We start from the raw sequence: 144,179 nt of genomic DNA on the forward strand, positions 1-144,179 counted from the left end.
GCATCAATGTGATGTTCTAATGTCTCCCTTTCCCTGGGTGCTGGCACAGCCCTGCTGACAGCTGTGGGAGAGAGGCCACTGTCAGAACATTGTGCTCACGGAACCGCTTCCTGGTTAAGTTGCACATTACACAACGTGTTTTATTTTTACTTTAATTTGGTTTGTTTCGGAGAAAGGGTTTCACTCCGTAGTCTAGATAGTCTAGAGATTAACCTGTCTCTGCCTGGGATTAAAGGCGTCTGCCACTCCAGCAGCCAAGAATGATTTTGAGTCACACTGCCTTTCAGTCTCTCAGTCGCAGTCCTAGAGGGTGTGAGGTCATTTACAGTGTACTCATGCAAACGTATACTTACTTCCTTTACAAGGGTAGGAAGCACTCGGACATCCTCGAGTAGAATCTACCCCTCTGAGCCGAAGGAAAATAGGTGTGGTAAATGATTCCTTCCATCAGCCAATGCTCTCTGGTTCCTTTCTCCAGCTTTCCGTCATCACCTGTTATTTGTGGACCAATCTTTAGTCCTCTTTAGTGTCTATTTACCCAAAACCATGGCTTTCAAAGCTTCACAAAAGGTCAATAATGTGTCAGTGGGTGCTCTGTTTTTAGGTACGAAGCAGGTGCCTTTGGAGTAATCACCTGCCTTTGCTGACGTTAATGATGGTATTTTGTGTCCAACAAGTACCAAAGTGAAACCAAGTGCAGATTTTAGGCTGTAGCGTGTGCCTCCAGTTGAGGACCTTAAGATTGTTCTTTTATCAGATGTTTCTCAGCCATTCGATATTCCTCAATTGAGAACGTTTTGTTTAGCTTTGTACCCCATTTTTTAATAGGGTTGTTTGATTCTCTGGTGTCTACCAAGAACACATTGACAAATTCCGGGTTACAGCCTGTATTACATGTACTGTTTGCTCATTGTAAAAAAATAAAATAAAAAATCTTTACACACCAAGAAAACTTTGACTATTTCCAGGTTACATCTTGTTTTACATGTACTTTATGCTCATTGTAACTAGTAAGATCTTAATCACACTATCAAACCTTTAAAAAAAAAAACCAAGTACTGACAAAAATGTATTGTATACTTTTATGCAAAAAGTGCTTAAAATCTGTACATTTATCTTTGTTTTTAAAGATAAAGTTGTTAAAAAAAAAAGATTGTTCTTTTATTATGCCTCCCCTTCCCATTTTTATTTAGAATTCTCCTGCAGTTTTGGAAGGTGTCTTAGTTAGGGTGTTTATTGCTACAACAAAATTCCATGCCCAAAAACTAGATTGGGGAAGAAAGGGTTGAATCAGCTTCCACTTCCACATTGCTGTTCATGACCAAAGGAAGTCAAGACAGAGGCTCCAAGTGGGCAGGATCCTGGAGGCAGGAGCTGATGCAAAGACTACAGGGGAGGGGCGGGGGGTGGGGAGGTGGGGGGCTGATGTAGAGGCTATAGAGGGGTGCTGCTTACTGGTTTGTTTCACGTGGCTTCCTCAACCTGTCTTCTTTTACTTTTTACTTTTTTTCTTTTTGTTTTTGTTTTGTTTTGCCTTTTACTTTTTAAGGTATTTACTTATTTTTATTTTCTACATGTATGAATGTTCTCCTGGATGTTTTTATAGGCACTAGTTGGGTACAATGCCTACAGAGGCCAAAAGAGGGCATCAGATCCGGGAATTAGAGTCACAGATGACTGTGACCTACCAGGTGGGTGTTGGGCCTAGGTCCTCTGGAAGAGCAGCCAGTGCTATTAGCCACTGAGTCACCTCTCCAGCTCCCTGCTTTCTTACAGAACCCAGTACTAGCAGGCCCAGGATGGCTCCACCCACCAGGCCTTGGGCCCTCCCCCACAGATCACTAGTTAACCAAGGGCCTTACAGCTGGATCTCATGGAGGTATTTTCTCAAATGAGGCTCCTATCTCTCTGATGACTCTAGCTGTACCAAGCTGACACACCAACCCAGCCAGTACCGAAGGGATCCTGGAGTTTCCTTTGATAGACATTATCACCAGCAGCAGCAGCAACAACAGAAGTGTGGGAACCAGTTAGGAAGTCTGAATCCCTGCCTCCTTCCCCCAGCTCCATGAAGAATCTCAACATCTTAGCTAGGCAAGGTAGTGGATGCCTGTAATCCTGTCACTTGTGAAGCAGAGTCAGGAGGATCCATGTGAATTTAGGTCAGCCTGGTATACAAAGACAGGCTAGCTAGGGTTGGCCTATCTTGAAATGAATAGATGAACCAATCGGGTTTTAGTGTACTCCACAGAATGACTCACCTCAGAAACAATAGTCTTAAATTCACTATTACTGTTGGTGACCATCTTTGGATGTGTGTGTGTCTGTGTTGTTTGTACCAGGCCCGTGTATATGCTAGGCAAGTACTGTACCACTGAGCAGAGTCTCCTGATCTTGGTGTTTGAGATGATACATTTTTTTATGTGTACTAGGAATTCCAATTCAGGTCTTCAAGCTTGCACAGAAATTGTTCTTTCCAGCTGAGGGGTCTCCCTAACCCTACTATGATTTTTGGAAACAGTGTTTTACTTTGACTCTGCCCTGGCTTCCCAGAAGTAACTAACCTTTAGACCCTGATCTTCCGGTAACCACCTCCCTGGGGGCTGGGATTACAGGTATGAATTACCTCAAAGGATAAAGGGAGTTTTCTTCTACCTTCCAATTTTATTTGTCACATTTATTGATTTATTGTGTGAGGGGTGAATGCTCATGCCATGGCATTGAAGGTGATGTCAGAAGACAACTTCCATAGTTGCCTCTTCTTTTACCATGTGAGTCCTGAGCACTCCACTCAGGTCATTAGGTCATCAGACTTGGCTGCAAGGATTTTTACTCACTAGGTCATCTAGCCGGCCCTTAAGGAAGATGTCATGACCAGGCAAAATTGTTATCACAGACATCACAGGGTTAGGAAAATCACCAGCGGTCAACATCCCTGCAGTCAGTCTGAGGCAAGCCTGAGTCACTGAAGGTCTGGACTTTCCACCCCAGGCCCGTCGTCATCCTTCTCCTGGCTCTGCCCTATCCCACCCCACCCCCCACACCTTGTCTCTGGAGATATGCATATCTAATGCAGCGTCTAGCAGCACTTCCTTTGTTGGAGTCAGGTTTCTGGCCAGTCATAGGTCAGATCACAACTTGAAATGAAGTAGTTTCTTCCTCCACACCCTGTGAATTTTTGGTGGAATTGCTGGGGCATCCGCTGACTTCCACAGGTACCTGTGGGTACTGCTGAGAGCAGGGAAGGTTGCCTTCCTGGTTCTGGTCAATGATTAACTTTAGCAGGTGGCTCGTTTTCTACAGTGTGAGTGCACGCACTACCTCTTCTCTAAAGCTTTCTCTGGCTCAGTTACAAAGGGTTGTCATTCTCTTCGACACAAACAAAAGAAAAGTTGTCTCCCATCCCCACCCACTGAGGCATCTCCCCCTTGCTAGAAAAGAGAAATGCACAGATGCATGCCCATGCACAGTGCTCTGCTCACCTAGGGTGGGGCAGACTTTTCTGCTTGGTTCTTTTAGCCTGTGGGAGTCCAGAGTTTCATCCTGTGACATGAGTTTATAAGGAATGGCAACTGCAGCTGAGTCTGAAGAGCACTGAGAGGGAAAAGGCCCAGAATGCTATCCTTACTCACCTCCCGCTAGAGACAAAGGAATGTGCTTTGATTTATGGCCGAGCCTGCCCAGTGAAGAGCTATCTGATAAAGGTTTGATAGGTGTCTATAGTGCATGTGCCTGGTGGTATTCTTTTCCTCTTTAAATTTTCATTCCTTAAGTGACTTGTCCATTTTTATTGGGGGACTATGTCCAGAATGGATTGGCCTGTGCCAAATCCCAACATTTGGGTGGTGGAGGCAGAGACTCAGGAGTTCAAGATCATCCTCAGCGACATGCATTTTGAGAGCACCCTGGACAACATGAGAGGCTTTCTCTAAATAAACAAACAAACAGACAAATTTGAAGCTGGTTAGTTTTTGTTGGCAAGACACAAACGTTGACATATTCTTCAGGAAGAGGACACTTCAATTAAGAAAATGCTTCCTTCTCATATTGGCCCACAGAAAATATGTAGGGCATTTTCTTCATGGACGATTGAGGTGGGTAGGTCCAGCTCACAGGCTAGTGCCACCCCTGGGCCAGTGATCCTGGGTTGTGCTGGAAAGCAGGTTGAGCAAGGCATGGTAGTAAGCTAGTAAGGATCGTCATCTCCATGGGCTCTGCCTCAGTTCCTGCCTTCAGGTTCCTGCTTTGATTTCCGTTCAGGAAGGACTTTAAGTAGTAAGATGAAAACAACAACAACAACAAAAACCCCAAAAACAAACAAACAAACCCCACCCCCCCAAAAAAAAACCCAAAAACCTCTGCTTTCCTAAAGCTTTTGGACATTTGTCTTTATTACAGCAATGGATACCTAGGATAATCTTCAAACAGCAACCCTTTCCTTGGCTAAATCAACACATTCTTTTCCCCAGTTAAAACAGGACCTCCTGTGATCCCCAGTTCTCGGGATGTTTGGTTCAGTCTGACACTTAATTTACTACCCAAAGATTTTTCATGGATATATTTGATTACATAAGACTGTCTTATAGGTCTGCTCCTCGCAACTTTGCCATCGACAACAGTGAAGTTGTGCCTTAGCCAAGAGAGGGATAATTGGTAGAAAGGGTTTATTACGTAAGTCGCCCTTTTGACTGTATGTTGGTTAACTAGTCATTCTAAATATATAAGGAAAAAAAGCAACAAGTTAGAAAAAATGCAAGGCGAGGAAAATAAGTAACAGATTAGTAGATAAGGCTCAGTGGGAAAGGACGGTTCTTACACACATGGTATCCCTAGGTTGACGGCACATATCCATATCGCAGAAGGAGAGGGCTGACTCTCAAGAATTTTCCTTAGACTACCACACAGACACTGTAGTTCAAAAACAAACTTAACACAAATAATTTAATTGTTGAACACAGTGGTGTACAGCTTCAATCTTAGCACTCAGGAGGCAGAGGCAGGGGATTCTCTATGAGTGTGAGGCCAGCCTGGTCTATGAAGTGAGTTCCAGGTTAGCCAGAGCTCCATAGTGAAGTCCTGTGTTTAAAAAGAAAACAAAATAATAACAACAACAACAAAAAAAAAAAAAAAAAAAAAAAAAAAAAAAAAAAAGCAAGCAGCGGTGACAGGGAAGAACTAGTCCCAAAGTGTTATCATCTGAATTTGACAGGCACACAGGGCCACAAATACCCGCAGACATGTATCATCTACATACGATAATACACAAAAGTTAAAAATCACATTAGTTGGATCTTTTGATTTTAGTTTATTTCTTTTTATTTTAACCTATACTATTTTTAAATGCCCTTGTAAGCCAGGTGGTGGTGGCATATGCTTTTAATCCCAGTATTTGGTAGGTAGAGGCAGGCAGATCTCTGTGAGTTTGAGGCCAGCCTGGTCTATAGAGTGAGTTTCGGGACAGCCAGGGCTACACAGAGAAACTGAGTCTTGAAAAAAAAATTGTTGTTTTGAATAACCAGATAATACATACAAGGTTACAGACTTCAATAGTTATGAATGATAGGTTATAAAGTGGAAATAAAATATCCCTCTACCCACTCTAAAGTCCTTCTGGCTGTGTCCACTATGCTGATATCTTACGTGCACCTCCATAAAAATATAGTGTATATCAGGTGTCCCAAGCACTTACTGCTACAGAATATTTAAACCTGTTTCTAAATTGGGTGTGGCCCAGCTCTTAGCATACACCTTTAATCCCTAAGGCTGGAATTTAGACACATCCTTAATACACACCCTAATCCCAAACAATAAAGGTAAAGTTAGCCTGTAGAAGGAAGCATCCATGTTTGAAAGTGATGTCTAACTGAAGAGCAGACAAAGTGATGGACCAGAGAAAGATTTGACAGAATAGGATATGCTCATCTCTCATAAGGAGAGCAAAGGAAAGCTACTTTTTAAAAAGATTTATTTATTTTATGTATGTGAGTATACTGTTGCTGTCTTCAGACACACCAGAAGAGGGCATTGAATTCTTTTACTGATGGTTGTGAGCCACCATATTGTTGCTGGGAATTGAACTCAGGATCTCTGGAAGAGCAGCCAGTGCTCTCTCCAGCCCGGGAAGCTATTTAAAAGGATTGCTAGAGTTAGTTTTATGCCAAGCAGAGCCATTCAGAGGCCCAAAAAAAGCCAGATTGAACAAGTCAACTGGGAGAGGAGTTTGAGCCAGAGTTCAGAAAGAACAAGAAAGGGTGACCTTTGTTCAGCTGCAAGTCTCAGAGGCTTAAAATATTTTAGGCCTACATTAGATTGTATGGAAGCTAGAAGCTTCTGGGCCTAGGCCTAGGATAGCAGATGGAGGCAGTAAGCCTCCCAGACAACACTTACAACAGGAGAATAAAGGTCACTTTTACAATCTACTACCTAGCAGGTATCTCGTTTACAATATTTAATATCTATTCCTACCTCTTTCTGCATTGCAGAGGCTAAAAATATAAATCCAAGATAATATCAGAATCCAATTTTCTGGGGTGGCAGAGGCAGGCAGATTTCTTAATTTGAGGCCCACCTGATGCACAGAGTGAGAAAGTTCCAGGTCAACCACAGCCATGAAGAGATGCTCCGTCACCCCCGCTGCTAAAAAAAAAATGATCTAATTCCTGGTGTGATTTGGTTTTCTCCATTAGAATTTAGTTGACTCATACTTGCTTTTGAAACTGTGATAATAGAGGAGAGTCGGGACAGAAGGTGTTGCTTCTCCTGGTGTAGGTTACATCTGTATCCTTTTGTTTGGGAGACAGGGTCTCCTTGTGTTGCCCAGGCTGGCCTCCAACTCGCCATCCTCCTGCCTCACCTTCTGCTTATCAAGACTGCATATCCTATTCCCAGACAGAGCATTTTGACAGCACTGGAGATGACATGGCTGCTGCACCTAAACACTTGCCTCACATGTTCAAAATTCCAGAGATTACAGTGCAAGAGCCACCTTCAGTCACCTGGTTCTCCACTGCCTTCCTTGGGAGTGACCGTGGGAAGCTTAGGAAGCTTTAGTTAATTAGTCAGCCAACAGTTCCAAGGCTACGGAAATAAATTATCTGCTTAACTCAGAGTAGATTACGCCCTTTCCAACTGAATCTTAATGATCTTGGTCTACAAAACTCGGAAATATATGTGGTATGGTACGCAGAATAATGCCTCTGGTGTCTGTCCATATCCTAATACGTGGAAGTTTAGACCATGGACACATTACATGGCCAATGGGGGTTGAGATGGAATGAATGTTGCTAATCTGAAGACCCTACATTATTCTGATGGGCCTGAAGTAATCAGTTGCAAGCATCTTTAAAAGCAGCAGGAAGAGGCAGCCACTATGCTGATATGTCCCTGCAATACCACTCAGGGAGCTAAGGTAAGTAAATGGTAAGTTTAAGGCTATCCAGGGGCTGGGGAGCTTGATTAGTCGGTAAAGAGCTTGCTACACAGTTGTGAGAACCTACACTGGATCCCCACCTCCCACAGAAAGAGCTAGTGGAGTGGTCTGACTATTTGTAATTTCAACAGGGGAAAGTCAGACACTGAAGGGTCCCACCAAGGGATCCGACCTCAAAAACCAAGATGATGGTGACATCTAATGCTGATGTCTGCCTTCCACGTGCATGCACAGGAACCATCTGCTCCATCCGCATACACAGAAGGGGAGAAAGGAGGTCAGAGTATTAGTCAGGGGTAGATTGAAGCTTGATAAGAGAGGCGAAGTTGATGGTTCTAAGGATAAAAAAGGAGATGGAAGCCGTCGACTGTGAGCCAGCTCCAAAGGTGAGGAAGTGCAGTGACCTCCATTTAGTGTAAGGCAAACTGTTGACAAAGAGTTTATGAAGAACATTCTATCCTTTCAAGTCAATAAATGTCTATGAAGGTATTATTCAGATATTAAAATTTAAAACTTTTTATTAAATTTTTAAAAAAGATCTATTTATTTATTTACTTATTTATTCTTGTGAGTACACAGTCTGTCTTCAGACACACCAGAAGAGGACAGCATATCTCATTACTGATGGTTGTGAGCCACCATGTGGTTGCTGGGAATTGAACTCGGGACCTCTGGAAGTACACGCAGTACTCTTAACCGCTGAGCCATCTCTCCAGCCCTATTAATTAAATTTAATCACATTAATAAATTAGTAAAATTTTTATTTATAATATCATGGTGTGTCATTTAAATATTGTTTATAATTATAATTTCAAAAAAAATTTTAAATTTAATACATCTAAATTTCTTAATTTAATGAATAGTTCTAGGAATAATAGTATGGCTTAGAAAATGAGGTATGTATAGTGACCTGTGATGCCCACATTCTGGAGGCAGAGGTAGGAAAATATAAAATTCTGGAATATGTATTCAAGAGAGTTTAATCTCAAAAAAGGGAAAGGGAAGTTCTGACAAGTCAGTGTCATATACTTTGTTCTACAAGACAGGTTCTTGTCAGTTTTCACTAGGCATTGCAACAGGAGGCTCATAACATTGGTAGTAAATATTACAGGAGCAACTTACCAGACAAGGGCATTCAAAACCTGGATCCTGATCATCATGGAGCACTGTTAAATGATGGGTATATGCAACGATGTAGAGGACACATTACAGTGGTTCTTGGGGAGTTGGAGTAGTCAGGGTGATGAGAAACTGTGTTTTACTCTATAATGACAGACTAGAGCTTTTGACTTCTAAAATTGATGTATTATTTTTTATTATAGTCTTATTTGTCATTACTGTGTGTTTGGTTCCCAGATCCGTACTAAGGACAGAGGTGCATATTTTACATATCAAAAAAGACCAGTCCTTCAACTTCTCCCAGCATCCCTCAGTCCCTACCTGGCATACCCTGCCCCCAACTCTGAACTTTCCAGCCCAGGGGTTTGGCTGCCCCTCCCCAAGAGGTTTCTCCCTATATAATGCAGACATTTTTCCTCTCCCTCCCTCCTTCATTCCCTCCCTCCCTCCCTCCCTCCCTTCCTCTTCTCTTTTCTCCTTGCTTTCAGGCCTTTCTCTCTTTCTGTCCCTGTCCTCCCATGATGACTCTCCTGCACTCACTCCTTGGGACCAGTGAACTTACGCAAGAGAGGCTTCCAAATAAACCCGCCTTTCATATAATCTAATGCGGCTTGAATTGGCTCATTTCGCCTGCGGATAAATAACCTATCACTGTGTCCACTGTGTGTGTATGAATGTAGGTGCATGCCCACCACAGTGCAACCCCTGAAGTCAGTTTTCTCCTTCCACCCTGTAGGGTTTAAAATTCAGACTCTGATTGTCAACCTGGGTAAGAGCTACATCACTACCAGCTCTTTGCTTATTTTGTGTATGTGTGTGTTCATGTATGTGTATAGTGCAAGTGTGCATATTCACACGAATAGGCACAGACACATGTGGAAGCCAAAGACGTTTCTCTTAATCATTTCCCAACCTTGTTTTCTCAGATGGGTGTCTCTGAGTAAGTCTGGAGTTCACTGGCTCAGGGATGCTACCTGGCCACGGAGCCCATGGGCTCCTCCTGTCTTTTCCTCGTCAGCACTGACTGGGCTTACAGGTTTAACTGCTGAAGCAGGTTTTTAATGTGAGTGTCAAGGACTCAAATGGCCAGCATTTTTATGAACCAAGCCATTTTCTTAAACTTAAACAATAAGACTGAAATGACAAGTCTTAATAACAAAATTGCCTTTCCTCTAATGCCACAGGATTTTAATCTATGATACTGACATTCAGCAATGATCATTTCCTGCTACCACTAGATTATAGCATTCCATTCGGAGTCTAGCCAAGTGTGCATTTAGCATGCTGACAATGCTCTGCTCGGCTATTTCTATGCTGAATATTTGCATATGTCAGGACCTGGTTCGGATGGTAATAAGATAAATATCAGGTCGGTATTATATGAGTGGTTTATTACACAGCCTAGAGCTTTTTTTTTTTTTTTTTTTGTTTTTTTGTTTTGACTCATTGTTTCTTGTGTGTGTGTGGTGGGGGGAGGTAAGCCCCTTTTCTTTTTCTAAAGGTTTAAAGTAACTTACATTCTGAAAGCCAGCCATCATCAAGAGGAGAGGTCCAATGCAATTGCCCAGTATACCTTAACAGACAGTGACGTTGGGTATGGTGCTTCCTGCTTGCAATCCTGGCACTCCAGAGGCCGAAGGCGAGAGGATCGCTGTGACTCCAAGGCCAAGCTGGGATAGTGAGATGTTATTGCAACGTAATTATAGGAATAGATACAGTTGTAAAGTCGAACCAACTCCATTTAGCTCTACTGGCTAAACTCCAATTCCGGAAGGAAACCACAAAGTCCACTTGAGCAAACATCTTATGGCAACACCCCAACTCCCCACCCCCAATCCCTCCAATCAACGGCTAGTCAGCCTACCACAGCAGGGTCAAGGTGAGAAGGCTAGATTGATTCCATAACAGGTTTCAAATGGGTAGTTAAGGAGACTATGCCTAAGAACTGGTCAAGTCCAGGCAAGCCCAGGCAAGAAGGTTACTAGGAAATAACCCCAGGCTTCAGGCATCTAGTCAGAAACTAGCCTGCCTTTAGAAGCTGCCATGCCACATGAAGCAAGGACAATGGGTCAGCAGCAGTGTCCAGACTTTCCCAGTAACAGTTGTCAGTCCCCATGCCCTGGTAATGGTTCTGGAATGTTCCTAGAGATGGACTCAACAGATTAAGATAGAGGTCACCTACTCTGGAACTCCCCTCAAGTGCACTAATCAGGCCTGGGAGCTCATTTCAGGGTCTCTCTATCTTGGTAATGGGAGACCCCAGTGTGCTGGACTTCTGCAGAATAAAACACTCTTTGCATTTACATACTATTTGCATCTGGGTGTCATTCTTTGGATAATCATGGACCCTTACAAAGGTATATATAGATAATCTAAGATATTGCAGTTTCTCCTGGCCACATGGCTCTGTTCCATCTTTGCTTCCCCCTCCTCCTCTGTCCTTTTTCTTCCCTACTCCTCTTCCTCCTCCTACCTGCCCCCACTCTTCATGACCTCTTGCCCCACCTTTTCCTTTCACTGTCCAATCACAGGCTCTAGCCTTTATTTGACCAGTTAAAATGGAGGAAAGGTTTCCATGAGATCACCTGAGTACGTGATTGACTGCTTGTGTGGGGCAGGGGTGAGGGGGAGGCAGTCCCTCTTGAGGAAGCTTTGAGAATTCAGCATCAGGGCAACCCACAACAGAGCTAGACTAAGGGGTGTTAGTGAGTTCTGGGTTTGAGTAGCCTCAGTGGATAAGATGTTAGGCTATCAAGGGTGACTCTTAATGTCAGCTTCTGGGCTCCCCAAGCACGTGCAGGTACATATGCCCACACATAAGAGAACATACACACATAAACACTCATACCACATACACATAAACATATGCAAAAAAGTTCCACAAGCCTTCGTAAATGTATTGATAAATATAGATACACACAATTTAATATCTTTCTTTTCCATTTTCGAAACAGGTTCTTTATGAAGCCCAGCCTAACCTCAAACTATAAAGCAAGGACGGTTTTGTGCTCTTGATCTTCCTGCCTCTCTACTTCCTATGGGCTGGGATTAGAGCTATGTGCTACCATGACAGGCTAACTTTTCTACTTGGCATAAAACCACTATGGAATATCAAAAACCAACCAAACAAATCCCAAACATTAAGCATCAATCGAGCCATATTTGACTGAATAATCAAATCAAATTTGTTGGTTGGGCCAACCAACAAAAAGAAAGACTACTCCAAGTATTGTAGCAGAGACAATCAAACATAAGAATTGTCATCAGAAAAGTTGGAAGGCCAGCAAGGTCTAGTGAGCACAACAGTGTGTAGCTTCATCACCTAAACTGGAAGGACCAAAGAAGATGTGCTATCTGAGCAGCCAATGTACAGGTCAGTCAGCTGAGCCCAAACACCACAGGCCTTTTCCATGGGAGAATAAGTCAGAAGGAATGCAGTATGGTCACCCTGAGAAGCAGCCCTGGTATAGTGAGTGTTTTGACTCAGCTCAAGCCCTGAGACCCACATGGTGTGCTGCAGTAAATATTAAAAATATAAAATTGTTTGTCTCTTTATCGGCCCTGAGGTCTCACTCCTCAGGCTCAACCCTGATACAAAGCCGTGTGCACCTCTGGTACCCGGTCTGAACTGCCATCACGACCCAACTTGTCCGCGCAACTCCCTTCCCTGGTGGTTTTCTACCCAGTGTTCTCTACCTCTGTCCCGGGATGTTTCTCTACCCCAAAATCCCACATAAACACAACTCTACAGCTGAATAGCTTTTCATACAGGTTTATATATTCAACTCTCAATCCACAAACCCTCTACACAACAAGATTGCATCAAATAGACAAAGATACAAACTGCCCTTGTATATGAGATATTATACCTATAAAATCTTTAATGTTCATAGCTATTTAATGCCAATTAATATCACCTAGGTCCTTGGGAACCTCTAACTTGCCACGATCTCTGCCCTCCGTCCTCTCACCTCTGAGACCTCTCCTCTCTCCACCTCCCTCACCCCACCTAGTCACTATTTTTCCTTTATTTTACTAATTAAAACGGGAAGGTTTAGATGATGTCACCTCTTGAATACTTGAGTGGGAAGTAGAATTAACATTAAAATACAAATGGCTTTAAGACAATCTACAATGGTGGACAGAGAACTTGACTCCCCAAAATTGTCTTCTGACTTCCACATGAGTGCTGTGGCATGTACACACACACACACACACACACACACACACACACACACACACACACGTGAACATATATGCGTACATACACACATGTATAAATGTAAAAAAGAAAAAAAAGAAGTGAGTTCTTTGGAACTTTGATATATTTGAAATATTGCCCTTTTACTTGTCTCTGGAGTCTGTGTGAGTTTTGTTCAACAAGCAAATTCTTTTTAAGATTTAATTTCTTCCTTACTATTATATATCTGTATGTCTGTGTGAAGGTATGTGCATGTGTGTATATATGCCTGGGGAGGTCAGAGGAGGGTGTTGGATCTCTAGGAGCTGGAGTTATAAGCCACCGTGAGTCTCTGATGTGGGCACTAGTAACTAAACTCTGGTCCTCTGGAAGAGTAGGAGGAGCTTTATATTGCTGGGCATCTCTCTAGACCCTCATGAAGCAACTGTTTGGACTATCTGAAGAGTATGAAACAGCTGTAGCACTGTGGTGCATGGCTGGGAGGCACAGTATGCACGTAGCATTCGTGAGATTCTAGTCTTGATCCAAGGCTTCTCAAGAGGATAAAAACCCTTGGTTTTGCAGATGCTGCTGTTGCTTTTGACAACTTATTGCAACCACGGTCAACTCCACCATCGTACTTGGAAATCATGGTCGATGGTGAACCCTTGGGCTGTGTCTCCTTCGAGCTGTTTGTAGACAAAGTTCCAAAGACAGCAGAGAAGGAATTGGTGAGTTCACACGCCATAATGGCACTGTTGGTAGGTCCATCTACAAATAGAATTTGAAGATAAGAACTTCATCCTGAAGGTCTTGACATCTTGTCTATGGCAAATGCTGAACCAATGGTTCCCAGTTTTTCTTTCTTTCTTTCTTTCTTTCTTTCTTTCTTTTTTTTTTTTTTTAAAAACATGTCTTTATTTAGAGTAGTACACTATAGCTGTCTTTAGACACAACAGAAGAGGGCATCAGATCTCATTACAGATGGTTGTGAACCATCATGTGGTTGCTGGGATTTGAACTCAGGACCTCTGGAAGAGCAGTCAGTGCTCTTAACCACTGAGCCATCTCTACAGCCCGGTTCCCTTCTTTTTTTAATTTGAATGTGCACTGCCAAGACTGAGTGGCTGGAGGGCTGCATGTAGTCTTTGGGAAGGTGAGAGAAGGCATGAACATTGTGGAAGCCACGGAGCGTTTTACGTCCAGGAATGGCAAGACCAGCAAGAATATCACCATTTCTGACTGTGGAAAGCTCTAATTTCTTTTGACTTGTGGGCATTTTACCCATCAAACCATTATTCCATCTTTAGCTCAGGAAAGCACTCCCACCCCATCTGCTCACAATACCCTGTAATCTCTGCTCTCGCTGAAGTTCTTTGGAACTTCATATTTTCCTCATTCCCCTCAAATCTAGCTGGATTGCAAAGTTAAGTTTATGGTTATGAATAAAAACTAAATAAGAAAAAAGAAAAGAAAATCTCTCCTCGAATGGATGGATGGATGGATGGATGGATGGATGGATGGATGGATGGAAGTGATTTTTCCCTCAGGACTGTATTTGACTGACATTTGCCCCGCTCACACTGAATTTGCTTAAACTCAAATTCCTTTTTCTCAAGGTTCTTCCCCTCAGAATAAATCTGCCCTTTTGCACTTTCAATTCCTGTCTCTTCAAAGAGAGTCAGCATGGAAATTTCTTTTCCTTTCATTTTGATTTCAGAATCACGCCAGCGGACACTTTCATTTGGGAACGAGGCACTGGTGTGGAGCTTGTGCTAGACATGGTCCTTGCCAGCGATTTCTCATGTGCGGTGCCATTTCCTGGGCCCTTGGGAAAGTGCAGACGTGTGGTAACAAGAAGTCCTTTTTATTCTGTACATTTGTCATTTCCTCCCCTCCCCCCACTCGGGTTCTGAAACATTTAATATGTCTCTGAACACTGACTTACTGTTTCATATCTCGCTTTAGATACAACCCCACAAGTGGTGACTACTTCATTCTCTAACCAGTAGCTCATGGCTCTTTGCTACATTTTGGGTTGTAATGTTGTAAACACTGGATTTCTTCGCTCTTGCTTTCTTTTTTAAGCAGGTGAGAGGTACGATTTGAACACACAAGTATAAACATAAATATGTGTTAGTCTGTGTACTCTCTGGTTTTGTGTCAACCTGATACAAGTTAGAGTCATCAGAAAGGAAGGACCCTCAGTTAAGAAAATGCTTCCATGAGATTCAGGTGTAAGGCATTTTCAACTAGTGATCAACGGGAGAGGGCTCAACTCCTTGTGGGTGGTGCCGTCCCTGGGTTGGTGGTCTATCCCTCTGCTTCAGCTCCTGCCTCCAGGTTCCAGCCCTGCTTGAGTTCCTGTCCTGACTTCCTCCAATAATAGACTACAATCTGGAAGTGTAAGCTGAATAAACAAACTCTTGGTTCCTGGTCATAGTGTTTCACTGCAGCAATAGAAACCCTAAGACAAGCTGGTGCCAGGATTGGGGTGTTGCTGTGACAGACCTGACCATGATTATGGGAGGATTGTGGAAGGACTTTGGAACTTTGGGCTAGAAAAAGCACGAATGTTGAGACCTTAGTGGGATGTTCTGTAGAGCGTGGGAGATAAGAATGTTGAGAGCACTGTGGAAGATGGAGGCCTGGCTTGTGAAGATTCAGATGGAAGTTTAAAGATTCTAACCAGGGCCCTTTGCTATTTTGATTTAAGATTCTGTGGTTCTGGTTAGCTGGGGTTGAACAATCAATCAGCTGTGGTTAACAAGATAACAGAAGTACTGAAGTGAAACCTTTGTGTCACTGGGACAACTGATGCTGGTTGACTGGAGATAAGAAATTAGTGGCGGTAATAAAGACACCAGCATCACCAAGCTGAAATCTTCTGGGAAGGGCTTCCTGGGAGCACAGAGAAGCTGTGCTGCAGAAGGGGCCAAGGTTGAACCTCATGCTGACAGCCAGACTTGGTAGTATATGAGTCACTCAGGTGGTATGGTTTTAAAGGAAAGGGTCACAGAGATCAGCTTAAGCTTGGTACTGTGAGAGGCCAGGAAAGGCCATTGTTAAAGGCCATTGTACTCCTTTTGAAGATAGCCTATAAGAGGCTATTTGTGAAAGTTCAATCCAGTTGCAGCAGAAGACCCCAGGGGTATGGAGATGCCAGTACCATGGGATGATACCAAAATCAGCAGCAGCAGCAACAGCAGCAGAGTGGAGCCAGCTAGACTCTAGACTACAAGCTGTGTGTGCTACAGAGGGTGGAGTTGGAGAAGTGACCTAAGTCCTCTGGAGGAGCCCAGAGGATTATGAGTGGGTCCCAGTCATTGACAGCTGATGCTTGGTTTTACTTTGATTTGATTGTGACTATTTCTTGATTTTTTCCCTCTTGAAGTAAGACAGTATTATATATGTGTGTGTGTGTACACGTGTGTGTGCATGTGGGTGCAGGTACTCTACCAGTTGAATTATACTTCTAGTCTATGATAGTTTGTATATGCTCGGCCCAGGGAGTGGCACTATTAGAAGGCACGTGTCACTGTGTGTGTGGTCTAGGAGACCCTCATCCTAGCTACCAGGAAGTCATTATTCTGCTAGCAGCTTCAGATGAAGATGTAGAACTTTCAGCTCCGCCTGCACCAGGCCTGCCTGGATGCTGCCATGTTCCCATCTTGATGATACTGATCTGAACCTCTGAACCTGTAAGCCAGCCCCAATTAAATGGTGACCTCATAAGAATTGCCTTGGTCGTGATGTTTGTTCACAACTGTAAAACCCTAACTAAGACACAGTCCTAGTAGAATTTAAATATGTAAAAGTTAATTTTAAACGATTACTTAATCGTTTAATGGGTAATGTTCCCACTGAATATGATAATGGAACACAAAATAAGCATGAATCATAAATAATCATAGCTCAAGCAACATCTCCACCAAGACTTTGCTATAAAGCCTCATTCACTCATAGCAAGTGGTTGCAGTTAGGCTTGGTGGTATGTGACTGTAATCCCAGAACGTGGGAGAAGGCTGAGGCAGGAGGATTGAGAACTTATAGCCAGCCTAAGTTATATAGCATGAGTGTTTCACACAAACAACGTTTGCTGTACTCATTGAAGTAATTACCTTGACCTGAAATCCTGAAGCTGTAAAGAAGTCATCTTTCATTCATTCAAATACTGTTACATGTTTTTAGTTGTTGTTTCCTAGTTATGCTGGACACAACCTTAGACATGTGGGGGAGGGACATGCTGACCACTGAACACTTCTGTCAGCCTCTTAGTCTGTCACTACCGAGAGCCTTCCATGTGCCCCTGGCTGATGAGAAAAAAAAAAAAAAAATGCATGAAACACTGCCAGACTTGAAGGACCTCACCCATATAACAGGAAATGAAAGTTGTATGAAAATAGCTATTTCGCAAGAAAAATGTACCAAATATCCCAGGAGAGGTCTAACCACAGGTTTTATGAGGCAGGAGAAACACATTCAAGGCAGTCAAAGAGAAGAGAGCAAGAGACACCAGCAAGAGGTGTTGCATCATAATGAAGGTGGAGTCTATCTTTTATATTTTTTCTAAGTTTTATTTTTTAGGTACATTGGTGTTTTGCCTGCATGTCTACCTGTCTGTGTGAAGGTTCCAGATTCCCTGGAACTAGAGTTACTGAGAGTTGTGAGACACTATGTGGGTGCTGGGAATTGAATCTAGCTCCTCTAGAAGAGCAGACAGTGCTCTAACCTCTGAGCCATCTCTCCAGCCTCTGAATTCCCTCTTTTTAATTTACTTCTCTCTCTCTTTCTCTCTGTCTCTCTCTCTCTCAATCCTCCTTCTGAGTCAGTGACTCAGTCTTTAGTCCACCTGGAACTCACTATGTAGCTCAGGTTGGACTACAGTTTGCTACCCTAAGCCTCCCAAATGCAGGGATCACAGATATAAGCCCCCATGACTAGCTTTTAAGGTATCAAGTTCTGTCTACAATGCTATCTGACCCCTTTTTAAAAAAAGATTTATTTTTAATTATAAGTATGTATGTATGCACATGTGTGTGTGTGTGTGTGTGTGTGTGTGTGTGTGTATCGGGAGCTGAGGATAATGCACATAAGTGCAGGTTCTCAGAGCTGAAGCTATAGACAGGTAACAGCTCTGGCTTGGGTCTTCTGCAAAAGCAGTATGTATTCTCAACTGTTGAGTCATCTCAGCAACCCTAGTTTTGTTTTGTGAGACAAGGTATCACTTAGTAGCCCAGGCTGGCCTAGAACTTACTGTGTAGACCAGGTTGGCATTCCTCAGGGTTAGGACTGTAGTACAAATCACCATTTCTTGCTACCCTTTCTTTTATTCTATGTGCTCAGAATTTTGTACATACTAGGCAAGTGCTCTACCATAAAGCTACTCTTTTCTTTATGTTTTTTTTTTTTCTTTTTGAGACAAGGTCTTGCCTCCTGAGTGCTGGGATTAAAGGTATACTCTACCATTATCTTACCTGACGACTTATTTTAAACCTCAGGCTAAATGGCAGCAGGAATAATGCCTCCTTCCTATCTTCCTCTCCCCATCTCCACAGGACTGAGTGGCTGGCAGAGTCGGTCATCAGGGAGTGATGCGGCAGAAATTAATTGGCTTCACAGATTGTGTGTAATCCGTGCCAGGCCACTTCCTGGTCGGTTCTCACCACAAAGAATGAAGGATTCCTTCAGAGCTTCCACCCACCCCTGTCCCTCTTTCCCCCACTTCTTTTAACAAAGGAAGATACCCCAGTATGAGACGCAAGTTGACTTCGAGCAGGCTAGAGTACCAGCTTTAGAACTAGCCTTGCATTCTTCCGCACAGGCTCCTGCAGCTCAAGGCCACGTGACTTGGGCAATTTAAACACCCTTTGAGTTCCCTACAGTCCAGGGCTTGCTCCAGAGTGTTGCAGTGAGAGGCGTGTCTGAGGTGTATAAAGTGAATCTGCTGCCGTCTGAGACTTCAGAAGGTCGAACGGAAGCTGCCGGTATCAATGTCATGTGGCTCCTACAGTCAAAGTAGAAATGGCGTTTCCTCCTTCAGTGGTTGATTTTAAGGCACACGCTGGGATTCGAAGCTGTAACTGTAAAATGCTGGCGACTTGCAGTGCTTGCAGCTGAGTCCATGATTATTCTTTGAAAAGACTTGGCTTGCTAAGACCAAGGGTACTCAGGGGCTGGAGAGACGGCTCAGTAGTTAGGAGCACTGTCTGTTCTTCCAGAGGCCCCGAATTCACTTCCCATGCCATCTTTTGGTGTGTCTGAAAACTGGTACAGTGTACTCATATGAATAGGTATGTCTGACAAAAGGGTATTCCGTGAGAAGGCATTTGTTAGAAGATCAAATAAGGCCACCTAGCTAGGGTTTACTCATGTGGGAAAACTCGATGGGCAGGACTAAGGAGTTAAGGGTGGGGGTGAAAGGAAAGGGTTGAAGATAAGGCCTAGGAAATGCAGTTGGTGGGGGAAATGTAGCTCAAGTAAATGATAAGCTGAAGGCTGAGACATCCTTCTGATGGGGGAAAGAATGTGAGTTGTGCTGGTTAACTGGGCGGGAACTGTAGTCACCTGGGAAACCTCAATTGAGCAACCGCCTCCATCAGATTGGCTTGTGGGCATTTCTGGGGAGCCATTTCTTCCTCTTCCTTTCTTCCTTCCCCTGTCTCTTTCTAGTTATCCTACATACCTATCCTCCTCCCTCTATGAAGCCCTGGCTGGCCTGGAACTCAGACTCATGAGAGGTGACTGCCTCTGCCGGTCAAGTGCTGGAATCTAGAGTGTGTGCCGCCATGCCCAACCATTTTCTTGATTAATGAAGGATAAAAGAGGACCCAGGCCACTGTGAGCGGTGCCACCGTGGGGTTGTATGAAGAAGCAGGCTGAGCAAACCAGAGAGTGAGCCAGTAAGTGACATTCGGCTTCAGTTCCCACCTTCAGGTTCTAGCTTCCCTGAATGACAGACTGGACCCTGGAAGCCAAATCAACCCCTCTCTCCCCAGATGGTTTTTGGTCAGTGTTTTGTCGTACAACAGACAGCAAAGTAGAACCAAAGGCATAGTCCATGTCTAAGGAGAAGCAATTCTAGAAGAAAGTAGAGGTGTAGAGGGTGGGTCAGTTATGACTCAGTTTCCCTGGTTATAAGGTGAAAGTACAGATTTACGACAAAAGGGTAAGGAAGTGTCCTTGAAGGTCAAGGGTTTCGGTTAGGCAGTCCTGCTTTGCATAGATAACTAGATCTGGGAGAAGGCAGACCAGGCAGAGGAGGCGTGGGCTGACTGGAGGCCGGAGAGCCTTGCTTATGAGCCACATATAGAATGCGGTGCAGCTGTGGGAGTGGTGGAGACGTGGCCGGAAACCAGCAGAATGGAATGTGAGTCCTCAGGAATGAGCAGAGAGGAACAGCTTGCTTTATGAGCTTTTTTTTTTCTGCTTTGGCAGGCATTTAATTTTTGGCATCAAAATAATGTCATTCAGTGCCCAGCACCACACACACACACACACACACACACACACACAGAGAGAGAGAGAGAGAGAGAGAGAGCTAGAATCAAACCTCTGTCAGATGAGAAAAACAACACAAAACCCAAAAACCTCTGTCCTGCACAGTTGGGGAAGTTAAGTGGGGAATCTAAAATAAAGTTTTCACTTCTTGTTTTAGAAACAGAAGATAGCTATCTATGTAGGGACACATCCATATAGTAATTTAACGAGTGCCTTTCAGTACCATATTAGGCCAGATGGTGGCCAGGACATAATGAGCATGGAAGGGATCTTGTGCTTAGAGGGGTTACTATTTTAAGAAGAAGCCCTATCATGTAATTGTTATTGTTTAGAGACAGAGACTCTTGAGTGTCGGGACTACAAAAGTGGGTAACCATGTCTAGTTTGTGTTAGCGCTGGGGCTTTATGTGTGTCAGGCAAGCATGTTACTGAGCTCTATCCCTAGACTTCTTTTTCTGGATATTTTAGACATGGGTTCATGTGGCTTAGGATGGTCTTGAACCCATTGATGACTAATCTCCTCCTTTAATCATGTCCCTAGTGCTGGGATTGAGGCATGGCTCTCTGTGTAATTTATAAAAGTTCCCAAGTAATAGAATCACAAACTAGTAATATTATTTTTTTGTCTAAAAAAGCTTCCCTGTAGTAGAATGATTTGTGATATGTACAACAATTACCTGACTTTTGGACAACACAACACAACAATAATATTTATTGCAAACAACTCAAACGAGTTCCTGGGCTAGTGAAATAGAAGGTCAGTTGTCAACAGATTAAAGTTCAGTGGCTAATGAACGTATGAAGAAAAGTTTAGTCTCACCAGCCATAGTGAATGCAAATGAAAATTCCTTGAGACTCCACATCAACCCAGTCAGAATGGCAGCTATTAAATAAACACCATAAAGCATCCATGTCTGTAATCTCAGGGGTCAGGAGACAGGTGGGAGGGTCAGAAGTCCAATGACAGCTTTAGCTACAGAGAGAGCAGCAAAGCAGCCTGGGATGATTGAGAACCTGTCTCAGAAACAAAGCAAAACAACTCTGTCAGCCTGGCGGTGCGGGATTTACTCTTAGCACTCGGGAGGGAGGCAGAGGCAGAGGCAGGCGGATCTCTGAATTTCAGGGCAATGCGGTGAGACTCTGCTCTAAGAGAAAGGAAGGGGGAAAAAAGGAAGAAAGGAAACAAAACAAGAAAAAGCGTTGGTAGGAATGGAGTGCTGTAGCTACTATGGGAATCAGCATGGACGTTCTTCAAAGTTTTAAAACAGATATGTACCCTAAAACTGAGCTGCACTACTTAGGGTATTTACCCGCCAGTCTCCAAGCCAACATGTCCGAAAGACACTAGACCCTCAGTGTTTCTTGCAGTTGCTAGCTAAATGATAATGAGGGAACAAACTGAGCAGTCCAACAATAGAGAACAGATAAGAAAATGTGATATATTTATATGCATATATAAGCATGTATAAATACACATATATAAACTGTAGGTATAAATATTATTCATATATAAAATAGCTAAGTGATGGAACAAACCTAGGAGTCCAACCACAGGGAAATGGATAAAATATGTGACATATATGTGTGAGTTTGTATATACACATACATAAATACATATATACATATGGAATGAAGTTTTTAGTCAAAAATAAAAAATGAAGTTTATGTTGTTTTTAGAGAAATAAATCCAACAGAATACAGTATTAGGTAAAGTAAGTCAGTCTCAGCAAAAAAAAAAAAAAAAGATATTGTTTATTTTCTCTCATTTGTGACACCTAGATTTTATATAGATATGTGGAATTATGTATGTACTAGGAGGAGAGGAAACCAGAGGAAGGGGAGAGGGAGGAAGGGTATAGGACAACTAAGATCAAAGAACACTCTATACTAGTATGAAAATGCCCTATGTAATATAGTGCCATACAGAAGAAACATATATATATATATATACACACATACACATATATATACATATACATATACACATGAAATTATAAAACAAAGCAACCAGTACTCAGGAGACAGAAGTGGGCAGACTTCTGTAAACTGAAGGCCAGCCTGGTCTACATAGTGAGTTCTAGGCCAGCCATGGCTACAACAACAAACCAAACAAGGGTGGAGGAGGGAGAGTTCATACTGTGTTGGTCTGTCTGATGCTGGTTCTAAATAAAGCTTTTTCTCTTCTTGCAATAGGGAATTTCATGTAAAAAACAGAGAATTAATTATACATGCAGGCAAAATACTCATATAAACAAGAATAAATAAACTGACAAAGAAGTATTTTATAAGCAATAGGGGCCAGATTTAAGCCTGGCATGGTCGCTACAACTGGTCTCAGGCCTGGGAGAAGCCAAGACAGGAGGATCTCTGAGCTCCAGGACAGGCCCTGCCTCAAGAGCTGTAACAACAAACAAAATCGTATAGAAGGTAGGGCGAACTTGAAGTCCCAGGGTTTGGGAGGAGAGGCAGGAGGATTACAAGTTGGCGAACCTGTCACCAAGAAAGAGCTTTAACATCCTGGGGGACTAACAGTTCTTGAAAGAGACTGTTGTAGAGAGCCTTTGAGGTGCCTATGACTTGCCTATGACATTTGCATTTAATCTAGTGCAGATAGCATTATTTAAAAGGTCCCTGTAGTAGTAGGCAGACTGGTGATTTGTTTGAATGGGGTATCATATTTTTGCGTCTAATCTTTCTTTTCTTTTCCTTTATTATTATTACTAAGGAAGATTTGGGAAGGAACCCAGAGCTTGTACACATTAGGTAAACACCCTACCTCTGAGCCTTCCCACCAGGCCTAGATTTACAACTCTTATAAAGGACAATAATACTGGGAATGCATAGAGTGGTCACATGTCTGAGTGTATTCCCCAAATTGCTAGTGGAATAACAAGATCCTGTCACAAGCTGATGGATGGGATGCCAGTTCCAGCAGAGGGTGGGGGAGGGGAATGTGGGGGGGGGGCTGGATGCTCTTTTTTTCCCCACAAATTCACTGTATACCTTTTGTGATCAAGACTATAATTTCCTACAATTGTTTTCTAAAGAACGGTTTAAAAAAAATACGGAGGTGGTTAAAAACTTAACTGCAGCAGAAATTAGCCAAGCCAAACAAGATAACAATTCAAACACTGCTCAGGAAACCTAGCATTTTGAAACTAAGAACAAAGAAACAAAGGAGAATTAGTTGCTGGCAACTTTTGAGCTCAACAAGCACCTTAAAAACAACTCAGTTTAGTTAACATTGAATTTTCATTCTGTTGGGTTTTGTGAACCTGTGGTATAAAGAGGCGGGAGGGAGCACCTCAGCTGGCCTGCCAAGGTATTCCCCTGAGAAATCACCACCCTGAGACAGATAGGCCCAGTACAAAGAAAGTTTATGGGGGTGTGTGTAGGGGACTTGGAAAAGGGGTAGAAAAAGGAGGGGGACAGAGAATGATATGGAGGAGAGAAGAAGAGAGAAAGAGGTGGGGTCGGGAACATGTGAGAGGACAGAGAGAGAGAGAGAAACAGAGACAGAGAGAGACAAAGATAGAGACAGGCAGAGAGAGACAGACAGACAGAGACAGACAGAAACAGAGAGCTGGGGTAGCTGAACAATTCTTATATGCCAGGTTGACTCCCACCTGGCAAGGGGAGCCATTGCAAGTAGCTATGTAGCTGTTGGGCAGAGCCTAGAGGAACTGCCAACAAGTCTGTGCTATATCGGTCCTTGTAAAATAAAATAGCTTTTACCCAACAGGAAAATGTTTCAATGCAGTTATTTATTTTTTGATTAAGTCCTAAGAAAACTTCAGGAAAACATGATGGTAGATAGGCATTATTTGGATTGGTTGGACATCGAGTCAGTCACAGAGTATGTAACTTGCCTGGGACTCCTGTTCTAGGGAATTTATTTGACCTTTACTGGTCTCCACAGGAACAGGCAAGTATATGGCGCACTGACATGCAGAAAGTCACACATACACGTAAAAAGGAATACATTTCTGGATTTCATGGTTTTATCTTTGGAAGGCATCACTAGCTTTTAGACTTGTGATCATTTTTCGGTTTTATCTCTTCTCTGTCCAGTCCCTCTCCCTGAGACTTGCCTTGCTGGTCACAACTGAATTTCCTTTAGGTTCTCACAACCCAACTTTGGTCTACTTTAGGTTGTTCACTAAGTTTATGTGTTTATGTTTTGCCTTTGGGCTAGAATATAAAGCCACTGAGGATAAAGGCTTGCTTGGTTTGAGACAATGAAATTCAATAAACTCAATAAAAATTCCTTGGTTTATTAACAAGGCAGTGTTCTGTGCTTTCAATGACATCCAGCTGACATCTTGTTTACTCCTGCAAATGAAATGTTTTCCTTGTTTCTTCTTGGATAGAACTAATTGTAACTGTTTTATCCATTGTGAATCTTACAAGTTCAGTTCCAAAATCACCAGTGGCAACCTTTTTAGAGGTAGTGAAAGATGCTCAGAGCAGGACTATAGGAGATAGTAAGAATGGGTATTTACAAAGTTACTACTCTTGAGACATATTCTACACTTGAAAGATTTCTTTTTCACATATTTAACTGCCAAAGCTTCAGTCAGGTTCATTCACCCAAGAACCTACAAAAAAAAAAAAAAAAAAAAAAAAAAAAGTCAGGGTTGAGTTTCAGAGACCCAAGTCGGCCTGGTTCCAATGGGCAAGGCAATTCAAGTGTGAGAATTCAATGACATAATTACTTGAAAAAGCACTAGGCACAATAGTTGGCAGTCAGTACATGCTGCTTTCCCGTATTTGCTTAGGCCTTGAAGTTGATTTTTTTTCCAAATAGGAAGGGAGGAAAAGTAAGGTTGAATTAATTAAATTTGTCAATAATTCGAAGAAAGCTCCTGTTTGATTACAATAATCCTACACCGGCTTTCATGTTGACTCTAGGGAAAACAAATGCCTGGCAATGTTTCAAATCAGGATACCTAATTTAGAACGATTTCGATTTCAACAGAGGGAGTAGGAAGTCATCTTTGGCCAACAAGAGACTCAAGGAATACTGTAATGCATTTCTACGAAATAATTCACTTCGTACCTCCTCCACCCCAAAGAGGAGCACTGCTTTTGGCCCTTAGGGAACTCTGCAGGTAACTATAGGGTCCCCACATTTGCAGGGCCCCGCCTCGAACTTCGAAACTAAGAGTGCTCGCTCCCCTAGTTGTCTCTCTCTTAGATCTCTCCCAAGCGACGTCTTTGCAGAAAAGAAAGTGGGGCAACCGAGGCTCAATTTGCAGACCCCCTTTGGTTATCAGTCTGGAGCCCCGCAGCTAGCAGTCGCGCATGCCAGGTAGACCAAGACCCCGCACCTGGAGGAGGGTGGCGCGCGCCCCTGCCGTGACGTCACCACACCTGGCACCAGCTGCGGAGTCTGGGTGGCGCGCGGGGGCCGCAGGGGGCGTGGCCGGGAAAAGCCCAGACCATTCTCGCGAGATTTCGCCCGAGCCGGGTCCCAATTCTCTTCACGCCGGCCCGTGGGTTTCACCCCGGTCTCGAGCGTGGCGTGCTGGGCCTCAGAGGGAGCGGGCGCGGACTGTCCCTGCGAGATCCCGCCGGTGCCTCCTCAGCCAGTGGCGAGCGGAAGCGGCCCGGGAGCGTGGCTGGGTGCGCACTGTGCGCAGGCGCGGACCCCGCTCGCCCCCGCCTGCCGGGGCCGCGGCCGAGGCCGGGCGAGAGGAACGGCCGAGCGCGCCGCGGGCGGATGGAGGCGTCTCCCGGCCGCGCCTGAGTCGGTGCACAGAAGGGGCCGCGGGGCCGCGCTCTCCCCGCCAGAGCCGCAGCATGGGTAAGCAACCGCCGCTCCGGCCACTGGGCTCCTCGCACGCGGGTCGGCTGTAATCGGGCTCTCCCCTCGGCGGTCCTTCGCCGGACAGCGGGGCTCGAACCCCTTACCTGCTGCCCCGCTCCCCCTGGGAACCCTCAGCTTCGATGGGGGAGGGCGATCGCGAACTTGACAAAGTGGCGCTTGCAGCTCTGCTACTTGGAGGCTTGGTACAGATTGGGTTTTAAAAAAAATGCACTCACACCCCCACATCCAGCACGCACACACACACACACACACACACACACACACACACACGGACATTTTGTCATAGATAATTCGAATCACAGAAAATACTTAATTCTTCTATTTGCGATCGGCGGGGCTTCTTGGCAGTGATTTGTGTCTACTCTCACCTTCCCTTTTTCCTGGGTCGGTTTTTGAAATCGTTTTCCTGGTACTGGTCGTCTTTCCCTTGTCAGGTGTTTTGGCACCTTAGCAGCACAGCCAATTTCCTCCTGAGCATTGGGTTGGGGTTTGGTATTCTAGCATTCCCAGTTGGAACCTCTGGAAGAGCTGTTTCCTGTTTGGAGTGAGACTTCCTTCTTGGAGGGGAGAAAAAGTACAGGACCACAAGGTTGTTTTTCTGTGCGATCTTCAGGTTTTTTTTTTTTTTTTTTTCCCCCTTCGTTTGGGGTTAGAGAAAGCGTGCAAGCTTCCCAGAGAACTTTGAAAAGGAGTTTTGTTAAGTGGTGTAACAGTTCTTTTGATAACAGAGTTGCGTCTGGGCTAGACAAGAGCTCCCTCGAATGTTGCAAATTAAAAGTAAAAGGCTGTGTTCCTTCTTTTTAAAACCAGCTTGGTGTCACCACAAGGCAAACGTGTATTCAGCAAGTTGTAAAAACCCGTATTTGGTTTTGTGGTATAAATCAGAAAGACATTATCATGTTTTCAGTTGAGAGTCTATGCTGCTTCAACCATTACTGAAATTAATAATTCACGAAACTAGCGGATGATTTAGAAGCCCGACAAAAACAGGAGCTCTGCTGATGTGGCACCTCATGCCCACACTCTGTTTTGTGGGAGACGGATTTAGCTAGTGTTTACAGACACTGGCTATTCTGTTTTCTTAGAGCTTCTAATTTTATGCTTCCTCCGCTTCTCTCCTGCCTTGTGTACCTTTTATACACCAAGTGCTTTTTGACTCAGGAGACAAACATTTGCTGTTAGGGACTTTCAAATGAATTCCTTTCCACTTGATTAGTTGAGTTTATGGGGTAATTGCAGGCTTATTCTAAAGCATCAAAAGCCAGCTTAACTGATTGGGATGAAAAGCTAAAATTAAGTAAAATTCTTATCTGTTTTAAGTCAGGATGCAGAATGTAATTAAGCGTCTTTTGATGGTATAGAGTCATCATTTTGTGACTTTAGTTGCTCTCAGCCCTTTTAACCACCTTGTATCTTGTATAGACTGTTGGGCCAGGTGCTAAACAAGAAACAGTTGTTTGCAGTTCGCAGTTATTTTAAGTAGGGTTCCTTTCCTTCTGCTGGGTATCATATGGGCTTGAAACTGATTAGTATCTACTTTCACCTTCCCCTCCCACACTCTCGCTCTCCCCTTCCCCCTTCACCCTCCTCCCCCTCTCTCTACTGTGGCGATCATTTACATTTCTGATTCTGCATAGGAGAAAATCAGTAGGTCCATACTTGACTGTAAGGTTTTCTGTGTCTCTGTCTCTACCTAGGCAGGTTCTTAGAGTGTAGTTCTGGCTGTTCTGACACATACTCTGTAGATTAAGCTAGTCTTGAACTCACAGAGATCTACCTGCCTCTGCCTCCCAAATGCAAAGGTTAAAGCTATTATATCCAGCTAAGATCTTAAGAAAAGTAAATGGAAAGTATTTTATATCATGATACCTGTATTTATTGGCCACCCACCCTCTTTTTGGTCTGTTTTAGAGTTGCTTAGAGTACCTTGGGAAAATTCATTGTTTAACATACTTTCAAGGTCTGTCATTTTTGGGGGTTTGTGAAACATTTGCAGGTGAATGTGCATCTGTTAAAAATATATTGGTTGTGTATTCATTAAAATCCTCAAGTTCATGTTCAAGAGCTTTCTCTAATATATAATTTGCTGAGTTACCTGCCCTCTTTTTCTTGCACTTTAAAGATAAGATCTCCTTACCCTGTAGTTCAAGCTGGCTTTGAACTCAAGTGGTCTTCTTGCCTCAGTCTCTTGGATGCTGGGATCGTAGGCCTTACTGTCACTTCCACCCAGTTGTCCTTAGTTCTTACAATTCAGGATGCAGCTCCAGGTAGCTGAGCTCTTAAGAGCTCTCTCTGCTCTCTCAAAGGACCATAATTTGGTTCTCAGCATTCAAATTGGGTGGCTTACCAGGAGATCTGATACCCTCATCTGGTTTATGAGGGCACCCCTTTAAATGGCCTACACACATACACACAGGTAAAATTTTTTTTTTAAAAAAAGATGCAGCCTGAAATACTCATGTTTTATCTAATTTGTTACTAAATAAAAATGTCATTTATTTTTTGTTTTGAGATGATCATGGATTCTTATGAGGTGCTTGCTACTTCCTTCACTTAGGGGACACAGCTGACTAGTTAGAGTTTCTGAAGCCTAGACCTGTTACTTTGGAAGTAGAGGCAGGAATTGAATTCAAGGCCAGCTTTGTTCACACAGTACACTCAAGGCAATATGGAATTGTCTAAAAAAGGAAAAGGTTCTGGACAGGGACTTCCTGAGATCTTGCCTACAAGCTTTGCAACTTGGAAAGTTAATTAACCTCTCTGTGCTTCAGTTTATTGGCCTATAAATTGGTGAGAAGTGCCAATCTCAGACTATTAGGTGAATGAATGAGCTAACAATACCTAGAACATTGCTGGTGGAACTTGTATTTTCAAAAGGCTTCTGCAGTTGTACTGATCTGGGTGTGAGTTTTGATCTTTGCTGGAAGCAGAATACTCAAGAACCAGTAAGATGGTTTTGTGTTAACACATGAGTTGAACTTTGTATGGTACAGCTTGACAAAAATGTGTACATTGTTTTTCAATATTAGATACACCGTGAGAAAACATTACTCATTTGAAATGTTTAAATGCTTTGGGAAAACTTTAGGATTTATATCACTAGAGACATATTTAAGTTTTATGTTGCATGTTCTTAGTTTCTATATTAAATGTAGGGGAAATGCCATTCAAAACCTTTTGAAGGAATTAGGAAGGATATTTGGGAATGAAGAAAGGCAATGCCTTTTTTTTTTAAGATTTATTTATGTGTTTGATGCATTTGGGTGTTTTGTCTGCATGTATGCCTACATAGTAGGAGAGGGCATTAGATCCCATGTCACTACAGTTATAGGTGGTTAGAGCAGCTAGTGCTCTGTTCTTAACTACTCCGCCATCTTTCCAGTCCCAAATTCTTTATCAAAAATACAGATAAACAGTTTTTGAAGTGAAGAGAAAATGAGTGGCAGAATTCATATACATAAATTTTTATTTTTGAAAAGGTAAACATAATTAGAACTAAGTTCTCTTAATTTTAGAGAATTTTCTATTTGAAAGTTTGTTTTACTGTTGTATCTGCCTGCAGCAACCAAATTTATACCCATGAAAATAGTTGAGCCTTTTATTGCACCTTTGTGCATGTGTGGAGGCCAGATGAGGGTGTTCTGTGCTTCTTTTTAACCATTTTACCAATTCCTCTGAGGCACTGTCTTTCTCCTAACCCTGGGGCTCATGTTTTTCTGGCTAGGATTAAAGACTGTAAGCCTCAGGAATCTCTTATCTCTGTTTCCTTGGAAGTAATGGGTTTATGGTGGTTCCAGTTTGCTGTGTGCTAGGATTTGCATTTCACGCCTTGGAAGATTGAGAAGCAAGGGCTCTTAACTGCTGAGCTTTCTCTCCAGTCCTCTAGGAACAGACAGTGCCTGTCTTTCTACACTCATAATTTCAGGGTTAAGGATTCAAGATTGGTAATAGACACCTGTTTTCTCACCTACTTGGGAGTGGATGTAGGAGGTGATCATAAATTCCAGGGGAGATTGAGTCAAATAGCAAGACTGTTTCAGAAATTCATGATCGGGAGAAGTACAGTAAGATACTTTGTTTTTCCTAAGAACTTAAGGGTTTTAAGGTAGCTGGATGAATCTTCTGTGGGACAATTGATGTTGTTTCATGGCATCAAAATTAAATATAAATGTGTACATCTATCTCTGCCTCTGACTGTCTCTGTCTCTCTGGATTCACATACTTCTATAGTGAATGATTTACTTTGTAAATAATACTAATTTATTATGATAATATTTGTAAGTTGATACATTGGGATTTACCAACAGTATCAGAGCATGAAAAAGAAGAGTTTTCTTTCAAAGATTAAACACAACAGTCTAACTCTCCTTAATCAGAATATATTGTATTAATGATCAGATTAAAAATCTTTTTAAAATTTGGACACCTTTAATTCTGTAAAATTGCTATCATCTGCTATAAAGATTCAACTCAGTTCAATGGCAGGCAGGCAGGCAGTCTTTCTAGGTGAGGTAGGGGTCAGAACATAAGTTTGAGAAATCTAGATGGAGGTTCATATGTGCCTACACTCAGCCTGTGAGCCATTTATGTGTAGCAAAATGTCATGTGTAGAAAGAGCAGGTCAGATGGGTGTGGGGTGAGGTGGTGCTTGGCCGATGGTACTAGGTAGAAATTGAGATTCCCATTCAGGGGGGAAATGGGAGAAAATGTGGTTTGGCAGGAGGCTTCAAAGACCTAGCCACAGGGTAAGACAAGGTCCAGCATCCTATTGAGAGCAACAGAGGGTAGGTTCTTCTCTCTTCTCTTCTCTTCTCTTCTCTTCTCTTCTCTTCTCTTCTCTTCTCTTCTCTTCCTCTTCCCTCCCCTTCCCCTCCCCCTCCCCTCCCCCTCCCCTCCCCCTCCCCTCCCCTCTTCCTCCCCATCCCCTTCCATTTCTTTTATTTCCTTCCTTCCTTCCTTCCTTCCTTCCTTCCTTCCTTCCTTCCTCCCTCCCTCCCTCCCTCCTTCCCTTCCTTCCTGTTTTAAATGACTCCAGAAGAATCTAACAAGATGCTTTAGCCCCACAGCCATGGGTGTTAGACTGCATGTGTCTTGAGATTATATTAGTAGTCAACAATACTTGTTTAATATGTGACCATAGTGATCATGATTTGCTTTGGGTTTTGCTTTGGATTTTAAAGTGATCCCCCCCCCCCCCCCCGTTAACAAAGAGAGTATTCCTTGGTCACAGTCTAACATCCTCTTACTTGGTCTTAGTGATTTGACGAACCTGCTTTCCACTCCTGCCTCCCTTTGGAGACCCGGTCCTATTATGTTCCCTTGGATGACCTCAAACTTCTGGACTCTAGATGTTGAAATGTGCCAGACACCATATCAGGTGTATTTTAGGTTATTCAAGATGATTCAGTGTCCAGGTAATTTGGGTTTCAAGGGAGTGACTGTGGAGTTATTTAATCACTTGGGATTTTAAGTAAAAAATCCTGAAGTTTCATTGAAGCAACACATAGTTACCACTGACTTACAAAAAAAATGGTGTGAGGAATGGGAGTGTACCCAGTGTTAAGGTATTGATCCAGCTTTGAATTTGTTATGTCCACTCCCAAAAGAAAGGTATTAATACAAGGTCATATCAAGAAAAAGAGCTGCTGTTGAGAGATTAATTAGGAAGTATTGTTTTCTTTTTTGAAAAAAATCTTATAACCCCTGGATTCTGATATGAATGTTCCTTTTCTTCCCATTGTTGTGATGTTATGAATCTGTGTGGCTTATTAGTGTACTAGACCTAGAAAGTACCACTAGGAATGAAACAACATGGGACTTTATTTGAAACCTAAACCATTTAAGAGGCTAGGGATGCATTCTCGTTTCATCAATGTTAAAATGTAATGAGAAAGACTTTATATAATAAAGGCTTTCATTTTGGAAGGAAGTAGGATTTATTCATCTCATTAGTTTGATCAGTGATTAAGTACTTGGTAGATGTAATTATTTTGTGTTACTGTGCAAAAAATACCAGAGATAATCAACTTAAAAGGAGGAAAGGTTTATTTTAGCTTACAATACAAAATTTCAGTTTATGGTTTATAGTTTATTGACTTCTGTTTTGGACTGTTGATGTTTGGTAGCATCATTGTGAGAGCATGTAGTTCAGGAAGTCTGTTGTCTTAATGACTGTGCTGCTGTTGCTGCTGATTATTATTATTGTCAGATTGACACAAGCTAGGGTCATCTGGGAAGAGAAAACTTCAATCGAGAGACTGCCTTCATCACACTGCCTACAGGCAAGCTGGTGATGCATTTTCTGGATTATGAGAGGGCTTAGCCCACCCAGGGCAGTGCCACTCCTTGACAGGTGGTTGGTTCTCTGTTGTATAGAAAAATAAGCCAAGCAAGTCTCTATAAGCAGTGTCCTCTCATGGCCTCTGCATCAATTTCTGTCTCTAGGTTCCTGCCTTGAATTCCTGCCCCTACTTTCTTTCATGGTGGACTATGATCAGTTAGTGTGACCTAAACCCATTTTGGTCATGAGTTTTTTCACAACAGTAGAAACCTAAGACCATATTAGTTGGAAAGCATAAAAGAGAGGCACACAGAGGTTGTGATCCTAAAGGACATGTATTTAAGAACAATGTATGTTCTACCTCCTGAAGTTTTCATCACCTATTAGGGTCATAGTGGGTGACTAGGTCTTCAAAACAGGAGTCTTTGAGACATTCATGATCCAGACTATATCAGCAGTAACCAGGATACTTGTTTAATCTTTTCCGTCATCAAGTCAAAACAATTCTTTGGATGAGGTGGCACATATCTGTAATCCTAGCTTTTGAGACTCAGAGGCAGGTGGAGCTCTGAGTTGGAAGTCAGCCTTGTCTACGAGGGAGTTTTTGGGACTACCGGAGACCTGTCTCAGAACAATTGCTGAACCATTTCTACAGCCCCCATGCACATGAATTAAGTCTTGGCAGAACTTTTAATCCTACTTGATGCAGATTGTTGGGTTTCAGACCTTGAGCTTCTGAGGTGCCTATTTAACATATCAAAGCAGACTTGGCCTCCAGGTTCTCCCAGCATCCCTTAGTTTCTGCCCACAAGGTATAGCTGTCATACCCCACCCTCTACCGTGAACTCTCCAGCCTAGGGGTTGGGTTTCTCCTCCTCCAGAGCCTCTTCTCTTTGGTCTAGATCTTCCCCAAACCCCTTTCCTTAGGCCAGTGAACTCCACCCCCCCAACTGTCCCTAGTAAACCTACCTCTCTTTATCTTTTTAAATTTTATTTATTTATTTTGTGTATATGAATACACTATTGCTCTCTTCAGACACACCAGAAGATCCCATTACAGATGGTTGCGAGCATTAACTCAGTCACATTACATATTCCAGGCCAGACCTCTCTCAAAAGAAATAAATGAAGACCTAAGAGTCATAGTTCAGTACCAGCTGAATGATGCTGGTTCCTTCCTCATGTTTTCTATAAGGAAGTAATTTAGTTATAGGAACATAAGAACATGTAAATTTTTTTAAAATTTTGTTTGCTTATTTATGTGTGAGCATGAGTAAATATGTGTCATGGTACATGTGTCATTAGTTTACATACAAGATACATGAGAACTATGGTTACCAGGCTTCTTAGGCAAGTGTTCTTTTTTCTTTCTTTCTTTTTTTTTTAAGACCAGTGAGCCATTTGGGTGCCCAGGTCCATCAACTTTAAGTATGCAAAATATTTTGTGGATTTGCCATATTATACTATTTTTTGCTCAGAGTAATAATAACTAATTCTATCAGCAAATGCCTTGTTAAATTCATCAGATATGATTTGAAAACTTTGCATACATCATTGCAAACAGAAATGCTCAAAAATGGTGAATTAAGGGCTGAAGGGTGTAGCTCAGTAGCTAGATGGTGCTAACCCTTCAAACTGCAGGACGGGTCTTGAGTGCCTGTGATCCCACTTGTCAGGAGAGGAAGGCAGGAGGACCAGGAATTCAAGATCATTTTGGCCTGCATAGAGACTTAAGGGACAGTGGGGCCTCATGAGCCTGGAAAAAAGTAGACAAAATACTTGTACTCTAGACACTCATTGGGAAAAATGTGGTGTGCTATGATTGGTGTTAACATTTAGTGATTATTTATTAGTTGTTTTTGTTTCCAGGTACATTGTAAAGCCCCTTTCTAAGCACTGCTTAATTCTTATAAGTCTTCATTTTTGAGTACTGTTATTAATGTTTGAAAAACTTTTTTTACATTTATTTTATATGTGTGCATTTGTGTGGGAGTGTGCTTGTGCCATAGTAGGACAACTTCTTGCGTTAGTTCTTTCTTCCACTTTAGACCTTATGGGTCCTAGGGATTATGAATTCAGGTCATCATACTTGGTGACAGGCAGGCACCCATTGAACTGTTCTGCTGGCCTCTGTTGTCACTTTATTTAGGCAGCTAATTCAAGGCCAAGGCTTGGATCTAGGCTGGCCGGTTGACTTCTTGAACTCTCTGTGCTATAGAGTAGAACAGCTCATTCTTTCATTGAGAACTATTTAGGTTATAGGTTGTAGATATCCTTGATCTTATCCTGCCCTGTCTTTTCTTACATCTGTTGTGCCATTCTGATTGTAACTAGTTTTGGAATTTTATTATCTCCATCCTCTTTCTTGGTGCTGAGGATTAAACCCCTTAACCACTGATTACATCCCAGCCTACTTAATCTTTATTTTTGACTCACCCAAGCAGAATTATAAAGTATAAACTTAAGGAGTGCAGAGAACTTTGTTTTTCCCTAGATGTGTCCCAAACACTTAGACTAAGTGTTTTAAAGGAATAACTAGGTAAATATTTACTGAATGAAGATTGAACATGATTATACCTTTTTTTATTACATATGAAAACTAAATTGACTGGAAATCAAAGTTAAGCACATTTGAAATTCGACTTTAAAATAGTGTGCAGTGTTTTTCAGTTCAGTGCTCCATGTAGCGTGCTTCATGTAGCTATTGTTTATGTATCATATGTCAGACATTATAAAACATGCTTCCTTGTATTTGGGGGAAGTTCCTAGAAATATGAAGATATTCAAATGATTGTTTCAGATGATTTCATGATCCATACATCTGCTCTCATATGTTTACATTTGGCTGTCTGAGTGAATTTTTATAGCAAGTTTCCATGTTTTGCTAAGTTTAAATTTTTTTTAGCTGTTATTTTGCCAGTTATTCACATTTAGAGTGTACTTACTATGCTAGGTATTGTCTTGAGCTTTTATCTCCACAGGAGTAGTATGGCAAAAATATTAATGATTCTTAATCTTTAATAAAAGTATAGACTGTTGCTTTTCCTAGGTTACAGACAGGATGTGGGGGAGTCAGGCTCAGATGCCACTGGCCTGATTTGAAAGTATGTCTTCTTAAAATTTTCTTAGAACATTTTAGGAAAGGAAGAAAATGTTTAGTTAAGCAAACAAAATCATAAGATTAAAACTACTACCTTATTATACGAAAACAAAGAAACTTAGCTAGGTATAGTGGTGTTCTGAAAACTGAATTTCAGCTATCCCGAAAGTCTGGGAGACCAGCTTGAGCAACTGAATGAGTCCCCTTCTCGAAACAGAAGCGATCCAAGGAAACTTTAACTCCTAGAACTTGTGTGTAGATGTCATACATTCATTGCCTAAGTACTTGAGAAACTCCATTCTTTTATGAAACTTTAAATAAATATACTGTATTCCACATTGTTTCTTTCCTAATCAGTGTTCTGTTGCTGGGAAGAGATGCTATGACCATGATAAATCTTATAAAAGAAACATTTAAGTGGGGCTTACTTAGAGTTTCTGACAGAGGTCACAGTGGGGAGCATGGCAGCTTGCAGGCAGATGTGGTGCTAGAGAAATGGATAGTTCTACATCTCCATCCACAGGCAGCAGGAAGAGACTCACTGGACCTGGATTAGGCTTTCGAAATTTTAGCTTACCTCTAGTGGCACTCCCTCCAACCAGGGTACACCTATCCCCAACAAGGTGACAACTCCTAACCCTTCTAAGAAGTGGTACTTACTCTCTGATGATTTAACCATTCAAATCTATAAGCCCGGAGACCATTCTATTTCAAACCAATATAGGTTCTTTATATATTTATTAAGTTTTTATTTTTTTATCTGAGTTCTGTACAACTTTGAACATTTAAATGGTATGCTTTGGTCTGATTTGAAAGAAGATTAACACTTAAAAGAACTTTTTTTTCCCCAGACACACCAGAAGAGGGCATCATATCCCATTACAGATGGTTACGAGTCACCATGTGGTTGCTGGGAATTGAACTCAGAACCTCTGGGAGATCAGTCAGTTCTCTTAACCTCTGACCCATCTCTCCAGTCCTGAAGATTAACACTTTTATTCCTAGTATGTTTTTGAAGTTAAGACTGGAATTTAAATTCAGTTAAAAGCTAGATATCGTGTCCATATTCTAAATCCCAATACTGGAGAGGTTGAGGCAAAGTTTCTGAGAATGTGAAGCCCAGCATAGATTATAAAGCAAGACCTGGTGTGTATGGAGATGTGGGGGAGGGGGCAGAGGTAGGATGGTAATAGTACGAGGAATGAGCAAAAGATAAACAAGCAACAAGGAATGCAAAAAAATTACTGAATGTTCCAGGTTACTTCTTGTATAGGTTTTGTGTGTTATTTTGGGGAAAGAAACTGATTACATGGATATGGCAGTTTCTTTGCTAAGAGTTTTAACAAGTATTGAGTTTTTGGGTTCTTTTGTGGCTATATCATCAATTGATCTGCAACATTAGAAGGAATAGAATACGATGAAAAAATACTGATGGGTTTCCCTTCTGAGAGACGTGATGTGAGTGTATGTACTATCCACATCTTTGCATACTACTTGAAACAGGAAGAGGAAGGTGTTACGGTAGGCTTATGTTTTGTTTGATCTGAGCTGGTGGCATTTGTTGAAACTCCAGGAGGTGGTGCCTGCTTGGAGGAAGTAGGTCACTGGGGTAGGTTCTTGAGCATCTTGTTCCCGTGTTCCTGTGTGTTCCTATTTGTGTCCCATGCCCCATGTCGTCTGTCTTGTCATGTCTTCTCTACTGTTGCTGACTGAATCTTCTGAAACTATGAAAAAAAGTTTTGAATTTCTAGGTTGCTTTCTGAAGGTGTTTAATAGTAAAAGTAAGTAGTATACAGGAGCAGGTGTTTCCTTCCCTCCATCCTCCAGGGTTTATCTGTGTAGCAGACCTGGGTGCTCTGGAACACTCTTTGTAGATCAGGCTAGCCTTGAACTCTCAGAGATTCACCTACCTCTGCCTCCTGAGTGCTGGGATTAAAGGCTTGTCCCACCTTGCTCTCCTGCCCCAGGGGTAGGTTTTGAGTGCAGTTGTTTTGCTATTTTAAGAATGATTGGAGTTGGGCTGGAGAGATAGCTGTTGGGAGCACTGACTGCTTTCCCCAGGTCAATTCCCAGCAACCACATGGTGGCTCACAGCCATTTGTAATGGGATCTGATGCCCTCTTCTGGTGTGTCTGAAGACAGTGATAGTGTACTTATATACATTAAACAAACAAACAAACATAAATAAATAAATAAATAAAAGAATGATTAGAGCTGAAGATGTAGCTTAATTGATAGAGTGCTTGCCTGTTACACAAATCCTGGGTTCAATCCATAGTACTAGATAAAACTTTAGGATATGGGAGTTCATACCTGTAATCCCAACACTTTCTTCTGTGTGGAACCCCAATATTGGGAGTGTAGAGGTTCACCTGGAGATAGGGGGAATCCCACATCTAAATAAAGAAATAAATTCATAATTAGAAGGTATGAATAGTAACACACACACACACACACACACACACACACACACACACACACACACGAGAAGGGGGGAATACTAGATTTACTAATCAACGTTGAAAACAGAGAAATTCTGCTTTCATTACTTCTGTATCCAGCAATTGATAACTTATAAAGGGTCTTTAGGGATGATACTGGAACTTAATATTTTCACATGGATCTAATATCTAACTTTATAGAATTTAATAAAATACAGTAACACTAAGCCATATTAATTATTTTTGTTTTTTTTATAAAGGAGAAATATTTAGGACTAGAAATAGCTCATAGTCTTTAGTTTGAGCTTGTGTTTTACCTATTTGGACTTGTAAACTGCTTAATGATTGCTCAAAGCTGTAATTCCAAAGGGTTCAAATTCCTCTAGTGCTTTATCTCCCTACTTGTCTTGGGTTCTCTAAATACTCAAATAGAATATGCATCTTTTGATTCCTTTAGTTACAGTTCACTGTTACTGGAGTATCAAGGTAATGGAGGATAGTTTTGTGTGACTATAACATTCAATTTCAGACTCTCAGTGGATGGCAACTTAAGATGGAATCTACACTTTGCTGTTCTTTCAGCTGTAGCTCACTATATTTATGTCTTTTGTGAGGAGTGATGAGAGATGAAGTAGGATATCCTATATATACTCTCTCTATATTACAGAGAGACTGTGTGAGTGTGGGTATGCGCGTGCGTGTGTGCGTGTGTGTGTGTGTGTGTGTGTGTGTGTGTGTGTGTGTGTGTGTAAATTTGTGAACTGGGTGCTAGGGATTGAATTCAGGTCATCAGATTTGGTGGCAAGTGCTGCTTTCTGAATGCTCTCTTAAAAATGGCGTCAAGTGCCCGTAACCACAGCCATCTCTCTAGCCCTATGCTCATTTCGTTCTTCCTGCAATGTTGGAATTATTTTATTAGATATTTTTCTCTGATTACTACATTCTTCCTCCTCTTGCTTTTCTTCTTCTACTCCTTCTTCTAATTCTTCTAATTTTTCTTCCTTCCCTTCCCATTTTTCTTTTCTGTTTTTGTTTTTGTTGTTTGTTGAGACAGGGTTTCTCTGTGTAGGCCTGGCTGTTCTGGAACTCGATTTGTAGACCAGGCTGGCCTCAAATTCAGAGATCTGTCTGCTTTTACCTGCCGAGTGTGAGCCACTACTTACTAACTACTACATCCGTGATTATAAAAGCCTAATGTTAGTAATTTTACTCTCCTTAACCCCTTGTTTTTGTTACTGATATTATTTTATTTTCAGTCTCTGTATCTGTCTTTTCTGCCTCCCTCTCTCTTTTTCTACAGACACTCACACTTTATTTTTCTGACTTTCCCTATAATCCTTGTTTAGTATAGTATTTTTATTCTTAGGAGAATTTGTTATAATGCACTTTAATCCTTTTGTCCGACTCTGAAAATGCTTCCTAGATCCCCTCCCTGCAGAGTGGCTTTGAAAGAAGAACCCCTGGACTCCAAGTTGTGCTGCTGGTTTGTTTGTGGGTGTGGGGCCATCCACATGCCAGGCCTTTAAAAAACACCCCATCCTACCGCAGAGCCATCAGCAGTCAGTAACTCCTGATTAAGGAAGAGCAGGTGCTCTTTCTGTATTCTAAGTTCCCTAGTTACTATATTTTATTTATTTAATGCGTGTGAGTGTGTGTGTGTAAAATCACTTTCACTTTTCTTAGACATCTTACACTTCCCATAATTTGCTTTTTTCTTGTGCTCTTACAGAAAATCAAGTTTTATTTAGGATGTCAAACCCCCATGTTGTGTTCTGTGTCTGCAAGAGCTCTGCTCAGCTGCTGCCACATGGCCTGAGGACCCAGGTCTGCTGTACTGTTTTTTTTTTTTTTTTTTTTTTTTTTACTTTTATAGGAAAATTTTCTTATTTATGATTTGTGGTTATTTTCTGAACATTTAAAACATTGATGTTCTGACTTTCTCCTTCCTTTCCCTTTCTTTTCCTTTTCTTTGGTGCCCCTGAGAAGTCACCATTGGTCTAAGTAATGGTTTTTATGTTAACTTCTTGCAGTTTTACTTCATTGGGCTTGCAGATACTTTTGTTTATTGCATTTGAACTTGCTTGAACTTCCTGAATGTTTTGTTTTCTCTTTCAAGTCAGATTATTGAATTGATATATTTTGGTGCTGGGAATTGAACCCAGGTCCTCTGCCAGAGCAGTCAGTACTTTTAACTGCTGAGCTATCTCTTCAGTCTGTATTTTTCATATTTTTCTCTTCGTTTTGTTTTTATTTTTATTTTTTCACTACTAACTTTCTAATGTACTTTTAATATTTATCAAATTTCTTTTTTTGATGATTCTTAGTTCTGGTTATCGTTAGGACTTTTTTCAAGTTTGCTGTCTCCATCATGAGGATTTTTCAAGTTTGCGGTCTATAAATTTTAGGTTTGTGTAAACTTTGAAACGTTAACTTATGTGTCTGTGAAATATTGCTGGTAAATGCTGTTGTTTTAAAGTCTATCTGTCTCTAGGATCTGGGAATTATTAAAAGGTTTCTGGTTTCTTTGTTTTTCAATTTTTTTTTCTGAATGTCAGGGTCTTCCTGCTAGCTCAGGCTGGTCCTGAACTTACAACCTTCCTGCCTCAGCTTTCTGAATGCTGGGGCAGGTGCTCTCATATATTTCTTTACTATATTTTGTTATATTTTTTTCTCTTAGTGTTTGAGACAGATCCTTACTCTGCAGCCCTAGCTGACCTGGTTCTCAATTATGTATCCCAGGCTTGCCTCAGATTCACAGCCATTCTCATCTTCCTCATCTTTCACATTTGCCTCAGTTTCCTGGAATTAGGGGCATGCGCCATACTGCGTGGCTTTTTCTGGTGTTTTGTTACTTCACATGGTCTTACTGAGTGTTAACAAATATAAATATTTGTCATAATTTTAATGCTTTAGATATCTTGTCTCAGAGGTTTTGATTAATGTCTCTTGTCTTAGAACACTTGTTTTTGTATTCAAGGATGGGAGGTTTTTCTAAATTGTCTAAAATAGTGGTTCTCTGTGAGTTGAGACCCCTTTGACAAACTTCTATTTCTAAAAATTTTTACATTACCATTCATAACAGTAGCAAAATTACAGTTGTGACGTAGTAATGAAAATAATGTTATGGTTGGATCACCACACCATGAGGAACTGTATATTAAAGGGCCGCAGAGATAGGAAGGTTGAGAATGGCTGCTCTAAACAGCATTAACTAGTGATTGGCTAGAGTTGTTTCCAGCCCTTTCTCAAACTGAGTGCAGGGCCTCAGAGACACAGCTCTTCACTATGATACCCTACGGCTGTAAATGGTCCAGTGTGGTACTATTTTGAGTTCCAATCTATTTGATGTCAAGTGGTAATGTTACTACTATATTTCAGTTAGCTGGGGTTTTTTTTTTTTTTTTTTTGTTTGTTTGTTTTTAAAGACATATACTGGGTGTATATATATTTCTGGAAGTCTGTTGCTTCAGTGCTGTTTTTTTTTTTCTCCTGGGGTTTGGAGACATAGAGGGTTTCTTTCACTGTGGAGCTGGTTGGCCTAGAACTTACTATGTAGATCAGGCTGGCTTGTAACTTGTGAGGTCACTTGCCTCTGTGTCCAGAATGCTGGAATTAGGCTGTCATTACTAATGTACATTTTTTGTAAAAGATTTTTACAAAAGTTGCATTTTCAGGGAAAATTGTTCCAAATTAGTGTTAATTCAGCTTTGTTCAAGGTCTTTGATACTTTGTTTTTAAATGTTCTTATCTATATAGATTTCACAAATGCTAAAACCCAATACAGGTTGACTATTTCTTATGTGGAATGCTGGTAACCAGAGGTGTTTCAGATTTTGGAGGGTTTTATAGCTTGCAGTTTGCACAGGCTTTACTGACTGAACATTCCTACTCTATCCACATTTAAAGTGTTAAAAGATCTGAAAACCTCTTTGCCAGTTCTATTCTAATGTTTAGCTTTGGAGAGCATTTTGGACACTGTCCCTTCCTGCCTCCTATTTTGTGTGTGTGTGTGTGTGTGTGTCTGTATGTCTGTGTGTGTGTCTGTGTGTCTGTGTGTGTGTCTGTGTATGTAAACACATCAGGAAACATTTTCCATAAACCAGGCTATTTCTCTATTTAGTCACAGAGAAACAAGAATATTTAAGAAATAGTAATTTGTAATCTGTATGGACTCATGTTTTCTTGTTGTTAGGGGCTGAGGAGGTGGCTAGAGGTTAATACAGAGGTGACTCATTTATATTAAATAACTGCCCGAGTTTAGTGCCCAGCACCAATGTTGAGCACCTTTAATTCCAGCTTCAGGGGCTTGGGTGCACTCATGTGCACATACATACAAATAATTAAAAGAAATCTTACAAAAAGAACAAATGGGCAAGCCAACTGTGGTGGCTCATACCTGTAATCTTAGAATTTGGGAGTTGGAGGTGGGCTGATCCAGTGTAACATCAACTTTCACTATTACTTCAGACTGGGCTACATGAGACTCCATGTCAAGAAACAAGACCCAATTAAGGGAAAACCCTCCAGAGTTACCAAGGAGTAGTTATGTGAGTAGAATTTATAGACTTATTACATAATTTAATTAGCATGTTGAATTGCTCACCACTATGAGTAATCTGTAAAATTTGAAGCCATCATTGTTTGAGAAACCAGGGGTCATCAAGAGTACTTTAGCTATACTTTGTTTCCTTACATTGTTGTTTTTGATTTTGTACATTGGTACTGAAATTTTGCCTCAAGGAGAAAAAAAATGCCTAGCTAGTTAACATTTTGTGTTGTGGAGAAACCTTGTCTGTTTCTGTGACAGGTTCTTATTATGTAGTCCTGGCTGGTCTAGAACTGACTATGTAAACAAGACTGGTCTTGAACTGGTTTCTATCTCAAATGCTGGTATCAAGGCATATGCCACTACCACACTTGGCCTTCATTTTGTCTTTTGGAAATATTGTAACCACAGTGAGGTTCTTATTCTCCTCCTTACATTTTATGTAGCCCACCTCTTTTTTTTTTTTTTTTTTTTTTTTTTTAAATCTTTCTGTTTTTTCTGGGGTTATGTAGAGAAATCTATTATCTCAACTACAATCTGTTAAGCTTCTCCCTGGCTTTATCAGTTCTGTTGGCTCTCTTACCAAAGTGGAATGTCTTAACCTCCAATAGAAATTCTGTCTGAGACTCATTTACAACATAAAAAATGCATCCAAGTAACATCTGTAGTATAGCAGCAGCTAGATAAATCTGTCCAGATTCTCGGCTCTCCTTTCTGCCTCCATCATATCTATGGTTTTCCCTATCTCAGACTGGAGCAGTTCTGGGCGTCACTTGTGTTGTATTTATTTCAGATAAGATTGTGCTCTGGTCCAACTTGGCCTCAAGGTCATGTTCCTCATACTTCAGTGACTTGAAAGGTGGATTTATAGGTGTGTATCACCATGCCTGGCCTTTGTGTTTTGAGTACATGTGTGTTTGGGATTGAACTAGGACCTCCTGCACAACGGCCGAACACTACAGCGGAGCTATATTCCTAGCCCTGTGTCTTTGCTTTTAAGGTCAAATGAGAACAAACATCAGAATCCTGAGTGTGATGGAATTAGAATGATTCTGAATGAATGGTCTCTACACTTTTGCTTCTTTCCATGAACTTTAGGTATCTCAGCTTTAGTCATTCTGCCTTTAAATAAGATTTCCCAGATGACTTGGTTATACTTAGTACTTGAGAAGATCTAACCTGGGCTAAGAGAAGTTTTATTTATAAAAGTATAGGATTTTACACTATCTGAACAAAATTAAGTATCTGTGAGAATGGAAGTAGTGTGGTAGTTATTGAGTTGAAGTGTGCATTTTTGCTTTAAATTTTTTTGATTGAAATGTATTTGTTTTTCTTTTCCCTTGTCATTGTAGATAGAAGAAAAGATAACAGGGTATAACTAGCTAGTCTGTCATCTTGTACAGGGAATCTGTTCTGTTTTTAAAATTGATTTTATAAAATGTACCTGTACACTGCCTGTGATCAGAGATCCTGTAGTTAGAGAATGAAATTTTCATTTCAGTGTGTGTTTGTCATTTGTTCTCTAATATTATTGACACAGCTTAGTAGCTTTAAAACCATGTTTAGGGAGGGGCTAGAGAGAGGGCCCAGTGGTTAAGAGCATGTACTGCTGCTCTTGCAGAGCGATGCGTTTGGTTTCCAGTGCCCACATCCAGTAGCTCACAATCACATATCCTTCCTGCCCCAGAGGGTCTGGTAACCTCTTTTAGATTGCACAGGTATCTGCACTTACATGTGTATCTTTTTACTGCCACATAACTAAAAAAGAAATCTTTAAAACATATTATCTGTTTCTGTGGTTTCAGAGTCTGTTGTTAGGAGACTGTTGGTTGTGTCCTCTGTAAGGCTGCATTGAAGATGTTCACCAGGGTTGGGTTCTCACCAGGGGTTTCTCTGTGGATGGATTATTTCTAAACTCATGTGATGCTTTATTACAGTAAGGGTCCTAGCCAAGGTTTTGCCTCATTTCTTGTGACCCTCCCCAAGCCAGCATAGTAACATGTGGTTTGTCTTCAAAGCCAGTAAGTAAGAAGCAACATGCTTATTACAGTACACTCATCCCACACAGTACATCATCTTTGTCGTACTCCTTTGTTTACAAGTCTGTCATAGGTCAGACTCAAGGAAGACTTTTATAAGATGGGCATATAAGGGTAGCCTTATGTGGGAATTCTTATGCCACACAGCTGAATTATAAGAATGCAATATGTAATGAATGTGCATTATATTTCTTTTGAGACTCTCACTTAAGCCATGCGTTATGGTCTATACTTGGATGATCAGGGCTTTGCTGATGTGGTCAGGTATTTAAACCAGAAGGAGAAGCCAGAGACATCTTTGCAGCATTAGTTGCTGCTACACAGATTCTGTAGCTGAAAGCTTGTTCATATGGATTATAGTAATTGTGTGAATTAGATTTTAGACATTTATTTTCTCCTTTGTTAGTTGACTATATTGTGGAGTATGACTACGATGCTGTGCATGATGATGAGTTAACTATCCGAGTTGGGGAGATCATCCGGAATGTGAAAAAACTACAGGAAGAAGGATGGCTAGAAGGAGAACTAAATGGGAGGAGAGGGATGTTCCCTGACAATTTTGTTAAGGTAAGTATTGCCAGTTTAATTTCTTGCTTTTGCTTCACAGAATTAAGTATATTTGTCAAGAAATAAATACAAGCTTCACAGAATTAAGCATATTTGTCAAGAAATAAATGCATATGTTTAGCATGAAAATACTTTTAGGACTTTTACATTTAGAGAAATACAGATACAAGTTACCTGCTGTATGGTAAAGCTGGGTGGATGTGTGTGCGTCTTTGTGCTCGTGTCTACCTGCCTGTCTTTTCTTTTTAAACCAGAGATAACAGTTTTCAGTTGGTTCACACTTTGATTAAACCAGAGACAACAGTTTTCAGTTGGTTCACACTTTGATTAAACCAGAGACAACAGTTTTCAGTTGGTTCACACTTTGATTAAACCAGAGATAACAGTTTTCAGTTGAGTCACTCTTTGAGTTGGTATCTCAGAATTGTCCCACAAATCTTTCGTTGTATTTTATTGCTTTTCCTTCATTCCTCCCTCCCCTTTCATACTCACTTTCCTTCCCTACCTTCATTCCTTTCTTTTTTTAAAGACAGAGACTGTGTTATCCTGGCTGTCCTGAAACTTGATGTGTAGATGAGGCTGGCCTTGTACTCACAGTGACCCTCCTGCCTCTGCCTCTGTAGTGTTGGAATTGAAGGATAGGTAACAGCACCATGCTCAGCCTTTGCTGCTTTCCTGACCCCATTGAGGATATATTACACCAAAATAAAAAGATGACCTTGCTAAACATTCTTTTAGTTTAGGAAACAGACTTCAAGATGCTGAAGCTTATTACACACTAATAAAAAATTGTCAGTGTTAGAGAAGAAAAGAAAATACAGTGAATTTAAGTATAATTGTTATTAGCTGTTTTCTTATATTTTAATGATTATGACTTGTGGGAAGTGTGTCTTATTTGTTTTTTCCAACTTTCACAGTAGGAGTTTGTAGAATGCATGCTTAGCTAGTATTTGTTTTCTGAAAAATTTGAATTTATTTTAGTTGTAGTTCCATCTCCCAATATGATCAAAGTTCTGTTAATTGATTTTGGAGAAGGTAAAGTAACTGCACTTAATCTAACTGCATTTTATCTCTTAGTCAAATCATTTCGAAAAGATGATGTTTTGAAAAATCATCAGTTTTAAAGAACTATTATTTTTTAAATAAGTTAACAACAAATAAATCTGCCAGGTGTGGTGTATATCTTTAATCCCATTACTCAAGTAGAAGGCACAGGGCGGGGATCCCTGGAACTGGAGTTACAGATGGTTGTGAGCTGCCATGTGGATACTGGGAATAGAACCCCAGTCTTCTGAATGTATAGCTAGTGCTCTGAACCAGTGAGTAATCTCTTCAGCCCACCCCACTTTTTGCTTTGCCTTTGATTTTGTTGTTTTTTCTTTTAAATCACAGGGCTCCACCAGATAGCCTTGCAACCTGCCTATTTCATTCTGTAAAGTGCTGGGGTTGCATATGAGCCAGTATGTCTCCCCTGATAGGTAGCTTAGTGGCTTTCATACTTTGGCAGTTATGAACAAAACTGTTAGAAACATCCTCTCTGTGGTGTGCTTTTTGGGTAAAGACTAAATAGTGCAATTGGTGAGTTGCATAGTGACAATTGTTGGTTTAATAAGACACTGTCAGTTCTTTGGAAAGTAGTGGTACTATTTGGGCTTCTACTAGCAATGCATAGAATTTTCTGTTGCTTTATACCTTTACCCATATTTGGTGTTATCAGTGTTTTGAATTTTGGCCATTCTAATAGTGTGTGGCACCTCGGTGTATAATTTACAATTCCTTAAAGGTATTCATTGAACATCTTTTCACATGCTTATTTACCATTTATTTCTCCTTTAGTGAGATGTTGGTTTATGCTTTTTATGCATTTAAAAGTTTTAGCTTTTTGTTGTTGACTAGCTTTAAAGATGTCTTTATTTGAATACATCTCATTCAAAGATATTCATTAGGTAGGTACATCTTTGGAAATATTTTTTGTGGCGTGGCATAATTTTCTGTGGCATATCTTTCTCCTTGGAGTATTCCTTTTCCTGCCTCCCCGCGCCCCCCCCCCCCCCCCGTGTGTGTGTGTGTGTGTGTGTGTGTGTGTGTAAAAGATACACAGAATTTATTAGAAGGTATAGCACACATGAAAGGGGTGATCTTGGACAAGGATCTAAGAGATCATTGTAGCAATGTACAATTTCAAGGGGTAAGAATAGACAGTCATCAAAGAGACCATATATCCCTCTATATTTTAGGCGGGCTTTATACCATTTCTAATGTTTCTATAGCAGACAGCTTTCCTGAGGAGTATTTTCCTGTTCAAGTGATTGACAGGTTCCATTTGGATTGGCATAACCCTGACTGGTGTTGAAATCACAGATCTCCCTGCCTCTGCCTCCTTTGTTGTTTCTAGGACTTAAATCCATGCCTGGCTGGATTGACTGTTTTTGTATTTGAGACAGTATGTAGCTCTGGCTGACCTGGAATTTACTGTGTAGATCAGGTTGGCTTTGAACTCAGAGATCCACTTGCTTCTGCCTCCTAAGTGTTGTAGTGGATTGATACAGGAGAGGTCAATGGTATGTTCTTATTTATTACTAAAAAAAGCTTTCACTGTGATAGTAGCCTCAGTATTTAGATTTTAGTTTTAGCTCTATAACCCATTAATGATCTCTGCAATTCAGAATATTCTATATTGACCAAGGGCCACTGCTGTTTGAAGATCCCATTCATTTGATTGGTAATTATAGTGCTGCAGGTTGAGTTCTCAGTTTTATAAGCTGCTGATTATGAGGGAGTGGTTCATCCCCAGAGAAAAGGAAACCTGCTAATATTTAATTAGCTGCATTGTTTCCTCAGGGAGTCAGGCCCAGGCTAGTATGAAGGCTCAGGAATTAAAAGTGCTTCTTGCAGAAGCCCAACAACTTGAGTTTGATCCCTTGAATCAGTGTTAAAAAGATGGATTAGGTTGCCTGTATCTGTAATCCCAGTATGCCAAAGGAAAGTGGGAGGTGGAGATAGGGAACTGCCTGGAAGCTTGTGAGCAGGCCAGCAAGCTGTCACTCACAAGAGACTCTGACTCAGCAGGGGGAATTAGAAAACTGACTCATGAAGGTTGTCCTCTGACCTCCACTCATGTGCATGTGTACACACACTCTTTAATTGTAGCAGGAATATAGAAATCGAGACCTCACAACAACTGTGTAGATGTGTATCATCTTGATCTGTCTGCTTCTGGATGAAGAAGGCATAGAAGTTTAGATATTTTAGTCTTGCTAACCTAGACCTTGAACACAATCAAGGTGATGCCTAGATACATGATGTTAGACCACAGCAGGACTCTGAGTTTAGAGGAACTGAGACTTGATCGTTTACCAATGGGCTTCTTCCCATTGATGGGGATTATTGAGTTGGGAGCCACCTAATTCAGGGACAGAATCAGGGGCTCTGGTCTGAGAGTCTTTTGATCCTGAGGGCAGTAAAACCTTTAGTATCCTTTTACATCAAGGGCAAGGACTTTTAGGAATACGCCCAATATTTGGTTATTTTTTTTCTTTCTGTGATCTGACTGCTTATAGATTTAATATTAACTTTCCAGTATGTCTCCTCAGAGAGAAGTCTGTGGGAGATCCTGGAAGGCAGTAAAGCTCCAGGAAGTTTATTCCCTTTACTCTCATATTCTCTTCCTGTCGTGTGTATTAACATCCTTTTGTCTTAAACTTTGTTCCGGTTGTAGGTGGTGGTTATAGAAAACGGAGTTGGTAATTTTTTGTAGGCTATCAGTATTGAACTCAGGTCTCATAGTATTTGTACTTATCTTTTAATGACAAGGGCAGATTGAGTAAGGAATCTTGCCTTCAAAGGACTGGGGATTAGTTGGAGTGTATACTTCTGAAGGCTTTCTAAAATAGCAGTAGGTTTTCATTAGGTCCCTGGTTAGTAGTTTTCAGTTATTGGTTGTAATCCTATTAATTTCTAACTTAAGTTGTCTGGTTATATTGTATAAATCTGGGTGATATTTTTGAAAATTTACATTTAATTTTTATTTATGTGTTTATATGTGTGTATACATTGCTCACAGAAGAGGGAATCAGGTCCCTTGGGAGCAGGCAGCTTCGAGCCACTTGACTTGGGTGGGTGCTTGGAACTAAATTGAAAAACAGGAAGCATTTATACTGAGATAGCTTTCCAGTCCTAAATCACAAGAGACATATAAAAGGCAGTCTTAGATCAAATTAACTCCTGTCAAGGCTTGGGTTCAAATTTATCCCAAGGATGTCAAATTAAGGAAGGATACATCTGAGGGGAACCAATAGGAATTGAAGAGGGATTAATCTACTCAAACACAGGATGCCATAAAGAAAGAATCCTTGTGTTTGAGCCTTACAAAAATACAGCGAACAACTGGACATTGCTTATTTGCTTCTGAGTTTGGGAATCAGATGTAGCATGTCTTACTCAATTCTGGAGTGGCTTTTAGCTAGTGTGAATAAAGTTTTACCTTTTAAAAAATTTTTATATTATCTTTGTGCATAATAAGGTCTGATTGCTCCTCTCAGATATAGAATAGTGTTTTTCCTATAAGGTTCTGGAGAGATGGAGGAAACCCAAAAAGAAATAGTTGCTTATTCTGGCTATAGCGTATTGAAGGCTAATGCCCACAGGGGGACCTTTAAGCTAGTATATTATGAAAAATATATGACTTAACATCAGAAAAAGTTATTGTTTTTGTAGAGTATTAGCACTTTAATCTGATATAGGAAACTCATGGCAGTAGGGACACCCAGGGTACATTTCATGAGTGTAGCCACTCTGTTTTGAAAGAGTTACCTGAGTTTGCTTTTATATATATACAATCAGGTGACAGAAGTACAAAGGCCAAGATTGAGTGACCTCAAGCATATAGTCCTGAAAATAAGATCCTGTAGCTAAGAGAAGTATATATACGTGTGTGTGTGTGTGTGTGTGTGTGTGTGTGTGTGTGTATGAAACTTATACATAGAACAGAGGGGGAGTCCCCTCCCTAGCAGCAAAGTCTATGACTTAACGGTGGTGAAGATGAAGAAATTCTGTTACAGCTTGATAGGAACACAAAAATATATAGTAGGATCTTGCCCTGGACTTCCCTTAACTTCCCAGTCCCTGTTGGGAGATTCAGACAAGACATAGTTCAGACAATAACTAGAGTTGATTGACACTTGAAGTAGAGCTCTGTCAAGGGGTGAGAGTAAGCAGCGGCCAGTGATCATTGCTTAGTGAATGGCAGTGTCTTCTGAGCAAGTTACCCAAGCCAGGTCGTGACTATCATTTGAATTCTCTCTTATCTGAGTTGGAGCTGATAAATTAAGATTCTCAATATCTGAATCTTTCAAATGCTTGCTCTGTCATTGACTCAAAGCACATTCAGCTGTCAGTCATCCCTACTTGCTGTACGCTTGCCTTTATATTGCATGTACTGATTTTTGTATTGTGGAAATGTTTCAGCCATGTCCCACCGTCTTTGAAGTAGTGTATTTCAGAGCCTTTGATCGTCAGCCTTCTTCTAGCCTCAGTGTCCTTAGTCTCTACGACCCTAAGACCTTTTCACATTCTCGCTTCTGCTGTTTCGCAGAAGTTTTGCTCTGTGTTGTCTTCCAGTCAGGTTGTTCATATTCTGCCTTTTGTGTTTCTTCCCTGTGCCTTGCTGCCTCTTACCCACTACTGTCTCAGTAGGAGTCAACTCTGTCCTCTGTGGGCACTGAACATTGAATTCAAGTTGTCAGGCTTGGCAGCTGACACCTTCACCCACTGAGCTGTCTCACCAAACCTGAGGTTGCTTTGTAAAGGTATCATGATTTGCTTTTCACTGTTGAATTTATGTTAGGTGAACTAAAGCCTAATGACTTTGGGTAGTGAGACAGAGGCTGAAGCCTGGGCATCGACTGAAGCCCCCTCTAGGACCTCTCATAGTGAGCTTTTAACCATGGTATATGACATGACTTCATGTTTATGTGGTCTTTTGTTTCTTCTAGTAATATTTCATACACTTTCCCATATTTCTGTTTTTGTGTGTTTTTTGGTTTTGTAGTTTTTCTGTGTAGTCCTGGCTATCCTGGAATTTGCTCTGTAGACTATGCTGGTCATGAATTCAGAGATATGCCTGGCTTTTCATTGTTATTGCATGCATGTATATATTTGTTTATACCATGTTCAGGGGGCCATATTGATGAGACTTTATGCTATAGATTCTGATTTTTTAAAATGATTTATTTATTTATTTATTTATTTATTTATTTATTATATATTAAGTACACTGTAGCTGTCTTCAGACACACCAGAAGAAGGTATCAGATCCTATTAGAGATGGTTGTGAGCAACCATGTGGTTGCTGGGATTTGAACTCAGGACTTCTGAAAGAGCGAGCAGTCAGTGCTCTTAACCACTGAGCCATCTCTCTAGCCCTGTTCTGATATTACTAAGAGACAAAAAACCTCACTGCAAACTCCCTGATCCTTTGGCTCTTAAAATCTTTTGCCTTCTATTCTGCAATGTTCCTGAGCCTTAGGTTCTGGGCTGTATACATGAATCCATTGGAACTGGGCTCCACAACTCTGCATCTTGATTGGTTGGGTTTTCTCTAGAGGTCTCTATTGCAAAGAGGTTTGAGAAGCCCAAGCGTGTGCTAGGGTGGGAGGATGGCTGCGTGTTCTAGGCTAACTTGGCTACATAGTAAGTTCCAGACTAGGCTAAACTAAGCTACATTAAAACAAAAACAAAACAAATGTAACTTGAATAAGATACACCTAACTTTTCTTTTTTACCAATTTTCCCCCTTTTAGGAAATTAAGCGAGAGACAGAACCCAAGGATGACAATTTGCCCATCAAACGGGAAAGGCATGGAAATGTGGCGAGCCTCGTACAGCGAATCAGCATTTTTGGACTTCCTGCTGGAGGAATTCAACCACATCCACAAACCAAAGCTATTAAGAAGAGTATGTAGACAATTCCTTTCTTACGTTGTTATGTCAAAATAGGATATTTATGATTGTTCATAAATTCAAAAAGATGAGTTCAGACTTCTGCAGCCAACTGCAGAAACTCTTAAGTTACTCTAATGTGCTGATGATTGTCACAGTTTTTATGCTTGGTAATGTCAAGTCAGTAACATTAATGATCCAGCAGACTAGCTGGTAGTAGTTTATACAGAAGCTATAAATGAAGATCTCGGGCTTATCTCTTACTGTCTCTGAATGATTAATATATTGATTGTATTTAATAGTACTTATTTAGATGGTGAGGTATCTGCTAGTTTTTTTCTTTTTACCTCTTCTTTTGAAATAGGCCCCAGATGTGATTCTCCTGCTCCGGCAAGTTTTTTTTTAAAATTATTTGTTTAATATACATGTATTTTAGAAATACATATATGTTTGCAGGCCAGAATAGGGCACCAGATCTCATTACAGACGGTTGTGAGTCTCCATGTGGTTGCTGGGAATTGAACTCAGGGCCTCTGGAAGAGCAGTCGGTGCTCTTGACTTCTCAGCCATGTCTCCAGTCCTCTGACAAGTTCTTTATCTGCAAATACATTAGGAAGAAATTGACACAGAAGGAGTACCATATCTTATTTTAAAAAATTATTCATTATATGTGTGGGTGTTGAGTACAGAGGTCAGAGGACAATATTGTGGAGTTGGTTCTCTCCCCAGCTTTATATGGGCCATACGGATTAAGTCCAGGGAGCCAGGCTTGGGCAACAAGCACTATTACTCACTGAGATATCTTCCCATCCTACATTTTTTTATGTTTTCTTTTGTCTGTATTTGAGATTGTAATTTAATTATAATACTTCTCCCTTTGCTCTCCTCCCTGAAACCTTCCTATGTACCCTCCTCCATTGTTTCAAATTCATGTTATTGCATGCTTGTATATATATGTTCATACCATGTCCATGTGGCCATATTGATGAGATTTCACTGGTGTAGATGCTGATATTAATAAGACAAAATCTCACTGCAAACTCCTTGATTCTTTGGCTTTTAAAATCTTTTGCCTTGTTTCCTGAGCCTTAAGTTCTGGGCTCTATACATGAATCCATTGGGACTGGGCTCCACAGTTCTGCATTTTGATTGGTTGCAGTTTTCTCTAGAGGTCTCTGTCTATTGCAAAGAGGTTTCGTTGATGAGGGGTGAGGACTACATTTATCTGTGCTTTAGGACAGATGCTTATGGATTGTTTTCAGGGATTATGTTGGTCTAATAAATTAGTGGTTGTAGATTGTCTTCCAATAACCATGATTTCAGAAGCACAGAGTACTTAGGTTTATCAGTACCAGGCATATTGTATCCCTCTTGCTAAATGGGTCCTAAGTTCAATTAGGGAGTTGTTGGTTATCACCAAGGCATGGATACCACTATTGCACCTGCAGAGTTATTATGCCAACATATCTTAAATTGTAGAAATTTAATCACCTTTATGGCCTGCGATCACTTAAATTTACTGAGTCCCCCTCCCCCTTTAATTTCATTTAAGAAGAGGCAACAGGGCTAGAGAGATGGCTCAGTGGTTAAGAGCACTGACTGCTCTTGCAGATGTCCTGCGTTCAATTCCCAGCAACCACATGGTGACTTACAACCATCTGTAACAGGATCTGATACCCTCTTCTGGTGTGTCTGAAGACAGCTACAGTGTACTCATAAGATAAATAAAAATAAACATCTTTAAAAATGAAAAGAGGCAACAATACTATTCTCAAGGACCGCCATTTAAAAATACAAAGCATTAAACATGTGTGAATGATTACACTGTTTATGACAATGGATAGTAAATATTTTAACATTTAAAAAAACCTGTTAAATTCCATGTTCAGTCTGATTTATTGAGAAATAAATAAGCGGATAATTTTAGAAATGCATGTTCTTGCATCCATCAGCCTGCTCACCTGCCAACCTACTCACCCACCTACATACCCATTTACTCACCCACCTACATACCACCTACTCACCCACCTACTCACCCACCCACATACCTATCTACCTACCTAGTGTGTGTCCATGTGTCCATGTGCAAACTTGTGGAAGGTGCTCTCTTATTCTGGGAATCAAACACAGGTTGTAAAGCTCAGAGGAAGTGCCTTCACTTGCTCAGTCATTTTGCCAGCCTACAAATTGTTTAACTACGCTTACCTGAGATCTGGTAACATCTGGACTGTTTTAGTTACTTTAGTGGGCCTGGACTCTGACCTCCTAGAGACTGGTGACAAATAGTAGAGTGGAATAGCATAGAGCTGTACCAACAGAAGAGTTATTATGATCTCTGCCCATTGTAAACTTCATAACTCTTAATTCTGGGTATGAAAAGTCAATGTTTCTTCTGTAGCACAGGCTAGACAAATTTAAAAGCTATGGATACTAAAACAGAACATCCCCTCTGGATACATGTATCTGACATGAGGTGGGGTGATAGCTGGGTCTTATCTTTTTCTGTTTTTTTTTTTTTGTTTGTTTGTTTGTTTGTTTGTTTTTGTTTTTCTTTTGTTTTTTTTTTCCCCCAGCTGACTACGGATATTATAGGAGTAGAATGATACTCCTATTATTCTATTATTCAGCTGGAACTAGGCAAAGTTATTACTTTTCTGTTAATATAATACAGTTCTACACTCAAAGGCAACTTTTAAGAATGAGTTTATTTTGAGTTGGAGCTCTAGAAGTTAAGACTTCATAACAGGGAATCATGGCAGCCGGAAGAAGAGGTTGAGAACTCACTCAACTCCAAGCATGAAGTAGTAGAGACTGGGAACTGGAATTAGAGAGAAGCCATAATCTGTTTCCTGCAGTAAGGCCACACCTCCCCAAACCACCCAACCCCGGAAACCACTTCTTCAGTTACTCAAGCCTATTTGAGAATCAGAGTCACCACTGGTCCTATGTTCAGCATAAGTCTGGATTTCAACCAGGACCCTTTCACAAACAAATCAAAGTACCATAAATTCAGCAGTATTCTTGGATTGTATATCAGAAAGAAAGGAAGCAGTGTACTAAAATAGACACATATATGCCTGTGTTTAAGCAGCACCATTTCCAGTAGCTAAATTATAGTATCAGTTAAATGTCCATCAACTGATAATGGGGTAAAGACAATAACACATTAAGTATGTAATGGTATATTATTTGGTTCAAAATAAGAATGAAATCCTGCCATATGTAGCAGAACAGACTTGAAAACAGAATAGAGAAGGATTAGTAGGACCCGTGGTGAGTGCGGGCTAGCTGGATGTAATTAGTGCACATCTATGAACACATCTGAATCCGACACTGTGTAGTTATGAGCAAGCTGAGTAAAACATTTAAAAGAATAAACTCTAAAATATATTTCAGCTTCTTTACAGACAGACTCATTCTCTGACAAATGGAAACACATAGGTGAAAATAAAATTTTACTTCAGGTTTTTAAGTAAGTTATTCAGAGATGATCAAAAGGAAAAGAGGCTGAGGCAGGAGGATGACAAGTTCAGGGGCAGTCAGGTGGGACTCGGGAGCATAAAATTAAATGGCCAGTATATATTTGAACATTGTGGTTGGCAGCAGGGCTCAGTGTGTAAAAAGGTGCTTGGTACCAGGCTTGAATTGAGAACTCGGATGCTTGTAGTTAGTAAAATACTATTTCTTATTTTAAAAGGTCTGTTTTCTTAGCTTAGTAGAAAAATGCTTCCTGGATAATGTAGTATTATACCGTGGACTCTAAAATATTAATATTCCTACAGGAAATATTATAGCTAAGTAGTGAAAAATATTTATGATATTTATTTTACCTAATGTTTAAAGATCATAGGACCACTAAGAAAGATATTTGAATAATGCTTATCCAGGAAAGTAAAAATAGTGTAGCTACTCTTTGGTCTGCCCTGACATTCAGTGGAGAGTAGGGGAAAAGCAGCTCTTCCTTCTCCAGTCCTGTTGCCTTCCACTTTCCAGGATCAAACTGGCTTGGTGGCAAGTATGCTTGCTTACCAATGCTGAGCCATCTTGCTGGCCTTCAGCATCACTTTCAAAGAAAGAGGCAAAAGATTAAATTTTAAGGACCAATCCACCTGCCTAGTACTGGGAAAAGCAGGGAATCTGTATCCATCTGCTCAAAGCCATTAATGGCTAACCTCCATTGAAGATGGAGATACTGAGACAGAGTCCACTTGTTTCTAGTCCTATCTTGAAGAAATGTATGTTTCCACTTCTCTCTTCTGGTTTGTGACCAGTTGGTCTGTGCATTGATGACAGTGTGGTGTTGAAATTGTCCCTGCTATAATTGTATCGAAGCCAACCTTCAGTTGATGTCTTTCTGGTATTTACTGTTTATTTGAGACAGGCTCTAAGTACTGTAAACTTTGAACTCTTGAGTCACTGCTCAACCATCATACCTGCTGTACCTGTCTGGCCTTCAGGGTTTCTGTATATAAATCTACTGTTAGTCCAATAAGATTATCCTTAAGTGTGATCGGCCATTTTTCTCCTGTGAGGGTTAAGTCTTTCTTGTGGTGTCCCTCTGACAGGTTACATATGTGATGTGTTGTAGAGAGTATCTTTTCTGGCTGTTAGAGGTTAAATAGTGATCCTGTCCTTGATTATGCATGCCTTTCCCAAAATTATGGAAAATTTCTGCTATTTCATTTGGTTTTCTTTGATCTTACTCTTTTAAAATGTTTGTTTGAATATGCTGATGGCATGCATATTTGAATATGTTGGTAACATGCATGTTTGAATATGTTGATGGCATGCATGTTTGAATATGTTGGTGGCATTCATGTTTGATCTTTAATGATGCCCTTCAAATATCTCATGTTCTTCCACTCTTAGTTTTTATAGTTTAAATGTGTTACTTCAAAAATCAGATTTTCAAGTTCTGATACTTTTATTTTCTTCCTTTGTTTGCTGTTGAGGTTTTCAGATATATTCTGTTGATTTCCTGAACTCTTCATTTCCTGGATTTCCTGTTAGTTCTTTTTAAAAATCTCTGTCTCTTTGATGACATCTCATTCATTTGTTGCTTTGTTTTTCTAAAGTTTGTTAACCATTTCACCAGTATTTTTTTTTTTTTTTTTTTTTTTTTTTTTTTTTTTGGATTTCATTAAGCTTAAACAACAAAACATCTTAAATTATTTGACATTAATTCTTTATCTGGAATTTCATCTTCAGTATATTTTGAGTCTTGCAGAGTTTTGCCATTTTGAAGAACACTGATTTACTTTGTCTTTCATATTTTTAGTTTCTACTGAGATTGTGTATCTGGTAAAATGAGTAATTTCCTTACTTCACTGGAGATAAATTTTAGGGGTAGTAGTTTGTTATGTAGAATTGAGGTTATTTCTAGCTGGTACTATAATGTTGTCACTCTACTCCTGAAGAGTTTCTTTTGGTGTGATTATGGAGGTTTAGCACAACCAACGTTTAGGATTAGAACTGGAGAGATCCACTTTTACTGGTGACACAGGAGTAGAGGTACTGAGCAGTCCAGGCTTTGTGGTGGAATACGTCCTATGTGGTGTTAACTCCTTCCTACCATGGGAGAGGTAGTCCTTGTTGCTAACGGAGATTTTCTCAAGCACTGTTTATACTGGCTCTTATTTGAATATGCAGCTCTAGTAATTATGTAGAGTCCAAAATGTTTGTTCTGTGAACAGGGATTGGTACAAGTCTAGTGGTTCTCAGGAAGGTTAGAACAGAAATAAAGCATTCTGCTGTGCCACTGTGTGTGACTGTACAAGATCACAGCGGATCCTGTAGTAGTTAGTGATAGAAGCAGAAAGTTAAACTTGTCTATTCTGATGCTATAGGCATGTCATTCAGATGTGAGACTTCAGATTCCTTCTCTCCTGGTGTGCGTGCTTGCTTAGAACAGACTTTGCTTTCTCTGTACCCTCTACTAGGAGTATTGCAGGATTGGTTGCAGTTAGAACTGTGCAGCTTGGTTTTAGGTACAGACAGAAATGTAGGAGAAAGAAGAACACATTCAGACACAATTTCTCTGCCAACTTTAGCTGTGAACCAGTGACTTCAGTTGCATAGACATTACTGCCCCAGTGTACCTGTGTGGGTTGAGAATAGTCTTGGAGCTCTGCATCTTGTTAGAGACAGGAACCTCCTGTGTGGAGCTGAGAGAAATCTACTTGTTACTAACTGCACCCTCATCTTAGTTGGTGGGCTCCCTAATCATTTAGTTTTTGTGACTTAACACCTTGCCCTCCACTCTATCTCTTATACCGGATTCTTCCAGCATACCTTTCTTTTGGTACATTTGATCAAGTCTGATCCCCTGATACATGGGTGTCCAGATTCAGAAAGTCATGTTATGAAGAAGCCTCCTGGTTACAGCATCCTAGGGAACTAGTGGGTATATTTCAGATTCTCTTTAGAATGTAAGCTTCCAGGGTTGTGAGAATCCTAGTATGTAGGTAGGACTGCTAGTGTCTGTGCTGATAGTTTTCTGATTCTTTTTTTACCTTTATCCCTTCAGAGGGCAAAGGGCTCCAAGCTGCAGAGATATTTTCATTTTTTACTCTGCAGCTGTAGACTTTACAAGGCATTTGTTTTTCTGTGTTTGAATGCTGTTTGTCATCTGAATGTGCATCTGTTACCTGTTGCCAGCCTGCCTCCTCCTTCCTTATCTCCTGTTCCATCCCCCTCCCCCTTCTTTTGGGCAGGGAGTGAGTGCTGAGTGCTTGCTTCTCTTCAGCCATTTTGCCTTCCCTTTAACTACTGCTTAAGAGAGGTATATTTTAAATATTCATAAGGTTTCATCAATAAGTAATCTGAAAAATCATTATGGGAGGGACTTGCTTACAATAATTTTATTGTCAAAATGTCTTTGTAGTCTTAAAAATTGGTTTTGGATAGTTTTGTGTAATTGGAGGGATCGGTTGTATCCATATTTTCTGTTACAAAAAGCATTACACTTGATCTGGCAGTGAACATATGTCATGGGAGAAGTGTTTAAAAACCACCCAGTGTTGCTCGTGATTAGCTGTTTGTATCATTTGCTTTTTTCCTTCTTACACATCATATAATTGTAGTATGTGAATAAAGGTGTTATTTTTAAAAAAGATCTTTCTTAACCTATTTTAAAAAATAATTTCTTGTAGAGACAAAAAAGCGTCAGTGTAGAGCTCTTTTTGACTACTCTCCACAAAATGAGGACGAACTGGAACTGACTGTGGGGGATATCATTGACGTCATCGAAGAGGTAAGGGCTGTGCACATGTGCAGTAGCATAGCAGCTTGATGGTGTGGCTTCAGAGGAGGGCTTTGTCAGAGCATACAAATGAGTGAAAATTGTCCTTGCTATTTGTCCTTGGTGTGTTTGCTTTAAGGAATAGAAATAAACATTTTTTAAGCTTAAAACTAATACAATTTTATGCTCGTGAGATAGCTCATCCAAGCTGGTCTCTCTAAGGTCTATCCGTGGAACCCATATAAAGGCAGAGAAAAATTATTCTACCGTGTTCCTCTCTGATCTCTTCCTGTACATTGCATGAGTATAGCCACACTCACATTATGTATACACACCACTATAATGCTGCTAAAAAGGTACAGTTAATGTTATTTAAACAACCCCGAACATCGAAGACCCTTATCTCTGATTCTGAATTTGCTATGGGCACAAAATAATAGGAAAGTTTCCTTTTGGATGGTATAGGAGTGCATTGCTAACATTGCTTTAAAGTCTGTTTGTTAGAACTGTTGCATTTAAATTCTAGCCAAACATGCTATTTTGTCACAGTTTAATATTTTAATATGTGATATGAAAATATTTTTAATTTCTTAAATCTGCTTTTCTCATTTAAGGAATGTTAAAAGTTTTGTTAGGCAGTTGAAGATGTTTTCAAAAGTGTGATTTGAGAAGATACAATATAGCAGAAATTGATTCTGGGTCATAATTCTTTATTTATCATTAATGTCTATGTTAACTTTTAGGATAGCTATACAGAAGGCAGTTCTGATCTGTTATTATCTGATGGTGATACCGGTTAAGATTTATCGAGCCTATGCCATGTCAGAAGTACTGTACTGAATAATAAGCGAATCACATTTATTTCCTTTAAATTTGAGTCTAACAGAAGGGATTATTTATCTTCATTTCTCAGAAGTAGAGATTTAGTCACAGAGAATCACATTGCTCATTGTTGTTATTCGTGATACATAAGCTCCGCTAAAATGAGTGGCAAAAACAGTTGCTATTTTGCTTCTGGGTTGTGTGGATTCAGTATGCAGATGGGAAGGTCGGCTTGTCTGTGCTGTGTGATGTCTAGGGCCTCCCTGGTAGGGCCCGAGAGAGCCTTAAGAAAGTTCTCTAGTCATTCCTAATGTCTGACAGCCTTGAAGACTAGAGCTGCCCCTTGGACAGTTATTTGTTCAAGTATGGTAACATATCTGATCTCAAACCTGAAATGGGCCAGATTCTGAAACCTCTGGACTTAATAATCAAAAAGCTTCAGATTTCATATTTTCAGTAAAGTTAATGTAAATATTCTCTGGTCTAAAATCTGGAATTCACTTTGAATAGAGGTACTTTGATTTGCATGGCAGTTTCACAGCTCCTAAGTGCAACTGTATCTCAACAAACATGAGGAAGTGCTTTTTACAGTCTAGCCTTGGACTGTGGAAATGATACAGCCACTTAGAAGCTATCAGAAGCGAAAGGGTAGAACATAGAAATTATCAGTTCTTTATGGGAATCAGGTCAGGACCACAATTGTGGTATGAGACACCTTATTGAAGCACCTTCATATATGCCTGGCATGCAGTGGCCTGAATTGAATGAGTGAAGCTTGTTGACTTGTGTGTCTTGAAAGCCCTTCGTCTCCCTTGATGGAGGAGTTGAAGTCAGGGTTCTTACATGTGGGCCCTTGGTGTTTTTGACCTAGGGTCTGATTATATAGCTCAGGCTGGACTCAAGTTCACCTTTCCTCTCACCTCCCGAGCACTGGTGTTACAGGCATGTGCCAACAGGCTACTGTGCATTCAAATGACTTTGTATTTTCATCTCTTAACTATGAGTTAGGATCTCATAGTTCAGGCTGGCCTTAAACTGGTGGTCGTCCTGCCTCAGCCTGTGTTCTGGAATTAAAGGCATGGGCACTGTACCCAGTTCATTATTGCTGTGCATGAATGAGTGTTCATTACCACGCTTCTTCCAAGAACTCCTTAATTAAATAACTCTTAATTAGTTGCTGATATTTGGAGTTTAAATAATGAATTGATGTTCTTTTCTTTTGTGTCTATTGCATTTTGTCATATTTAATCCCATAGCACACTTTGTGTTTCTATAATTTTCAATCTCTTAGCTTATTCTTCCTTCGAGGCAGGGTATCATTCTGTTAGCCTACTTCCTAGAAAACAATTTAATTTGGTCTGGCCTCACACTCGAAGCAGCTCTACCACCCTAGTATCATGAGTGCTATGGTCACACAGTCATCATACCAGTTTCTTATGCCTTAAGTCTGCCCAAATCTCTGAGCTCTTGCTGCTTTACCTCACCAACCCCAACACACTGATTTCTAGCTATTTGTATTTCAACCTTATTGTCTGTAACTTGTCATTTATTTTGATGTAACTTTTTTCCACACGCTTTCTATCTAGAAGATTCTTACTGAGGCTCACTATTGAGTTTCTTGGTCATTGGCTTTTAGGGGAGAAGGTTCTGGTATTTTCAGGCTTGAGCGAGCCTGTTGCACTTTGATTACAGCTCTTATTTTTACATTTGCGTTTTTATTACATTACTTTTGTCTTTTTGAGACAAATACTGTGTAGTTTTGCTGGCTGGGAAGATTGACTTACCTCTTTCTCTTTAGTGCTGGGATTTAAGGCGTGTGCTGCCAAGCCTAACAGTTACATTGCATTCTAACAGTGTGCTTACATTGTTTGATTAAGGAGTTGGGATTGCTGTCTTCTAGTAGACTCCCAACTTGGCTATTTCAGCAAAGCAAAGAAGTGATTTCTCATCGGCAAGATTTGAATCTTTTACTAGCAGTAACATCATGACATAAATAATGAGTGTCTGTTACATGAATTACTTATCAAAAGTTGGTTTTCAAGGCTTAAAGGGCACATGCCTTTAATCTGGCAGCGGAGACAAGTAGTTCTCTGAGTTTGAGACCAGCCAGTCCACTTAATGTGTTCCAGGACAGCCAGAAAAGTTGATGGAGAGGAAAGTTTGTTTTCAGTTATAAGGTCAATAACATTGAAAATGATTTATTTAAATGAGATATTTCTGGCTGTGATGTCACAGGTAATGCTGGTAAGTAAATGGTGACAGTGAACAGTGTACTTGACAAAATTAATTGTTATCAAAACCCCTTAGCATCCCTAGAAGAAACTATACATTTGAAAGCAATTTACTGAATGTTTTCAACATGGAAAATGAGCAATATTATTATTAGTGAGTATAGATGAAAGAATTTGTTTCATGAGACTATTTCTGTTTGGAAGGAGGTGATTGTTAGATGAACTTTGGAAAGTGAATTTTCTCAGGGTTGTAGAGGTAAATAAGTACTGGCTGTTCTTCTGGAAGATCCCAGTTCACTTCTTAGCATATACAAGGCAGCTCACACCCTAATCCAATCTCAGGGCATATGACACCCTCTTATGGCGGGGGTGGGTTGGGGTCACAAACATATGTGTGGTGAATAGACAAACATTCAGACAAATACCCATACACATCAAATGAACATGATGATGAAATAAACAATCATTTTGAATGGGAAAAAGGATATTATATCTTTATAAATGCTTTTTTATTTTGTTCTTTAAGAATTTATTTTTAATCATGCATATGTGTGTGGGTCTATATGCAGGTATGTGCATGTGTATGCTGGTACTTGAAGTGGTTGGAGGTTTCTGATTTCCAGGAGCTGGCATGATTATGAGCTGTCTGATGCTGGAAACTGAACTCATTTTCTTTATTCTTAATTTCTGAGTGTGTGTGTGTGTGTGTGTGTGTGTGTGTGTGTTTTATGCTTATGTTGTGGCACATGTATAGAGGTCAGTAGACAACTTTTGGGAGTCAGTTTTCTTCTACTGTGTGGCTTTCAGGGATCAAACTCAGGTAGTTAAGGTGGGTAAGTACTCCTACTTGATGAATCATTTTACTGGTTAGGAAATTCGTATTCTTAACAATTATTAAACTTTGTTTAAACAAAAACTTTAAACTAAAATGTATGCTATATTTATAAAGTAAGGCCCAGTAGTGTATGAGTGCTATTCCATTGAGGAGCTATGTGCTTTCTCAGTTATGCATTTAACTGCATTGTCTGACAGTTTAATAAAAAGTATTTGCTTCGTAGGATGTAAGTGATTCTAAGTCCTCATTGTAAACATTGCAAAATGAAAGTAATATGATTATTCCATGCATAATCTAATCTAATGCTAACTTAGAAATATTCATTAGACTTTATCCACTTAAATCACATTCCCTTGTTGTGTTTTCTTTTTTTTTAAGTGTTTCTTTTCCATCATTACCTATTTGCTTATTCACTTTTACAGTTCCATTTTTGCATAGAATGAAGGTTTTCACTTAAAAGAATTTTATTACTTTTGAAATGTGAACTTTTTCAGGTAGAAGAAGGCTGGTGGAGTGGAACCCTGAACAATAAGTTGGGACTGTTTCCCTCAAACTTTGTGAAAGAGTTAGAGTTCACAGAAGATGGTGAAACCCACGATGCTCAGGAGGATTCAGGTTGGTGGAGACCCTGAAGTGATAGACTGTGACTCTATCTCTGAACTGTTCCTTTGTGTGTTTAGTCATCAGTTTCAGCTAATGCAGCTTTAAAATATAAAGCATAATGGAAATAAAGGGGAAGGAATACAGGCTGAAAGGTTTCTTCACTTTATTTCCCTGAGTCTACTTTGCCCTATTGCTTATCTGTACTACTCTTTGAACTGAATTTGTAAACGGCTTAGCTTAATAATCAAGAATATTTACAATAGCATCTCACTTTTATTTTCATTATTCTTGTACCAAATTCAGTTTCCTCTGTAGCCAAATCATCTTTTGAAGAATTTTGTTTCCTTGCTTGTTTTTTTCTGAACCAGGGTCTTACTTAGTCCAGGTTGGCTTCAAATTCATGGTAGTTCTCCTGCCTCAGCCTCCCAGGTGCTGAGATTACAGGCATATACTAGAAATGTTTCTTTTTAACTTGGGTAAATATAAAAATGAAAGAGATCTCATGTGTCCTTTACACAAATATATGCAGTTAACAATTCACCATGTGCTTACTCCTCATATTCTCTATCTGTTTTAAAAGTCTTACTAATTTTTTGAAAACAAGGATAGTCTCGTAGTTACATTATTACCACCATTAAATCAGGACACTTTATATTGATATTGTTTCCCACATAGTTTATTTCTAGACTTTGCTTGTTCTGTTGTGCTTTTGTAATGATTTTTATTTCTTTTGGTCTCAGGACCACACACATTATTTCTTGTCCTTAGATTCATTCTGTCATTTTCTATCTTCTCTTCTGAGACTTTGAGTGGAGACCAGGTGCTTTGATTTTTCTTGAGTGGATTCAGTGCATTTTTTTGTTTAGTATTTAGGGGGACAGTTTCTTTGTAAAATGGCATACATAGAATTTGCATATAATTTAGGTACATCTGATTGTGTACATTAATTTCCAGTTTTATTTATAATACCTACCTTAAGGTTTCTATTGCTTTGAGGAGATACCATGAACACTGCAACTCTTATAAAGGAAAACATTTAATTGGGGCTGGCTTACAGTTTCACTGGTTTAGTCCATTATTGTCATGGCAGGAAGCATGGCAGTGTCCAGACAGACATGGTGCTGGAGAGGGAGCTCAGAGTTGTACATCTGGATACACAGGCAGCAGGAAGAGAATGCCACAGTGGGAGTGGCTTGTGTTTCTGCGACTTCAAAGCCTATGCCCTAGTATCCCACTTCCTCCAACAAAGTCACACCTATTCCAAAAAGGCCACCTCTCCTAATAGTGCCATTTCCTATGGCCAAGTATTCAAACTGGAGTCTATGGATACCATTCCTATTCAAACCACCATAGGACACAAACCAGTGTAAATAGGCATCTGTGTTTATATGTGACAACAGGAAAAAGTGAGTGAAGCAGCTGCTATCATGTGCCCAATCACATTGCTACTTGGTTGAATCTGGATGTAGAATACTTGGGTAGTGACCACACTGGGTCTATGCTTGGATATTAGTCACTCCAGTATTGATGCCTTTCCTGACTGCTTGGTATAAAAAACCAAAAGCTTCCAACCCTTTAACTTAAGTTGTCTTCTCTTTGAGTTCTTGAAGCAGACTTTACTCTTCTTTATTAATGTGTGTGTGTGTGTGTGTGTGTGTGTGTGTGTAGGCAACCTACTTATTAGAATATATACATTTTTGTTAATTGCAGATACCTGTTTTGTGGATTAGTGTGACATGTTGATGCCCAATGAATGACACAACTCTTGTATAGAGAACTTTTCAAGCAGTTTAGAAAGTGAAACTTAATTTGAGGGCTTTGATATCTTTAAGGGTGATGAAATTGGAACTCCTGATTATCCATATTGTAATAAAATCATAGTTGGGTTTGTGTTCCTTTCTTTTATGCTACTTAACGTCTGGAGGGCATGGACAGGAAATAAACTAATAGTCATTTCTTAGTTTTGTTGCCCTGTCGTTTCCTTGTTGGATTCTAATTTCCCTCAGCCATGGTTGAGATATCTGAGTAATGATCTGAGAGTCCATTTTTGTGTCAGTAGAGGCACATTAAATAGGAGATCTAATAGTCAAAGATTGAAAGGAAATCCTGCATGTTAATACTGCTGTTCACTTAATTTAACACCATAGTTTTTTTCCTTTTAGTATTTTGAGTGCTTGTTGTACAACATACTGTGCCAGACTCTGGGGATTCAGTGACTAATAAGAATGCAACTTCCCCTCCAACTTTGAAGCTTTTGTTGCTTTCAGAATAAAAGGTTATTTATTAAATAAGTCAGAGTTAATGTAGTTTGACAGGAAAACATTTGTGACAAGATACAACAGAGTACTGTCAACTTGTGTGAGAAGGGGAAGCTCTTTAAAGACGTCATTTATAGAGACCAAAATAAATAGGCAGTATATCTTAGCATACTTGTAGGAGAGTGAAGGAAAAGGGCACAGGGTCATCAAGACCTTGAAAGACATTCAGATCACAGTGATAGTGGATTAAATAGTTGAATGTAGTAAATGTTAAGGATGGAGAAGCTCAGGCTAAGGCATTAAAACCACTGAATCACAGAGAAGGCTTGGAGGGAGTATAGATGACCAGCGTTTTTACCAGCTGGATTGTTTGGTTGTAGTGTGGAGGGTACAACTGAAGAAGAGCCAGCTGGACCAGCTGAGGGAACTTTAGTGGTGTGTAGAAAGAGTATGTCTAGCCTAGAAGAATGCTGTGGTGATAGAGAGACATGGGTAGAATGGGAGAGCTATGCAACAGATGCTATATTGAATAGGATCCAGCGATGGGGGGCTATGGAGAGCCACTGAAGAAGAGGGCACAGAGGTTACCAGGTAGTCCTTGGGTTGATGCAGGTGCTGTTGCTGGAGATAGGTTTAAGTTGGGAGAGATGGTTTACTTTGGAGATCTGAGTTAGAGACCTGCTAGGGAATATGGAAATAAAATATCCAAAAAATATATATATAATCAAGATAATCTCCCTCCCTCCCTCCCTCCCTCCCCATGTGTATACACAAACACAAGAAAATGTGCTGCCCATCTTTTAACGCTTCTAGACAGCTGTAGTGGTAAACTGGATTGCTATCTTTTCATCTGGTGTTTTTGTTGTACTGCCTTTCCTTAACACCCGGTATAATTTGTGATTTCCTTGTTAATTTTTCAGCAAAGGATCACATTTGGGATTTAAAAAAGAGTATTTTATGTCACCACATGAGGGTACAAAATGTGAAGAAGCATTTGCTGTACAAATTTAATGAAAGAACTAAAGGGACAGATTATAGGGTGAATAGTGAGGTAAATGCTCAGTGACTGTCTGGACCTTTGAGCTATTGTAGAGATTTATTCTATAAGCTGTTAAAATGGAATGCTAATAAATACTGGGAAAAACCAAGATGAGAAAGAGAAAAGGAATAAAGACAAATAAGTAAATAATACAAGTAGAAACTTAATGGAGTTAAGTATCAGTAATTATTAAATATGAATGGTTTGACAATTGACAGGACAAGATTACCACACTTGTGAGTATACTCTCAGAGCCTCAAAACAGGTTACAAGAGAGACAGAACCTGATATTCTGTGTAAGACAGATAAAATCTAGAATGGTTCTGTTAATATCGAAGGGGCTTTTAGGAAAAGAACTACTACTGTGAAGCTTCTTTTATAGTCCAGTACTTGATGAACTAATTTATTCCTGCAGATCCTAATATCAGCGTTAATCCTTCTCCATGGATCAGTCATTTCCTAGTGTATCACCTGTCTGTGCCATTTGTATTAGGGACCAGACTTCAGCCATATGAACCTTTAGGAGACAAACCATATCTAAGCTGTAGCATCTTTCTAAGAATCTTTTGTGTGTGTGTTTCCTGAATTTCTTAATCACACAAATAACCATACTTAGAATAATTATTGTTTTATTCAACTTATAAACAAAAATCAGCGTAATATACATCCTGCTTTAGGATATTTGAGTACCATGTTATTTATCTTAATGACATTCTTTTTTTTTAAATAGCAAAGTATAAGGCATAGACATTATAGAAAATAATTAAATATTTTTATAATTCTGGGTGTCATTATTCAAAAAAAATTATTCTTTTAGAAGTTTCTTTGACTGGCCCTACCTCACCATTGTCGTCTCCGGGGAATGGAAGCGAAACAGTTCCTGGATCAGTTACACAGCCAAAGAAGATCCGAGGAATTGGATTTGGAGACATCTTTAAAGAAGGCTCTGTGAAACTTAGGACAAGAACTACCAGTAGTGAAACAGAGGAGAAAAAACCAGAAAAGGTAGTGTGTACTGGTTTGGTTCTCTCTTACTATAATATATAAAGACCAAAAGTAACCTGGGGGAGGATAGAGTCCATTTGACTCAGTGTGTTACTGAGGGAAGGCAAAGCAGGACTCAAACTGGAATGGAGGTAGGAACCATGGAGTGAACAAAGTTATTTCCTAGTTTGCTCAGCTAAGCATATGCTCCCCTATCAGCCAGCAATCAGAAAATGCTTCACAGACGTGACCCACAAGCCAGTCTGATGTAGGCAATTGGTTAAGCTGAGCCTCCTTCTTAGTGGCTCTAGGTCCTCCTGGGAGCTCTCCCCTAATCACTAAGCATATTTTAAGATGTAAAAGTTTGAAAGTCTGTTACTTTCCTTTTGGGGGTCGTTGGGACTTATGAATGAGATGCTTATGGGGAAACTGCTCTTGACATTAGTAATGATTAATAATTGTGTTTCAGTGTCATAAAATTGGGTGCTTATTAATTGGTAAATCCTAGATAGACTTTTCTTAGTGGCAGCCTTAAGGTCTTTATTTATATCAGTGCAAATATAAAAGGAAAATATATTCTCTTTGTTCTTTAATGCTAAAATTTGTTAATAGATACCTAAAATTGCAATATTTTAAAGTGAATATGAAAAAGAAATATTAAATTATCTAAGTGCTACTCAACTTTTCTCTGGAGTTTGTAGCCCTGGGCTGTCTTGAAATACTGTAGACCAGGGTGGTCTGAAACTCCCAGAGATCTGTCTGTCTCTACTTCCCAAGAACTGAAATTAAAGGCATAAGCCACCACCACCTGGCTTTCTGGATTCTCAACAGTAGCTAAATTTACTAACCTCACTTCTGAGTATTTGGATAATTTTACTAGCATTTTACTAGCATTTAAAAAATGGAGTCAAGTGAGCAATCCATAGTTTATAAGATTTTGTTCTAGGGAGAAATGATTGCAGGCTTGAACATTTCTTTGGAAGTTTCTGTTTCCAGTGTCTGTATTTTGGAAATACAAACTAAGCAATTACTTCAGAGGAAATTAACTTTATCCCTATAAGTTTCAGTTTAATAAAAAATAGTTTCATGTGTGTCGCGCGCCCACGTCCGCCGGCCGAAACAGGCGTGCAACAAAAACAGATTCTTCTGCGGACAACCTTTATTGTACAGCACTCTGAGCAGGGGACTTCTTGAGCAGGAAACTTTTCTCTGAGCAGGGGATCTCTCTAGGTGCTTGCCTGGTGGAATCTTGCCTGGTGAATTCTCCTCACGTGGGGGAGAAATGCACTGCTTATATATGCCTAAGAGACTTGTGTTGCTACCTGATTGGTGCATCCTCCTGTAGCTCAATTACGTGCCCCGAGATTGGGCTGTGACTTATGTGGTTGCCAAGCAACACGAGGGGAAAGGTTTTTGTAGGCTGAACAATGGGCGGGAAGCTGGCGCCATCTATTGGCGCCAACGGCTTATTACACGTGTGTGTGTCTGTGTATGTATGTATATAACATGTGCACACATGAGCCAGAGGATATCAGAAGAAGGAGCTGGATCCCCTGAAACTGCAGTTACATGTACTTGAGCTGTTGTGAGGGGGTTGGGAGCCAAGCCTGGGTTTTCAAAGGCAGTAAGTGCACTTACCTGCTGTGCCATCTCCTAGAACTCTCTTTTGTACCTCCCTATTTCTTAGAAGTTGAAAACATTTCATTACTTACTCAATTTAGCTACATTTTATTTGATTGCTAAAACATTGTTCTTCTCTCAAGACAGTGATTTTTCAAAGTCTTCTCTACCAGCTTGCTACATAGTTTTCTATTTCATTGTGAATTGGATTCAGGAAACAGCATTTCTGCTTCCTGCCCTGCCCAGCCCAGCCCAGCCCAGCCCAGCCCAGCCCTGCCCTGCCCTGCCCTGCCCTTTCTGATCTTTGAGACTCAGTGGCTTTAAGATTTTAGGGCCTTGTCCAGTGTGATGATGTACATGCTTAAATCCCAGCAATCAGGAGGCAGAGTCAGTGAAATGCATTCTTTAAAAAAGGGTGGGGGTAAAGAAAAGAAAGACAGAAAATGGAGGGGCGGGGCGAGCGCGGGACAAAGGGAAGCGAAGCCGGAGCTGCGGGCGCCTTCTCGCCCGCGGTGTCTCAGATTCATTCTTAAGGAACTGAGAACTTAGTCTTCCAAAATGTCAAAAAGACCATCTTATGCCCCACCTCCCACCCCAGCTCCTGCAACACAAATGCCCAGCACACCAGGGTTTGTGGGATACAATCCATACAGTCATCTCGCCTACAACAACTACAGGCTGGGAGGGAACCCGGGCACCAACAGCCGGGTCACGGCATCCTCTGGCATTATAATCCCAAAGCCTCCAAAGCCACCAGATAAGCCGCTGATGCCCTACATGAGGTACAGCAGAAAGGTCTGGGACCAAGTAAAGGCTTCCAACCCTGACCTGAAGCTGTAGGAGATTGGCAAGATCATTGGTGGCATGTGGCGAGATCTCACTGATGAAGAGAAGCAAGAGTATCTAAACGAATACGAAGCAGAAAAGATCGAGTACAACGAGTCTATGAAGGCCTATCACAATTCCCCTGCCTACCTTGCCTACATTAATGCAAAAAGTCGTGCGGAAGCTGCATTAGAGGAGGAAAGTCTCGCATGGAGAAAGGAGAGCCTTACATGAGCATTCAGCCTGCTGAGGATCCAGATGATTGTGATGATGGCTTTTCAATGAAACACACAGCCACTGCCCGTTTCCAGAGAAACCACCGCCTCATCAGTGAGATCCTCAGTGTGAGTGTGGTACCTGATGTGCGGTCGGTTGTCACAACAGCTAGAATGCAGGTCCTCAAGCGACAGGTCCAGTCTTTAATGGTTCATCAGCGGAAACTAGAAGCTGAGCTTCTTCAGATAGAGGAATGACACCAGGAAAAGAAGAGGAAGTTCCTGGAAAGCACAGACTCCTTTGAGAATGAACTTAAGAGGCTGTGTGGTCTGAAGGTGGAAGTAGACATGGAGAAGATTGCCGCTGAGATCGCACAGGCGGAGGAACAGCCCCGCAGAAGGCAGGAGGAGAGGGAGAAGGAGGCAGCAGAGCAAGCTGAGGGCGGTCAGGGCAGCATCGCCCCCGAGGAAGAGCAGCAAGTCTCAAACAAAGCTGTGGAGAAGAAGGATGAGGAGAACATCCCGATGGAGACAGAGGAGACACACCTTGAAGACACGGCAGAGAGCCAGCAGAATGGTGAAGAAGGCACGTCTACTCCTGAGGACAAGGAGAGTGGACAGGAGGGCGGTGACAGCATGGAGGTGGAAGGGACAAGTGACAGTAACACTGGCTCAGAGAGCAACAGCGCCACAGTGGAGGAGCCACCCACAGACCCAGTGCCAGAGGACGAGAAAAAGGAGTAATATTGCCTTGTTTTATGTGACCTAAAACTTTTTTAAATGAAAAAAAAAAAGTGGTTAACAAAAAAAAAAAAAAAAAAAGACAGAAAATAAGTTATGGGCTATATAATCAACTGAACTCTCAGTTTTGTGACATTGTTCTATAGCTTCTTGCTATATTTCTGTGAGGGACAATGGGTTACTTTGAGCTCTAAAAGTATATAATTGTGTTAAATACTTTTATTTGATTAGTGATGTTATATTAGCATCGTGCCAGTAATAATTAATGATGTCCACTACTCAGTTATTAGTGAGAGTAATCTCAGTTACATTATGTAATAAAGTAGAATGATACCATCTTAAAAGATCGGATTAAATCTGAGAGAAAGTATTTTGGAAGGCACAAGAAACACTTGTTGAAGGTGGTGCAGGATGAGCTTTCATACTGTATGGAGAAATCTGTGTTAGAGTACATAAATATTTTAATTCAGAGAGTGCTAAATATTCCTTCTATTTCAGGGATAGGGTGGGTGGGAGTGATTAGATGTAATACTTACATATGAAGCTCTCAAAAAATAGATTGTATACCTGAAAGAAATTCTCAAGTAATAGATTAGTAAAATAAAATTTAAAAATCCCCTCTATTTTAAGGTTTAATGTTGCTAAGAGTCCATCCGTTTTTGTAGGTTGAGCACTGGGCTTCAGGACTAAAATTACTAGTTTGATGGGTTAGCTGCTTCCTAATGTAAAATGGAAGATTGATAATCCTCACCTGATGCAGAAAACTGTAAGGATGAAGTTTCAATATACATTTATTTTAGAAGTTTTATTATTAAATTGTAATGTGAATACTAGAGTATACTTATTTATAGATTGGTTTAAAAATTAGTGACTATTGGGACTGGAGAAATGACTGAGTGATTAAGAGCACTGGCTGTTTTTTCAGAGGACCTGGGTTAAATTCTCAGCAACTACATGGTCACAACTATATATAACTCCAATCCCATCCTAGGGAGTCCACTGTCCTCTTTAGCTTCTGTGGGCACTGCATATACTTGGTGCACAGCTATACATACATGCAGGCAAACACCTATACATCTAATAAAAGTAGTAGCTCTTACTTGAGAAAAATTTGAGATTATTAATTTTTTATTGTAGAGTTTTAGTTAGATTACTAACCTGAATATAAGGATCATTAGTGAGTGATGGACAAGTGTAAAAGAAAACAGCTTGACAGTCATATTTCTGGGCTGGAGCACAGCTCAGCAAATAAGAATTCATGTTGTTTTTGTGGAGGACTAGAGTGCAGCCCAATATCCATGTCAGGTTACTCACAGTTCCGGGCACCGACACCATCTTTTGTCCTTTATGACAGCTGAATTCATGTACATGTTTCCACACACTGGCACATATACATACATTTAAAATTAAAGCATAATCTTAAAAATATTTTTTAGACATTTATTGTTGTTTTATATGTGTGTGTGTTTGCCTACATATCTGTGTACTACATGTGTGCCTCGTACCTTTAGAGGCCAGAAAGGGGGTTGATCTTCTGAAACTCGAGTTAGAGATGGTTGTGAACCACCATGTGGGTGCTGGGAATTAAACCTGGGTCCTCTGGAAGAGCAACAAGTAGTCTTAACCACCGAGCCATCTCCCTAGCCTGAAAAGTAAAATCTTTAAAAAAAAGAAAGCATATTTTTATTTTAACTTAAACTAGTTAATAGTGACTTTTTCTCTTCTAGCCTTTAATCCTACCATCACTGGGCTCTAGAACCCAGAATGTGGAGGTAACAAAAACAGACATTGATGGCAAGATTAAAGGTGAGTTCTAAAATAAACTACTATAGTATAAATATGCTCGTATATTACTAACTCACTAGAGGGACTTGTTACACTGAACTAATTCCCAGAATAGTAAACCCTACTGGATAAAAGTGCATGAGGTTGAGAATTCTAATGTGCTATGTTCATTTTAGATTCTCTGAAGTTTAAACTATTCCTAATACATATCAGACTCTGAGTAATATTTGAGTGATAGTGAAAACTTTTTCTAATGTTGAGCATATGTTTTAAAGTTATTTAAACTTTACTTGCTTTTTGAATATATTACTTTGCACAGAGTCGTCAATTTGTAAGTCACAGTATTTATATTCTTTGTTTCAGCTAAGGAGTATTGTAGAACATTATTTCCCTATACAGGAACCAATGAGGATGAACTTACATTTAGAGAAGGGGAAATAATCCATTTGATCAGTAAGGTAAGATATTTTTAGTGATCCGTCATTCACAGTTGTGCCTTTTTTTGTTGTTTATAGTGTTTACTTCAGATGTGCTGGGACTTTATTTTGTTTTTGGTTTCTTGGAACTTGGAGCACAAACACAAGCTTGTAAAGTGATGTTTTTAAAAAGTTTTTGTCATGTGTATTACTTACTATTGATATATTAAAAACCAGTGATCGGGCTGGAGAGATGGCTCAGCGGTTAGAGCACTAACTGCTCTTTCAGAGGTCCTGAGTTTAATTCCCAACAAGCACATGGTGGTTCACAACCATCTGTAATGGGATCTCTGATGCCCTCTTCTGGTGTATCTGAAGACAGCAACAGTGTACTCATATAAGTAAAAATTAATAATTCTTTTTTAAAAAAAGTGATCGTGGGCTGGAGAGATGGTTGAATTGCTAAGAGCCCTTGTTGCTAGGGTTCAGTTCCCAACACCCATATGGTTGCTTAGAGCCATTGTAAGTCTACATCCAGGGGATTAGACATCTTCTTTTGACTTCTGCAGGTACCACACATGTGCATGATGCACATTCACACATGTAGACAAAATAACCAAGCATTTACAATAAGAAATCTTAGAAAGAAATGATCAGTGATCACATTACTTATTCCTTTATTAACTCCAAGAATTGTATAGCCTAAAAGTTTATTAATAAGTAATAGATAGTGGGATTCATCTTCCCAAGTGAAAGGGTGAATCTGTGGGATGGGTACATATGCCATGCATATGGAAGTCCCAAGGATAACCTGTGGGAATTGGTTCTCTCCAGATTCCACCCTGTGTGTCACAAGGTTTGAACTCAGGTTATCAGGCTTGATGACCAGCCCCTCTATCTGCTGAGCCATCCCCCCAGTCTTGGTACAACTATTTTAAAGAAATAAATCATTGTTTAAATTAGGATAAATTCTAAGGCCATGTAATGGGAAAAAGTGCTCATGCATTTAGATGTGGGCAGAATGTTATAATAATACTTACAAGAGGATAATATGTATTTACTTTTGTTATAATTCTGTGATGTGTTTTGTTTTGAAGCTCATCTTACTGTTTAAACTGTTAACATTTGGCTTAATGTATGTGATGTTTTGGAAATATATTTTATTGTGTACCTTTAAAGTATACAGATTATGAATTCAAAAAGGATAGCAAAACAGTTACTTTAATGAAACTAATATATCCAGTGTTTCACATTGCTTCCCACATGGGAGATAGATAAAGTAGTCTACTCATTTAATATCACTCCTTCTCATTTTTAATATTCATAGCTTAGACTGATAAAACAATATTTTATGTAGAGTGCTAATTTCTGAAACTACTAGATAAGTAATTTTCAGTGTATACATATAAAATGTAAGGGTAGCTTAAAAACTTCAATTTAGGAATTTGTTCTTTTTTGATTCTCCTTACCTCTTATATTTCTTCCCTACCTCTTCTATCTCCATAAGACATTTTAACTTAAAGATTACATTTTAAAATTGATTTATTTTAAAGCATTAAACCAGATGTTTGGTTGTTGTTGTTGTTGAAGGGTATCTTGCTCTTGCTAGCATGGTCTTCCTTAAATGGCCTCAAACTCATATCTGAGGGTCAGCCTCCCTAGTTCTGGAATTAAATACCACATCTACGAATTAAACTCAGTTTTCTAACTCCTGCTACAAGTAATGTGCAGGGAATGTTTTTCGTAGGAAATCTTTATACTAGTGTTCAGGTTGCCCTACATACATACATAAATATATAGCTTCCATGTGTAACTGTTGGTTTGCATTTAGGAGACCGGAGAAGCGGGCTGGTGGAAAGGTGAACTGAATGGTAAAGAAGGAGTGTTTCCAGATAACTTTGCTGTTCAGATAAGTGAACTAGATAAAGACTTTCCAGTAAGATTCTGTTTGTATTTTAATGATGATAATACGTTGTTTACCTATATTTTTTCAAAAATAATGCTTTTACATTGCTACTAGATCCATTTAATCATTCCTAAGACTGCATATTTAAGTTAAAATTGATTTGCCATGAAACAGTATTGTATTTTAGTCCTTTAATTTATTCTTGACATTGACTATATGTACTGAACCAGCTTTGACTTTTTTACCTTTTCTGACTTATCAAAAGCTGGCTTTGTATAATTGAATACATTCTTAACTTTCTGAATGAGAGTATTTAATGTTAATGAAGAGTGTCAGTTCATTTTGCTTCCTTATACATGTATTATTTCTGTATTAACAAAACACTGGATCATTCATTTGTACTAGATCGTTTGCTTTTGATGCCCCTACACTTTCTCCACATGCAAGGCTGCCTGAGCTTACAAATCAGAAAAGTTAGGTGTATACAGCAAAATAGGTTGTCTCCCTTCAGTTCAAGCCTATGCAGAGCTTGCTAATCCTTGGAGTCTTTAACTAAGTACACCACTGGCAATCACTTCATAGAAGCTTAGGCTAAGTTCTTTCCTGTGTTATATTGCATTCAGTCTACTTCTTAGTCTTTTCTTAATGAGCACTGTTCTGCTTTTGTTGTTACTTATTACTTACTCTTAACTTGGAGCAACAGAACTCGAAGTGTTAGAAACTTTCAGAGACTTTAAATGAAATCTTAAAAGTGAATTAATGTTAAGAAATTGAGGGGAAAGGAGACCTTTGCCTTTAACTGTAACTATGAGAATTCCTCAGACTTAAGGAAAGCTATGTCTGTCTATTTGTTATTCTTTTTGGTTTTTAACCTCTCTTATGTATTTTAAAGTATTTTTTTAACTTACCGCTCACAGTTTTGTACATGCAGTGTACATGGATGACATTTCCTTCCCTTCATTATCCCTTTAGTCACACTCTTCACTAGACCCTTCCTTTCCAACAGACCCTTTAGTTTATGTTCTTACTAGTTACAGTTTTCTTTGTAGTCATCTCTATTTATTGCCATTGACTGTGGCTGGGCTTTATTTGCTTGAGTCTTGAGCAAGGGCAAATTGCCAGTGGCTCTAGCACAGAAAAATGACAGCTCACACCCAGGATCCATTCATTGTCTCTCTCTTCTCACGGGGAGGGCCCTTCTGAGCCTTCCTCAGCGCGTGATGCATTGCTGATGGGCTCAGTCTTGCTGCTTTGAGTTCATAGATGCAGTGTGCATCATATAAAAAACAGCTCTTCCATGTCACGTCTCTCACATTCTTTCTGCACCTGCGTCTGTAGGGATGAGACACATGGACAGCTTAGTGCTGAGTGCTGAGAGGTCGTTTATTCTCGGCACTGTCTTGTTATGACTCTGCATTATATATAAGTTACTGAAAGCAGAAACAGGTTAATCAGAGAGCAACACTATGAGTATAAACTTTATATAGTGTCTATATAGAAAGCATAGGTAGTAGTTTCTCCACTGGGGCCCATTACTTACCCCTCCATGTGTTTTTGACCAGGTTTGTATCTCTGAGATATGAAGAGAGGCAAATTGATGTTTAGACGAGGATGGAAACATTTTACTCATCAAGAGTTTTTGGTTTTACCTAATTAATTTTTAAAAAGTATTTGGCTAACTTTTGATCAAGGAATCTGTTTAGATATAATATTTTTTCACCGACCCTTTCGAGAGTTATGTTTTTAATATTTTATATTTTGGCAAGAAGATGAAAAACAATATAATTTAGATTAACTTATCATAACTTTAAATAGTTAATCAATTTTAATCTTTTTTTCTTCTCCCCAGAAACCAAAGAAACCCCCTCCTCCTGCCAAAGGTCCAGGTTTGTAAAAAATGCATTATTTAGTTTGCTATTTTTTATATTTTTAAGTTAAAAAACTAATAAGGTAGACCATTGAATTTTATGAGCAAATTCAGTTAAAATATAATTAAGGTATATTAAATCTATACAAAATTAAAATGTTCATGTGCATTAAATGTTCATCGTCATTTTTTACAAAGTCCAAATGATATAAGGATCTTAGAGATGTTGGTGCATATCTGTAATTCCAGCACTTTTAGGAGTGTAAGTTCAGTATACATATTGACTATATAGTTAGACTCTGTCTTTAAGAATAAAATAAAATAAAATGGGGATCTTAGAGGTAACTTGGGTACTTAAGTTATGGGAATATTGAATCAATAAAGCTAATCAAGTTTAAACTTGTTTTAGAATGTTTCGGTGGAAATACTTACTTAAAAAATATTTTATATGTGTGGTTGTTTTGTCTGTCTGTCTGTGCACCATGTGCATGCATTGCCTATGGAGGCTAGAAGAGGGCAGGCACCAGGTCTGTTTTTTTTGCTTGTTTCTCTGAGACAGGTCTCACTTTGTAGATCTCGCTAGTCTTGAGCTTATTATGTAGACCAGGCTGACCTATCTCAGAGATTTGCCTGCTTCTGGCTCCCCAGAGCTGGGTTTAGAGATGTGTGCCACAGTATCTGGCCCCATACTCCACTTTTTTATTTTTGTATTTATTTTGAACAAATGCTTCTTTATGCAAATATTCCTAGATACTGAATATAGTTTGGAGGCTTCGTGTTTTTTGTTTTTTGTTTTTTTCCTTTTTGGGGGAGGGTTGCTTTCTTTTGGTTTTTCAAGACAGGGTTTTCACTGTGTAGCTGAAGGTGAACCTTGAGCTAACCAGATAGTTCACATTAGCTTCAAACTTAAGATCTTCTGCCTCTGCCTCCCAAGTGCCAGAGTGCCAGATGTCACAATTATGCCATCCCTATTAATATGGCCTTGGAACTGAAATAAAATGTAGTCTTATATGCATAGATGCATTCATAAGACAAATTTGCCAAATGAAGAAATATTAGTGGTGCTAATCCAAATATACATGAATAAATTGTTTTGAATTCTAGTGTTTTATTGAGTATCAGAAATTACCATCTTTTCTTATTCTGTATGTTATTTTTAAAAATTAGTATTCACTTTCTTCCCTACCTCCCAGCTCCAAAACCTGACCTGTTAGCTGCAGAGAAGAAAGCTTTTCCCTTAAAGGCTGAAGAAAAAGGTAAGGCTGACTGCCCCCTTATCCTTTGTCTCTTAAAGACATGACCACCACAATAGATCATTTACACTTTCTTCATGCCCTTGTTGATTTTTTTTTTTTTTTTTTTTTTTTTTTACTTTGCACCATTCAGAGTTTTCCAGTAATGAGTATTGTGTCAAACTGATAGGAAGTTAAACCTTTGATTTTACTGAATAGAGTTAGGGTTAAATGATTCCTTCAGTAAGATGGAGTATTTATTGTTTCATATTACGTATTAAAAAAAAAAAACTAGGTGCTCGATAATTGGCCTACTATTTTTATAGTGATTTGGAGAAAATGAATTTTAAAATTCTTTAAAATTTAACTATGGAGATTACTACGTATTCTTTAATCTCATTGTGTATGAACATGGAAAGTTTTTCTAAGATACCATATATTTTGTCAGCGTTTTATATTGTTAAGTTTAAGAAAGATTTTAAAAAATGTAAATATATATATATATATATATATATATATATATATATATATATATATATATATATATAAATAGATTGGTCAGAACCTTGAATTTTGCTTATGGGTGCTTTTATTTCTATGGCCATGTTAAGAGTTTAGCCTGTTGTCTCTTGGCTCCCTTCTTTCTTGTACTTAATTTTTGAGTCACAGAAAGTTGAACCAAGGGCTAGCAAGACTGACTCAGCAGGTAAAAGTGCATTGTTGCACAAACCTGATGATCTGAGTTTGGTTCCTGGAGATTACATCAAGGTTGTCCTATGTACTTTCTACACATGTACTGTGGCATGTGTGACCCCCCCTATTATGCACACACATACTAAGAAATGATGAAAAGAACAAAAGGACAATAAATCAAAAGTATACATTCTCATATGCTTTCTTCCCGCTGTGGGCAGTCTCCTTTACTATAAACATCTGCATCCGAGTAGTGTATTGCTCGTGACTGGTGGTTATAATCATAATTGATGCTATTATCTTGAGTTCAGCTGTTGAGTTACGGTGCATTGTACATTCTGTTGGGTGGACCAGTTTGTCTGTCATGTAGCCATCTTTTTGTACCATCAGAGTAGTTTGATTGTCCTGATGTCCTCTGCTCTCTCTGTTTTCCTCTTCCTAACCTTTGGTAGTCACTTTTTCTTCACCTGTTTCTTATACTTTTTACGCTTCCCATTATTCATAGTGTGTAGCTGTTTTTATTGCCTTCTTTCATTTATTATGTATATAAAAATCTACGTCTGTTCTTATGACCTGGCATCTCATTAAATGCTTTCACTACTGCTTCATTGTCTGTGGGAGCCGTGCTCAGGAAGGAATGGTGTGGTTGGTTCTAAGTCTTTGCGGTTGTAAGTACAGCTGCTGTTAACATGCATGCAGATTTTTGTGAATGTACATTTTAGTTCACTTAAATACTTACCAAGGATAAATGCCAAAGATGAAATAAACACCAGTGACGACAGGGTCATTTGGTAAGAGTGTGTTTCTTTTTGTAAGCAGCTGCCAAACTATTCCCAAAGTACCATGTTGTGTTTCTGCTAGTAGTGAGAGATTGTTTTGTGTCCTTGGCAGCATGTAGTGTTTTCTTTGTTTTGGATTTGTATTCTGGTAGCTGTGTCATGGTGTCTCATGGTTTTCACTTTCCTAATGATGACATCTGATATTGAATGCCTCTTCATGTGCTTGTCAACTAGATCTTTGGTGAATTATATGTTAAATTTTTGTGTTTCTTTTTAACTGAGTTTAAGAGTTCTTTGTTTATTTTGAGTAGCTGCTCACCTTTTTCCATTGTGTGGGTGCTATTTTTCTTGTAGAACAGAATTTTGTTTATTTTTCTGAAGTTTTTTTTTTTTTACAGTCCCCTTTAAAAAAAATCACCTACTTTATTAATGTATGCAGAGAAATAAAAAGAAAATACTTTTTGTTTCATAAACTTCTTGTGCAAATTTACATAATCAAGTACAAAAATATGTACACATTTTGTTATATACAAAAAAACCCCTGAAGTTTTGATCCGATCAATGAAAGTGTCATTAAGATGTATAGTAACAATAAAACAAAAAATTACATAGAACATCATCTTCTAATATAACTTCATTATCCAATGAGACAAAAGATGCAAATGTATATGGTAAAGTTAAATCAATGGATTGTTATGAAAATATCTATTTTGAAATTGTTGGGCATGTCTTAGGAATTTTTCAAGTTTTATGAACTGCTACTGAGTCCATCATTAATGCTTGCTTCTTTATTTTCAAACATCAACTATTAACTAGATTTTTTTAAGAAATGGATTATGTGTGTGTGTGTGTGTGTGTGTGTGTGTTTGTGTGTCAGTGCTAGGACTGTGTATGTGATTTGAGGACAACTAGTGGAAGTTGGTTCTCATTTCACCATGGGTTCAAGTTATCATCATACTCAAGGCCATTTCTGTCTTTGTGTTTCTATATTGTAGGGATTTTATATTATATGATTGTATGTTTCTGTCTTTATATTTAAAACTGTGATTTTAGAGTTTTGTTTAGCTTCTTTAGCCTGTTCCAAAGACACTTTATAGGCAGCAGAATGAAGTCAGATGGCCCCGATGCTGTTGCAGAGATGAAGGCAGGACACATGCGTGTGGGATGCTCAGCTGTGCAGAGTACCAGAGTGGAGGGTTCTGCACAGAAAGAGCACTTTGGAATTTGCTTTGGGATTACTGTGGGGCTTTGCCTGGATGCTGTGAAACTTAGCAGCTTCCAGTAATTGGAGATGGTGAGAGTCAGTCCCGCCATTTAAGTTAGATGTTGAGGTCAGGAACAGCGAGAAAGCCCATAGTATCAGGGATACATGCAGTTCCAGGCTCCTGTGTCCCAGGCTAAGGATAACATCAGGAACACATAGTTAGAAATAGAATACGACAGTTATTAAGACAGGAGAAAGATTCCCAATAGTGGGAGTGGGCTAGAGGGAGGGATAAGTTAAGCAGCGACCTCTTTCTGCTATTTTCTATAAAACATTTTCCAGTATTTTCTAGAAATTCAAATTTAGCTATCTGTTACAATACTATAGAGGATTCTACTTGATTATGGCCAGAAATAGGGAGTTTTGTATTTTTCTCTTAGTGGTATAGGTATGTTATATATTACTATATTTTTGAGGCTTTCTTAGGGTTTTAGTGCTGTGAACAGACACCATAACCACGGCATGTCTTATTTATAAATGACAACATTTAGTTGGGGCTGGCTTACAGGCTCTGAGGGTTCAGTCTATTATCATCAAGGTGGAAGCATGGCAGCATCCAGCCAGGCATGGTGCAGGAGGAGCTGAGAGTTCTACATCTTCATCCAAAGGAAGCCAGGAACAGACTAGGTATCCTCAGAGAGCTGGGAGGAGCATCTCCAAGCACTCCCTCCCCTCCAATGACACACTTCCTCCAACAAGGCTACTCCTTCTAATAGTGCCACTTCCTCGGCCGAGCATATGCAAACCATCACAAAGGACATGTAGAAATAGACTTTTAGCCACACATTGGTGACTCACACCTTCAGTCCCAGCACTTGGGAGGCAGGAGGACTTCTGTGAGTTCAAGTCCAGCTTGTTGTACATTGTAAGTTCCAGGATAGCCAGGACTAGATAGACTTTATCTTTTTTTTTTTTTTTTTTTTCAGTTCCTTCTTTTTATTAAATCATACACAACTACTTGTCCTTTGGTTTGTTGAAGCAGTAAGTCAGACAACACTTGCCACAGTAATGCCTGTCAAAGTGGCTACCCATGAAAACTCCAGCACCACATTCATCAGAAGGACATTCTCGACGAAGTCGGCTGATTTTGCCATTTTCATCTACCTTATAGTATTTCAGCACCGCCAGCTTAACCTTCTTCTTCTTGTGCTTGTTCTTCTTGGGGGTGGTGTAAGACTTCTTCTTCCTTTTCTTAGCACCTCCACGAAGTCTCAACACAAGATGAAGGGTGGACTCCTTTTGAATGTTGTAGTCAGACAAAGTACGGCCATCTTCCAGCTGCTTACCAGCAAAGATCAACCTCTGCTGATCAGAAGGAATTCCTTCCTTATCCTGGATCTTGGCCTTTACATTTTCTATAGTGTCCGAGGGCTCAACCTCGAGCGTGATGGTCTTCCCCGTAAGCGTCTTCACAAAAATCTGCATCGTGGCGGAACCTCCACCCACGATGGCGGATCGGAAAGGAGACTTTATCTTTTTAACAAACCAACAAACAAACAAACAGAAAACACCCAAACTTTTAAAGGATGATCACATTGCTGTTTTTCACAAGCTCTGAGGGAATTATATACATGGTAGAATCCAGGCAGTATGCCCGATTTATTTAAAGTATTTGCCTGCATGAGTGTTTATGCATGGTATGAGTGCCTAATACCAAGGATACCAGAAGAGGGCATTAGATCCTTTGATCTGGATTTGCAGCCGATGAGTTTTATCAATTGGTTCTGGGAACTAAGCATAGGTTGTCTGCAAGAGCAGCCAGTGCTCTTAACTGCCGAGCCAGCTCTCCAGCACTTATGTTGTATATTTTTGAGAAATTTTTAATTTTCAAAGAGTTGTGGTGTTGGTTCAAGTTTAATATTCACTTGTTTCTAATTAAGAGGAAATTTCATGAAATTGTTTTTAGATTTTCATACACATTCTTCTCTTAAAGACAAATAATCATTCAGCATTCGACCTAAGTTTATTATCTTTTAATTGTGACTGTTAACTCTCACTACTGGACTAGGATCTGAACTGTGTGTATATAGATGTTCTGTTGGTATTTGTGATTAATGCCTGAAAAATAAGAAAGCGAATATTCTGTGTGTACGTTCATAAGTGTTTGGTGCCTTTTTGTTAGTAAAGTTATTTTTAATGAGTGTGACATACATATTCATAATATAGTTCTTTAAGTTTTTTTTAGCACTATTCAGAAATGTCCGTTCATTGAGTTACTTCATCCAGTAGTGTTATGACCCCTAGTAGCAAACAAAGACTGGAAGCATAGCTAAGAGCATGTGTTATATCTAATCAGGTACTTAGTGAGTTTTGGCTTCTCTGGGTCATTTTTAAAAAGGTTCCTAGTCGCATTAAAGTGCAACCTTCAAACAGTGCGTACTTACACACATACAGGACATGAAGGTTAAAATTGATCTCTGCCTCACTCTTTCCCAGTCTGGCAATAGTGTATAAGAAAAACAAGCCTAAATATCTTTTAATTAATAATAAGTATTTTTTTAATCTTCAGATGAAAAATCACTGCTAGAACAGAAACCTTCTAAACCAGCTGCTCCTCAAGTCCCACCCAAAAAGCCCACTCCACCTACCAAAGCCAATAGTTTACTGAGGTCTCCTGGAACAATGTACCCAAAGCGGCCAGAGAAGCCAGTTCCTCCTCCACCACCAACAGCCAAGTAAGCCTTGACCTAATTTAAAATTAGACATTGATTACCTACCTTTGACCTAAACGTCTCTGTTGCCTTTCAAAGTTTAAATATGTTTCCCATACATTTATTCTTTGTAGACTAATAATTTTGTTAAATGTTAGTCAAATATTCTGAATAAATGAACAAAACTTTTTACATTTCTGATTTTGTTGTGATCAGTTTTAGGGTTAGCAGCTTATGTTTATGCATAGTTTTACAGAACAGATGAAAATTAGTATTCTGTTAAACAAAATCTTTAATGCAATTAGATCACTAAAAGTTCTATTTAACCTCCAAGTGATTTTTTTTTTTTGTATGTTTGTTTTCTCATTTCAGAATTAATGGAGAAGTTTCTACAATTTCTTCAAAGATTGATACTGAGCCAGTATCAAAACCAAAGCTAGATCCTGAACAATTGCCAGTCAGACCCAAATCAGTAGACTTTGATGCCTTTGTAGCCAGGAACTCAAAAGAAACAGGTAAGCCAGAGTGGGCAAGATTAACAAAGAACTCAGAGGGATTCTAGAATCTTAGATTTGTGTGCAACTTGAAGAAGTAAATAATGACAACTAGTTGAAATGGGTTAAATTTAGTAGCCAGAGTGGGAAAGTGAGAATGACAGGTGGGCAAAATACAGTCCTGCCCGAGCAAAAATTTCTTACTGAGAAACAAAAATGAGCAAGCCCGACAGACATGCTTAGTACTTCATTATGTCTTGACCATATGTAATGACCATATCTTTTACATTTGTCAGAGTTGAGTACAGTTTGGTTTTTAAAATTTGAAAATTAGGAGCTAGAGAGATGGCTCAGTGGTAAGAGTACTGGCTGCTCCTTAACCCACATGAGCTCACAGTAGACCATAGCTCTAGTTCCAGGGGATCTGAAGCCCTCTTCTGGATGCAGCCTGTATCTGCACATAAACTTTTTAAAATACTAGGATGACATAGACTCACAGTGCCAGCTGTAATTGTAGTTTATAAAACTTAAAACTCTTTGTCTTTATCTGGATAAACCTATTATCAGCAAGAAAATCACTTCACTTTTACCAAGTAGTGTTTCTTTAGATTTAGTTTTTGTTGATTGTTTGCTTTTGGTCATGCTTGTCCATTCATCTGCTTCTTTATACAGTGGGAAAGTGGAGATCTGGAGGCTTTGGTTAAGTTCTACCTTTTAAGAGCATTAGATAATTTATGGAACTAGATACTATTTTACATAAAATTTTACACTTTTTAGTTTCTTACTTTTTTAAAAGCACTTTTTCACATATTTTTTTTATTGTAGTCCTAGCAAACAGATGCTGTTTCCTTCATTTTATAGGATAACAGAGTTACATATAGAAACATCAACATGCTTAGTCATCAGTGAAGAAAGCTATAGTCCTTACATATAGATATATGCTCTGATGCTCTGAAGAAAGTCTTAGTGTCGTAGAGGACTGCTTGGCTCCAGGCAAACATTTCAACAGTAATAACACTTTTTAAAAAAGATTTTTATCTATTTTATGTATATAAGTACACTGTAGCTGTCACACCAGAAGAGGGCATCAGATCTCATTACAGACAGTTGTGAACCACCATGTGATTGCTGGGAATTGAACTCAGGACCTCTGGAAGAGCAGTCGGTGCTCTTAACTGCGGAGCCAGCTCTCTAGCCCCCTGTAATTACACTTTATAATGTTTTAGAAACCCTTTGTCAGATTTGCATCCTTCCTTCTCTAGATGGCACTACATCTAGTACCAGTATTTGAGGGTTGTGATCTTAACGATAGACTAGAAAGGCTCACTAAAGTGTACTCTTTGTATCTCATTTTTAAAAAATTGACCTCATTTATATTAAATAATAAATGAAAAATGATTAAAATATCCATTTTCATAGACATTAGTAGAATGATAGACTTCTCATAGTTTATGTTTTTATGTATACTTAAAATGTAACCAGCAGTGTGTTTTCAAAAGTAATAATTGATGAAAACTTGGTTATTTATGCAGATTTAATAAATATTTGTTAGTATTATCTTTCAAATTTTCTCAATTTTTGTGATCTTCATTACAAAATAAATCTTAAATTTGGGTGTGTTCCTTTGAGAGTTAAAGTTTGTTTTTATATTACTTTGTATCACTCCTGAATATCTGTTCTGTTTGATTTTTAAAGTAGTAGAAGTTTTAAAACACTTTAGGTGAAATAAGCTTTTGATTTTTAAAAGAAAGGTTTTTTTTTTTTTATTATTTTCAATTATATGTGTGTATGTGTGTCTCTGTCTGGGTATATATGTGACTGCAGGTTCCTTTGGAGGCAGAGATACAAGATTCCCGTGGAGCTGAAGTTATAGGTGGTTTGTGAGCCATCTCATGATTGCTGGAGACTAATCTTGCCTCCTCTCCAAGAGAAGTGTGCGCTCTATTTTGTTAATTAAGATAAAGTCTTTCTATGTAGCTAGCCCTGGCTATCTCATAACTTATAGGACCAGGCTGACCTCAGCCTTACAGAGGTCTACCTGCCTGTGCCTCCAGAGTGCTGTTTAAGAATTGTAATAGAAATAGTTTATTTAATAATTTTAAACTCATGGAAGTTAAAAACCATGTTTGTTTTATATCCATAATGGTTATTTGTTCTTTATATGTTAGTCAGGCCTTGTAGAACAGAGTTTGAAAAGTTACAGTTGTTGGCTTAAGGTTGTTTTCTTTAATAAGGAAACAGTGGTTGTCACAAGGCAGGAAATCAGCAGTGAACTTTTAAGCAACTGTCCTTGCTTTTTTCACTTATTTGGCTAACTTTGGTGGTGTGCCACACTTACGCTCTGTCTTCAGTAATTACTGAACAGCTCTTAGATCCTTAGTAGTATTCTAGACATAGGTTCTTTGCTAGGATAAAGGCCTTTTTGATCATAGCAAGTCTCTTATAAACATCATTTCAAACGAAATTAGTCTGTATGTATAACTTTGATATAGATTTCCTTAGGGTAAGATGGTCATGTTTTTAGTGCACATCTGTTTTCACTGTGCCTATTACTTGTGCACCTTGAGGCCAGATGCAGAATTATCCACTGTTGCCACTCAAATGCTTGATTTTTGAAGCAGTTTCAATTTTGGGCTTTTCAATCTGTCCTTTTAGAAGTTGTTTATCTCTCCTGTGAGTTTTGGGTTGAATACAGCCTCAGGTTTAGCATTAGGGTGGAGCATAGTTTTTAAGTCTCAAAAATGTAAAATAGGGCTGGAGAGATGACTCAGTGATTAAGAGAGTATTGCTCTTGCAGAACTAAACTGGGTTTAGTTCACAGCACTCACATGGGACAGCTCACAACTGCTGGTAACCCTCTTATCGTTTCTATTCACATGGGCATAACCCACACACAGATACATTTATGTAATTAAAAACACAATATATGTATATACCTTTTAAAAGAAGAAAATGTAAAACAGACAAAAACCTCTTATTGATATTCCATGAAATAGTATGGTAGACACCACACTGACTTCGCTGTTGAAACTGGGTTTTGTATAGTAGCTGACTGGTCATAAGCAGGTTTATTCCTCAGATCATTTTGCTTGCCTAACTTGTGACCAAATGATCGTGATCTCTGGATGAGGAAGTTACTGTGGATGTTTTGTTCCTTTAACCCCTCCCCATTTTCTAATCAATCTCATTCTGTTTCTGCTTTGACCTATGAGACTTGGTTTCCTTACTTGTTCTCACAAACAATTTCCTATTTTTAGAGCTACAAATAAACAGTGATGTATATATGGAACTATAGATGCTTAAAAAAAAAAAAAACAAGTCATTCCTAGAATATTCATTTGAATTTCATTTTCCTTTTAATGGCAGGGAGTGATTTCAGTTCCCTGACCATCGTGTTCATGTGTGTCAGTGCTGTAATGGCAGCTGATGGCAGCCGTGCTTCAGTGGCTTTCTCTTTTCCAAATGCTTCATCGAAAATCAGTTTTAATGGAATAGAACAAAATAAAGTAAAAATAAATTTTAATGAAAATCTTATTGCTATTACCAATTAATTACAAGTTAACATGATTCAGATACTTCTAAAATAATTCTTTCACCAGCAAAATTATTTTTTAAATTAGTCTTAGAACATTGACTAGTAGCATAGAAAATTTACTAGTAGCATTACAATTACAGTGAGAAGGTCAGATGACATGTTCTTTGATATAAGTTCTTTGATATAAGTATATATTCTCTTTTGTTTTTTTTTCCTCTCTGATAAATTCTTTTAAGACTAAAAGTAAATCTTTGTTTTATATATATATATATATATATATATATACACACACACACACACACACACACACACACACACACACACACACACACACACACATATGAGATTCCAAGGCATTCGTGATATTGTTGAATTATACTTTCTTTTACCATTATACTTTATTTACATTTCCTTGAATTTTTTTTTACTACTCATGTATTTTTTTCAGGAAGAATTTATGGAGGAACTTTTCAAATAAGGCTATTATTAAGTAGTAAACACATACAGTGAGATGTGTAGCCAAATCAAAAGTCAAACAGTGTTCTCATTCCTAGTAATGGTTCTTTTGCCTAGATCATGGAGTTAACATTAGTCAGTAGTGTCTCTCACATATATACATGTATACATGCATGCATACATACATACATACATACTACAAACAGAGATTTCCAGCCATTGCATTCAATCAAATTTATAGTGAATTATTTAAAATTACTATTTGCTTTTGGAATATTTTTTATTTTATAGTGTCATAAAATCACCTTTATCACTGTAATGCATCAAACACTAGAACTTCACTAAATGATGGTGTAATTTTAGTTACCACTGTCTTATTAGATGTTAGAAATTGATTTGTACCCTTGGCTTTTTAAAATAAGCTGTCTTTTTAGAAACTGTCTTGTGTTGTTCAGTGAGTAACATAATATGGCTTGAAAATCTTAATGTATATTGAAATTGGTAGTAAAATTTTTCTTTTGAAAGGCAAAGGAGAAAATCAAATCTTTCTAATAGTACAGGGTTTATGTGAGTTCAGATGCTAGACATTGAAATGCTTCTGTTCATTCTACAGCTGTTCTTTTTCTCCTGCTTTGTAAAATAAGTTTTTTTGATTTAGTCTTTTTTTCTAGACATTCCTATCCTTGACTTTTCTTTCCAGATTTTGTTTCCTAGCCTGTTTGCCATGTTTCCTCCCTTCTTACGTGTCAGGAAATTATCCTACCCTTCTCCATTTTGGTAAGATAACAATTTATAAAAAAAAAATCAAAGTAGTATATTCAATATAAGTAGGTGGTGCACATCAATCTTTGTAATTTTGCTGAATCTGTACGTGTGTGTTTGTTTATTCTAACCCTTTTGGTTTTCCATTTTAAAATACAGTCAAGTTTATTTTCAAAAACCTTTCTTGATTATAATTTAAAAAGACTCTTGATAACGTATCTCCAAAAAATTGGCAACCATACAAATCAGACTTTTCCCCCTATAATTGGTTATTTTGCTTGGCTTTTTCAAAAAGCATCCACGTCGTCCTCAGAACATCCAGAAGTGTAAGTGGCTGTCAGAGTGACAGCTGTGACTGTAGAGCTGATGCCTTATGTGCCATTTTCATAGTAAATCTGTTGTTAATTAATCGTAGATCACCTATAAAAGCTTTCTGTGTATCATAAATCCAAAATGTGCACTTTTCTGTTTAACCCGATATCTTAAATGGAGAACCTGAGAGAGTTTTAGAATGTAAAATTGTCTTGGTGTTGTAACTCTAAATTGGATGTATGAAGACATTTTACACGAGTATGCTGTACTTTGTAAATCTACATTTAAAAATACTTACCCTTTCTGTTTCATTTTTCTTTTAATTTCTTCCATATTTTTCTGTTTTATTTTTTTCTCTACAAGTTGCTTACATATGCATTTGAAAATTATTTCTTTGGTCAAAATGATAGGGCTTTATTGTTCAGAGTCTTTTTATAGGTAACTAATGCGCATTTATAGTTTAATATATTTTATACCAATTTTCTTGAACATATTTATAAACAGAATGACATATACTTAAATTTAAACCAAACCTTTCAGATTATGCAATTTATTTTCCATTGATGTTACTTATTTTATTCTGTGGTTTGTTATATTCTATAATTACAATTATCAAGATCAGAAAATTCAATTTTTTTTTTTGTTATAGCTACTGTTTTGTTGTGTTTGTCCAGGGTAGAACACACAAAGCTTAATAGTCAGCCAGTTCTTTCATTTATACAGTGCACATTTCCAAATGATGACTTTCTTGACCACACATTCACCATCTCTTAAATGGAGATTTTGTGGATCTGGGGATGATAAAGATGAGTATATTTAGGTCTGAAGAAACAACACATCACTGAATTTGGACATATCAGTGTCAGATAGACATATCAATGTCTGATAAGTCTTAACAGCTGTCAGACAAATGCTGTTCAGAAAGATGAGTCTCCTAGAAGACTGGGATACTTTGGCTATGATTAATATTCCTAGTTTGTTATCTGAGCTACAGGAAGTTAAACTGTTTATGGCAGTATCTAGAATTTACAAAAGAGTTGTGCCATGAGTAGACAACTGAGCTTCAGAGTAATAACAGCTTAAGATTTTCTGACTACCCTTGAAAACATCAGGCAGTACATGCCATTGTTTAAGAGGTATGAATTATCGTATATGTCTTATATACCCTTAAACACAAAGTATTTGGTCCAGGGTCAACTAAACTAGCCTTTGATTGATAGCATTTGCACTTGGTATCTGATTTATCTTAGATACATAATTAGCTATGATTTTTATATAATGTCTTCAGTTCTGTCTATATGTTCATGTAACTAAATCATAACTTCACTTTGCATTGAGAATACATTGAAAGCAACAGGGTATCAGATTCAGTTTGGGCCTTCAAATTTGATATTAGTCCACAGTGTGAATTTTAAGATGTTACACATATAAAAATTCTCTTAAGTTGTAATTAAGAGTTTAAATAGATTTATTAACAATCCGAGAACTTCTAATGATAGCTTTTTATTCTACTGAAGTTCATGGTACAGAATTCTTCCCATAAGAACTTGTTGCTGAGCCTGACTCTACAGGTCTTACCTGGTTAAAATTATCTTTCTGTATCTGGTAGAAAGATTGATTTTTTTTTTTTTTTTGGTTTTTGTTTTTAATAAGAGCATAGGTATTGTTTTCCAAATGCATATATAAAGCATTGGTCAATTTGTAAGTTCTTCAACTTAGTGGTGGCTTGTTATTAATTCGTGGTGTAAGAAAGCAGAAATACAAAATTTTGTCCTTTAGAAGGAACAGCGCTCTTAGTTGGTAATACTTATTCTTCTTCTCTAGATAATGTAAATTTTGATGACATAGCTTCCTCAGAGAACTTATTACATCTCACTGCAAATAGACCCAAGATGCCTGGAAGAAGATTGCCTGGCCGCTTCAACGGTGGACATTCTGTGAGTTTCTCTTACTTTAGAGAAATGTAAAAGACAAAGAAAGTGCTCAGATGAGAATGAACAGACTTATAGCCACACCTAATTTTAAAAGTTTGGAAGACAGCTTTATGATTTTTTTTTTAATTTAAGAAAATTTAGGAAAAGAGGTGTGTGTTCAGTTCAATAGGATATTGCCTAAAAGGTTTCAGAATTAGAAAATAGAGTTGTCTTGAGACCACAGTCATAAAGCACATGGACTTTGTTCAGACAGCATAACAGGGTCAGTGAGTAGTAGGTAGAGACTCCTGGAAGGGAGGAACTTTCCCTGCCTCTTGGTAATTTCTCCTTTTGTGATATTTGTTCTCATAGATTAGTAACTTCTTTCTATGCTTTCTACTTGTTGTTTGGAATGCAAATCTACATCAGTGTTTATATATGTATGTATGTGTGTGTTAATATGAACACAGTTTATGATCACTGTGTTGCTTTAGGATTACCTCAGTGGAGGCACTTTTTATTTTGGTGAGGAAAGTTAGCTTTGCCTTTCGGATATGCAGAAGTGCTGTTCAGCCTGATGTTCTTGTTCACAGCAGCAACAATAGCACCTAAGTGGTGGGAATGTTGGCTGCTTTGTGTAAATGCTTATTAAAGTTTTCTTTTTTTATAAAATCTGTGTCTTGATTTTTTTTTTCCTTTTTCTTTTGAATGCTTAACATTTAGCCAACCCAAAGCCCAGAAAAAAGCTTGAAGCTAGCGAAAGAAGATGATAGCAGCAACCTAAAGCCGCCGGAACTTAAAAAGGATGCAGGCTACTCTGCAAAGGTAGATCTGTAGTGGCTAAGACCTGTTTAGTTTTTAAGACGTGTTGTAGCTGTCTTAATCATGAAATTAAAGATGCCCTTTTAGAATTTTTTTTTCTTTCTTCTGGCAAGAAATAATTCTTGCTGAAAATTGCATTATTAAGCTTAAGAAACACCGTACTTTCTAGCTCTTTTTTAAGAATAGAAATACTTACCTTATTTTAAAAGTGTGCTATATGTTTTATATTTCTAAGGCATAGAAAATTTATTTTTATATACTATTTAATTTTCTTATTAAACATATACTCGGGAATTAGTTCACATAAAATAATTTGGGGATCGGGTCTGTTTTGTTTGTTTTGGGATAGGTCTCTCTGTGTGCGGCCATGACTGCTCTGTACTTTCTTATGCTGACCAGGCTCCCTCAGAAGACTTGTGTTGGTCCTCCTGCCTCCATCTGCATAGGCATGCTCAGCTCTCACAGTAACTTCAGCCTACTGACCTGTGGGGCTAGCAGATTAAAGTTGTGGTCTGTCCATTCATTCTTTATTTTGTTCTTGGCACTCTCTGAAGCGTCCGGTGTGCACTGAACTTAGTGGCAGAATAACTGGGCCCATCTGTATTACATGTGATGTTTCCTTTCTAAAGTTAAAACTTTTATCGAAACTATCTTGTTAGAAATTACGCATATACTTGAAATTTGTTTTATTTGCCATTTTCATTCCAGAATATTTGACTACCTCTTGAATATAACAAATATATTTAATTTGATTTCCTATATTGTCAGCAGCCTCTTGAAACTTTTCTAAAATGACAGATTTTCATGAAATCATCAGGTAGTCTATGGACTTAACTAAGTTACTCATAATTCCTTTTAAGTGAGGCTTTGGATATTTGTAAGAATAAAGGTTAAAATAGCTCTTAAATATGTATGCAGTTTAGTTGTAGATGCCTCACTAGACAAACTATCCATTAGATAAGCCATTGGGGATTTCCTTCCTTAAAAAAAATGAAGCCACTAAAGATTATAGATCCTTTGTTTTTTTTTTTTTTATTGATTTTTTTTTTCCCCCTCCAGCAGTGAACACCAAACTGCTTTTGGAATTTCCATGTTTTATCATTTATCTTTGTTTTTGTAAATTTTTTTATTCTTTGAGACTTTCATATACTTTGATCATATTCTTCCCTTCCCGCAACTCTACACACAACACCCCTCCCCACTCAGCTTCATTTTCTCTTGTCTCAATCAACTCACAAGAAACCAAGGGAGTCAATTTTCTGTTGCCAACTACATTGCGCAGAACCTCTTCTGGAATATGGCTGATACATACTTGGTTTCACTCCATTGTAGAAAACTGATGTTTCCTTCTCCCAGCTGCTGGTATTACCTACAGTTTCTTTGCCAGGGATGGGACTGTGTACCCACTTTCCCTTCTCTGAGCTGGGATTTTGTATGGCTTGAGTTTGTGCAGGTCCTGAGCACACTCTTTCTTTGAAGTCACCTGTGGCTCCTATTACCCTTCTGCCTCCTTTTCTGCTTAGATCCCTGAATTTCGAGGGAAGGGGTATGACATAGACTTCCCAGTTAGGACTGAGTACTCCAAGGTCTCAAGGTACATTGTCAGTTACGGATCTGTGTCTTAATTATCATACGACAACCTTCTCTGATGTGGGCTGAGTGATGAGCTGATCTGAAGTTCTGATTGGAACTCACAGTTCAGGCTGTAAGCAATTCCACACCTACTGTAGTTGGCCTCATTTATCTTGAAGCGTGACTTAAATAGTCCCTTTCTAAAACCTTTGAGGTCAGAATTTTGGAAAATTTGCAGATAAGTAATTATATATATTTTAGGATTGTGACTCAAGACTAAACAAACATAAAATTTACTTGTTTCATGTAATTCCTTACCCACATTTAAGTATGCCTGCAGTTTGCAACCCATTACTAAGTCTGGAGTAGAATTTTTAAGGTTGCGGATTTTCAGATTAGGAATGCTTAAATATACCGCATTAATTGCTTGTATTCCTTTTGTAAAAATATTATGACCTAGGAATATAGCTGAGTTAGTAGAGTGATTCCCTGTTATACAAAGCCCTGGGCTTAATCATTAGTTCTGAATAAACTGTAATATCAATACTTGGGGCGGGGATAGAGGTAATATGGAAGTTTAATATACGAAGATCTGGAATTATAAATCATTTTGGACTGTGTTAAAAATGAAAACCAGAACAAAACAACCTTCTGATTGAAATGTAATATTAAATATAAACACACACATAATGAGAATTTTAAAAAATATTTTTCAGCCATCTCTTTCAACACCTCCAAGTGCTTCTAAAGTAAATACAGCTAGTCTCCTAACTCCATTAGAACCCAAAGCTAAAGCAGAAGCAGATGATGGGAAAAAAAATCCCCTGGATGAACTTAGAGCCCAGCTTATTGAATTATTGTGTATGGTAGATACACTGAAAAAGGATCATGGGTGAGTATTTCTTTGACGTGTCCCCTAAGATTCTTTTAGGCTTTGTGAACTGAAGCCATGATCTTCCTATGCATGCAAACACATATGTTTCAAAGGCATTTGTATGATAGCACGTTCAGCAAAAATCTTGATGGAAAAACTTGTTTCAGTAATTCAGTTCTAGAAGGTCTATGTGTACTCTGGGCTAAGGTAGGTGCTGGCCAGGCATAGGTGCTAATTAGTCTTGAAAATATGGAGAAAATTGCATTGGTGTTTTGGGTGTGATCTAGTTTCTCATACTTACTTCTTGGAGGACTTTGACCGCATTTCTGTTAGGCTTACATTAGGTGGTTAGAAAATGAATGGATTCCAACCCACAAGAGACTTCCAACCCTCCCAACCTCCTCCACCTCCATCCTCCCACCTTGGTTAACTCTGAAAGTTTTTGTTTGTGTAGTTTTGTAGATCAAGACCATAGTCTGGTGTTAATGAAGTCTACTACCACTGACCTATGTCCACAGCTCTGGAAGTTTTGATATGGTATAAAGTAGGACCCCCCCACATAAAGTTTTAACTCTAAAAGAAATTTAAAGGATACCCTATTGCAGACCCCTTCCCTTTTTATTGGTTTATAGATCTATTGATACTTTAACCATAATCTTGTCAAGGTTCATGGATAAATCAGATGAAAGGTCAACTAGTCTAATTGAACTGAGGAGAGCATCCCATCTCATAATCTCCCTCTCCCAAATCCAAAGGACTTCATGGACACATATAGCATAAGATAGAAAGTCCATGCATAGACACTGAGCTATTTGAACTATTTCTTTTTAAATTTGCACCATGCCTAGGGGGAAAAAGTTGTATTCACAGTATAAATTAGGGCCTGGTATGGTAAATGCCTTTAATTCCGACACCATAGAGGCATATTCAGGAAAAAAAATCTCTTTTGAGTTCAAGGCCATCTTGAATGACAGAATGACTTCCAGGCTCTCCCAGTGCTATGTAGTGAGACTGTGCTTCAATTTAAAAAAAAAAAAAAAACTAAATTAAAAATAAAAAAAACAGATGGGAACATTTTTATTTAGAATAACTACTAAAAATGCATGCATTTTCAGCAGCTATGTTTCAGTGTATGTATACATATATAATAAATCTATGCTTTAGTGTACATATATTATTGTGTATATGTATGTATCTTGTATGTATAGTTATAAAGTGGGAAAAAAAAATGAAAAGTCCTACCCCTTACCTAATTTGTATCAGCTTACTTCATGACCTTTGGGTGTACTTTTTATTTGCTAAATAAACTAACTGCTTATACTGTTTAGAAAAATAAGGAAAAAAAATAAAATCTAACAGTGGATATTAAAAAAATAATTTCTGAAATCTACAAAATACAAATTTACAAAATGACTGAAAAAATATAGGTTAGAGGGACATTAAATATTGACTGCATGAAATTAATAATATAGATTATTGGTTGGGATATTTTGGTTTGGGAAATTTAATGTAATATTTAATTAAACAATAAGAGGAAGTTGAAGTCCAATTATTTTACCCAATACCAAATTGTAATTTGTTTTGTAATTAACTGGCTTTTGTTTGTGTTCTAGAGTATCTAATCTAATCTATAAACTGTATGATATGAATATGGAGAATTGCTCTTAAAGCCATATATTATGTCTTAATTTGTCCTTAGTTGTTTGAATTTAATTTTTATATCATACATTTGTCACTCTTGGTGATTTTTTTAAAAAATTATTTTAATTGGTCCTTTGAGATTTTGGTATAATGTAATTTGAACATATTTGCCCTTGTTCAACTCATCTCTGATGACCCCCAGCCCCACTTTGTGTCTCCTTTTTATTTATTTAGTTTTTAGAAGTTCATCAGTCTGTACAGCCTATATTGCCTGGGATGTGTGGCCTTTCCCTGGGGTGTCTTTGGTTTACCAGGGGCTAAGACTCTTAAAGAAGACTGACTCTCTTCTGTAGCTAGCATTTGCCATTAAATCCTTAGCTAGGGTTGGGACTTTGTGCCTACCTTCTCTTTTCATAGTGGGATTTAGTGTGACTTAAGCTTCCACAGGTCTTGTGCATACTGTCCGAACTGCTGTGAATTTCATGTATATGAAACTTACCTGCTTTGTCCAAAAGACATGTGTGGTGTGAAGAGACAGCATGACCACTGCAACTCTTAGGAAAGAAGGCACTTAACTGGGGCTGGCTTACAGTTTCACAGGTTTGGTTCATTATCATCATGGTGGCAAACATGGCAGCAGACAGGCAGACAGACATGGTGCTGGAGAAGGAGCTAAGAGTTCTACATCTTGATCTGCAGGTAGCAAGAAACTGTGACACACTGGCCAGACTTGAGCTTATAAGACCTCAAAGGCCATCTCCAGTGGCACAGTTTCTCCACCAAGGCCACACCTCCTAATAGTGCTACTCCTTATGGACCATGCATTCAAACGCATAAGTCTTATGGGGGCAATTCCTATTCAAACTACCACACACTGGCTTTTTGTTTGTTTGCTTGCTTGTAGTTATCCACCACCTCTGTCTCTATGCTCTTTTTGTCTCCTACAATGATACCTATGATTTGGGAGGAAGGAGTTAGATACAGATTTTCCATTTAGGGTTGAGCATTCTAGAATCTCTTATTCTCTCTATATCATGGCTAGTTGTGGATCTCTTTGTCAGTCACTATCAACTGCTCTAATGAGGGCTAAGAGACACATTAAGTTATGCTTATAATAATAAGTCATTAGGCTTAGCCCTATACTATGACCATTTAGTAGAATATCATAAAGCCTGTGACCTGTCTCGATATAGGTTCTTGGCTTAATAAAGGTACTAGGTATGGATTTTTCTCTTGGAGAATAGAACGTAAAAAAAAAAATCAGAAAGTTGTGGGTTATTCATGTGGTGTTCATGCCAGCATTGTACCAGTGGGCATGTCTTGCCAGGTCTACTGTAGTTTGCAAGGTTTACACTAGGTTGCTTTTCTGCTTTGGTAGTATATAGCTCCTGATGGTATTATGAAAGCTAGCCAAGTAGACATGAAGCTTCTGGGTTAGTAATAGCTTTATTTCTCCTTGTTCTAGTGACTCAAGTATGTGGTCTATTCAGTGATAGCATCTCACTGTCAAGTTCTAAAGGGTAATGAATAGCATCAGCACTAGCTTGTAGGGTTTGGACTGGGGGAGGTCTATGAGAGCTCACTGGCCAACAACTCCAAAAGAGAGAACCAATTTCTAGTACTGAGCTTTTTTTTTGGGGGGGGGGGGTTTAACCTCATGATGTCTAATAGGGTCATTGTCCTCTTATAGGGTAAATCTATTCTAATTTCCTTAATTTATTTTTTATTTTGTGTGTGTAAGTATGTTGCCTGTGTGTATGTGCTGTATGTGCATACCTATACTCTGAGAGGCCAGAAGAAAGCGTATTATTCTTCTGGAAGTAGAGTTACAGGCATCTGTGAGCTTCAATGTGGGTGCTGGAAGTAAACTCTCTGAATGCAGCAATTTTCTTAATCACTAGGCATTTCTCTATCTCCTCTCTTCACACACACACACACACACACACACACACACACACACACACACACACGTGCACGCCTGCCTATGATTTTAAGTTTCTGTATGACTCTTTTAAGCAGTCTTTACTGTTTTTAAAGAAGAAGGGAAATGATGAAAATAATACCAATGGTACTTATTTTTACTACTATGTATTATTGATGTGTGTTTATGTAGTGTCTACAGGAGGATGTCACATTTTGCTGGAACTGAAGTTATGAGTGCTTATAAGCCACCTCTTGTCAGTGCTACATTGTTTCTTCAAATCTTACATGGAAGTAATCTAAAAAAAGCAAAACTTTTCTGAATTACCATGGTTATTGTACCTAGGAAGTTTTTCTGTGTGCTGTGTGTATGTATGTGTTTAAGTTAACATGAGTGAAATAGGCTGTTTAGTGTTAAAACTGAACAGTAATGCTCTGCCTTTAGGAAAGAACTGGAAAAGCTACGCAAAGAATTGGAAGAAGAGAAGGCCATGCGAAGTAATCTAGAGGTAATGCATTTACAGATTTATAAATGTGAGAGGTTTTTGTTTTTCCCTCTCAACTCTGTGGTTGGCTCTGCTACGTGTTATGCTCTCCTACCTCAGGTGAATACTGCGCCACTTATGGTAGCAGTTTCCTAAGTTTCTCGTTGACTCTGTATTCGACTCATGAAGTTTAAAAGTTTTTTTTTTTCGTTTTGCGAATCACATATGGGGCTTTGTGCTTGCTAGGGAAGCGTTCAGACCTAGAGCTGTAGTTCTAGCTCTGTGATTGGTCTGAGTCTTAACTCTGGCCCATGTGTGAAGCATCAGATATGTCGGGTCTGAGTGAATAAGTCTGTTGTTGTCCCTTGATCTTCAGTTCTTTGAGCCTTGTGTTTCTTTTTCTCCTTTTTACCATAAGGGACAAGCAGGCTTTTTCTTTCTTTCTTCCTTTCTTTCTTTCTTTCTTTCTTTCTTTCTTTCTTTCTTTCTTTCTTTCTTTCTTTCTTTCCTTTCTTCCTTCCTTCCTTCCTTCCTTTCTTTCTTTCTTTCTTTCTTTCTTTCTTCCTTTTCTTTCTTTCTTTCTTTCTTTCTTTCTTTCTTTCTTTCTTTCTTTCTTTCTTTCTTTCCTTTCTTCCTTCCTTCCTTCCTTCCTTCCTTTCTTTCTTTCTTTCTTTCTTTCTTCCTTTTCTTTCTTTCTTTCTTTCTTTCTTTCTTTCTTTCTTTCTTTCTTTCTTTCTTTCTTCCTTCCTTCCTTCCTTCCTTCCTTCCTTCCTTTCTCTCTCTCTCTCTCTCTCTCTCTTCCTTCCTTCCTTCCTTCCTTCCTTCCTTCCTTCCTTCCTTCCTTCCTTTCTTTCTTTCTTTTCTTTCTTTCTTTCTTCACTGTTTGGCCTCGACTGGTTGGAGAGAAGCTTGACGCAGGTGGTTGCAGGAAAGATCTTGTTTGTAAGTGGGTGTGCTGGCAAAAAGCACACATCCTGGAATAGCTTCAGAGAACTGGGAAAACAAAGGCCATTTAAACCTTGTTGGGGTGGGGCTAGGCACTAATAGGGTGAGTGTACATCATTGGCCAGGGCCATGGTGCTTAGGACGCTCCATTTGCTTGATGAGGAATTCCAGGTGCTGCTGGACATGACCTTATAGTGGGAAAGGAAGTTTAACCTGGCTGAAGGAGACCTTCTCTGGCTAGGCACAGTTGGTGGACACAGGATTACTTCCACCAGGACATACAGGCCCGGGGCCAAGTGTTGGGGGGAGAGGAGGGTGATTCTACTCCTGCTGATCTCAGAATGAGATTTCTGGGCTTGGACATACCTTGACCCTACTCTTGCTCCAGGTCTGTCCTCTCAATTCCATGGCCCTCTGGCCCTCTGGCCCCCTGGCCCCCTGGCCCATAGCTTGAGGCACTCACTTCTGCTTGTCACTTGGAGAGGTTACATTAGCTTTGTTGTTTTGAGGAGAGCCGGAAGTTAGACTTCATTTCTTTAACTTTCTGTTCTTCTCTTTAGCCGTGTTTTTCAGGGCCTTCTCTTCCTGTCAGTACCATCGCCCTTCTACTGGCTTTTGTTACTTACCTTTGTTGTCAGTCAGAAAGTGCGGTTCCTAAACTTCTTGACTTCTAAGTTACTTACCAGACGGGCTTAGATATTGCTGGAAATGTCAAGGAGCAGTGAGGAATGTTGCTCCTACTCCAGAGGTAAAAGAGGGTTGAGAAGGGTGGCAGCAGGACCTAGCTAGTCATGATCCCCAGTCTGCTGTGTAAACTCGTTAGAGTCCGCCTGTGTGTACATGATTGCTATATGTTGGCTTGGAGGCTTCGTCAGTTAGGGGTGCTCTGTTGATATCTGCAGGTCTCCTTTCAACACCTCTGAAGAACTCATTTCTCTGGAAGCCCTCCTGAAAGACAGAGACTTCCCCACATCCTGCTTCATCTGCTGTACTTGTTCTTACTTTCTACTTGGGGTTCATTGGCTGCAGAGGTAGTTCTCACTGTACCCCTAGAAATGGCCTGGATTTTCTGTCTTGGATCTTTTTACTTTGGAGTCAGTCTTCTTTTTCTGTTTGATTTGAGACAGGGTCTTAACCATGTGGGGAAGCTGAGCCATCAGCCCACTGCAGTATTCCTGCCTCTGCCACCTGAGTCCTGGGATGGCAAACGTGTGCCTCAGCCGCATGCGTTTTAGATTCTGCTCGTGATGGCAGATCTTGGTTCCTTCAGCTTCTGGAGCAAGTCACAATTTTCCACTATCACCTTATAAAAGGTTTTCTTGGTTTAGTAGCCCTGCATTCTTTTCTAAGTTTCTCTTTCCTTTACTTTTTGAGAAAATTCTTTTCATTGTGTTTGTGTGAGGGGTGTGTGATTTTCTTTCCATGTTTATTTCAAATTTTTGTGTCAACTTAGCATTATTCTAGCTGAAATAAATAATTTGTTTTTTTCTTGTTCCTTTCCACTTAGGAACTTACTTTGTTTCTACTGTCATTCTTATTCAACAGTATTAGTTTTTCACTCTAAGGAATTAGAGTTTGATGTTGGAATCCAAATTCCGAGGCTACAAAGTGTGGTCACATGTCTTTTATTTTGTTGAATTTGTTTTGTTTTTAGGTGGAAATAGCAAAGCTGAAGAAAGCTGTTCTGTCATCTTGAGGTGGTGTGGACGCCGTGTTCCTAATGCTCCATGAACTTAACTGACTTGTTAAAGACAACAGACATGGTGTTGTGATGAGGAAATAAGAGGACATGAACTGTGATATCTACCAAAAAGTTGGGGGTGACAGGTTTTTTTTATATATTTTGTTTTGCCAATAAGAAAAAAAGAAGAGGCCTTATTTCTTACTGTGCTGGGATTGCAAACGTTTGTATTGTTTGCTTGAAAATACTACTGAATCTGTATAAAAAGGAAAGAAAGTTCATAATAGTTTTTTTATTGAAACTTGTATTATTTTTAAAGAGTTCTATACTATAAATATCATAATATCTTTGCAAATAAGCTGTAAGATAAACTATTTGAGGACGGGTTAGCTTTATAGTAGAGTCACTGCTTTCCTGTAATGCGTAGGGCATGAACTTATACACATACACTACATCACACACACACACACACACACACACACACAGATACACACACATGCTTTCCTTTTAGCTTCTTACCCAGGGTTACACTGTTGTGCCTGTGTGTCTGCAGTGCTGTTTGTACACTGGGTGATAAAATGGGAGTTCCTAGTTATCAGGTTCCTCACCCATGCATATTTAATTCTTAATGAAATTATAATAAGAAATCCAACTTCTAGGGGGTTCTGTAATGCTCACACTATAGGATTCATTAAAGGAAGCTAGTTAAACTCTACTGGATTAAGCTTGAGAAAATAGGAGCTTTGTTCTAAATTCATGTGGCCTAAGAAATCTAGAACTGCCATGCTGATTCGTATTTGTGCCTAGACACTGCAGCACATGTGGACTATGTAAGCACCAGCCATAGTGTTGTGTTCTTATGCTTCTTCTACAGTCTCACGTATCACTCCTGCATTATCCTGTACTTAATTCATTGTACTATCCTTCCTTTAAGTTTTCACTAATGAGAGTCTTAGGAAACAAAGCCTCTAACCCCAGATATTTTCAAAATTCCAGAGTGAGGTTCTATATTTGGAAAGCTATTGTGTAAACACTCAGGTTTTACAAACATAATTTATCTAATAGAATAAACTAATTCCTAGAGATATTTTGGACTGTTACTTAGGTAAAGTGAAAAAGAGTGTTAGTATTTCACAGGTAGTAATATACATTATGTAAGTCAAATATCATTGACCATATTGAAGACCATTCCATAATGGATGCTTAGCCATTTCTTTAGCACCACAATCAACAGTTGAACATCCTAGGCTGACTCAGCCACATTCAGGGCAGTATGGCTACAGACAGACCAGGTGAATATAAAAATGTTTTATCTGCAGGGCAACATGTCTAAGAACATAAAGGTTAATTTTAAAAAGTGAAATCTTTTTGTTTAAAAAAAAAAGTCAGGCTTTAAGCTTTACTTTAGTAAATGAATGTCAGATGGTGAGTTACTGTGCTTCTTAAAAAAACAAAACAAAATAACCTTTTCTTTACACTTTAATCTTAAAATAGAAAAATGCTTTTAAGTTCGATTTCTTATGTTGCTTCAAGTAAAATAGAACTGAAGTAGAAAGTAATAGAATCACCAACACAAAGTTCCACTTGATTAGATTCTGGGGAGAGGTAATTGTACATAGAGTGTACATTTTAGGTTTTTTTGACACAGGGTCTTATATATCCCAGGCTGGACTTAACCTTGTGATATAGCAAAAATGATCTTAAGTTTCTGGTTTCCTTGCCTCTGCCTCCCAAGTGCTAGGGTGACAGGCATGCCCAGGGTGCCTAGACTTTTTAGCCATTTCAAGTCTGAGCTCATCTAATGAGAGGTTATTGATGAACAAAATTGTTCCGTTTTATTTTGAAGTATTTAGTCAAATGAAACATTTGTTTCTTATTAATGTAATGACAGTCCTCAGATGACAGTGGACTCACCCTAAAAATTATTTCTTACGTTGCCCATTGAAAGGTTTATCTCCACCCACACTGCTGGGAGGGAAAGTATTCACAGTTCAAACTGTTTTCTTTTCCCAATGAAGGTTATTTTAATAAAAAAGTAACATACACATTTCAACAGTAGGCAAGTGACTGTGCTCTCTGAAATATGTAATGTAGCACATAGATACTAGTTACAATGTAACAAATTGTGAAAATAATTCTAATAGTAAAGCAGATAATAGAAAAATGAATTTATGTGATATAAACACAAATAAGAAAAATAGAAGCACAACCTCTTATTGTATACTAAATTTTCATTTGCAGTTTGGTACCTTTCTGACCCACTATGTACCACTGACCTGATTGGTGATATTGGCCCCAGTAACACATATATTTTAATACTTAGACTTTTAAACACATATACTTTAATGCTATTGAGAGGTTTGTTTGAGCCATGTGTTGTGACAACCTGCCTGTAACTTGGAGATTGAGGGAGGGAAATCATGAGTTTGCGGACAGCCTGTGTTGCATAGGGGCCCTCTGTCCACAAGAAAGGAAACAATGTTCCTTTGGTGGTGGTGGGTATGTTCACAAGTCCACACAATCAGAACAGCAGTGAGTCATCTGTACACGCTTTTGCTTTCTCAGTCAGAATAGAGAAGTCATACTGTCTGTCAGAAAAAACAAGCAAGGTTGAACTTATTTAAAGGGAAAAACAATTCCTTTAAAATAGTAGGTTTGCCAGTATTTGCCCTTGATATGGGAACTTTTACTGTTTCTAAAGTTAAAGTCAGATCATTAATAACAACAACAACTTAGAGGTAAACCTGCCCTCCCACCTATATGAGTATGAAAGACAACATTGAATCTGTCTTTGCCAAATTACTAGTGAATGTATAGTTCAGATTTGCTTGTGTTTGAAACACAGTGCTACTGTTTTTAATGGAATTTCAATGTTATTTTGATGTGTTTGTGACCTAAGCTTGCTTCTTACTATAAAGGTATTACCTCTATACAACGGAACAGGACTTCACAGAAAATCAGAAGATGCAAGAAGAGAATGCGTTGGTCTTAACAGAGGACTCCTTACACTCCTTACTGTGATCCAGACAAGAAATACATTCTAAGTGCTCTGTAGATCTTTTGATGAATGTTTTGTGCTCGCATTTACACTTGAAATGGATGAGCAGAGTGAGCCAGTCTTTACAGTCAGCATTGAGAAGTGTTACAGTTGAATGGCCTTGTGCTGTAGCAATAAAATGACCAAGTGCAATGACTTTAATAAAATCATCTTTCAAAAGTTGCTGCTATTAATATTTTTAGTTAAAATCCTGTCCTTGGTTAGTCTATCCTGCCTTCTGTTTGTTAACTGTTATGTGATGCAGCTGATGTTTTGACAATCTAACATTCCAAAGTCCACAGATATATCTTAGAATCTAAAATAGTGTATTAATTTCTTACAGGTGCTGTTAAAAAGGAAATGAAAGAAAGCATGCTTTTCCCTCAAAAAGAAAAATTAACAATAAAAAAGAACTGTGCTGCCGTTCTTGTTGGTTTTTCCCGTTTATTGTTTATCTTAGTTAATCAACTCTCTTGCTAAACGTGATTGAACATCATGGACAAGCTAGATGAAAGCTCATGCATTCAGAGAGCAGAGTCCATGATGGCGAGGCAAAAAGGCACACAGGAAGTGCTGAGCTCATGTCCTGACTCACAGCAGGAGACCCAGGGAGGCACAGTGACCGGGACCCACCTTTTCCAACAAGGCCATGCCTCAGTTTCAACAGCTGGGTGTCAGACACTCAAATATGAGCCCATGGGGCTATTCTTATTCAAACCACTCTGTCATTTATCATGTACTATAATTTTAAGGAAGATGATAGTTCTTATTAATTATTATTAATCTAAGTTTTCAAAAAAAGAGAAAAGAAAAATGCCAAAGTTAAAGCATTGCAAGTTTTGGCTAGGGGATTTTACTGAACCATTTTGAGTAACTGTTTCATTTGGAACTACTTAGATAGTTCCTACCTCATGGGATGGGGGCAGACTCTGAGGTTCTGTGAAGTGCCTGTAGGTTGTTTGGCATGTAGTTGGACTGAAAAAAAAATGGAGGCTGTCATCTTTTCAGAAACATTTTAAACTGTGTGACGTAGACAAGGTAAGATTGAGAGACTTCTCCCTCTAGTTTCGAATACAGCATTTCTTTATTTTGGGGAGCTACTCCATTTGTGGGATTTGGTTGAAGACAAGTGCCCTTTCAGAGAATACTTAGATCAACTTCAGTTGGCCAAAGACTGGGATTTTACAGCGTAGAAGAAAGAAGAGCTGCCAGCAGGAGAGCTTTTCATGCATACTTTTCTGTCTTCCGAGAGGAGCTGGTTTGAAAGAACAAAGTTTAATAGAGCATGGAGTTGTGAGGAGGAGCCAAGCATTTACACAGCCTTTGGGTTTGCTCTCCCAACAGCAGAAATCTGGGGACTGGGCTGGGGTGAGGGCAGTGGCAAGGCCCACATAACCCTTGTTAAAAATGGCTCATGAACATTGTCTTAGATGTTCACTAGAAGACAGAACATACAGGGTATAGGAAATAAGTGTGCCACATCTTTGAATTTAGAAATTAGCAGTGGTAGTTTAAAATTATCAAGTTCTTTGTTGTTCTGCTTGTGGACTGAGGATAGAGACTCATGGCTTCGTGTGTGTGTGTGTGTGTGTGTGTGTGTGTGTGTGTGTGTGTGTGTGTGTGTGTGTGTGTGTTCATATTTTCAAAGATTTTAAAGAAAATACTTTGTTTTTATTATGGGAGTGCCTGTGTAGGTATGTATTGTGTAGCTTTTCAAAGAATCCAGAAGAGGGCATTGAGGCCCACTGAAGTGATCTTATTGACGATTGTGATCGGCTCCTGAACCCAAAGGTACGTGGATCCTTTCTAAGAGTTGTAAGCACTTGACTGCTGAGTCATCTCTTCAGCTTTGACCCCAGCCCTTTGAGTTCATCTCAAGCAGGCTTTGAGTTTGAAGCCTTCCAACTTCTCCAAGCCGTGAGATAGCAGTTGTCTGCCAGCAGGCTTGGCTTCTTTCTGATTGCTTTCTTTGGTCTGCATAAATACTGCACACAATTTAGCCTTAGAGGTTTGAGCCATATAACCTATTGTCTAGCTCAGCATTGTACAGATGGCCTTCATCTGAAGACAAACACTAGATTCAGTTCTAGGATAAAAGCAGATAACTGGTTAACTTTAGTGCATCTTTTTAGGTACTATGACCTTATGTTCCAGAGTCAAGAAATACTGGCTACTCCCTCCTCAAACCTTTACTTTTATCATTTATATTCTATTTTTTATCTTACCACCAACACTGTGAATCTATTTGGTTCATATGCAGAAAATAAGTTTACAAATGGGTAGCAGCATTTTTTAGATATAATCAGTCATTTAAATTGGGGGGGAGTATACAAAGCAATGGTTTCATTGTGGCAGCATGTGTGGCTTTTGTGAGCACACATTTGGGGGGGCAGTGTGCAAGCATATGCATGTGTCTGTGTACATGTATGTTGGACCAGATGCGTGGATATGTGTGTGTGTGTGTGTGTGTGTGTGTGTGTGTGTGTGTGTGTGTGTGTATCCATGTATGGATTTTGGAGCAGGTGCATCTGTGTCAGGCCCCTCCAGAACCATTCATCTTGTTTTTGAGATAGTGTCTTACTGAGCTGGTCAGAAAGCCCTGCAGATCTTATCCCCAGCAGTGCTGGGGATCTGGACTCAGTTCCACATTTTCGAATGGCACACACTTACCTGCCTCAGCCATCACCTCAGTCTTTCTCACCCAGTTTTGAAAATGTCATCATCACTATTATGTTCTCATTCATTCCCTACATCCGATCTCTCCAGAACACTCTCATCTGGCCGGTTCTCTTCCCTTTTGTGTTTCTTCATTACACATACTACTTCCTAGATTCCTTTCAGCCCCGTTCTAGTTCCATAGTCTATGAAAATATGCATCGCACAAGCGCGCGCGCGCGCGCGCGCGCGCACACACACACACACACACACACACACACACACACACACAGATGCACACAACTTTAAACTTCACATGTGCAACAGGTCTTTCTGTCAGACTGTTTGCTCAACATGTTTCCAGTTTTTCCTGCGGCTGTCTCCGTCTCCCTGTAGTTGCATAGTTTGTTGTGTGTATGACTGTTAGTGTGTAGGAAGTTAGGAGTCCCAACATTGTACACAGTCTCTCCACTTGTAACTTCTTGATGAGTTGTTGGTTTTATTGGTAAGTTCGTGTTATATTTTGTTTGAAGTCTACATTACTATCCATCAGAACAGATACCCCACCCAGCTCACACCGAGCTTCCGTTCACTCCATAGATTGCCCTTCATCCTGTCTGGATCCTTGCCAGTCAGTTGTATTTCTGGAAGACAACAGACAGTTGGGCTTAGTTTCTCACCCAGTCAACCAGTCTCTCATTGATGAGCTGAGGACACATTAAGTTTATTATTGAAATATGTTTACTATCTTTCAAACATGTCTGCCATTTTTTTCTGGCTGTCTGAACTATTTGATTTTTTTCATTAATTTTTAGGTTTTCTTTGCTTTATTGTGTTGGATATAATGAAGTACTTCCTTGCTCTACTTTATCTGTGATGTGTAAATTTACAGTTGAGACTGTCCCTTGAGTGTGGTATTCCTTTAAACCTCTTAGGACTGCCCCCACAGACATGTAGTCTGTGTGTGTGGTTAAATGTCCTCATTTCTCCATCAACTTTAAGATAGCTTTGTTGGTTGCAATTCTCTTGGTTGGCAGTAAGTGCTCACAGACCTTGGCTGTCATGCTTTCCTGATGATGAGGAAGGTCTTATGCTTCTATTTTCCTGTTCTAGTCTCCTCCCTTCATCACATTCATTTACTTTTTCTGCATTTGTCCAGAATATAGCTGTAAAGATTTTTTATTATTTTATGTGTATGGGTGTTCATGTGTACGTGTGTGTGTGTGTGTGTGTGTGTGTGTGTGTGTGTGTTTATGTATATTATGTGTTCTGTGCCTGCAGAGTCCAAAAGAGTGCATCAGATCCTTGGAACTGGAATTAGACATGGTAGTGAGCTGTTATATGGGTCCTGAAAACCAAACCTGGGCCTCTGCAAAAGTAAAGAGGAGGGTAGGGTGGGGGGAGGAGAGAGACAGAGGCTGGGTAACATCAGTTTTTGAAATCTCAAAGTCAGCCCCTACTGATACATCTTCTCCAAGAAGGCCATAGCTCCTAATCCTACCCAAAACAGTTCTATCCACTAGGGACCAAGCAATCAAATATACGATCTTATGGGGACTTCTCATTCAAACCACCATAGGATGTATGTATGTGAGTGTATGCACAAATATACGTGCAGCTTGCTGCAACACCTTTTCTTTCTGTCTAGTTTCAGGGCTGACCACTCAGCATGGAGAGCAATGAGGGGCTCTTCCCTGGGAGAGATCAGCTCTCCCGGCTGCTATTAGTTGCTTGTAGTTCTTTGTCAGGGAAAAAAATCTGGCAAAAATTTCTTCCTCCCACATTAACACATCTGTTGTTTCTGTCTTGTTTTTTGCAGCCATTTCTAAGAGGGACTGTCTTGCTACAGACTTCCTGATGTTCTGACTCTTACAGTCTTTCTAAGCCCTCTTCCACAGTGTTCTCTGATCCATAGATGCAGGATGTGGGATGTAGATGTTCTTTTAGGGATGGGCTCCCATGAACTCTTCATCTCTGCATTGTATCCAGCTGTAGTTTTCTGCTATGCTCTCTATTTGCTATAAAAAGGCTTCTTCAAGGAGGGATGGTAGCTACTCTTACCTGTGGGTAAAAAAGAAAAAAAGAAAAAAAGAAAAAAAAAAGATTTAGAATGTAGCAATATTGTGGTGCATGCGTCTTTGTTGTATTTTGGAGTGTGTCTGGGGTATATGCCCAGAAGTGGAATAGCTGGATCTTCAGGTAGTACTATATCCAATTTTCTGAGGAATCGTATTTTCGATTTTGATGATATTATATATCTTTTGTCTATATATTAAAGGTATTCCTTAGAAATTTTCATTTAAATTTTCCCAGGAGCTAAGGCTTGACACCTTTTCATGTTTTGTGGACCTAATCTAGGAAAAGAGTTTCTTATATTTTAACATATAAGTATGAAAATGTTTCTTTATATTAATGATAGCATAATTATTCAAACAATATATTTAAAAATAAAAAAAAATTAAAAAAATGTAGCAATATGGTGGTCTAGCAAAGTAATGGTAGTAGATTCTTTAATTTTTTATTATTCCTTTTTATTTTTTATGTGCATTGGTGTTTTATTGAAGGTTTGTCTGATGCTACAAATTAGAGTGCTAAATGCTGATCCTGGTTGCCCATGTCCACGTGTACACCAAATGATTCTTGGTGTCCTTGCTCCTTAATTTAAAACTGTTGGTTGAATAAAGATGCCAGCGGCCTATAGCTGGGAAGAAGAGAGTTAGCTGGGGTTTTGGTTGCCAGCTTGGGGTTTGAGGAGTTCATAAAGAGGGAGAAGAGAGAGAAGAAGGTGGAGAGGAGAAGATCCCACAGGGTAGGTGAGTCACAAAAACATGGCCACGATGACTGGCCAGTTGCAGTTAAGAGCAGCCCAGATGGAATATGGCAAATTACAGAAGTGACTGATAGGGAACTAGACACTAGTAGCTTAGAGGGTGGATCTCTGCCCAGCTCTAGTGCTGTAAAGGCTTAGCATAAATACAAATGTTCTTGTGTCTTTTATCTGGGAACTGAATGATCTAAATCTGGGATAGAAACCCCGATTGAGGTGAAAAAACTTAGCACAACAGTGGTTTGCTTGCATGTATGTCTAAATGAGGGTGTTGGATTTGCCTGGAAGTGAAATTGCAGACAGTTGTGAACTGCCATTTGGTGCCCGGAATTAAACCAGAGTCCTCTGAAAGAGCATCTCTCCACCATCAGGAGATTCTTTACTAATGCTTATGACCTCACTCAACCCAGGAAGCTGGCTAGGTTTTCAATATCAATCATGATGCCCTCTTATTGAGTGGGCTCCCATCCAATTAGAGAGGTTGATCACATTTGAGTGCCACCGTTGTGCCGTTATATCTGGCTCCAAAATAGTCATGGCTAGTTTTTATGCAGTCCAGGATCCCAGCCTAGAGATCATTATATCTCTTAGGGCATTGGTTTTCCCCTTTCAATTAATTAACTAGGCATGTCCAGTTGTCCATATTCCAGGTGATCTAGGTCTCATCAAGTTGACAACTGAGATCAACCCCAAGAGACCTACTGGGAGGGTGTTTGAGAGAAACTGAATTTATAGCTCTCTGCCTCTCACTCACATGCTCTTCCGCAAGTAACTGACATTATTCCACAATGAGCCATTAGATTGGAACATCCTCATAGATGTGTCTATTAATGTGCAACTGAATGACAAAATCAAGTTGTTCTACAGAACCTCCATCAATACTTCTTATGTCCACCAGAATACAGCTAACCTCTTAAGAATTGGAAACTTTTCTATACCATGAGTAAGGAGGTGGCCAAGGACCAAAAGCTAATAATAAATGGAACTACAGTAGCTCTGAGCTCTGAATTGGCTTTGAAGCCTGTGCTCCTGGTCAGACATGCTAGTGACACCTGTCTGTGTGGATAACAAATAGGAAGGAAGACAGAAGGAAAGTCCAGATTTCTTCCACTTCTGTGTTTTCTCTTTAAGAACTCTGAATATCAGATTCTCCTGCGGCTAAGACAACCTCCATAATTTAATCAGAACCTCATAATGTGTCATGACTTCATAGTCATGATAACTTCATAACATGGTCACACATACAGTATTAGGGGGCTTTCCATTTTTCCTTCATTTCTTCCTTCTTTCCTTCCTTCCTTTCATTTTATTTATTTTACAGCCTATCTGTAGTTTTCCCTCAGTGCTCCCCTCCCATTGACTGACTCTTCCTGTGTTTCTCTTCATAAAGGTCTGGCTTCAGTGGCTATCAACCAGCCATACCAAGTTGCAGTAAAACTAGGAACCTTCCTCATATTAAGGCTGAACCAAGTAACCCAGTAGGAGGAAAGGTTACCAAAAGCAAGTGAGACAGAGACTCCCACTGATAGAAGTTCCACAAAAAAGACCAAGTACATAACTAACATGTGTAGGCTGTAACATGCCGGCTCCCTGGCTATCTTTGTGAGTCCCTGTGGATCCAGGTGTATTGATTCTGTGGGTTTTCTTGTGGTGTCTTTGTCCACTCTGGCACCTACAATTCTTCCTCAGGGGACATTCCTTATTTTGTAGTTCACATCTTTGCAATTTCAAATGGCTGTCATGGCTTCTCAACAAAAATACAAATGCCCATGTCCTGCTCAGTGTCTAAAAGGATATTTATTGAACGCTAGATGGCAGTCAAGGCTCAATGTTTGGAGCGACCTGTGGAAACCAGTACTTATGCATAAAGTCAGGAAAGGCACTATCTATGGAGCTTACCCAGAACCTGGACACTGCATTTTTATTCCCACAGATTATCACCTCCCCAAGCAATAATGTCACTGTCATAGGAATGGGGTTGAGGGCTTTTGAATCAGACCAAATTGGATTTGAAAACTGGCTCTTAAAATTAGTAAATGTTATGTGTCTGCAAGTCACTTAAATTGGGTCGTTTCTCTCACCATTGAGATATACAAAGAAGAAACCTGGAAACCTACTTGCCTGCCCTATGTAGGTGCTCCAATCTATTTATTCTCTTCTAAGAGCTGAAACACTCCTGGCATTCCTGACCAGACTGGAGCCCCATGGGACCTGTTCACCCCTAGCTCTGCTTTGCCCTCGGTCTGATTTGCCTCAGTGGTGTCTGAAGTCCCAGAGGAAAGCAGGCAGACAGCAAATGACAGAGAACTTTTCTGTCCTGAATAAAAGCCAGGGCTCATAAAAAATAATGAGACAAAGCATAATAAAAATTGATGGGCAAATAATGATATTGGTTGCCTTCCCCATTTATGGAGAAAAAGAAGTTAAGTAATTTCCACAGGTAAGTGATTATGGATTAACATTTCCTGGGAAGATGTGGTCACATATCTATTCATCCCAGGAAGAGCAACAACAATGACAGACCAAAGGAATAATTTCACCCAAGCCCAACTTTTCAAGACAATGATTTTGTTGGGTGGTTGGCTTTGAAATAATTTTATTATTCTGAAGTCTCAAGCCTTTATGGATGAAAATTTCATGGAAGCCACATCATCCTCGAACAACTTGTAGATAGGTGTGATGATCTAAGAGTTTCTTCTCTCCAGCAGGGTTGACTACTTGTACAAATGAAGATGTGCCTTTCAAATTTTATAAGTTTCAGGAACTTCCTGGGTTTTGTTTACTTTCCAAGTCTTACAAGTTGCCTTCTTTCCCTCAGTAGGGAGTGCTTCAATTTAAAGGAAATCTACATTACATGGATGGACAGGAATAACTTTTTCTTTTAGAAAAGCAAGTTCTAGTGCAGTGGGTCTTCAGGGTTTGGGACTATTTCAACAAGCTGAGAAAAAATTCATCCAAGAATATATAAAATAGTTCTATATGTAGTGTTCTAGTTTCATAGATCCCTAGACTTTATTAATTGACGTATTTTGTAGTAAGAGGAACCAATAATAACCAAGCTACCACTTTTTAGAAAATTATTATTAAGTAGAGCTATGTAAGAGAAAACCAGTGTTAAGAAAGGGTCTCTACACAATGCAAAGATTTCCTTACAGTGAGTTTATTTACTCACTGTAGGAAATAAAGTGTGAGACTTGATGGCGTTTATTTACTCAATGTATGTGAGCACACGGTTGTTCTCTTCAGACACACAGAAGAGGGCATCAGATCTCATTACAGATGGTTGTGGGAATTGAACTCAGGACCTCTGGAAGAGCAGTCAATGCTTTTAACCACTGAGCCATCTCTCCAGCCCTGACTTGATGGCCTTGTGTCCTCCCTCTCAACAGATTTTATCACATTTTGGGGTAGACATTTATTTAGATGGAAAATTAGAAAACTGAGTTTTAAGAGCTAGTGTAACTAATATTACTATAAATGTTGTTTGTGTGTATGGGTGTGTGTGTGTGTGTGTGTGTGTGTGTGTGTGTGTGTGTACACGTAATCTTATAGTCACGTCTTTTGGCCCTTAGTTGTTGGGTGATAAAATTATTGGTTGTAATTCCCCTTTAGACTAAAGCAGCCTCTGTTTAGTCTTACAAAGAGATGACTATAGTCACCAAATGTGATTCATTCCTGAAAAGCTTTTGCCTCAGCTAACACACAAAGCATCTCCGCATCACAAATAGAAGAAACATATGGGAAGTGTCGCTGGAAGTGATACGGTTTGAGAGTGACAGGTAAATGCTGAAAACCACAAGAAATGAACTGGAAGAAGCAGTCCTTTGATAAGGAACAGGAGGAGGTGGCCTGCAGGAGTATTGATGAGTTGAATAGGAAACACTCTGCTAAGACAATAAGCTATCACACCACACGTTAACAGGAGTCTTAAAGTTAGCCTGTTGGTAAAGTCTAGAACAGAAAAGTACATTATTAAGAGAAAACTGATGTTTCCCTGATAGTCATATCTAAGCCTAAAACACTATTTAGTGACTAAGCTGGGAAAGAAGTTACTAACTATTTAAGTGATGGAAGAGAGGGGTAGGCAAAGCAGAGGGAATGCAAACCGAAACTGAGGGTGAGTTTTAGAACTTCGGAAAGTTTTCATTCTGATGCCTGTGCGTACTGAGACCAGGTGTTTTTCCGTGTTGTAATGGGAAGCAAGAGATTAATGCTAGAAAAAGAGCCAAGCCATTTGCTTTCCAGAAAGTATTTGCTCCTGGAAGATCAAAACAAACTAGAGTTTACTAAGCTTGTTCATTGAGATTCAGTTAAGACCTTCACCAAATTGTGTGCATCTATGCAAACATGTTATAAATTCTGCCTAGTTTTTAAGGCCTGTGATGCCATGCCTTGACTGTTTCCTTCTGACTTCCATCTTCTAGAACCTTCTGTTTGCGAAGATGGAGTTGGCTCCTACTATTTACTGTGGTTTAATAGACCAAGTTTTGCATAGTAGTGTGTGTGTGTTACAGCTAGGGATTGAGGCTTTCTCAATTGCTTTTCACTGTATTTTTATTTTTTGATAGAGATTCACTCCCTGAACTGGTAGCTTGCTGACTGTGTTATGCTGACCAGCAGGTCCCTGTCCTCTTCCTGTCTCTATATGCTCAGTGCTGTGCATGGTTCACAGTGCTCAGGTGCTGGCATAGATCGTGACAGGTGTGTGGCACTGTTCCCAGCATCTTTACATGGATTCTGGGGAGTGACTTTGGGTCTTTAAGTTCTGACTGAAATATCTCCCTTACCACTGAAGGATGAATTTTTCTATTTTTTTTTCTTTGCTTGTTTTTGGTGTTTGGCAGTTGATAGATATGTCAAGAATGCTGATCTCACATGTAAAGCAAAGTATTTCTCATGTTGTTAGAAATAAGTCCCTGAATTTTTATCAAATGACTTTAAACATTTTGTAGACTGGATTGACTGTTAAATGAAGGGTAATGGAGAAGCAATGGATGTAGAAGAGAAGGGATTTGGGTCTGGGAAACTTGTAGGAGTGGAGGAAGGGAAGGCTGTGGTTGAAATGTATGAGGAAGGAATGAAAAAAATATCATCTTGTATGCCCAAGTTTCAAGGCCTCCAAAAATCTACTGAGGAGCCAATTCCGAGGTAGACACATATGGGTCTTTTTTAACCAGCTCTAGAACAAGGACTCTCCCCAGCTGTGTTACCATGGGTCAGAGTGAGAGCCCTGAGCCTAGAGGTGAGGGGCATTTATTCTAGTTACAGAAAGGTTGAGAAATTTCTATATGGGTCAGCAAATTAATATTTTAAAAACCACATTTTGGCATAATCTATAGGAAGTCAACACAGGGACAAAACCACTTGACCAACAGGATGGCTAAATTATCTAATTCTCTTCAGGATGTCTTAGATTATCTATATATGCCTTGATCCCGCTATTGGGATTTTTGTTCAGGTGGACTTTGTGGTTATCTTCCTGGAATTGGAGTTTAATCACTGGTCTTGCATAAAATGGAGTTTCTTCAAAAACTTAGTTGGTTGGGTCTTATAATCTTTCAATTTTTAATTTAAAATTTTAATTATGTGTATGCATGTGTGTCTATGTGGTATATATATGCATAATTACAGTTATTCCTGGAGCCAAACCAGGGTATCAGATGCCCTTGAACTGGAATTTTAGGTTCATGTGAACAATCTTCGTAGGTATTGAAAAATGAACTCCGATCCTCTGCAAAAGCGTGTGTGCAGTCATCTCTCTAGCTTCTCGACTTCTCTTTTCAAGAATTCCTTAATTTCTTTCACCTTTGAAAACACAAAATGCTGACAGAAACCATCTTTCCCATATCTACTTTTAGTTACCTCTTTGCCACCTGCATATCACTCTCACTTGGGAAGCAGAAGGGACTAGATGGAGGCCAATATACTGTGAAGCTATGCTGCTCTTGGAAAGGGAAGAAACTGTGGTCTTAAACTCATCCCACATGCCTTTTGTGGGGATGGCTTCTATTTTCTTTAGGGAAAGAGCAGGGTAAGGTATAAACAAACAACCCTCCACTAAGTAAGCCTGTGACTAGTTATAAATTTGGATAAAGGAGTTGAAAGAAGCCAGCAGAGTACATTTCTGGTTAATGAGCCTCACAGAAGCTGGATCTGATGCTGAGGCTACTGTTTCTAGGTGGAGAAACTGTTGGTACTGGCAGCCTCGAGGAGATTTCCAGAAGTTTCTAGATCTATCCCTATGGTGTTGTTCACAGTCAGCTTCTCAGAGGGAAGGAAATCACTGGCAGGGCAAGAGTGAGCCTCACAAAATGTAAACAGAAAGATTTCATCCAGTTCTCAGGAGAAAACTGGATACTGAGCTAGTTGAGAAAAGCATACATTCCTTTGAATTGATGCATTTCATCTAGGAGAGAAATTCTTGAAAGACTCAAGATGTTCTGAAGAGATGAAGCTTTCTGCCCTGCAGGGAAGCTGCTTAAGATTCATAAAATCTGAAAGGGAGGCTCATTAAAACTCAGGAAGTAAACAATTCAGAAGCCCCAGGAAGTTCCTGAAACTAACCAAGATTTACTATACCCCTTCTCAGTTCAAGTTTAGATAAGCATTAAGAACTTTTAAGGGATATTCTCAGACTGGGTGAGCTGCCTGGCAAAAAGCAAAGACCAATCAGTATTTCAAGAAGAGATACTTTCTCAATTGTTGAGCTGCCTGCAAGATATGTACAAGCTTCAGGTTTCCAGTGTTCATAAACTATTACCCATGCTAAAGTGGCTGTTGAGTGATACGGATGTCTTTGAGTCCTTTTTGCTTTTGTAATCAACCCTGATAATGTTTTGTAATGTGGTGCCATGATGTGGTGGGAGGGGGTGCCTTAGCGGGTCCATGCTAAGGCATCCCTCTGAGGTACCAACCAGACAATAGGTCTAGTATAAAATGGAGTTTATTTGGGGCATGAAAAAAAGGGGTGAGAAGGGAGTATGGGCAGAGAAAGAAAGGGGGGGGGGAGGGAGAGAAGAAAAAGAAGAGAAAAGGCTGGTTGGGAATATGTGGAGGGAACATGTGGAGAAACAGAGGGGGAGTAGGAGAGGAGCGAGGAAAGAAATGGAGGGAGAGAGAGAGAGAGAGACCACAAAAAGAGAGGAGAGGTGGGAGGGTGGGAAAGACCACAGAGAGAAAGGGAGCACACACACATACACTCAGATTATCTATCTATCTATCTATCTATCTATCAATCAATCAATCTGTCTATCTATCTAGGGATGAAGGGAGGGAAGGAGAGAGAGAGAGAGAGAGAGAGAGAGAGAGAGAGAGAGAGAGAGAGAGAGAGAGAGAGAGAGAGAGAGACCCTTCCTTTTATAGCAAGCCAGGCTTGTACCTGATTGTTGCTAGTAACTGTTGGACAGAGCCTAGAAAAAATGCTAACAAACCCCTCCACCATCCTGCCCAAAATTTCATAAACTCATTGAATGAGTCTTATCTATTTGATAAGAGATTGGAGATTGATGCAAAAGCAAGAGGGTTATTTGTCCAGTGCACCGGGGTGGCCTACGTCCAGAGGAGAGGCGATCCTGAAAGGCTGTTATAAACAGTTTTTCTACTTTTAGAGGTAAAGGTTACATCAGCAAGTTTATAATTTAAATTCATTGGCTAAGCATGCTGACCTTTGAACCTATTGGTTAGTGAGCATATGTGTTAGGACCCTAACTGGGACTCTCTAGAGGGTCAGATGGCTATCAGCACATTTTTTCATTTTTTAAAGAATGTTCCTGCTCCTCCCAATAATTGTGGGTGAATAATGGAACTTGGCCTAGCCTTGACCTGAGGCAGTAGGACTAAAGTCTGGCCAAAGCCCCCAGGGTCCTTCAATTGGTTCATCAAGTTAGACCCTGATGGTCTCTGTACTTTGTCCTGCCATTGGTTTCCTATCTGAAGTGAATGTTTCTTTACATGTCCTCAGGAATAGTGTCACACAATAACATGGCAAAGCTTTCAATCAAAGTAAAGGGGAACCAGGGTATGAACTATCCTCCAATAAAAAGAAAGAATCCAAGTCCTGTGATCATCAGCCCTGCCCCAGCCATTGATGTTTGTGAAGAAACACAAAGAGCACTTTGGGTGACCAAGGGCACGGGCCTCTGAAGCCTGATCATGGCTTACTTATCAATGCTGTGCTGCAAACTAAGGACCTCATATCTCTCCATTTGGGCATGAAGTTCTTCAGTGCTTCACTAGAAGAGATGCTCTTGTTATGGCCAAGTCACAGGGACCCCAAAGATCACTGAGGAGCCAATTCCTATGCAAACACATAACAGGTCTTTATTACTGAAAGGAAAAGGCTAGTAATTTCCCACCAGACTCAGGATGCCAAGTAACTCCTTCTCTCCAGGAAGAAATGCTTCAATCTTATCTAACCACAGTTCCTGGAATGACTCTAGGGCACTAAGCAGCTCTTCTTCCCATGAAGGAGTGTCTCATCTTTACCTAACAGCAGCCCCTGGAATGTAGGTCAAAGGCCCTGATGTGACCCACGTTGGCAACAACCAATCACCTTAAAGGTCAACTGAACCCACCAATGCTTGCATGCCCAATCACCATTGCTATAGCCCACCCTTTATAAAATGTATAAAAACTGTACTAACGAATAGCTCAGGGCTGCCTCTTTCTGGGTATAAATCAACCCCAGCACGCTGGACTAATAAACCTCTTGCTTTTGCATCGATCTCCAATCTCTTGTCTCATTTAAGGGAGTCTCCAGGTAGTTACGGCTTAATTGGAATCTTACATTATGAGCAAGGACTCTCACTGTCACATGATAGTGGGTCAGAAGTGAGAGCCTGAGTCTAGGAATGCAGTGTATTTATTGTAGTTTCAGCAAACTTCGGGAATTTCCATATGGGTCAGCAAGTTAATATTTTAAAAATTGCATTTCTGGTGTAATCTACAGGAACCAATCATGGGGGCAAAAATTACCTGATAAACAGGATAATTAGGTTTTCTATTCTCAATGTCTTATGTTATCTAAATGCTTCTTGACCCTGCTATTGCTGCTTGACTGGGCTGTGGCTTCGGGTGGGGGGCTACTGTAGGATGTTTGCTTAAGTGAACTTTGAGGTTTTCTTCCTGGCATTGGAGTTTAGCCGTGGTCTCACACAAAATGAAGTTTCTTCAGAAAACGGAGTTGGATGGGCTTTATTGTAGTACACCCTGCTGTATGATGCTGGCAACCACAAGCTGCTCTGCCAGGGCACAAGGCAGCTGCATCCAGAGACCATTGCTGCCATCCAGAGCAAAGGTTTGGCAAGGGAGCAAGGCTAAGGAGTAGATGCTTAGGATCTATTGCCCAGATGCCCTGATTCTCCGTTATTGGCCCTGCCCCAAGACTATTGAGATGACCCACAAATATTGTACTTATTGGCTATGAAAAAGTTTGTCCCCGTGTTCTTAATTGTCAATTGCTGGGCTGACAGAGCCAGGCTAGCAGGATAGGTAAATGTTTGTCATTTCTTCACCTGCCCAAAAAAGAAGGGCAAGCTGCCCAGGGGAAGGCCTACTTGTTGAGTAGCATGGCTTTTTGCATAATAAAGAGCTGGTAGTAGGAGCTGGGGAAGACTGGACAAGGGACCTAGCTGGGAGGTAGAGCAGGGATATCCACATTTAGGGACAGAATGGCAGAGAAGTTGGGGGTGGGGGAGGGTTAAATTACAAGTTGTCTGAGAGAGTCCCCCAGCAAACAGGCTAATAGCTTTAAGCTATATAAACATTTCTATGTCTTTATTATTCAGTCTCAATTGGAATTCCTGAAAGCCCCACAATACAAGATGATGCAGACCCCTTGACAACCAGAGAAGCAGCCTTACCTATTGAAGAACAGTGTAGTCAAGGGTCAAAGCGGACCAAATGCTAAAGTTCTCCCAAGGAGAGAACCTGATGATTAATGACAGGTATTGCGGTAACATGAGAGGTAAAGTCTTGGGATATAAGTGACAGTGTCTGAAAGATGCCAGAAGTGAGAGACACAACAGCTGGGTCAGCAACTGCCTTAGCGGCAGGTTCTGGTAGAGGGTGACTTTTACTGACATGCCAGCTAAATAAATAATGACACAGAGACTCATATTATTTTAAAAGCTTCATCTTGGGCTGTCTCCAAGATTCTGGTCTGCATCCTGCTACATCCTACCTCTCTCTTTGCTCTGAATTGTCTGCTCACCTCCCGGCTTGAAATTTCTACTTCCCTTTCTTCTCCCAGAGATCCATTCTCTGCCCAGAAGTCCTGCCTTCCACTTTCTGCCTAGCTATGGGCAGTTAGATCGTTATTAAAGTCAATCAGCAAGTAAGGAATTGTGGCTGTTTAGTTTAGTCAATAGCCCTTGGAGTCAGGTCACCATATAGATAGGTGCATCCTGTAATTTCATCTCTGTGGTGTTCGGTGCCTTGTGTAGACAAGGGGAAGGGATTTTATTCCCGGTTTGGATTTAAAAGGCGAGACTGACAGATTTGAAAGCAACTTTAAGATTAGCAAAGCTTTCAATAACTAAGGGGGGCATTTTCATGCTCCTGGGGGCTATATAATTAAAACCTGATTCTCAAAGAAGTAGGGAGCTTATTGCTTTTGAAGAGTTTCATCCAAGTGCAGCAAGCACCATCAGACTTGATCTTATATGCTGAGTTCTCAGGAAACAACAAATGACTCAGTTTCTTTGCCAATCACTTTTGCTGATAGATATCTGGCTAGTACTAAAAGCTCACACGATGTGTCTTAAATGATGGAATGCTATAGTTTGCATAATTGTCTACTAAATTGTTCACAGGGATTACAGGCTTTTTTGTTGACCTGTTCATGGGTTGACCTGTTGCTGCTTGTATTCTAATGCTAATATTGAGCCCCTAAGACCTGGCTGTCACACAAGTGAGAGAATCTGCACATAGACCCAAGTGACACTATGATCTTGCCTCCAAGTTATTTTGAAGGTCAATAAAGACTCTGACAGCCAATAGCTGGACAGAAGAGACATAGGTGGGATTTGGGATTCCTGGGGGGTTGGAGGAGAACCACAAAGGGGAGAAGAAGGTGAATGGAGGAGAGAAGCTGCTATGGATTAGGTGAGTCATGAAACTGTGGCCCCAAGGGCTGGCCAGTTGGAGTTAAGAGCAGCCCAGATGAAGCATACTAAGAATAACTTGGGGTTGTCAATAGGAAAGTTGAGTCCAATAGCATAGAGGGTAGATATATGTCCAGCTCTTGTGCTATTTAAATATAAATGTTGTGTGTATCTTTAATCTAGAAACTGATCAAGGCTAGGTAGAAGTTCTGGATTGAGACTAAACTTTTTTTTAAGCATTTATTTTATTTATGAGCACACTGTTGCTGTCTTCAGACACACTTGAAGAGGAGATCGGATCCCATTACGAATGATTGTGAGTCACCATGTATTGCTGGGAATTGAACACAGGACCTCTGGAAGAGCAGTCAGTGCTCTTAACCACAGAGCCATCTCTCCAGCCTGAGACTAAACATTTCTATAACAGACCTGTGGCACCATGGGAAGGTAGTGGAACTTAAGACTTAGGACCTAGTGAGAGAGGATGGTAGGCTACTTGGGAGACTGCCTTGAAAGGGGTTGTGCTGGATAGTTTTATGTCAACTTGACACAAATTAAGTCATCTGAGAAGAGGAAACCTTACTTAAGAAACTACCTTCATAAGATCCAGCTGTAGGCAAGCATATAGGGTTTTTCTTAACTAATGATTGATGAGGAAAGTCCAGCCATTGTAGGTAGATACATCCCTGAGCGAGTGGTTCTGGATTTTATAGAGATGACTCCACAGTCCTCACCCCTCCTCACTTGCAATGGTTGGGAACACTGGTCCCAGGGTCATGAGGGCAGGAGAGCTGACCTTTCCTCTCATGAGCTACAGTACTTGGGAGAGCATGCCCTGGAACCTCACCTTGACAGCACAGTAGAACTAGCCTTGGTGGTGTGGGCATGTGTGAGCTAGCATGAAGCCCTGAGATGGGAGAGCACGCCCCACCCATTGCCTCCTGTGGCATTAATTAAGCTAGCCAAGGTAGTGCTGAAGAGCTCTTGCCTCCGTAGTCAGGGGACTAGTGAGGGTATAAGATATCTGGCTGGCTGCCCAACCCAGCTACCACATTCAGGGTTGGTCCATCCCAACATCTACCCCATCGATGAACTTCTTGAGTGTGTGAAGGGGCTGGTCCTGTAGATTCAAAGCTGAACGATCTCCATAACACAGGGCAGCAACAGGATATCCGAGAGGAGTCCAGAAGAGGATTTAGTACTGATGGTGTAGCAGAAGCCAGAAGCCTCAAACCAGACAATCAACTCATTGCAGCGAACATTTGGAGTAAAACGTGTGGACATAAGGGTATACGGGGGGGACACACTGTAACACACTACAGCTTTCTGTTTGTTTTCTTTTGGGGGGTGGGTTGCAAGGGTGGAGGACAGAAATGAAGGGATGAGATGAGTGAGATTGGGGTACATGATATGAAATTTACAAGTAATAAATTAAAAAGCTAAAAAAGAAAAGAAAAAAAGAAGGTAGGCTGAGTAAGGCGTGAGGAGCAAGCCAGCAAACAGAGCACCCCTTCATGGCCTCTGCATCAGTTCTTGCCTCCAGGTTCCTGCCCTGGTTTGAATTCCTGCCCTCACTGCTTTTGACGATGAACTGTTTTACAGAACTGTGAGTGAAATAAACTCTCCTTCCACAAGCTGCTTTGGGCATGGTGCTCCATCACAGTAATAGTAAACCTAAGATGGAGTATTGTGGTTCTGCTCCTTCTCTTTCTCTGTCTTCTTTCTGGCTAAGGTTGAGAGCAGCTTCCTCCATCTGCTCTCATTATCATATTTTTCCCCCTTTGTCACAGGACCCAAATTAATAAGCTAATTGATCATTGATTGAAACCAGTAAAGCTTTGAGCCAAAGTCAACCTGTCCTCTTCCAATTGCACTGATGGAGCTCAGACCTTTGCCATGGGATGTAAAGCTAACCAACACAAGTTGGATGTTGCAAAAAAAAAAAAAAAAAAAAAAAAAAAAAAAAAAAAAAAAAAAAAAAAAAAAGGCTAGACAGCACGGGTCCTTACCCTTCACATCATGGCTGAGGATTACAAGTTGCTTACTAACAGCACCAGGCCACGGACCTGTATGATTATAATGGGATGAAAATGATATGTGATATAGCAATGTAGCTTTTGTAAAGTACTCCAGCACATCACTTATGTGTGTAGAGCGACAAGGCTGTGAAAATATCACTGCAGTCTGGTTGTATGAAAGCACAGTGCTCACAGCTGTGAACTACAGACACTTTTTTTTTAATGTCATCCAGGCTGGTCTGAAACTTACTATGTGGCTGACAATGTGTCTTGTGCTGTAAATGAGAAGTGTGTGTGTGTGTGTGTGTGTGTGTGTGTGTGTATGTGTATATGTGTGTATAAAGACCCCAAAAGTTGACCTGTAAGCCCCATCTGACCAAGGACCATGTAACTTCCTGGCATGCTGGGAGTTGTAGTTAAACTCCACCTGTCTAGTGACATGTAACTTCCTGGCATGCTGGGAGTTGTAGGCCTTGGAAAAATAACAAAATCACTTGGAAAAATACAGTGGCTATGTGGTTTGGTCCTTAAATAACTTGTACAAGACGTGTCTCCTCTGCACTTAGCTAGGAATTCCACGGAGTGGTCCTGATCAAAGCAATTAAAGCTTGCTTCACATTTGACTCAAAATTGTGGGCCTGGTTTCTCTTTGCTGAATTGCAGGATTGACAGTGTGCATGCGTTTAGAAGTCTGTTACATTCTATGAAAAAGAAAAAGAAGCCAGGGATATGTTTGGTGGAGGCATGGTATGGTGTGCTGGAAAAGGATGCCTCTGTAGGCCCATGCTGAGGCATCCCTTCCCCCTGAGATAGCAGCCATATGACGAGTATAGTATAAACTATAGTTTATTTAGGGCCTGGGGAGGGGAGTTGAGGGGATAATAGAGACAGAGACCGGCGGGGGCAGGGGAAAAGCAGAGAAGTAGAGCCCAGCTATGAACACATGGAAGGGGGAAGGGAATGAGGAAAGATGGGACAGAGGGGGGAAGTAGTAAGAGAACAGGAGAGAGCAAGAGAACAAAAGAGTGAGGAGGGAGCAAACAGCCCCTTTTACAGTGAGTCAGGCACACCTGGCTGTTGCCAAGTAACTGTGGGGCGGAGCCTAGAGGAAATGCCAACAAAGTCAATGTCAACTTTCTTCTCCAATCATTTTTCCACATTATTACAGGGTCCCTATAGTGGCAGAACAAACAGCCCAGAGAGCCTTCCATTTCTGCCTCCTCAGAACCTGGATTTGGGTGTGTCCCATCATGCCTAGACTCATGGTATGTGCATCATTTGCCTGAACTGCTTTATTAGTCCAGGAAACATCACTTTTATCTGTCTATCTGTCTGTCTGTCTATCTATCTATTTTTTCATCTATCTATCTATCTATCTATTTATCTATCTATCTATCTATCTGTCTGTCTGTCTGTCTGTCTATCTATCTATCTACCTATCTATCTATCTATCATCTATCTACCTATCTATCTATCTATCTATCTATCTATCTATCTATCTCTATCCATCTATCTATTTCATGTATGCGTGCTCTATCTTCATGTACACCTATACACCAGAAGAAGGCATCAGATCCCATTACAGATGGTTGTGAGCCATCATGTGGTTGCTGGGAATTGAACTCAGGACCTCTGGAAGAGCAGCCAGTGCTCTTAACCACTGAGCCATCTGTCTAGCCCCTTGTTGTTATGTTTATAATTCTTTTTTATTAAATCATTAGTTAGAATATATTCACCTTACCTTTTAAACAATTATTATAGGGCTAGCATGAACTGTAGGCCGTGGTGACAGCCACATATACCTTGCATTGCCACATCTCTTGCCTGCATTAAAAGTCAACATGGAGGAACTGGCCTGCATCAATCTAGGATTATGTGAGCACACACTGTGGCATTAAAACAATTACTAAGTCACAGTGTTTTTCTCCAAACATATCACTGTCATGTGAGGAAGATACATGAAATGTCACATGAAAGACTTCGGTGTTACTTTAGACAGGATCAACTCCACGATTTTAACCACAACCAATACAAAACACCTGATAATGGCTTAAGCTCATGATGCATTGGTTTTTTAAATTTTTTTTTATATGTTATTGTTACAGATTAGAGGCTGTTAATTCCAGGGAAGTTTCAGGAGATTAGTGGTGCTATCAAGGACCAAGGGTTTCTATAACTTTCTACACTCCTCCTGTTGTTAGCCCCTAGCTCTGTATTTTGATGTTTCTTTACGGTTGCAAAATGGCTGTCATGGCTGCAGACATTATATCCTTCTCCCACGTTTTCCATAGTGAGGGGAAACGAAGGTAGGGAGATGGAGACAAAGTGGTTATTTTTCTATATCCCTTATTCCTCAGAAGAGCCTCTAAAACTTCGGTTAAAAAAGACAGGATATGGCTGTCTCCTGAGAGGCTTTTCCAGAGCCTGACAAATACAGAGGTGGATGCTCGCAGCCAACCATTGGACTGAGAACAATGAGGTCCCCAATGGAGGAGTTAGAGAAAGGACCGAAGGAGCTGAAGAGGTTTGTACCTCCATAAGAGCAACGTCAACCAGAGTTTCCAGGGACTAAACCACTACCCAAAGAGCACACATGGACAGACCCATGGCTCCAGCTGCATATATGCAGAGGATGGCCTTGTTGGGTATCAATGGGAGGAGAAGCCCTTGGTCCTGCCAAAGCTCAATGCCCCAGTGTAGGGGAGTGTCAGGGCAGGGAGGTGAGAGGGGATGGGTTGTTGGGTTGGTGGGGGAACACCCTACTAGAATCAGGGGGAGAGGGGATAGGATAGGGGTTTTATGGAGGTGGAAACCAGGAAAGGGTTTTATTTGAAATGTAAATAAAATATATCTAATAAAAATAAATAAATAAATAAAATGATTGTTAGCCCATGTCTAGTTCAGTGACCTGTGACAGCTGGTCAAAAGCCATCAGGGATGTAAAATGAATAAGTTTTAAAAAATGAATTTAAAAAGTCATTAGAAAGAATCAAATCTCGGTTTTTGTTAAAAAGAAAAAGAAAAGCAAACAGTATGGCTCGGGGCATGTCAATAGTGAAGACTCTGTTGTGGAAATGTGTGTCTGGTGAGATAGCCAGAGAGCTGAAATCACACGGTAAGGTGGAACCAGCCTCCCATACTCCGGGATGGTACTGGAGAAGCCAGCCGGAGAGGTTGGTCATGGAAAGGCTGACAGAGGAGGGGACACTTGGGATGCAGGTGAGTCAGCCAGGTGTGAAGCTGTGGGCGGGGCTGGGTGGAGGCATTCCAGGCTACAATAAATGCCAACAGAAAGGCAAGGGGTGGGAACCAGTTTGCTCAGGCTAGAGCAGGATGAACAGGATGGGGTAGGTTGCCACCCTGGTGAAGATGAATTGTGTGTCGGGGTGGGGGGTGGGGGGGTGAGGGAAGAGATCAGATTTCAATATTGCAAAATCAGCAATAAGGTGACCTTTGCAGAAGTAGGTGCCAGGCTACATCTGGGCTTTTGATGAAGCCTTCTCTAGAAAGTGTTGGGGTGAACCCTGCTTGAGGACAGGAGTAAGTGCAGGACAGCGTGGACCAAAGCTTTGGGGCTTAACGAGAATAAAGACCTTCAGCCAGGAGCTGTCAGAGTATCATGTGTGAGTCAGACTATGCCTTCTGCTGCGGCTGGAACCCTGCTTTGTTTGTTGAGTGAAGGCCAGTCCCCACCTTCACAAAAGCTGGCAGTCCCAGCTCCACTAATACGAGCTGAGTTGATTTTCTTAATTGCTTTGGGACACGCTGCAAGAATATTTTTATAGTTAACGTTCTTGGTCTCTGGTAAAGACTTAACAATTTGACGAACAAATGGACTGTTAACCAAAACTATGCTCCTCATATGAACTGGACATAGTCTTCCAGGCCTGAACTGCCTGTCCCTAGATGATCCACGGGGCAGTATCCCTCCCATTCAACCTCCAACGACCCCTCCAGGTTTTGCACTCGCCAACAACTGTCTCAGGTCTTGGCGGAAAAGCTCTCAGAGGTGTTTTATGTGTAGGCATTTTCTTCTCCCAAGACTGTGATCTCTGGGAGCAAAAAGAAGAAATCTTTTATTTAACTGTTGGAGAACATAGTATCTGTGCATATAATAGGTTTGCTCAGATCTACTCTTCCGTCTTTCTCCTTCAGTTCCTCCCTGATCTCTGCCCTATGGACTCCACTCATGGCTGTCTGTATGTACCAGGATGTAGGACCATCTTTTGGTGCATGAGTATTCTCTCAGGGAATGCGTCCATGAAGATGCAACTGGACTCTCCCAGGAGCATCAGTCAGCTGTCATTAGCTCTTCACTTAGGGGCGGAGCTTCATAGCCCTTCCAAAGGGGTATCTTTTAGCATGCAGGCATATCCACGGGTATCTCGTGTGTCAGAACATGTTTATATTCAGAAGTATGCTATAAGGATGTGTCTGGAGCTTCTTTGGTTGTAGTAAGTATGACATACTAGTATGAGCTGTGTGGGTGTGAGAGAGAAATACATGGAGGATCTTGTAATTGTAAATTCATCTTTTAATTAATCTTTATATTCTTAGGTCAATTTCACCAAGAACCTAACACTCTAAAACTAAAAGACTCTAGAAAACAGAATTTTCCCATTTGAGACACCTGCCTGGATTTCCAGACAGGAGTGCTCACCCCAAAGAGGATTGTGAAATGGAGAATGTGTGAGAGTACAAACCAACTCAGTACCCACGGACTCCTCCTTCCTGCTCTGATCACTCCTTAGAATATTTAGAATAGTCCAGGCCACAGAGGGGAGATGGGAGTACCTTAGCAGAGAGGTGTTAGGACTACAGTGTGCGTGCTGGTCAGTTCTTAGTCAATGTGACACAGGCTTTGGTCAGCTAGGAAGAGGATAGATTTCCACTGAAAAATGCCTCCATCAGATTGGTCTGTAGACAAGTCCATGGGGGTATTTTCTTAATTATTGATTGAGGGTGAGGGCCCAACATACTGTGGATGGTACTACCCCTGGGTGGATGGTACTACCCCTGGGCAGGTGGGTAGTACTAGCTGTGGTCTCCAATCTGAGCCTCCAGGTTTCTGCCCCGATGGTGTCTTCCCTTCCTGATGGATAACCATAAGCTATAAGGTGAAAAAGTCCCCTTTCTCCCTCAGTGGCTTTTTTGTTCATAGTGTTACATCAGTAGAAAGCAAACCAGGACAGGGTGCCTCTCACTGTGCTACAGGAAGTTTTTCTGTGAGTGTATGAAAAGACCATATACTACATAACCAGGAATGTGGCTTTCTGACCATGAAGAAGAAATGTAGAAGCACTGAACATTTAAACAAAGCTAAACAAAGCACCACCTCTAAGAAACCACCCCAAATCCAGCCCCACCAAAAAACAAAACAAAACAAAACAAAAAAACTTGAAAAGGACTTTTTAGTTGTTTTAAGTTTCAAAAAGGTATGATTGTGTTGTTTCTCAAGAGTCCATGTGGTTGTATCAGACAGTATAGGCTAGGTTCTGCTGCAGTAAAAGCTATCTCCCAGATACCAGTGACTAAGGAAAACAACAACCTTTCTTTTGCCCACTGCTGGTTGCTGATCTATCATGTGCTATCTGGGCTGGTGAAAGAACGAACATTCTGAAGTACTGGTTCCCACTGTAGAACTCTCTGTGTCCCTCAAACCACAGAGGGAGGAGGGGATCTCACTCCCATTGTTCCTGGAAGTAAAGACAAGTAGGGCTAGGTGAAAATCTTCTAGAATAACACCAGTGCCTCCAAAGTCAGAAGAGTTACAGCCCCTGTGTAGACAACTTGTGGTTTCTGTATCTGACCCTCGGGATCAGGTAGACCTGCCTGAATGAGAAGGTATGGTCAAGCACCACAGATCCTGTGGTACAGAGAGAGAGAGAGAGAGAGAGAGAGACAGAGAGAGAGAGAGAGTCACTTGACATGTGACTCATCTCTCATCTACTCTCAAGCTCTGTGCCTCTCCCAGAACAGATGCTACTCCCAGGCAGGACCTGTCTGTCAGGATGAGGCACCTCTGTACATGGGGCAGCTGTCTGTGGGAGGCAGAGCCCAGCACAGCTGCCTCAGTCTTTGGAGCTGCCATTTGGGGTTGAAGCGACTGCTCACCAAGTACAGGAGCCCAGCTGTTGATCTGCAGAGACTTGACACGGGAAGGGAAATCTACTGATGTTCTTCTCTCCAGCTGCCAGGGAAGAGGGCAGGTGTCCCCAAGAGTCTTGTTGACCAGGCACAGTGAGTAGTCTCACATCCCCTTCCTGCCAGTCACCTCCTATGCTGAGAGAGGAATTCCAGAAATGAGCAGCTAATTACGGCAGCATAGCTGGGAGGCATTGGGTCTTCTGGGCTTCAGTTAATAACTGGTCCAGGGAAGAAGTACTGAGAAAGAATTTGGTGACATGGGGGTTCTATTCAACAAGAGCTCCAGCGTGGAGTGTAGATCTCTTCACTGCCATCTTTGGTTCTGTGCTCTCCTGACCCCCATCTAGATTTTGAAATATAGGAACTGGAATGTCTGAACAACTGGTTCTGTGGAACCTCCCTGGTGATCTCCATGTGGTTAATTATGAAGTGACGAGAGCTCATCATTTTCTCCTATCAGATGCTGTGACATCTAATACTCAATTTTATTATTAAAGGTTCACCAGCTTCAAAATCTCCTTGATACAAGAGGGCAAGTTCTATACTGCCTCAAAAAATCCTGTGGTCCCCATAGAGACTGAACTGCCAGTCAAGGGGCCTGCATGGGACTGACCTAGGTCCTTTACACAGGTTACAGTTGTGTAGCGTGGTCCTGATGTAGGACTTCTAACAGTGAGAACAGGGGTTGTCTCTGGCTCTGATTGTCTGCCTTTGGGATCCTTTTCCTCATACCTGGTTGCGTCCTCTAGCCTTAATAGAAAAGGATGCACCTAATTTTACTGCAAATTGATATGCCAGGGCTAGTTGCGATCCATGGGAGGCCTGATTTTTCCTGAAGAGAAGGAGGAATTTGGAGAGGAGGGATATAGGGGAGGGGCTAGAAGGAGAGGGGGGACTGCAGTTAGGATGTAAAATAGAGAGACAGACGGACAGGTAAGTAGATAGAGAGATAGACTGACAGGTAGGTAGATAGATACATAGATAGATGCATTGATACATAGATAGATACATAGATTCATAGATGGATGCATAGATACATAGATAAATGAATAGATTCATAGATAAATACATAGATTCATAGAGAGATAAAAATCCTGAAGCTCCATCAATTAATCTGAGGCAATACATCTTTTAGTTCTAGTCTTTCACTGAGCAAATCTGAACATGAGGGCAATTTCTCTTGGTTTAGAAGGCGGCCTTTCAAGTATCTCTTCTCTTCTTTCACTAGGTGGGTCCCAGGAATTGAACTCAGATTGTCCTATGAACCAGTGCCTTTATCCACTGATCTTGCCTTCTTGCCAGCCCTCCTTACTTTCCTACTGTTTCTTAAGACACCATGGCTGATTCTTTGCTTTATGCTTTCCTCTTCCAGGAAGAGTATTTGTTAGTCGAGTGCAGTGCAGTCTTAAAAGCTTAACTTTATTCAAAATGTTTACTCTTTGAATTTTGACAAAATGTTTGTTCCCCTATTAGGAAAGGCTTATTGACTGAGAGAGGGAGGCTCCTGTTTATCTCCCATTATTTCTGGCTTATATCATTTACTCTTTCAGAGTTGATCTGTATTTTGTGGGTTTTTGTTTGTTTGTTTGATTCTTTTGACTTCTTAGTAGCTCAGATGAGTGGTCTTTAGTACATCCAGAAAATAGTTAACCTTACTGGACTGCAAGCCTTGCATTGTGTGTGTGTGTGTGTGTGTGTGTGTGTGTGTGTGTGTGTGTGTGAGAGAGAGAGAGAGAGAGAGAGAGAGAGAGAGAGAGAGAGAGAGAGAGAGAGACAGAGAGAGACAGAGAGACAGAGAGAGAGAGAGAGCACATCTATCAATATGTGGGTTGCACATACTCATGTACACATTCTCATGGAGGCCAGAGATTGATAGCTGTCTTTTATTATTCTCTGTCTTATCTTCTGAGACAGGCTTTCTCAGTACTGGAGTCCCTGGGTTCCTCGTCTCTGCCCCTCAGAACTGAGGCTACAAATGCTCACTCCAGTACCAGCGTTTTCATCTGGATGCAGGGGAGACAGAGACAGCTCAGGTCCATACTCTTGAGCAGCAAGCACTGTACTGACTGAGACAGTTCCCAGCCCCCAAGTGCTTCAGTTGGAGTCTTTACACATAGCATTCCACATCCCTTTCCAGCCAGATATGCAGAATTCAGAGCTCTGGCATCATTCTGTGTTTGCTGGATGAATGGAAACTTGTAAATTTCTATCATTCTAAATTTGGAATTTAGAATGGGTCTATCATTCTAAATTTGGAAGTGGAGGAGGGCACAGGAAATGAGGTTAGAAGCAGTTTTTCCTAAGCAATAATGGGGTAGGGGCATGTCTATGGAGAACAACAATACAAGTGTGTTTCAAATGAAAGTCTGTCTCTTTCTTTAATCATCAGTAAATTCCAGATCATCAAGTGATAATGTGCTTCTCCCTTCTGGGGCAGGTGACACCCACTGCTGCCACTGTCCCTTAGAACTGTCTCAGGGTGAGATGTGTTTGAACTCAACAGTGGAAAATAGCCTCAGCTCATCTTAGGTACTTCTGAAAACCTACATTTTAGTGGGTGGTCTTGGGAATCTATAGAAATATTTATTTCTAATTGTTTCTCTTAACAGAGTGACCAGTAAATAGCTAGCCACAAGTAATCAGGAAAACCTCTGGTTTAATTTTGTTTTAAAATATTTATTTATTTACTTATGTATATGGGTAGTTTTGCATACATGCATATCTGTATACTAATATGTGTGCCTAATGCCTGCAGGGGCCAGATGAGGGTGTTGGATCCCTTGGAACTGAAGTTAAACATGTTGTAAACTGCCACGTGCATTCGAAGTTTGAACCCAAGTCCTCTAGGAAAAGAGCCAGTGTCCTTAACCGCGGAGCCCTCTCTCCTGTCCTGATTTTATTTTTATGAGAAGTGCAGACTTCTACTGCCTCTGCATATTATTGCAGAGTCTTTTAAATGCAGCCAGCAAACTCTTAGCCCACTCTAGCTTGAGTGTCCCAAAGGGACTGCCTCACAGTACTGAGGAGACTTAGAGAACCCAGGGCATGAAAGCGGTGGCCCAACTCTTGGCTTTGACTTTCATTTTTTTTATGACATCTTCTTGGTTTGTTCTTCATTTTCCTTCAGTGGATGGGCTGTTCTCAATGACTTATTAATAGGAATCCAGTCAGTTGTTTCCCCTCTGTTTCACATGTTAATATCAGTTGGGAAGTGCTAAAAGTTGGCTCTTCCCTAAAAGTGCTAATGACCAGGACAGCTGAGGTGTAGCAGCATATAGAAATGTCTTCACACTTTGACTCCTGTTTGTCAGTCTGCATCATGCAGACTGAAGATGTTCTGCCTCACTCTATCTTGCTGTGATAATACAATAATCTATCTTGGGCAATGAAGGGCTTATTTGCTTTATAGGTTCTATACCGGCCAGCATCAAAGGGAGTCAAGATAAATTTCAAAGCAGAAACTAAAGTAGATAGCGTGAAGGAACCTTGATTATTGGTTTGCTGTTCCTGGCTTGTTCAGCTGCTTTCCTCAGTCAGCCCAGGCCTACTTACCTAGGGATGGATGGCACTGCCCGTGAGGCTGGGTCATTGTGTATCAATTATCAATTAAGAAAATGGCCCGCAGACATTCTCAAGGGCCAATCTGATGGATTCTTTACAGAGATCCCTTCCTCCCAGGTCCCCGTGCTTCAAGTCAAAACGACACAGTAACAAACATAAAAGACTTGTACAGAAAATACTAGTGTCTGGATCTTACTTCTGGAAATCCGCATTGATCCCGGGCCCCAGCCATGGGTTTACTTCTTTTCACACAAGTTTCTCTTGGGATCTTATTGTGCCATTAAATCAGGAATTACTGCTTTCAGCTGCCACTGTTTTCTCCTTTTCTGGATTAAGAGGAGTCCAACTCTTCCTTCCTGTTTAGACTTTACCTTTTTTTTTTTTTTTTTTTTTTTTGTGCTGAGGGTTTATGGGCCCAGTGAGGACAGCTGATGTCGCATAGTTCAAAGTGTTAGGCCAAGCATATTATTGTTCACGTGGCAGCAACCATGATAAACATGGAAAGGACATTCCAGACAAGTTTGGTTGAGCTGTGAACGTACCTAGCCAAGTAATTAGTAACCATAATGACCATGTAACAATAATAATATAAAACGTAATAATGCTACCAGGAATCTAACCTACTTTTGCAACATAAAAACAAAGCAAGCCCCAAAGCAGCTAAACTTGAGTGCATCTGGCTGTTGGTCAAACAAAGACCGTATTTTTTATTGAAACTATTTTCCCAATTATTTCTTTGTTTGGAAAGATTGGAATGGTGAGAATAAATTTATTTTTATTAACGGGAAAGGTCTATAGCACACAAAACACAAAGTAAATAGGTTTGCAGCAAACCCCAAACTCTGTGCATATCAGAATGGTCCGTTCAGATCGCAGTGCATGGAATAAAGTAATGAGCAAGCATTGCAAAATATTCTTCTCAGCATCATGTCCCAGTTGCACTAGATATAAACTTCATCTCAGGGTTTAAAACGATTGCATCTCAGGCTGGTGAGATGGATGAAGGTCCTTGCTGCCAAGCCTGATGATCTGAGTTCAATCCCTTTGACCCACATGGTAGAAGGAGAGAACTGACTCTTGGAAGTTTTCTGATCTGACACACAGACACACCAGCTGGGTAGGCATGGGGGCTAGCTATGCAGCCCCTCCCGTTTCCTCAAAGCAACAGATGGGAGAGGAAGAACATGAGGTGAGAGGGTTCTCCCCTACACAGATGAGAGACCAGACTCTGGCCATTTAGAAAACAGAGTTGGTGTGACCTGTGTGTACTTCACTGCTAGCTGTGAAATCAGGAGAGATGGTGCCATGTCGGCTGAGCTGGGCTGGGCCCTGATACCCAAAGACCAACTGTGACCGTGCTTCTTGTTAGGAGCTCACACAGTGGAGGCTCGTACCGCTGGCCCACTGCAGGCATCATGTCAGGGGAGAAGGCTAGAGGGAAAGTGGGAGGAAATAATGAACTGGTGAAGATCCAGTTCATACCGGGAGTCAGCAAATGACCTCACAGGGGCAAGTTTTCTGTACGGGCTCAGCTTCCAGGGCTTCTTGTAAAAGTGCAAAACACTGGCTACGTGTGCAGGCATTTTATGAATACTTCATGAATACTAGGCACAGTCCTAGTCTACATGCACCTGTCTGAAGTCTAGACATTAGGTGTTGCTTCTTTAAACACTGACTTATGCAGGAAGCTCTGCTTCCCTTCAGGATGCTGGTGGGGCCTTTGTCTCGCTGTGCCTCTTTCAACTGAGTGCCATGTAGCTTATACCTTAGTTGGCCTGTGTCCTTCTGGGCAACTTTTCCAAGGAAGCCATTTCTTGCTCAAGAACTAAACTGTAGTTAAGTTCTCCTTTGAGCCAAAAAAAGTGATGGAGGACTTAGCAGGATCCTTAATCCATCAGCCACAAAGAACCAGAGGGACATTTCAAAGTTTTTAGACACAGAGATGAAGTTTCTAACAGCGATCTTCATGAAAAGCATCTTGGAAGGATGCACTCCAGCAAGAGGCAAAGAATGCAGAGAAAGCAGGTGTTAGAAAAGAATGGTTGTGTGGCCACTGAGATACTTTACAAGGCTGGAGACCTGAGTTTGATCCCCAGAACCCACATACTGGAAGGAGAGAGACAACTCTCACCTGGTGTCCACACACACACACACACACACACACACACACACACACACACACACACATACGTACATACACTGATTGCATGTAATAAAAAAAACATGAACAAAGAAGGAGATGAATCTCCAATATGGAGAACTTAGGAGGAAAGAGACACTTCCCAACCTTGATAAGATTTTCATTTTAGCATCGATTCAGGGAAAAATTTTCTCTTTCCATTTATAAAGTAATGAACCATGAATAATTATTCATTACTCCTCACCAGATGTTTTATATGAAGAGACAGAGAGAGGAAGAACACACACACTGTGGTGGTTTGAATATGCTTGGCCCAGACAGAGGCACTATTAAGATGAGTGGCCTTCTTGGAGCAGGCATGGCCTTGTTGGAGGAAATGTCACTGTAGGAGTGGGCTTGGAGACCCTCCATGATAATGGAGTGAACCTCTGAACCTGTAAGCCAGCCCCAAGTATATGTTGTCCCCATAAGAGTTGTCCTGCTTATGGTGTCTGTAAAACCCTAATTAAGACAGAGGTTGGTAGGAGGGACTGGAACATTGCTGAGATAGATCGTGTCTTTTGTTTGGAAGAATGTGAATTTTGGGACTTTGGATTTGGAAAGCCATGGAATGCTTTAAGTAAGGTATAATGGGCTTTCCTAGTAGAAACATGGAAGACTTTGTTACTGAGAGTGATTTGAACTGTGCAGACCTGGCCCAAGAAGTTTCATGGAGAAAAATTTCAGTATGTGGCCAAGACTGTTTTTGTGGTATTTTGCTGAAGAACGTGGCTACTTTTTGCCCTTGTCTGAAGAGTCTACCTGAGGCTAAGGGAAAGAGAATTATAGGAATTGTATTGACAAAGGAAGTCTCAAAAAAGCCCAGCAGAGACTTGGTTCTCTGGTTTAGTCTCATGAACAACATTCTGATCAAGTACAGCAAACTTAAAAAATATATATATATATGTTTCAAGTAAAAATAAAGGTGCATCAGGAAATGGAACGAAGTTGAATCCTGTGTTCAAGGAGATAAACAGGTTAAGGGAATGGTGACCTCAAGACAAGATCTTACTCTGCTAAGCTTATTGTTTATGGTTTTGCAGTTCAACAAGGAATTGGTTATTCTTTTAATTTGGAATTTTGAGACTAAAAGACACAGGCTTTTGATTTCTGATCTTGAGGAACAGTGGCCATGAAATGCTTCAGCCCAGGGACGGTGGTACACATTTTTATTCCCAGGAGACAAAGGCAAGCAGATTTCTTGAGTTCAAGGCCTGCCTGGGACAGAGCAAGTTCTAGGTGAAAAAAAAAAAAATCAAGTCCAGGTGTGGTGGTACATGTGTTTAATCCCAGCATGCAGGAGACAGAGCCATGCAGATCTCTGAGTTCAAGGCCAATCTACAGAGCAAGTTCCAGGCAGCCAGGCTTAGGCAGTGAAGGAGTTGGAAAACAAAAAGCTGGTGAGATGGAATAGAACAAGGGAGCCATGATTCAGCAAGCAGCAGAACTCAGTAGCATCAGCCATGTGGCTCTGGTTTTCTAGTCAAGAGGAGAAGGAGACTACTGGGACAACTGATGATGGTTAGCTGGGGCTAAGAAAATTGTGGTGATTAAGAAGAGACCAGCGTCACTGAGGTGAAATCTGGAAAGAGTTTTCTGAGATCACACGGAAACTATGTTCCAGAGATAGCCAAGGTTGTACTTTGTGCTGCAGCTGGATTTGGTAATGTGTAAGAGTCACCCAGGTAGTACTGGTTTTGACCCCTGCTTCCTCTGACCTGGGCGGTCTGCACCTCCCGACCAGGAGGTCCGAGAGCCAACCCAACAGCACCACACCGTTCAGGTACTCTCTAGCCACCCTCTCCTGGCTGTCTCTCTGCCAGCTGGGAACTTGGCTCACATTCCCTGCAGCCTGGTAAAATAAGGACTCTTAGAGGCCCCAGTAGCTGCTGGTCCCCCAAGGCCCTGGGACCCGCTCTGGTTCCTCGAAGCTCTGTCTTATATCGGATCCCTGCCTTGGACTCCATCCACAGCAACCAGACCAAATGAAAGCTCCAGAAACTTGTAATTTAACAATGGCTTTATCTCAGATTTTCTCAGTAAATTTTACACTCCACAAAACGTCTACACCATAAACTCAGAGCCAAACAATACACTAGAACTTGCTTGCCTAGACAAGACGAATCATCCTGTACAAACCCATTCTTCTAATTATTCATATTAACCTGTATCTGTGCAGAGACAGGCAGTGAGGATCATCTGTTTCTTCTTCCATCTTCCCCCTCCCTCCCTCCCTTCTCTTCCTCCCAAGACTTTTACCCGCCTACCTTCTCGTCCAATGATAGGTTTTGCTTTATCCTTTCTGCATACATCATCTTCACACACACACACACACACACACACACACACACACACACACACACACACACACACACACACACTGGGGAAGGAGGAAGAAAGGGAGAGAGAAACTAGATATAGGATAGATAAATTTATACAAACTCGCAACTCCAACTTGTGACCTTTTTAAGAAACATTGCTTGCTGTATAAGTGTGCATTTCTAAGTGTAATCATTAAGCCACTGAGTCAAGTGTTCACCATTTTGTCTGTCTTATGTCTCGTAACTGGAGTTGGCTGCAACCTAAAGTTTTTTTTTTTCTTTCAATATTCTCATTTTATAAAGTTAGGACTAGTTATTCCTTACCAAGGAGCACAGATGTGAGGATGTGTACCATGGAAAGATTTGCATGCAGTGCCGTTACAAACATCTGTAAGTAAAAAGAAATCACATGTTTGTGGCCAACAATTACACATTTGTATGTACTTTCATGACCAATATAGTGTAATTGTGCATTGAAAAATATATTTTATTTATGTGCATGTCTGTGTGAGTGTGCATTACATGTGAGTGTACATCACATGTGAGTGTGCATCATGTGTGAGTGTACATTATGTGTGAGTGTGCATCATGGATGTGCTTATCCTCCTGGAGGCTGGAAGCTGCCAAGGACCAGCCTTAGCTTGGAGAGGGGTTCTGGGACAAGGGGTGTCTGGGAACAACGAAGAGAATGACTCGAAGTCAAATTGTGGATCCAAGCTGATGGCCCGTGTTCTAGTTGATCCAGCTTTCCCATCTGCTTCTCCCTATGTCTGCTTTCGCTCTGGAGATCTCTGTCTGTGTTTGGCTTGCTTGGCATTTATCCTAAGAGATCTTGCTGTCCGTGTCCTGCTTGCTTGTGAGTCTCTCTCTCTCTCTCTCTCTCTCTCTCTCTGTGTGTGTGTGTGTGTGTGTGTGTGTGTGTCCCTGTGTTTGTCTCTGTGTCTGTTAGTCCTCCAAGAAGTTCTCTTTTTATCCTAAAACATTGTCTGGATAACTCATCTCCTACAGAACACAGGTCCAGTCTTCTATTTTACATATGGATCCAGTCCTTCACTCTTGAGAGACCACAAGAACGAACTTTCCTAACCTCGAAAAAGAATCCAGAGATCTGTCTGCCTTTGTTAAGCACAAATGATAAGGTTGTTGGGTTGGACCCTGCCCTAAAATTACCATTTCTACCATTCCAAAGCTTAACCTTGCTCTACCCTAGGCTGACCTTGAACTCAGGAATCTGCCTTTGTATCTTTCTGACCGGCTGGCTCATGGTGTAGCTGTGTTTGCTCCCTTAGATTCATGAAGCCACTCATAATTCATATTGCATTCTTACACTTTGCACAGTTGAGAAATGATATACTTTTGAACTCATGTATTTAGAATTCTTTCACCATTTTGCTGAGACGTTGGCCACACCTTCACCTCCTGGATTCCAGCTTGCCAGATTATCTTGGAGTCATTAATGTTAACTGAGAGGACAATACTCAGTGGAATGTGAAATATGTACATATTTTACAAACAAGCCTTAAGCCAACCACAGCATTCGACAGTCATGGAGACTTACACCCGGAACACCATCCTCAGGGGCAGGAGCCATGTCACACTCTTCCCACCAGGGCCATGCTGGGCTTGGCAGGATACTCGGTCTTTGGGCTGTAGGCAACTGGAGTTATAGCCCTTGTGAGCTGCATGATGTGGTGCTGGGAACCGAACTCTGATCCTCCGCAGGTACACGCTCTTATCTAGCCATCTATACAGCCCCTCATCTTGTATTCTTATGTTGAACATTTCTGTTTCTGAGTCCTTGTCTCATGTGCATAGGTCTTGGGACACCTCTGCTGAGGTACAGGGCATCCTCTCCTTATGATAATGATGTGGCTATCAGAATTGGAGTAACAGGACTGCTTCAGGGAGAAAAATGCATAATGGAAACACACAAATCACCCAAGTGGTACCCAAATATTATCTTCATTTTCCTGTTATCTGTTTCTAGGTTTGCTTCTCTTTTATTTCCTCGCGTGATGAATGGCATTAAAATTACTGACTGTAAGTACATAAATGCCATCCCTGCTTGACTTTCCTTCTCCTAAATATAAAACAATGCAGAAAATACAATTATGTTTATTATTAATTATGTTTATTATACTGTATTTTCTATTAAAAGTACTAAACTTAATTTTACCTAAGTAGGAAAAAGGCACATAAACGAAACTAAGATATTTCTGTATTTTATTTTCTCTTTATAAGAAACACTACTTTCTAATCTTCCTAACATTCACAGGACCCTTATGAAACATAACGTTTCATAAGGGTGAAATGATATTTTAAAAAATCTACTTTGGTTTTTCTTTTGAGACAAGGTGTCTCCATGTAGTCCTGGCTAGCCTTGAACTTGCTATGTAGATCAGGCTGTCCTCAAATTCACCTCTGCCTTCTTAGGGCTGAGATGAAAGGTATTCCAGTGGTCCACCATGGCCACTAGAGTCTCCTTTTATACATTTTGATAAAGCAGAATTTTGAAAAACACACATACAGATTGCTCTATTCTCCAGAAAAAAAAACATCTGTTTTCAAAGATAGCCTTAGTGGAGACTGATTTTGAATGTCCAACACTTGTTCATTCTTGATGCAAGCTGTCTTCCCTCTCATTTTCTTCTAAGCAGCTCTGAACATGTGTCAGCATGTGCCTGCATGAGTGTGTGCATGTATATGTGTGTGTGTGTGTGTGTGTGTGTGTACACTTTAGAATTACATTTTCTGTTTTTCAGGAACCACAACAACCATTGCTTTTGGTTATTTTAGTGATTTCATACTACAATTGCTCTATTAGTCAGGTTCTTCAGAGGAAAAGAAACAATAGTTCTGTCTCTGCATTCATGCACAGAAAAGGAGTTGTAGATCGGCTCGCACAATCTACTGACCAAGAGGCACCAATGATATAGGCCCAGTGTGAGGCTGAAGACTGGGAAGCTCCTTGGTGAGGTGCTGCTGTGAGCACATCTTCTAGGAGCCCATAGAAGAGGCTCCTAGTAGACGCCCTGAATCAAGAACCCAACTTGCCTTCACTGTGTCCTACCTCCATCTGTCCCCCTTTACCATCTGATACTTTCACCTCTTAGGGCACTGCCCATGCTCAGAGTGACTCTTCCCTACTTGATTTGTTAACCCAAGTGTCAATCCTCTCTGCAAAAGTCTCACAGTAGCACTCAGAGTGTACTTTACCTATTTCCTAGATGTGTGTCTAGCTAATCTAATGGGCAGTGAAGATTAACTTACAGCTACTGACTTTCTGTTTCTGTTTTTCCTTTAACAGCATGAACTGTTGAGTTGCCTCATCAGTTTTTTAGGTAGATTCATTTTATTAGTGTTGCGTGGCTTCAATCTAATTCACATATAAAGTTCATGATGTTATTCGGACTTTGGAAATATTTTTCTTTTGGAGACAGAGGTCTCAAGTTGCTCAGGCTGGACTCTAATGTGATGTAGATGAGGATAACTTTGAATTTCTGATCTTTCCCTTTCCCATGTGCTAGGATTATAGGCAGGTGCCATGACTTCTAGTTTTATGTGATTATGGGGTTCCAACCCACGGCAAACATTCTACCATCTGAGCCCCATCTCCAGCCCGGATTCCCAAGTTTTATCATAATTTGCTATTTTTTGAACTGATTATACTGAAAACCATTTGATATCAGATTCTTCTGTACATTAAGCTATGAAGAATTTCTCTGTGTGTTTGTGTAGTGCATGTGTGTGAGTGAATGTGAGTGTGTGTATATTTACGTAGTGCATGTCTGTGGTTATGTCACATGTATGAGTGAGTGTGAATGCGTTCATATGCCTTTGTGTATGTGTATGTGTGTGTGTGTGTGTGTGTGTGTGTGTGTGTGTGAGCGCACGCTCGAAACCATGCTGGGTATTTATCTGGGTGCTAAAGAGCCAAACCTTGGTCTTATGTTTATGTTGTCTGTACTCACCCAGTGATCCATCTCTCTAGCCTGGCTATCATCTCCCACCAATGAATTTGGTGGGGTGGGTGGGGTAGGTGGGCTGGTGCCACTGGAGTCAGAGACAAGACTGTCCGAGGAAGTCCAAGTCTGGGCAAAGAGTAGGTAGGATTGGTAGGGCCTATGAGAACATCTTTGGTGAGCAATTGGGAGTAAACTTGCTCATCTGCCCAGCTCCCTGACACTGACATTTTTGTTAAAAGCACAGTGTCAAGTTTCCTCCAAGTCCTTGGGTTGTATTATAGATATGCATATTAAGGGTCTGATTTTTTAAAAATTGGGGATAGGTCTAGTGTCTTCACTTCTACCAGATGAGGAAGTCTCTTGATCTTTTCCCCATTTCATGAGGTATCCTGAACATTTAAAATTTCCTGATACAGCTGTCTCCTGAGAGGCTCTGCCAGAGCATGACAAATACAGAGGCGGATGCTTGCAGCCAACCATTGAACCGAGAACAGGGTCCCTAATGGATGCGTTAGAGAAAGGACTGAAGGAGCTGAAGGAGTTTGCAACCCCATAAAGAACAATAATACAAACCAACCAGAATTCTCAGGGACTAATCCACTATCCAAAGAGTACACATGGAGGGACCCATGGCTCCAGCTGCACATGTAGCAGAGAATGGCCTTGTTGGTCATCAATGGGAAGAGAAGCCCTCGGTCCAGCCAAGGCTCAATGCTCCAGTGTAACGGAATGTCTGGGCAGGGAGTTGGAAGGGGGTGGGTGGGTGTGTTGGTGGGGGAGCACACTCATTGAAGCAGGGGAGGGGGATGGGAGATGGGGTTTATGGAGGTGAAACCAGGAAAAGGGATAACATATGAAATGTAAATATACCCAATTAAAAAATTAAAAAAATAATTAATCAGCTGGATGATGCTACAAGGTTGAATATCTGCCCAAATTTGCACTGAAATAATCTCCGGTGTACAGCAGAGCCTCACAGATAGCTTAAGATGTTTGTATTGGAGCTTTGCTTTCCAGTCTCTCCTGTGCTTCTCTCTCTGCTAACTTGTGCAAGCCAGATTTTCCGCCTTTTCACCATTTGAGTGAGTTTAGGGAAATTATGTTTGAGAGCACACGTTTGCATAGTAAGCATCTGGCTGACTCAGCTATCACCCCAACCCTATATTTTACATATATTTTATATGTTACTACTCTCCGGATGATAGTAAATTGCCTTTGGTTTTGTGGTGACTCATGTGAAGGATGGTTCTCAGGACACACCTTGGTCTGTGCCTAGGAGAGATGCCACACACACATGCCCCAGTACTCCAGTTCCTCTGCTTCCAACACTGCTTGTGTGGTGTTCTCCTGGGAGCAAGTCCTTGTCTGCAATCCCCAGGCCTGGGCTGAGCACCAGGGGCCCCATCATACCTTAGCTTCCTTGAGGAGGGAGTGGGAAAGTGACTGTGAATTAACTAATACTATTTGTGTGTGTTGCTACCTACTACATACCCATGGCTTTTGACAAGAATGCAGATTGAGGCTCTGGGAAAGAATTGGATATTTCAGTCATGTCTCTGTCCCGCAGCTTGGCCTTCCTGCTGCTTCTGAACCTTCTGCTTTTGCGGCACCAAAAAGAAGCTACTGGGTGCAGTTTAATAACTGTGAGCACATTAGGGAGAAGAGTGCTTTTCTGCAAGTCCACATTAAAACATGCTGCTCCTCTTAATGTGCAGCTTTGCTGAGTTCTATAAGCAAAATGCAAGAGAGGATCAACTTTAGGAAATATCTTTGACTTTGGGGAGAAGCTTGAGGAGGCACAAAAATTTTGAGGTATTCTGTTCTGAAACTTGAGGCAGGATGACATTCCAGAGTCTAGATGCTATGCACTACAAGGTACTCTTGGGTAATAAAGGTGGTGTTAGAAAGTTCTGGACTCTTTGTAGCAATACAACTATTAAACAGGCCACCCTGCAAAGTCTGATGAGAGCTTTGTGAGGAATACTTCGACATAAAGCAGTGATTCTTTTTGCCAGGCATGGAAACATATGTTTAGTAACAACCAAAACCATGTTTCATAAACATTTTGCTAACTCCAACTCTTTAGAAGTTAAAGTAAGCCAGGTGTGTGGTGACAACTTTACTCCAGCACTCAGGAGGCACAGGCAAGTTTATCTTTGTGAGTTTGAGGCTATGGTGAGTTCTAGGACAGCAAGAGCTATGTAGAGAGATTTTTTTTTTTTTTAAAAAAAAACAGGTTAAAGCAAAATAATATATAAGCAAGGTTTTTATATATAATGCATAAGATTTTTAGGCAAGGAAAATAATTTCCATCTTGGCTTTTAGGTTGAGTAATGCCTCATATTTTCCCTCCCCTTCTCTCCTTTTCCCTCCCCCCTTCCTTCCTCCCTTCGTTTCTTCCTTTCTTTGTTCAGAGAGGGCCTACCTATGCAACCTAGACTGGTCTTGAACTCTCACAAATCCTCCTGCCTCAGCTTCAATTACAGCTGAGTCACCACATCCAGCTCTATAACCGCTTATCATTTCTTAGAGCATTTGTAAAGTTTGTTTTACTTAAGATAAACGCTTTTCTGTATTTTTGTAACTGTGTACATGTGTATGTGCATATCTGTACATTACATCTGTGTGTATATGTGAGCATGCATGTAGAAGTCAGAGGTAAACATAGGTGCCCTCCTCAATCGATCTCTACCTTATTTTAATCTCTGTGTATGAATGTGTGTGTATGTATGTGTATGTATGTATGTATGCAGATGTGTGTGGGTACCTCTGCAAAGCACAAAAGGGTATTTATTGGATCTCTGGGGATGGAGTTACAGGCAGTTGTGAGCTGCACAGTCTTGGTGCTGGAAACCCAGTTCCCATGCTGTGGAAGAGCACTCAGTGCTCCTAACCTCTGATCCATCTCTTCTGTCCTCAACAGATTTTTTTTTTTTTTTTTCAAAGACAGGGTCTCTTACTGAAGCTGGAACTTGACAA

At 40.1% G+C, this 144,179-nt stretch overlaps 2 protein-coding genes and 1 pseudogene across 3 annotated transcripts; 2 read left to right on the top strand and 1 right to left on the bottom strand.

Moving 5' to 3' along the window:
• The first annotated feature begins 25,844 nt into the window (after positions 1 to 25,844).
• CD2AP (CD2 associated protein) lies at positions 25,845 to 104,838 on the top strand. Its single transcript, XM_080917078.1, has 18 exons — positions 25,845 to 26,034; positions 44,871 to 45,031; positions 51,832 to 51,985; positions 59,122 to 59,222; positions 63,593 to 63,713; positions 67,816 to 68,003; positions 73,111 to 73,189; positions 73,532 to 73,626; positions 75,416 to 75,520; positions 77,340 to 77,376; positions 78,551 to 78,613; positions 83,835 to 84,000; positions 84,349 to 84,491; positions 91,360 to 91,472; positions 92,172 to 92,273; positions 94,559 to 94,734; positions 98,723 to 98,786; positions 101,362 to 104,838. The coding sequence occupies exons 1-18, from the start codon at positions 26,031 to 26,033 to the stop codon at positions 101,401 to 101,403; spliced, it is 1,914 nt and encodes a 637-aa protein (XP_080773204.1). The 5' UTR covers positions 25,845 to 26,030; the 3' UTR covers positions 101,404 to 104,838.
• Positions 70,063 to 71,386, top strand: LOC308420820 (SWI/SNF-related matrix-associated actin-dependent regulator of chromatin subfamily E member 1-like; annotated as a pseudogene). Its single transcript has one exon. The product of its transcript is annotated as an SWI/SNF-related matrix-associated actin-dependent regulator of chromatin subfamily E member 1-like (transcript).
• LOC308420821 (ubiquitin-ribosomal protein eS31 fusion protein-like) lies at positions 82,247 to 82,784 on the bottom strand. The gene has a single exon (XM_080917079.1). The coding sequence runs from the start codon at positions 82,748 to 82,750 to the stop codon at positions 82,280 to 82,282; it is 471 nt and encodes a 156-aa protein (XP_080773205.1). The 5' UTR covers positions 82,751 to 82,784; the 3' UTR covers positions 82,247 to 82,279.
• Positions 104,839 to 144,179: the final 39,341 nt, after the last annotated feature.

This window comes from Micromys minutus, assembly GCF_963924665.1.
Source record: "Micromys minutus genome assembly, chromosome: 5".
NCBI lineage: Eukaryota > Metazoa > Chordata > Mammalia > Rodentia > Muridae > Micromys > Micromys minutus.

What these genes read in the sequence shown, in the direction of transcription:
- CD2AP (XM_080917078.1), top strand. An exon ending in AACTAGATAAAGACTTTCCA is followed by an intron (nt 75,521 to 77,339) that starts GTAAGATTCTGT and finishes TCTTCTCCCCAG; the next exon opens with AAACCAAAGAAACCCCCTCC. An exon ending in CCTCCACCACCAACAGCCAA is followed by an intron (nt 84,001 to 84,348) that starts GTAAGCCTTGAC and finishes TTCTCATTTCAG; the next exon opens with AATTAATGGAGAAGTTTCTA.
- LOC308420821 (XM_080917079.1), bottom strand. Translation starts at nt 82,750, where the DNA reads ATGCAGATTTTTGTGAAGACGCTTACGGGGAAGACCATCACGCTCGAG.